This window comes from Podarcis filfolensis (assembly GCF_964270895.1).
Source record: "Podarcis filfolensis genome assembly, chromosome: 6".
Classification (NCBI taxonomy): Eukaryota; Metazoa; Chordata; class Lepidosauria; order Squamata; family Lacertidae; genus Podarcis; species Podarcis filfolensis.
The window spans coordinates 93,310,667-93,454,845 of record NC_139609.1 but is presented as its reverse complement, the minus strand read 5'-3'; the positions used below and the strand labels follow the sequence as shown (position 1 = coordinate 93,454,845).

Genomic DNA, 144,179 nt, shown 5'->3' with positions numbered 1-144,179 from the left:
ACGTGCTTTTGAACTGCTAGGTTGTCAGGAGCTGGGACTGAGCAACAGGAGCTCACCCTGTCGTGGGGATTCGAACCGCCGACCTTCTGATCGGCAAGCCCAAGAGGTTCAGTGGTTTAGACCGCAGCGCCACCCGCATCCACATAAATACATAGTAAAACATTAAACATTACAGGGCTGCCTTCAGATGTCTTCTGAAGATTGTATAGTTACTTATCTCCTTGGCTCGGGGGGGTGTGTGTGTCACATAACTCCATACCCTCCAACATTTATCTGATGGAATATAAGGACAACCTAAGGAAAAGCAGGAAATTCCGGGATTAAATCAGAAACAGCTGCATTTCCAGGATGTGCTTGGATGAAATACATTGAATAAAAACAGTTATTTTTAACTTTGGAAGTTTTGGCCTACTTAGAAAGCTTCTTTTAATACCTCAAGTCCTTACCTCCTTTAAGCTTCTTGAACAGCCCTCAAAGTTTGGCAATCTAGCATGCCTCTCCATGCCAGTTGCTAGAAATCGCAAGTACATAGCTGTCAACGTTTCCCCTTTTTAAAGGGAAATTCCCTTATTCCGAATATGATTCCTCGCAAGAAAAGGGAAACGTTGACAGCTGTGCACAAGCAGGGAGAGTGCTGTTGAGCTCTGGTCTTGCTTGTGGGTTTCCCCTAGGCACCTGGAGAACAGGATGCTAGATTAGGCGGACTTTTGACCCAGTGGTGTAGCGTGGGTTGCTAGTGCCCGGGGCCGTGTGGAGGGAGGGAAACGGATGGAGTACATATATGCATTCAACTGGCTAACGGCATCCACATCACCCAGGAGACTGCAGATGCAGAGATGAGATGAGAAGAGTTGTTCCGTTCTCTGGAGATGTCTCTTTCTGGTTCGCATGGAGAAGCCATTTTCAACAGATCCCAGCAATGGAAGCATGTATTTCTATTGAGGCAGCACTGGGTGCTGAAGCTTTTTGCCCCCTAACAATTTTGTGCCCGGGGCAACCTTCCCTGTGTTACACCACTGCTTTGACCTCACCCAGTAGGCTCCATGAAGGAGCATGGAAATGGTAATAATGACCTTAAAAATCCATTTGGACAAGGAAGATTCTTAATTCTGGCAGGTTAAATTGGAATCCTCACTACTTTAGGAGACCATTAGCTATTACTGGTTACTTTATTTTTAAGCAACAAGGAATTTGAAAGTGGGGCAGTACACTCAATGCTCCTTCTGTGACTGCAGCTCTGGAGATAGGATCAGTAAGCAGAGGGCAGTTAGGGTTGCTCAAGGGCATCTAGAACTCCTTGCAACAGATCTGTTCATTTCATGTATTTATTTATTAAATCTATATCCTGCCCCTCCTCCCAAAGTGACCAGAAGGCAAACGAGCAATCGATAAAACAGTTTAGACATCTAGGGAAAGATGTTCAAACCACTTTACATCTGCCATGTGGCTACCCTCCAAGAGCTAAGTTTAAAAACATATCCTAACGAAATTATGGGGCCATATAATTGTGTCTTGGCCCAAGGCCCACAAAAGAATTATTTCATAGTAGGCAAAGACATATCTGTTGAGATGTAGGATCTGTTTACATTCACAATAGGTGTGAAACCCAATTTTGGAGTGTGTGTGTATTTTTTAAAAGCAGAGTGGAGACTCTTCTGTTTCCTTATTTGGTAAGAAGGTAGTTAGTTATACAGTGAATAATTCTCAAATGCATGTTAATACCCAACAGGCTGTGAACAGGCCCTTTCTGAACCATTAACTCTGCTGGAATAGAATGGATTTTGGATTTGTAGAGTAGCTTTTCTCCATGAAATTAGCCTCCATACTTAAGGAATGGAAACTAACCAACGTTAACTCCAATTATTAAAAAAAAATCTGGGGTGGTGATCCTGGAAATTACAGGCCGGTTGGCTTAGTGTCCCAGAAAAATTGATGGAAAGTATTGTTAGAGATAAAATAACTAAGCATGCAGAGGAAAAAGCCTTGCTGTAGCAGTCAGCATGGCTTCTGTAAGGACTCGTGTGTGTGTGTGTGTGTGTGTGTGTGTGTGTGTGTGTGTGTGTTTGGGAGAGTACTCAGTATCCACTGACTCTAGAATGAAATGTCATGTGTCCACAGCGCATGAGTCCACAACTCTTTCATTATGCAGAAACTGCCTTTGCAAAACTGCCCTGGACCTTTGAAAGTGACCCGGAAACTACAACTAATCCAGAATGCGGCAGCCAGACTGGTGACTGGGAGTGGCCGCTGGGACCACATAACACCAGTCCTGAAATACCTACATTAGCTCCCAGTACGTTTCTGAGCAGAATTCAAAGTGTTGGTGCTGATCTTTAAAGCCCTAAATGGCCTCGGTCCAGTATACCTGAAGGAGCATCTCCACCCCAATGGTTCTGCCTGGACACTGAGATCCAGCTCCGAGGGCCTTCTGGCGGTTCCCTCACTGTGAGAAGCAAAGCTACAGGGAACCAGGCAGAGGGCCTTCTTGGTAGTGGCGCCCGACCTGTGGAATACCCTCCCATCAGATGTCAAAGAAATAAACAACTATCTGACATTTAGAAGACATCTGAAGGCAGCCCTGTTTAGGGAAGTTTTTAATGACTGATGTTTTAATGTATTTTTAATTTTTGTTGGAAGCCGCCTGGAGTGGCTGAGGAAACCCAGCCAGATGGGCGGGGTATAAATAATAAATTTTATTATTATTATGAAGGTCTCCTTTGCATAACGGGGGGTCCATGATACACTACAAGGGGATGTTCCCAAATGCCGACAAGCAGTTTTCTGCACGCCCTGTGTTATGTACTGAATTGAATAGGATCCAAAAGGCAGCAGTCTGATTGGTCCTAGAATCATAGAATCATAGAATCATAGAGTTGGAAGAGACCACAAGGGCCATCGAGTCCAACCCCCTGCCAAGCAGGAAACACCATCAGAGCACTCCTGACATATGGTTGTCAAGCCTCTGCTTAAAGACCTCCAAAGAAGGAGACTCCACCACACTCCTTGGCAGCAAATTCCACTGTCGAACAGCTCTTACTGTCAGGAAGTTCTTCCTAATGTTTAGGTGGAATCTTCTTTCTTGTAGTTTGGATCCATTGCTCCGTGTCCGCTTCTCTGGAGCAGCAGAAAACAACCTTTCTCCCTCCTCTATGTGACATCCTTTTATATATTTGAACATGGCTATCATATCACCCCTTAACCTCCTCTTCTCCAGGCTAAACATGCCCAGCTCCCTTAGCCATTCCTCATAAGGCATCGTTTCCAGGCCTTTGACCATTTTGGTTGCCCTCCTTTGGACACGTTCCAGTTTGTCAGTGTCCTTCTTGAACTGTGGTGTCCAGAACTGGACACAGTACTCCAGGTGAGGTCTGACCAGAGCAGAATACAGTGGCGCTATTACTTCCCTTGATCTAGATGCTATACTCCTATTGATGCATCCCAGAATTGCATTGGCTTTTTTAGCTGCCGCGTCACACTGTTGGCTCATGTCAAGTTTGTGGTCAACCAAGACTCCTAGATCCTTTTCACATGTAGTGTGAATAATAGGGTCCAGAATGCAGCAGTCTGATTGGTCTACAGGAGCCACCCAATCCAGCGCCAGGTGGAAGTGAATCCGCAAACTGATTGGCCTACAGGTGAATCCCGGAATTAGCCAATCACGTGGGGCCCATTGTGTAAATAATGTGTAAATAATGTATGTGTGTAAATAATTGTGTAAATAATGTATATAAAGCAGACATTCTGGGGGAATTTCCATTCCTCCTCACCACTATGAGCTGAATAAGGAGCATGAAATCCACTCTCAACTCCGAGTATATTTCACCCTGGGAGCTCGCTTGGCCAGCCACTGACCACCCTGAGCGCTGGCACACTTGCGCTGCCTCTGGAGAGGGGAGGGATGACTTATGGGAGGCGGGTGGGAGGTTAGCCTATCCTGCCCTCTCCATGGATAATTGTTGGGAAACGAACGACCTGTCTCCATCCTGTAAATGAATCACCCCCAAGCTGTTAGGATAAATTGTGTTTGGGTCCCCCTTCAACAGCCGCTCAGCTGCTGCCGTAAATCAACCCCTGGCCAGTCTAAAGTGGGGGGGAGGAAAACGCCAGCGTCTAATCAAGATTTATGGGGCAGTAAACTTGGCCTGCTGCTTTCAAATGCACAGTGGGCTTCCCCCTTGCGAGAGGCGTTTGGCTGCTCCTCTCTGTCAACTTGGCCTTCCTCAAAATCTAAAGTATGCAAGAAGATCTGATCTGCTTCCTTATCCAGCTCTGTCCCGCCCACAGGGCGCTATCATGGGCCCCAACAGCATCCTCGCCATTGGTTTATTCGCGTGTCACTCTCCCCCGGCTAGTCCTGCTCAACGCAGCTCATGGCAACACCAGTAAAATTGAAATCAGATTTTTTCAATGAATCCAGGGACACTTTTCAACTTGCGTTGATTTTGTATGGGGACTGATTTGTAAATCTGGGAACGGTCCCTGGGAAATGGGGACATCTGGTAACCTTAGCCCACTTCCCAATTTTGGGAATTATAGGGACAGAACTACCTAAACTGTATAGAAACTTATTCATGTGTGCTACTACAGCAGCAAGAGCGTTACTCGTCCAAAAATGGAAAGAAGCAGAAGTCCCAGCAAAGGAAGGATGGATGCAGAAACTTATGGAATATGCAGAAATGGCGAAACTTACCGGAAGAATAAGAAATTGAGATAACAAACTTTAAAAAAAATAAAAGAAGGGAAATGGTTTATTGAATATTTACAGATAAATTGTAAACAGATAAGAACATTGGCAGGGTTATTGCAATGACCTGCAATTTTATAAGAGTATATACTTAAAGTAGATGAATAAATGAGCAAATTAAGTTAATTTGGATATGCAGAAGAGATTAAAAATACATTTAAGGAACCCCAGAAAGAGGGGGAGGGAAGTCAAGTTTTGAAATGTTAAAATGATTGTAAAATTAGTGAAATGTATAAACCTGAAAAGCATAAATATATTTCTTTAAAAGAGCACAGCAAAAAAAAAAACCCTTCCCACCAGAGTGGTACCTATTTATCTACTTGCACTTTGACGTGCTTTCCAACTGCTAGGTTGGCAGGAGCAGGGACAGAGCAATGGGAGCTCACCCCGTCGCGGGGATTCAAACCGCCAACCTTCTGATCGGCAAGCCCAAGAGGCTCAGTGGTTTAGACCACAACGCCACCCGCATCCCTTGCCCACTTACCTGGGAGTAAACCCCCTTGAGCTGAGCAGGACTTGCTTCTGAGCACAAGCGGTCAGGATTAGGCTGTGCATTGTTGGCAACCTGGTATCTTTCAGCGGCGCCTGCCACCCGCAGGCTCAAGGATCTAGAAAGTTGTGCAGTGTTCTTGGGAGTTGCGACTGGAGGGCTCACACTTCTTCGCTTTCTGAGCTTGCTCAGCATTTGCGAAGGTTGTCAGAGCAGGTCAAAGATCGAAGCGCTCTGTGAACAGTGTGGGCGTGCGGAAGCCTTTAAAACCGGGGAGTCAAATGGGATGCAGTCTTTGTGATGAAGGAATTAGCCTTGCCTCAGTACATTTCAATTAAGGAAGCTCACTTATATTAGAGGCCAATTAACTAACCCTCCACCCCTAGCAGATACGGCATTAGAAAACTGTCAAGTTGAAGCTCATCCCCACACCCTTTCCTAGTCCTTGTCTTGAAATTTACCTGTTGTTCTATCCTTTTCAAATAAGGGAAAGTCACAAACCTGTTGTCTAGGCTCTGCTGTGTTGGCATGTTGTTGTTTAGTCGTTTAGTTGTGTCCGACTCTTCGTGACCCCATGGACCAGAGCACGCCAGGCACTCCTGTCTTCCACTGTCTCCTGCAGTTTGGTCAAACTCATGCTGGTAGCTTCAAGAACACTGTCCAATCATCTTGTCCTCTGTTGTCCCCTTCTCCTTGTGCCCTCCATCTTTCGCAACATCAGGGTCTTTTCCAGGGAGTCTTCTCTTCTCATGAGGTGGCCAAAGTATTGGAGCCTCAGCTACACGATCTGTCCTTCCAGTGAGCACTCAGGGCTGATTTCCTTAAGAATGGATAGTTTTGATCTTCTTGCAGTCCATGGGACTCTCAAGAGTCTCCTCCAGCACCATAATTCAAAATTTATATGCCTGTTGTCTTTGTCCATGGAGTTTTCTTGGCAGGGATACTGGAGTGGCTTGCCGGTTCCTGCTCCAGGTGGATCACATTTGGTCAAAACTCTCCACTATGACCTGTCCGACTTGGGTGGCCCTGCATGGCATAGCTCATAGCTTCTCTGAGTTATTCAAGCCCCTTCGCCACGGCAAGGCAGTGATCCATGAAGGGGCTGTGTTGGCATAGTAGCTAAATTGCAGCCAGGAAGCCAAATCATGTGCAATGCCGACACTTTTATTGAAATTAAAACAATGTCCAAATACTTGTTAAAATATCCAAAAGTTTTTATTTGCAGAACATATAGCTAAAGAAGAATATATGCAAAGTATTTACATGCTTATCCAAACATGGGCTTAGTTTTCCTTAGTTGAAGATGACAGCTTCTTCCTTAAACATTCAAACAAACGGTGTCTTTCTTTTTCCAGTACTTCCACTCAGCCTTTTGCATATTACCCAGTTAGGGCATGCAGTTCCTTCTAAGAGGTTTCCACTTTCTCATTCCAGTAGACTTCTTCCAGCACAACCGGACACCTTCCTCTGCCCAGCTGCAACAAAACTTGTCTCTCCCCTATCGGTCTCTACAGCCACAGCAGGCGCTGTAACTCTCCAACAGTTTGACTTTACTCCCGAAGGCGCACTCCCCCATTGTCTCCCAAGGCAGATGGGTGCCGAGAACAACAACTGAATTTCTATCCTGCTTTTCAGCCAATTATTGTCTCCTAAAGCAGCCCATGTCGACGTCAATAAGGAAAGAGAGACTACCTCTGTCTGGGGGTTTTAAGTGGCTTTCATTTTTGCATCTTTCAGGGTGTTGTTATCATGAAACGTTTTATGTTGCAAAGCACACTGAGAACAATTGAAAGGCAGTCTATAAATAGCCCCAAGAAATAAAGCAGAAAGGCAATTATGGTTTTCCCAGGGCAGCAGCTTTATGGAGAAACTTGGACATAAACATCCGTCTGTTCCCACCCACCAACCCATCGTGTCTGTGAATGAAGCCCACAAAGTGATAAGTGAGCTGGGGAGCAAATCACGATCCTTTTAATCTGCCAGGAGGTGGCATGAGCTGTATTCTGCTTCGATCTCTCTCTCTCTCCCCCCCCCCTTTCCCCCCAGCATCAGCTTAATTAACAAGGCGAAAACAAAGGGCCTTTGAGGGAATCTTAATTATATTATCCATCTAGCTCCAAATGACAACTGGTCCATTCAAGGCACTGTTTTTAGTTCATTAGCAATGAGCTGAGATTGATCGGACCAGAAATGTTAGTAAAATATATTTGAACTTCAGGTCTGTTTACCTGCTGCTGCACAGAAAAGGCTGCTTGACCCACAATATGGGTTGTGTTGTGAGTTTGGCAGTCGTGATCGCTGGATCCAGGCAGCTGAGGAGTGGCCAGGGATTTGGACAAAAGGGGCTTAATGCGTTTTAATGATGTGGGAATGTTTTCATGATGGCCTAGAAATCTCTCTTTGGAATGTGACACCCTGCAGGGCTAAGGGGGTAAGGAAAGAACAGTTTGAATCAGAAAAGCTTCCTGAAATCTGGATCTTTGGGTTAACAAGATTCACTGCCTGCTGCAAGAATCTCTCTTTGCTTTCAATGTGCTCTGCTTGGAAATGGGTAAATAAAAGAAATGTTGCAAAGGTTTTCATTAAGTCTATGGTCTCTCTGTGCAAAAACAAACTCAGTCATGCAGCATTGATGCTTGAACTTCTTACTGCTGGGGAAGTGAGGAACATCAAACAAGGGTGCATGACAAATTTATAGAGAAAAAGTCTATCCATGGCTATTAGTCATGATGGATGTATATAACCTGCTGGAGAACAGCAACAAGCGTCCTGGCTTGGCTGGATGCTGCTTCTTCTTTGGCGATCCCACGTAGCCGAGTAAGATTGTCTTCCATAAACACGGTTTCAACAATGAGTCCATAAATGACTGTGGAGGCCAATTCTGGATCCACACATCCTTCCACAGTGGGGACATTGGTTTCTGGGCAGGAAATAATAATTTGTTTATCTATGCCTCACCCATCTGGCTGGGTTTCCCCAATCACTCTGGGGAGCTCCCAACAGAATATTAAAAAGACGATAAAACATCAAACATTAAAAACTTTCCTAAACAGGGCTGCCTTCAGATGTCTTCTAAAAGTTGGATAGTTGTTTATTTCCTTGACATCTGATGAGAGGGCGTTCCACAGGGCAGGCGCCACCAACCAGAAGGCCCTCAGAGCTGGACCTCAGCGTCCGGGCTGAACAATGGGAGAGGAGACAATTCTCCAGGTATAAAAGGCCAAGGCTGTTTAGGGCTTTAAAGGTCAGCACCAACACTTTGAATTGTGTTGGAAGCGCACTGGGAACCAGTGTAGGTCTTTCAGGACTGGTGTTATATGGTCCCGGCAGCCGCTCCCAGTCATCAGTCTAGCTGCTGCATTCTGGATTAGTTGTAGTTTCCAGGTCACCTCCAAAGGTAGCCCCACGTGGAGCACATTGCTGTAGTCCAAGCGGGAGATAACCAGAGCATGCACCACTTTGGCGAGACAGTCTGTGGGCAGGTAGGGTCTCAGCCTGTGTACCAGATGGAGCTGGTAGACAGCCGCCCTGGACACAGAATTGACCTGTGCCTCCATGGACAGCTGTGAGTCTAAAATGATTCCCAGGCTGCACACCTGGTCCTTCAGGGGCACAGTTTCCCCATTCAGGACAGGGAGTCCCCCAGAAAGAATACAGTGATACCTCAGGTTAAGAACTTAATTTGTTCTGGAAGTCCGTTCTTAACCTGAAGCACCACTTTAGCTAATGGGGCCTACTGCTGCCGCCGCGCCGCCACTGTACGATTTCTGTTCTAATCCTGAAGCAAAGTTCTTAACCCAAGGTACTATTTCTGGTTTAGCGGAGTCTGTAAACTGAAGCGTCTGTAACCCGAGGTACCACGGTAATTCTGTCTTGTCAGGATTCAGCCTCAATCTGTTAGCCGCCATCCACCCTCCAACATTGTACTCATATCCTGCTTGTGGTCTTCCCAGAGATGTTTGGTTCATCACCGTGAGAGCAGAGGCTTGTATTCCAACGCCATCATTCCCTTTGTACAACAGACTGCTGTTTGTGCAATGAAATATCCCCCTCCTCTCCTCTTCCGTGAAGCCCCCTGTGCATACATGATGCACAACAGTGCACAGGCATTATTTCATTCACACATGTATACACCCATTTAGCTCCTTATTCCTCTCTCTTATACCCACACATACATGTGCGTATGTTCACACACACAAACGCACACACTCATTCTCAACACCCCCCTCCTTAGCAATTAGGCTTTGGAAAAATGGAGCTCATCTCTCCCTCCCACCCCAAAGGGGAGAGATCTTCGTGGAGATTGCAGTGGCAGGGATAAGGTTTAACCCCTTCCCTCCCCAGCTGCCGCTGGCGCCACACAACAATTAAGCTAAGCATTTCCAATTCCACAAATCCCAGGCAACACATTTTGAGGCCTCTTCTAGCATCACCGTAGCCGCTGTGGTAGTCATTAAGTCTATCATTACCTTAGCAGTGAAGGAATTGTGAGATCAAATGACTCCCCAAATGACTAAGGTGACGTTAGCAGGAGAAACTTCAAAACACGTTGCCTAGGATTTGGGGGATTCAAATTGTGTGCTTCCGGAGTGTGTGCATGCTTTAATTCTTTGGTGGGTTCAAGCCACCAGTCCTCATGGAATAGACTTCTGTTTCTTTTCTCTTTTTTGATTTTTTTTATTAAAGATTTCAGCACAATAGTTTAACAAAAATACATCATCCACATTTCCCCCCCTTCATTCCCCCCTCCCTCCCCAAATAAACCACCCTCCCTCCGACCCCACCCCCAGACTTCCCTCAGCTCCTTTCTCTGGTTTCTGAACACATATTTCTGTCTGCATGTAAAAATCCCCAGGTTATCTATCTATATATTGCAATAAAGAGTTTGTGAATGTTTATTCAAAACCTGCCAAAGAGTCCAATTCATTTTGTTGCTTCTTCAAATATTTCATAAAAGGTTCCCATTCATCTTTGAAATCAGAGTTATCCTTGTCACGTAATTTGTGTGTCAATTTTGCCAGTTCCGCATAGTCCATCAGTTTTTCTTGCCACAGTTCTTTCGTCGGGGTTTCTTCGTTCTTCCATCCTTGTGATTAAGACTCTTGCCACCGTTGTCGCATACATAAAAATATTTTTAAATTTCTTTGGCAGGTCTTTTCCCACAATCCCTAACAAGAAAGCTTCGGGCTTTTTCACAAATGTTGAATGGAAAATTTTCTTTAACTCATATATCATTTCCCAAAACATTTTAATTTTACTGCAATCCCACCACATATGTTAAAAAGTCCCTTCTTTCTCCTTGCATTTCCAACATAGGTTTGAGCCAGTTTTATACATTTCCCCTAATTGTACTTGTGTTATGTACCATCTATACATATAGACTTGTGTTTCTGGCTTGCTCAGCACTATACTATCAACGCTCTGCACTAAACAGTGTTGTGTGTTTGGGGGCTTAGCCTGCAGGACTCCTGAGTCCCTTGCAGTTCCTGGGGTCCTGGATCCAACGACGGTTAAAATTGAATGGAGGAGCCCATTGTTGAACTAGCCAGGCAAGAGTCGTAGTTACCCCCCAAGGGGGTTGCTGTGTAACAGAGGGGAAATGGCTGGGCCTCCTCCCTCACCTGTCTGGCAGTGGCAAAGACAAAAGCTAGAGTTGTGTGAATGCAGATAGAAGCAGGTAGAAGCCAGAGAGAGAGAGAGAGAGAGAGGGAGTCATGCTTGATTTCTGCTTGATTCCAAGGCTGCAACTATGCAAAAAGCAAGACCTTTTGGGGTGTTAGTACTGTGAGCCCCTGCCTCGTAGGCTCAGGCTGTTGTTGTTGTTTAGTTGTTTAGTTGTGTCCGACTCTTCGTGACCCCATGGACCAGAGCACGCCAGGCACTCCTGTCTTCCACTGCCTCCTGCAGTTTGGTCAAACTCATGCTGGTAGCTTCGAGAACACTGTCCAACCATCTCGTCCTCTGTCATCCCCTTCTCCTTGTGCCCTCCATCTTTCCCAACATCAGGGTCTTTTCCAGGGAGTCTTCTCTTCTCATGAGGTGGCCAAAGTATTGGAGCCTCAGCTTCACGATCTGTCCTTCCAGTGAGCACTCAGGGCTGATTTCCTTAAGAATGGAGAGGTTTGATCTTCTTGCAGTCCATGGGACTCTCAAGAGTCTCCTCCAGCACCATAATTCAAAAGCATCAATTCTTTGGCAATCAGCCTTCTTTATGGTCCAGCTCTCACTTCCGTACATCACTACTAGGAAAACCATAGCTTTAAGTATACGGATCTTTGTCGGCATGGTGATGTATATATGTGGAAATAAACCAGATATTCTAAATACACCACAGTCCCCACTGTCCTTCATCCCAAGAAAACCGAATCCTGGGTAAGTGCCTGGAACCTCTGCAATCTTGCACTGCTCAGAGATTGAGGGGTGGCGTCCAACACACCTAAAGACCAGGTGCTTCTGCCACTAAACACTGGAAGGTAAACACATTGTTTGCCTGTTGAACCTTTCCCTGCAACACACTGCCTTGGAGAAAAGAAATCTGTAGGTTGTAAGTGCAATTCTGTCTTTGGAGGAGATGATATTTCATAAGTGTTTTGCTCCCAACAATTACCTGTCTGCTAGAGGCAGGTGCTTGCTTAAGAGGCCTACAGAGTTCCATTATTTGATATAGTGACGTTATATTCAGAAAGTATTCGTTTCCCCCTCGCCTTCCCATTCTCTTCTTACATTATTTCTTGGTGTTTTCAGTTTATGCATTGGGAGTGGGGTGAAGTGGGGGGGGGAGCCTATTATTATTATTATTATTAAAATTTGTATAAGGATGGAGAGCTCTGAAAAGCAGAAGGGGGTTTGCTTTCTCCTCCCCATGCAGATGGTAGATCTTCTATCTCTGGCAGATGCGTCTTGTATATTTGAGAGCTCATGGGGGAAAACACAAAACCTCAAAACTTTAATTGCTGGGAAATGGTTACCACGTGCCAGGAAACATCTTCCACATTTTTACAAGCTTCCATTAAGCGCATATGCTTGCCCTACAGTCAGCTGGCAAAAGCTACGGTTCTTTAAGTTTGAATTTCTCGCTGATCTGAACTTAGAATAAGGTGCGTTATACAATCACGATTTAGAAGAAGACGGTTAATTGACTGTGGTGAATTTTAGGATGCAATCCTACATCCTTTTATGTGGGAGTAAATCCCACTGAGAGGGATGCTGGTGGCGCTGTGGGTTAAACCACAGAGCCGAGGGCTTGCCGATCAGAAGGTCGGCGGTTCGAATCCCCGCGATGGGGTGAGCTCCCATTGCTCGGTCCCTGCTCCTGCCAACCTAGCAGTTCGAAAGCACGTCAAAGTGCAAGTAGATAAATAGGTACCGCTCCGGCGGGAAGGTAAACAGCGTTTTCATGCGTTTCTCTGGTTCACCAGAAGCGGCTTAGTCATGCTGGCCACATGACCCGGAAGCTGTACGCTGGCTCCCTTGGCCAGTAAAGCGAGATGAGCACCACAACCCCAGAGTCGGCCATGACTGGACTTAACAGTCAGGGGTCCCTTTACCTTTACCTTAAATCCCACTGAACTCAATAGGTTAACTTCTGAGAACATATGTGTAGGCCTGCACAGATAGCCCACTTAAAAGGAGTCTCCAAATGAATCAGGCAGCTGAGAAAGATGCCTAAACAAGAGCTTCTAAAAACATCAGATAACATGCAGCCCCGTAGCAAAAGGGCCATTTCTCCACTGCTGTCACACAGGAACAGACGCATCTTCTGAGACGGTGTCATTGCTACAACTCAGGTGTTCTTCAGTCTGAAAACAAAGGAGGTCATGCTTCTTGGTTCAGGACAATTGCTTTTACCCGTGGGCCAATCCGTGCAAATTGCACCAATAGTTTAATTGAATCATCAGCTGAGATTTCTTTAACTGAGTGTCAGCCAATGTAAAAAACGTCTGGAACAGGAGTACTGCTAATATCAAGTGGGAACTGCAACAAAATGTTGCAGGGCAGAGTGCTCCTGTTCCAACCAGCTAGGCGCTCTTTCAGGTTAGATTCATAGAATCGTAGAGTTGGAAGGGAACCCAAGGGTCATCTAGTCCAACCCCCTGCAATGCAGGAATGATGACTGAAGCATCCACAACAGCTGGATGCTATCATCTTCTTCTTCCACCTCGTAAACAGATGCTCAGATTCTGTGTCTATTGAGTTCTCTCTGTTTCTTTTTTTTATATATATATAATTTTTTTATTAACAATTTCAACATAACAACATTGCTGTTGTTGTTTAGTTGTTTAGTCGTGTCCGACTCTTTGTGACCCCATGGACCAGAGCACGCCAGGCACTCCTGTCTTCCACTGCCTCCCGCAGTTTGGTCAAACTCATGCTGGTAGCTTCGAGAACACTGTCCAACCATCTCATCCTCTGTCGTCCCCTTCTCCTTGTGCCCTCCATCTTTCCCATTTTTATATATATATATAATTTTTTTATTAACAATTTCAACGTAACATCATATCATATTCATTATTTCCCCCCTTTTCCCCCATTCCCCATCAAACCTTCACTCCCCCCCAAGACTTCCCTCAGCTCCTCTCTCTGATTTCTCAGCACATATTATTCTCTGCATATTATAAAAATTATTTCAATCCTTATATTATCTATCTACCATGTTGTCCATCACTAAATTTGTGTGTGTGTTTATTCAAAACCTGCGAAGGAGTCTGTCAGAGCTGCCCGAGGTCCCAGCTCACAAAGGACCAACGCCACTTCGTTGTTAAATACGAAAGTCTTTATTGAAGTTCAGTTTCACTTCCAGAGCCGCAGCGTGCAGCTCTACGTCTCAACCTTTAGACCGCTGCTGTCACTGCTTCCCCCTTCGGGGAGGCTAGCTGCAACTGACCTCCCCTCCGTTGGAGGCGTGGTCAGCCCTGACTCACCTTCTCTCCCCGCTGGAGGAGACGCTGGCCCTGACACATGTGACTCTTCCCCCCCACTACGCTCTGGTGGGGAAACTGGTCCTGATCCCCCGCTGCTGCTTCGGGGTTCCCCGCTGGCTCCTTGTTTCTGGTGCGTCCCCCCTGGGACCCCCCTTGCCCTGACCATCGGCGCCCCCTTCTGGGAATCTTCTGATTCGCTGGAGAAGCTCATGGAATCTCTTGGGCCACTGTCATACTCCCCTACGCTGCCCTCGGATTCTTCCCCTTCGCTCTCCATTTCCTCTCTCCCCTGTGCTCCTGCTCCTGAGCCCCTGACAGAGTCCAATTCATTTTGTTGTCTTTTTAAATACTTTGTAAAAAGTTCCCATTCTTCTTTGAAGTCACAGTTGTCCTTATCACACAGTTTGTATGTCAGTTTAGCCAATTCTGCATAGTTCATCAATTTTTCTTGCCACTGTTCCTTTGTCGGGTGTCAGGGAACTGACATCGGAGCGAGAGGCGGAGGCAAGGCTCCCAAGCGATGCTGGAGAAGGGCCCAGCAGGGAGAGAGGCAAGTCATCGGCTGGGGAAGGAAATCAACGTAACACCAGGGATAAAGGGGGGCAGATGGGGGAATCGGCAAGGGGGCTCCAGGACTCCTCGCCGGAGACCAGCGGGGAGAGCACGGGTCCTCCGCTACCCACACCCACCCTGCGCAGAAGACTTCCGCGCAGGGAAAGTCGGCGTAGACTTGGCGTCAAAGAACTTCTTTGCTGGAAGAAGTTCAAGAAACACCCACTGACGGATTCTGCTAGCGACTGAAATGGCCACGAAGTGAAGGGCTGTCCAGACAGAAAAGGTTTAACTAGGCAACCTAGCCAGGAGTGGCGGCAACTTACGCACAAGCAACCCCTATAACCATTACATCGGGGTTTCCTCTTTCTTCCATCCTTGTGCCGTCAATACTCTTGCCCCTGTTGTAGCATACATGAATAAGTTCTTTGTTTTCCTTGGCAGGTCTTGTCCTACAACCCCTAACAAAAATGCTTCTGGGTTTTTTACAAATATCATTTTAAACATTTTCTTCAATTCATTATATATCATTTCCCAAAACTTTTTAATTTCTCTACATTCCCGCCACATATGATATTCTTTACATTTCCAACATATGTTTGACCCGGTTGGTTCTCTCAGATTCTCATGATTCCAATCATAAATTCAGTTCTCTACATTTTGTGGCAATTTGCATTTTTTTAAAAAAAATCCAAATGAAAATTCATGTGCATTTTCATTTGAGTTTCTTCTAATAAACACATCTGATATGCGGTTTTTTTTTTTTTTCATTTAAATTTTTTATTGATTTACAAATAAAAGATAAACAAAAAATAAGAAAATAAAAAAAAGAAAAAAAAAATAGTACACGTTACATGTTTCACATCAGATATTTCACATTTCCATCTCTTATAAGACTTCCTTCAGCTTGTCCGTAAATCTTTCGTGGTAATAATTAAGATTACGCATTTCCTAGCTTATATTGACAATATATATATCTCTCTCTTCTATTCCCTTTAGTCAATAACTCTCCGTCTTTCACAATGCTTCTTTAAATCCCCTTAACGTTGTTTGTCCCTCACTTATATATTCCAGGTAATCTACATATTTTCCCCAATCCTTAATGAACTTTTGGTCTCTTAAGTATCTAATCTTTCCTGTCAATTTATCCAACTCCGCGTAGTCTAATAATTTTGCTCTCCACTCATCCACCGTTGGTATTTCCTGCTGTTTCCACTTCTGGGCTAGCGTTACCCTTGCTGCTGTAACCGCGTAGTACACAAATTTACAATCCTTCTTTTGTATCTCGTTCCCTAGTATCCCCAATAGGAAGATTTCTGGTTTCTTTAAAAACGTATATTTTAGGATCTTCTTGAGTTCAATATATATTTTTTCCCAGAATTCTTTCACTTTTCTACACTCCCACCACATGTGGTAAAAGGAGCCTTCCTTGTCTTTGCATTTCCAGCACTTATTACAAACCTTGTACATTTTCGATAATTTTATAGGTGTTATATACCACCTATAAAACATCTTCATGACATTTTCTTTTATTGTCGTACATGCTGTAAAGTTTAATCCATCTTTCCACAGTTTTTCCCAATCTTCAAATTGTATACTATGCCCCACATCTCTAGCCCAGTGAATCATAACGGACTTGACTTCCTCATCTACTAAATTCCAATCTAACAGCATCTTATACATTTTAGATAAAGTTTTCACATCATTGTCTATAATTTCCGTCTGAAATTTAGAGTCTTTATCCACATATCCTCTTTCTTTGTTGTCTTTTTTAAACATTGCATTTATTTGGAAATACTGTAGCCAATCAAATACTAGTTCTTTAACCTGCCCATAAGGTTTCAACCTCCATTTCCCACCTTCTTTAATTAATAATTGGCTGTATGTTGCCCAGTTACTTCTCATATTAATCTTTTTCACACTTAACACCTCAAGAGGTGATAACCAGTGTGGAACTTTAGGCTCCAACAGGTTTTTGTACCTTTCCCATATTTCAATTAGTGGGCCTCGAAAGATGTGGTTTTCGAATCCCTTATGTACTTTCCTTTTTCCGTGCCACAAGTAGGTGTGCCAACCGAACCTGTTGTCAAAACCCTCCAGATCTAGCAATTCATTGTTCACTAACTTGACCCAGTCTTTCAGCCAGCAAAGACATGATGCCTCATAGTATAATTTCAAATCTGGCAGGGCAAAACCTCCTCTTTCTCTTATATCTGTTAACAATTTAAATTGAATTCTCGGTTTTTTGCCCTGCCAAATATATCTTGAGAGCACCCTTTGCCACTCCTTAAAGACTCCATTCCCCTTAATTATTGGAATGGTCTGGAATAGAAACAACAACCTTGGTAGCACATTCATCTTAATTGTGTTAATCCTTCCCCAAAATGACAGTTTTAGTCTTCCCCACACTTCTAGGTCCTTTCTGATTTCTTTCCACACTGTTTCATAATTGTTCTTATATAAGTCTATATTTTTAGGGGTTACCCAAATTCCAAGATATTTAACTTTTTTAACCACCTCTATCTGTGACTGTTGTTGAATTGTTTCTATTACCCTCTGATCCATATTTTTGGCTATCATTTTCGTTTTCTTCTTATGCGGTTTTGACTCATGTACACATTTTTGCAAGCCATGTCCCCTAACATAATGCTCTTTCATATGTTATTCTCACCAGCATCTTCGTTGTTAAGTACGCTTTCTCCAAGCAGGTGTGTTTTTGTTGGAGAACTGTATTGCAAAATTCGGATGCGTGCAGATTCGGAAGGACAGCTGTGTTTCAGTTCACCTTGTTCCTGAATGCATGAATTTGAAAGATTTGGCTTCGAATGCATCCTGAATTCCTCCTCTGTCTCTACTGACTGCCACTGAAGGAACAGGTTACCCAAACCTGACTGTGCAGTCACCCAAACCAGGCCCCAAAATTCCCAAATTCTTTCTTCAAGGATCCATTAGCTAAAATCCATTAGCTTGAGCTGTATAACACAAACCCAGCTGCATAAACAAAGCCTTCTCCTTTATCAGTCCATGAAGGCTTAATGGATGGCCTTGTCAGTTCCGAGTGGAGACGGGATGGCAGATCTGGGTCTTATCTTACTGTTTGTAACTATCCTGACCACGCTGATGCACAGACCTTGCAAGACAAGCTTGTCAGCCCCCACGCCCACTATCCTTCACCCATTCCATAATTTTTCTTTTCCTGTTCTTGTAATTACCTGCTCAAATTACCTGAGTGTTTGGGCCCAATAGCCCTGCAAATTGGAAAGCCTTGCGTCGGCTGCTTTTAAACACCCTCCTTCTCTGCTGCAGGAAGCCAGACTCTTAGATATTTCTGGCTGCGTGCGTTGCAGGCAATTACCATAACTTTTAACAGCTACCTGCTATGGGCAAATAGCTGGGAGGATGCAAAGATGGAAAGGTATATCTCTCGCAACCTGCTGTGCATTCCGAAGGCTAAACTTTCTTTCTCCCCTCCCCTTTTTTTTCCAATTAATTTTCCAAGTTTATAACAAACACAACACACAAAAAACAAAACACATAAAAAGAAAAACAGACATAAATTCCCCCCAATCAAAATCCAAGTTAGTTTCCATTATTAAATGACTTCCTCAAATCCTTCCTAACTGATTTTCATTAGATCTCATTTTAGCCATTTTCCAATATTCGCTTTCTAATACAATTAACTAGTTCAAATTACTAACTTCCTTTCTTTTCATCATAATCTCAATCCATAAAGGTAAAGGTAAAGGGACCCCTGACCATTAGGTCCAGTCGTGGCCGACTCTGGGGTTGTGGCGCTCATCTCGCTTTATTGGCCGAGGGAGCCGGCATACAGCTTCCGGGTCATGTGGCCAGCATGACTAAGCCGCTTGTGGCGAACCAGAGCAGCGCCCAGAAACGCCGTTTACCTTCCCGCCAGAGCAGTACCTATTTATCTATTTGCACTTCGTGCTTCTGAACTGCTAGGTTGGCAGGAGCTGGGACCGAGCAACGGGAGCTCACCCCGTCGCGGGGATTCGAACCACCAATCTTCTGATCAGCAAGTCCTAGGCTCTGTGGTTTAACCCACAGCACCACCCGTGTCCCATCTCAATCCATAGTATTATACAATTCAACATACTTTAATCCTAAACCAATTTAATACCTGAAGGCTAAACTTTCTCCTCATTGTGTTTCTCCAGCTCCAGCTCCCACTCCAACCCACCCACTCCCTGGTCCCGGCCTTATTCTACATTGGTTTTATTTCCTTTTTGCTTTCTTCTTAAATGGGCCATTTCCATTGTTGCCTGTTTCTAATCTCCCCTACATCTGAAGCCTATTAATCCGGGTTTCATTGTCTGGTGTGTTTGTTTTGGGGAAGGGCCTGGAACACCACTGGCAGGGAGGCCCTTGAGCGACTTTAAGGCGGAGGGGGCAGCAGCGCTGGGGGGGGGGGAAGGATGCTGGAAGTGGCCAGACGACAGCAGCAAGGCAATGGCACGGAGAAATATCCGCTAGCAGCAGAAGCAGCAGAGGGGCTTAAGGAGCAAAAGGCACACACACACACACACACACATGCTCTGCTTCTTTTATTTTTGCCAGGTAATTGAAGAAACAGGTCTTGGAGGCAGCTGCAAGGACTTCAGAGGCCGCAACAGGACAGGATTGGTCTGAATCGCTCCCTCCCAGGACCACCCAAATCTGTTTCCAGTTGCTCCACAGGGCCCACTGGTGGTGGGAAAGGGATGTTCAACTGAAAAGTGCTTTTAAGAAATATTTTAAAAGTTTCCCATCCTGATCTTACTTAGGGCTATTCCAGATGACCAGTTTATGGAGCATTCATTGTGTTTCGCTTACCCAGAACTTTGAGGATGTCTTTATTGAGCATATGTTCTGATTTGGGGGTTTGGGGGGGGGTTATTCTACGACAATGAACGTTCATCTGGATTGGTTTGTTTGGTGGTTATGCGTATTCCCATTGATCAGCAATTTATCCCACACTTTTAAATGCAGTTCCCCATCAGTTTCCTAACCAGAATAAGTCCACTTTTTGGCCAATTAATTTTTATTGGTTTTCCAGATTTATTACAAATCATTGCCCAATTAAAATTAATCCGATACAATTTTTGGGGGGAAAAAAGGCTTCCCACTCTCGCTCTTAGATAAGTCCATGATGTTTTCCCATTGTTGCATATATTACAAATTAATCTCTGATTAACATCCAGGGTTTTTTAAAAAACCAATATCCTTGACCTCAGCTGCCTCTTTAAAAGTCCACATTTTTAAAGTGAAAATATGAATAAAAGAAAATTTAAAAGAAAATAAAGAGGAAATATAACCAATACAATACAAGTCTTCAAACAGTATATAAATACCTAAGTGATACAATTAATTCAGTAAATGACATTATACTTTAAATGGATTCCAAATATCATCCTATTTATCCATACAAAATCTGTGTCTAAAAGTGATCCGTTCATATGTTGCTAGAGTTGTCATATATTCTGAATGAAGCAAGCCATGGTATTATCTTTCCAATGAATTAATATCAGTTTTTAGCAGAAATAAGGGTGTGGAGAGTCTATTTACATTGACCCTTTGCCAAACCCCATATAGTTGGCATTTATTTTAATACAGCCTTCCTCAACCTCGGCCCTCCAGATGTTTTGAGACTACAATTCCCATCATCCCTGACCACTGGTCCTGCTAGCTATGGATCATGGGAGTTGTAGGCCAAAAATATCTGGAGGGCTGAGGTTGAGGAAGACTGGTTTAATATAACATTATCATCTGATGTTTTTTAATTCCCCCCCCCCAACATAGTACAGTGGTACCTCAGGTTAAGAACTTAATTCATTCTGGAGGTCCGTTCTTAACCTGAAACTGTTCTTAACCTGAAGCACCACTTTAGCTAATGGGGCCTCCCGCTGCTGCCACCACGCAATTTCTGTTCTCATCCTGAAGCAAAGTTCTTAATCCGAGGTACTATTTCTGGGTTAACATAGTCTGTAACCTGAAGCATATGTAACCTGAAGTGTCTGTAACCCGAGGTACCACTGTATTTATGCATCTTAGTGCTTTTCTCCAAAAATTCACCACTGTTGTGGCACTGGCTCTTGCCACAATTATCCGTCTCAGTTTCTTAGACCCTCTTTCTGGGAAAGGTAGTTTGAGGACAAGGGTCTGCCCCACATTTTCTGCAGCTGAAGACAGACGAGACAAGGAAACAAACCACTCAGCCTTTCTGCAATCTCCTTTTCCTATGTTATGTTTGAAATGGCCGTGTGAAATTTGGCTAATTCATTTCTCTTCTGTAACTGAAAAACCTTCAAATAAAGCAATTAATTCATTTCTTTTTGCTGATGGCGAATATTTGACAGCACAGGAAGATATATATATATATATATATATATATATATATATATATATATACACACACACACACACACACACATATATAAAATATAAATCTGTCTCCATTCTTCTATGGAGCTTTCGCTCAGTTTGTCATCTGACACTCATCCATTTTAGACCTGCTGAGCTCAAGGTTAACAAAGTCATGCACTGACTCAAACCATTCAAATGCCCCCATGATAGCATTTCCAGTTTATGCTACATAGCCACTAAGAGACTGAGCCATGTATCAGGAAGACACTGGTTTAAATCTCATAGAATCATAGAATTATAGGGTTGGAAAGGACCACAGCACTACCAGAGTCCAACTCTCTGCAATGATCCTGAGCCACCTCAGGTGGATTTACGTATAAGCTAAACAAGCTATACAGCTTAGGGCCCCACTCTCTTGGCCCCCCCCCAAAAGTTAGAGCTTGATAATTATTTCACTATTAATATACTTCTTAATTGCATTTCACTAGTAATATACTTCTTATTTGCATTTCACTATTAATATACTTAAATGGACGCGGGTGGCGCTGTGGGTTAAACCAGTCGGCCATGACTGGACCTAATGGTCAGGGGTCCCTTTACTGTTTTATTAATATACTTCTTCTTAATTGTACTTCAGTTCAACAATTACTTTGATAAAATACAGATTTTGTTATGTGCAAATGGCTTTAGATGCCTATTGTTGACAAAGGACAGCTGGATATATAAAGGGCCCCATTACCTTCAGTAGTTTAGGGCCTCATCAAACCTAAATCCGGCCCTGGGGTGATGGGCTTGTTCCACAAAAGCACCAACTCAACTTTAAATGTGCAACCTAAATTTGGGTTTGAATTCCACCTGGCATGTAATTGAACCCTGCCTGACAATTGTGAGCTCTCTGAACTGTCCCACAAAGAGCTTTCTTTCTCTCTGTCTCTCTCAAAATAGATTCCTGCTACCCTCTTTTCCCACCTCGAACGCTGTCAGGTGTGTGGCACCAGCCTGTTACTGTTTTAGGCCCTCTGAAACATCTGTGCGCGAGGAAATCCAGGCTGCGAACGAAAAACAACTCGAAAGGGCTTGGGAAAACCAAAGGCCCTCTAGATGGCATCAGAGCCATTCCCAACGCTTCCCTCGCCCTAATGAAAGCATGGAAGAGGGAGAAAATAAAAGGCCATCTAGTCAAACACACACATTATGTGATTGAGTCCCTCCCACAAAATACGGATAATCTGGAGGCAACCTGACAAGGAAGAAATTCCCAGAGGGGTAACCGTGTCTGCTGGCTGCAGGTCTCCCCTGCACTATCTGTTGTTGTTGTTGTTGTTGTTGTTTAGTCGTTTAGTCGTGTCTGCCTCTTCGTGACCCCCTGGACCAGAGCACGCCAGGCACTCCTGTCTTCCACTGCCTCCCGCAGTTTGATCAAACTCATGCTGGGAGCTTCGAGAACACTATCCAACCATCTCATCCTCTGTCGTCCCCTTCTCCTTGTGCCCCCCATCTTTCCCAACATCAGGGTCTTTTCCAGGGAGTCTTCTCTTCTCATGAGGTGGCCAAAGTACTGGAGCCTCAGCTTCACGATCTGTCCTTCCAGTGAGCACTCAGGGCTGATTTCATTAAGAACGGATACGTTTGATCTTCTTGCAGTCCATGGGACTCTCAAGAGTCTCCTCCAGCACCATAATTCAAAAGCATCAATTCTTTGGCGATCAGCCTTCTTTATGGTCCAGCTCTCACTTCCGTACATCACTACTGGGAAAACCATAGCTTTAACTATACGGACCTTTGTTGGCAAGGTGATGTCTCTGCTTTTTAAGATGCTGTCTAGGTTTGTCATTGCTGTTCTCCTAAGAAGCAGGCGTCTTTTAATTTTGTGGCTGCTGTCACCCTCTGCAATGATCATGGAGCCCAAGAAAGTAAAATCTCTCACTGCCGTAAAATCTCTCTCCTACCTGGAGTAGGAACCGGCAAGCCACTCCAGTATCCCTGCCAAGAAAACTCCATGGACAAAGACAACAGGCCCTATCTGTAGGTGCCAGTAATTGAATGTGGGATTATTTTTGCATACAGAATAGATGCTCTGCCCCTGAACTACAGCCTTTATGATCCTGCAGTTGTTTCCCCAGAAGTAGCCCCACTCAAGGCATTTACAAACTACTGTTTACTCTGGTTTCAGTGTGTCCTCACCCCTCTTCCTCTTCTTCTAAAAAAAAAATTTGTATTGATTTTTACAAATAATTCCCAAAAATCATATAACATACTTTCTTATCTTATAACAATGTTTTGGACCTCCATCAACTGCATCTGAAGATTTTCCAGTCTTTATCACTTAATCTGCATTTCATTATTTTCAGCATTACATTTAATACTCCTTCACTGATAATTCTTACCATAGTTTTCTCTGCAATATTTCGCATAGTCCTTCTTGCAATCCTACTAGCGTAATCTGCTGATTACAATTGCTTTTCAAATAATTCATATATTTACTCCTGTCTTCTGAGAATCTCTGATCCCACAGGTTTCGAATCCTCTTCTTCTTGTGGGAGTTCAGCACCACACACACATGTGGGGGTAGAAAACATGGATCAATGGATATTTTGGGAGCCAAACTAGCCGAGATTTTGGAGATCTGGGCTTGCATATTTACGTTGATTTCAAAAGCAGCTCTGTGTCTTAGTGTGGGGAGCAGAGGGAGGTTGCCCCCACGGTGTGGGGTAGCTGGGCCAGTGTCTTCTTCCTGTGGCATGCCTCAGGGGCCTTTGCTGTCATTGCATGTGTGCAGGAACCCTTCTCTGCAGAGTCCCTCCTTTAAGGAGTCACGGGTGGTCCGCTGATGGACTTCTTTTCCGAGGCTGTTTCAGACTTCCATGTTTCAACAGAGCTTTGCTGAATGAAATCCTTGCTGAGCTTATTGCTGCCCTGGATCATGCTGGTGTGCAATGGTTAGGGCGTTTTAACTGTGAAATATACTCGGAGTCAAGAGTGGATTTCATGCTCTTTATTCAGCTCATAGTGGTGAGGAGGAATGGAAGTTCCCCCAGAATGTCTGCTTTATATACGTTATTTACACAATGGGCCCCACGTGATTGGCTAATTCCGGGATTCTCCTGTAGGCCCATCAGGTTGCGGGTTCACTTCCACCTGGAGCTGGATTGGGTGGCTCCTGCGGACCAATCAGACTGCCGCATTCTGGACCCTATTGTTCTAGGACCAATCAGACTGCTGCATTCTGGACCCTATTTAACTCAGCACATAACAAATTGTTTTAACACTGATTTGCTTCTACGCTTTAATCCCCCATAAGCCACCCCGAAAGCGGCTGCTGGGAGCTGCAAGGCTGGATCTGATGTTATAGAAGTAAATGCTGCAAGCATGTCTGTGTTATCACACAAACCTCCTGTCCTGAAGGGGTGAAATACTGCTTTCTGACAAGGGTGGTTTGGTCCCAACCTCACTGAGTGTGGCACCTTGTAATGCCATCCTGACCTGGTACCAGACATGGGAGTCTTTATGAGTAAGTGATCCATGATACTCCTTCACAACCAGCAGCTGTGGTTAGATTTGGAGGTCAGAGTATGTAGCCACGAGAGCCAGTGTGGCATATTGATTAGAGCAGGCTTCTTCAACCTCGGCCCTCCAGATGTTTTGAGACTACAGTTCCCATCATCCCTGACCACTGGTCCTGTTAGCTAGGGATGATGGGAATTGTAGTCCCAAACATCTGGAGGGCCAGAATTTGCCTATGCCTGGCCTAACCCATCTCACAGGTTGTTGCAGGGATTAAATGAGGAGGGGTGAACCATGTACCCTGCCTTGAGCTCCTTAGAAAAGATGGTGGGACATAAATGCGGCAATAAGCAAACAAGCAAACAAGCACACAAATATTTTTTTTTATCCCACCCTTGTTTCTTAGAACTTTAGGGGTGGGGTTACATTATCCCATCGCCTTTTATCCACACAACAAACCTGTGAGGTAGGTGCAGGCAGAGTGCTAGTGCCTGGTCCAAGCTACCATAGCACTCTTAACAGCCATGGACCCTAGACTGTTGCCTGGCTTTGGATCTGCTGGAGAGTGATTCTTACTTTCTTGTAGTAGGATTAGCACAAAGGCGTTTGCTCCAAGCACATAACAAGTTGTTTAGATTGACACCTGCCCTCATCCGCCTTTAAACAAATGTTCTCCACAAAAATACTTAGGCTAGAATAAATCACAGAGACTTGGCTTCGCAAACAAGTGGCTACTTTACTCACAGAGTTTCAAGAGTTACAGCAAACAAGGAGAAAAACTCCCCCCCCCCGAAGGTGCCCCAGAGGAAAAAAGTTTGAGAACCACAGCTTTATAGCATCAAAACAAATCTGAAGTTAAATAAAAGAGCCCAGGTTATTGAGGGTCTCTTTACTCACCACTGTTACCATTCTGTTGAGCCATTACCTCTGAATGAACTCATGAGGCTATTTCACACAGAAATAAACCTGGTCTGCCGTTGAGGCGGAGGTAGCCAACCTGGTGCCCTCCAGGATGGTATCAACTACAGCTTCTATCAGCCCCAGCCACAATTGCCAAGGATGCTGGGAGTGTTAGTTGAAAACGTCTGGAAGATGTGCTGACATTGGCTACCCCTGCAATAGAGAATTGCAGCCAAGAGTTCACCTCCCCAATGAACGTGCACTGCATGGTGTTTGTCGCATTCACATGTTAGGTTTTAAGTAAACATTTAAAAAGTAATACGTGAAGTGAGCCCAAATGATCCAGCGTGAAAAGTTGCGATGTGGTTGGGAGGCGAATCAAGGACAGATTCTGAACATAATTAGTGTCTTCTAATCTCTTGCCAGGGTTACCTTTCCCACTCACTAAACAGTTTTTGACTTAATTGATTTATTGGCTAATCTTCACAAATTTTAATTGGCTGACAGGCCCAATTATCCATTCCTGAGCCTGAGACACAGGAGGAGCTGTAATCTAAATGAATAAATCTTTGGATAATTGACAGCTTGTTCACGACAGCATTTGTCTTTATCTTCCTTCTGCAGAGATACACAGGACTGCCTTCCCCCAAAAATATACGTAATCCAAAACTGAAAACAGTAAAGTTTGGATGAAACAACTCTCTGCTTTCTTTATTGTTCAGCCAAGGATTGTTGGCTGAATTTAAAAAAAACTTTGACAAAAACAATGTCTATCCTGAACATTCACAGTGAACACTTAATGAAAGTGTAGACGATTTTCATAAGATTTGGTAGCTTCTTATTCTCAGAAGAACCCACTGGATGAGAACCAAGGTCCTGTGTTCAGCTCGAAGTGCCATATTTTAGAGACCAGCCAGAACTGGTTTGCAGAGAGGCAACAAAGAAATCTGGTGGAATGAAAAACAAGTCCTGAGAGGGAAGTTTGAAGAAGCAGAGTATGCTTAGCTTAGGAAGAGTTCCCCAAACTTGGGTCTCCAGCTCTTTTGGGACTACAACTCCCATCATCCCTAGTCAGCAGGACCAGTGGTCAGGGATGATAGGAGTTGTAGTCCAAAAACAGCTGGAGACCCAAGTTTGGGAAACCCTGGCCTAGAGAAGAGAAGGCTGTGTGGGGACTGGCGTATTTGGCACTCTCCAAATACTTGAGGAGGAGACTCTTGAGAGTCCCATGGACCAAACCTCTCCATTCTTAAGGAAATCAGCCCTGAATGCTCACTGGAAGGACAGATCCTGAAGCTGAGGCTCCAATACTCTGGCCACCTCATGAGAAGAGAAGACTCCCTGGAAAAGACCCTGATGTTGGGAAAGATGGAGGGCACAAAGAGAAGGGGACGATAGAGGACAAGATGGTTGGATAGTGTTGTCGAAGCTACCAGCATGAGTTTGACCAAACTGCGGGAGGCAGTGGAAGACAGGAGTGCCTGGCGTGCTCTGGTCCATGGGGTCACAAAGAGTCGGACATGACTAGACAACAACAACAACAACAAATACTTGAAGGTCTGTCAGATAGAAGGCCAAGACTTTCAGTCCTCATAACAGCGTCATTGAGGCAAGACCTCCTCGAGTAATTTTTTAATTTCACTGGCCTCGGGAGATTTATTATTTCTTGCTGCTGACGTGCACCTGACTCGAACCTTTGACAGCTGGGCGCCTTCCTCTTCCCCAGCTGCAGGGCCGGATTTAGGTTTGATGAGGCCCTAAGCTACTGAAGGTAATGGGGCCCTTTACATGTCCAGCTGTCCTTTGTCAACAAAAAATTGTCACTGTTTTTTGTGTCGAATATATGCTGTGTGGTAATTTATGGACCTAATAGGTATCTAAAGCCATTTGCACGTGTTGCCGTCCAACCAGTCCATGCAGAATGTGGGCACCCTATATATAGAAATTAGCAAACCAGAGATATTTTAGGGAGCAGGCTAGCAGGCAGGGCCCATTACTTATATCATAGGAGCCTACACAATATACAGTCATACCTCAGGTTGAAGTAGCTTCGGGATGTATATTTTCAGGTTGCGCTCTGCGGTGACCCAGAAGTAACAGAGCGCGTTACTTCCGGATTTTGCTGCTCGTGCATACGCAGATGCTCAAAATGACGCCACGTGCATGCACAGAAGCAGCGAATCACGATCCGCTTCAGGATGTGAACGGGGCTCCAGAACGGATCCCGTTCGCATCCAGAGGTACCACTGTACAAAAACTGTTGTTGTATGTAGGTTTTATTTTATTTGTTTGTTATCTTATATTTTGGAAATGTACATCCAGTTTTTTCCCCCTTTAAATTTTTTGGGGGAGGGTGCCCAAGAGAGTGGGGCCCTAAGCTATAGCTTGTTCAGCTTATACATAAATCTGGCACTAAAGGACATGGGTGACGCTGTGGTCTAAACCACAGAGCATAGGGCTTGCCGATCAGAAGGTTGGCAGTTCGAATCCCCGCGACGGGGTGAGATCCAGTTGCTCGGTCCCTGCTCCTGCCAACCTAGCAGTTCGAAAGCACGTCAAAGTGCAAGTAGATAAATAGGTACCACATCGGCGGGAAGGTAAACGGCGTTTCTGTGCGCTGCTCTGGTTCGCCAGAAGCGGCTTAGTCATGCTGGCCACATGACTGTACGCCGGCTCATTTGGCCAATAAAGCGAGATGAGCGCCGCAACCCCAGAATTGTCCGTGACTGGACCTAACGGTCAGGGGTCCCTTTACCTTTAAATCTGGCACTGCCCAGGGGCAACAAAACATGTCTCTCCTGCTTCTGTCTCTACCGCCCCATTAGGTGATGCAACCTTCCAACCACTTGACTTCACCCCCAAAAGCGCACTCCTTCAATGTCTCCAGAGACGGACGGACGCCAACGGCCATCATTTTTATGGGGCCTGAATGCAGTTCAACAGTCAATGCACCCACTTTACACACGACTCGGGAGCAGTGCAGAGTGTCGGCTTAGCCCTGCTTCCTAAACACCCAGCTCTGTCCTCATTTGGCATTGGCGTTATGGGGAATACGCCTTGGCGTTCGCGCACAGATGCTACATATTTGCATTGACCTTTGCAGGCACTCTCAGCTGTCAATCACATCCACCACCTGCTCTTATCAGCTCTCTAGATTCTCTCCCTCGCTGCTGACTCACCTGAGACTCCGTTCTGTTATCGGAAACAAGCTGCTTCACTTCCACCGCTTGGTACAATTTTCCGGCTCCGTGCGTCGCACCGACCTGACCTGATCTTAACTCTAATCATCCCAGAAGCTGTGAGCACCTCCTTCCCTTCTGGCAAGCATTTTTGAAGGGGCTAATTGCTGCAAAGACCTCCTCCACATGCTAAACTCCCAGTTTTACGGTTCTCCTTTATTACCAAGTGGGACGTGCATTTGAGTCCGAGTCCTTGGGATCTGAGATGGTGGAACACAACCGGCTGTTTGCCATTGTCCTTGTTTGATCTCCAAATGTCTAAGTGTGCATCCTTGAAACCTGGTGAGTACCAGCATCATAAGAACATGAGAAGCGCTTGCTGGATCGGGGCAATGGCCCAACTGGTCCAGCATCCACTTCACACAGGGACTGTGATGGCCTGGGAATCGGATTCAGAGGCTGAACCTGAGGAATCCCAGCCTGCACAGGAGTCCCAGCCTCCAGGGCCGGCTGAGCTGGGGCAGGGGCTTGAACCTGAAGGGCCCTCACCTGTGCCGGATCCTCAGGAGCAGACACCAGCTGAATCCGCTCGGGCTCCAGAGGTGATCAAGGACTCATTGCCTGCAGGTGCTCCTCTCCCAGCCCTGTCAGGGGAAGGTGAGGTTGGCTCTGGGTCCAGTAACCCTCCAGCCTCTCCTAAGTTGCAGAGGCTCAGGGCAGAGAAGCGGAGGGAACTAAGTTCCTGCAGGAGGAGTGCTCACCTCCAGGCCAGGTGAGCTGAGTCACCTGTGGATCGAGACCACCCTATGCCTCGGGGCAGATAAAAGCCAGCCAGCCCCAGTCCCGGGTTGTGGGAGCAACATTGTTGGTAGCCTGTTCCTGCCTGCACCCTGTCCTGCTCTTCTGCCAGAGTTCCTGACCACACCCGACTCCTTGCCTTGGACCCCGCTTCAGCCCTGATGGACAGCCTCCATACCACACCCTTGACCTCGGACTGGACTCGGACCACGCCGCACGGTAACCCCCTGGGACCAGCACAGGGACCAACCAGATGCCTGTGAGAAATCCACAAGCAGGATTCGAACACAGGAGCCTTCTCCAGTTCCCAGCAACTGGAATTTTGAAGTACTGCTGTCTCCAACTGCAGAAGCAGAACATAACCATCACGGCGATCAAATCTGTACCTTTTTAAGGACTTCAGTGGGTGCACCAAACCTGGGTTCCTCTTGTGCAGAGGATCCCCAAAACTGGATTCCCTTCACGCTGAACGGTTGCCAGCTTAAAAACACCTTGTTACAGAAGACGTAGTTCTGAGACCGGGAGTCTGTGCGTCTCCAGGTGTTGTTTGATTGCAACTCCTGTCATCTCTAGCCATTGACCATACTGCTGGGGCTGACGGGAGCTGAAGTCCAATAATATCTGGAGGGCCAGAGGTTCTCCTTCCTAGGCAAACAGTGGCTATGGTTCAGAAGTGTTGTACGTGTGTTTCATGTCTCAGATCACAAACCCCAGGCCTTGTTCTGCAAGACCTCATACCTAAAACCCTGGAAACAGTGTAGAATTTGAAGCTTAATACATTTTTATGGCGCCCTTCAAGAAGGATTTATTATTGTGATTTATATACAAGAAAAACACAAGAAAATGCGAAAAAATATCACAGAGTAAAAACTGAAAAACTGCAGATAAAAAACAGCATGGATTGCAATCCACTTAGGGTTTAATTTCTTTTCTAAGCCCTAGAGAAACCAAATGGTCTTTGCCTGATGCCCAAAGGGCAGTGTAGGTGCCAGGCAAAGCTCAGCCAGGGCCGGCCCACCCATTAGGCAAGGTTAGTTAGGTGACAGCCTCAGGCGGCAAGATCCACAGAGGCAGCAAATCCTGATGCAGAACTTCATTCTCCTCTTGTTCCTGATTTAGGTCTTTACTCACCCTTCTTCCCTGCTGGGGGTGGGGAGTGCCATTTTGTGATTTGCCTCAGGTGGCAAAATGTCTTGGACCAGCCCTGGGCGCAAGGGAGTCTTGCAGAGACAGGACTCTCACCACTGAGAAGGGTTTTCCACCAACCACCTTGGTGGGGTATTTCTATTTTTGGGGTGGTACATAAGGTGCCACACTAAACGGCACCCCTGTTCCCCAACTCAGGCTTCGACTGCAGAGCGGACTGTTAATCTTAAATGCAAAGCTTGAAAAAATCCCATGAGAGCCAAAGTTATTCTGAGAAAGCATGGTATATGTTTATTCAGTTCATTAGAGACAGTGGAAGCACAAACCCACCAGCCACACATGGTCTTCTCTGGTTAAAGTAAGGCTAGACAACAACAACAACCAACAATCACAACTATCCAAACTCCAACAAATGAACAAATGAACTTTGCTCTTAATTACCTTGTTATGTACTGAGTTGAATAGGATCCAAAATGCAGCAGTCTGATTGGTCCTAGAACAACAGGATTCAGAATGCAGCAGTCTGATTGGTCCGCAGGAGCCACCCAATCCAACTCCAGGTGGAAGTGAATCCGCAACCTGATTGGCCTACAGGAGAATTAGCCAATCACGTGGGGCCCATTGTGTAAATAATGTATATAAAGCAGACATATCGGGGGAACTTCCATTCCTCACTAGCACGAGCTGAATAAAGAGCATGAAATCCACACCCGACTCCCAGTATATTTCACACCTTTTTCTTTTTGGGAACTGAATTGTACACGTGGGATATTTGGGGGTGAGTGGGGAGATGGGACTTTATCTTACATGCCTTATATCAGGGGTCGGCAAGGTTTACCTCGCCTGGGCTGGTTCACTCCAGTGGAGATCTCTCCGTGGGCCAGATTATGTGTGTGAGCATCTGCGCAGGCGCAATTTTCAGCGCCGCGGAAGCGAGTCCCTGCACTGCGCTGGTTTAGCACAGCATGTGGGGACCCGCCAAGCAGGCGGCTTGGTTTGGGGGCAGCTCATGGGCCGGTTAAATGACCCCCATGGGCCGCTTGTGGCCCTTGGGCCTTAGGTTGCCTACCCTGCTTTATATGCTTGTCCTTTCGTAACGCAAAAATGAAGATTAAAAAAACAAGCAAAACCCCAAGACATCCCACAGCCACACACTTGAAAATGAAAGGAAGAATGTGGACTAAGAGCTTTGCTGCTCCGCAGGGAGAAGCTGAATTTTATCTATGAAATCTACAAAGCCAACTAATTCAAACAATCCCAGGCTGTGCTGCTGCCATCTGGGGCTCTGGAGACGGTGGTGGGTGCATTTTGGAAGAAGGTCAAAAGGCAGCAGAAATGAAATTCGTATTTCACAGTCCTTGGTGGGCTGTTTCAGTGGCCTTTTGCCCCACTCCCTTATTATCCCTTTTCCCTTTCAATGAAGCCGAAACTGTTTTCTGCAAAAGGAAGCACAAGATTTCCTTCCCATCTGGGCAAAGGATGGGTCTTTGAGGCTGCAACAAACTGAAATACGGCAGCAGGCGATTTGAAAGGGATTTGAAGCCTGTGGCTACGGAATCACCTGCTTGGTTCAAATCAATGTGTGAAGTTCACCCACCCTCACTGCTTTTGGTCCTTTGTAAGCCTGAAATATACTCAGAGTCGCACAGTGATTTCATGCTCTTTATTCAGCTCATAGTGGTGAGGAGGAATGAATGAATGTCCCCTCAAAGTATCTGCTTTATATACATTATTTACACAATGGGCTGCACATGATTGGCTAATTCCGGAATTCTACTGTAAGCCAATCAGGTTGTGGATTCACTTCTATCTGGAGCATTATCGGGTGGTTTCTGCCAACCAATCATACTGCTGCATTGTTCTAGGACCAATCAGACTGCTGCATTCTGAATCCTATTGTTCTAGGACCAATCAGACTGCTGCCTTTTGGATCCTATTGTTCTAGGACCAATCAGACTGCTGCAGTTTGGATCCTATTCAACTCAGTACATAACAAAGCCCCTCAGGCTTAGGGTTGCTGGGTCAAAACACTGCAGTGATAGAAGCCATAACAGGCAACATTTGCCTGCTATTCAACCCATGAAGGCACAGAAGCTCCATTAGAACTTATAGACTTAGCTTCATAGCTGTCAACTTACAGATTTGAAAATAAGGGACCAGCAGCCAAAATAAGGGACCTGCAGCCTCACCTGTTCCAGGCACTCCAGTCTTCCTGTCCTCCTGCAGTCTGGTCAAACTCATGCTGGTAGCTTCGAGAACACTGTCCAACCAACTTTGTAACCAGAGGTTCAACTGAATAGAATCTGAATCACATGCACCACAAGGCCTATGCAGCCTCAACTTAAGATGGCTCCCCGGCCTGGCTTTGCACTGCAAAGTTTGCAGCAGCACGTGCAACAAAATGGCGTCCAGCATTCAAAAACCCCCTCAGCTTGCATTAACTAGCCACACACACACAGCCTCCCCCCTCCCACGAGATCTCCTTTCCTTTTCCCCCACCACGTGCCCCCGCTCCAGACAGACCTTTTCGCCGGCAAGGGTGAGTGGGCCGTTGATGACGTATCCATCCGATTCTGATCCGAGCACTCAGCACACGTATGTTCAACTTCTGAGCCCCTCTGAGCCAAAGGCAGAAAGCCCAGCCAGCAGCCAAACGAAGCCTCAAGTGTAACGGTGCCCCTGAAGGACCAGGTGCGCAGCCTGGGGGTCAATTTGGACTCACAGCTGTCCATGGAGGTGCAGGTCAATTCTGTGTCCAGGGCAGCTGTCTACCAGCTCCACCTGGTACACAGGCTGAGACCCTACCTGCCCACAGACTGTCTCACCAGAGTGATGCATGCTCTAGTTATCTCCCGCTTGGACTACTGCAATGCGCTCTACGTGGGGCTACCTTTGAAGGAAACTACAATTAATCCAGAATGCGGCAGCTAGACTGGTGATTGGGAGTGGCCACGAAACCATATAACACCGGTCTTGAAAGACCTACACTGGCTCCCAGTACGTTTCCGAGCACAATTCAAAGTGTTGGTGTTCACCTTTAAAGCCCTAAACGGCCTTGGTCCAGTATACCTGAAGGAGCGTCTCCACCCCCATCATTCTACCCAGACACTGAGATTCAGCACCGAGGGCCTTCTGGCGGTTCCCTCACTGCGAGAGGCAAAGCTACAGGGAACCAGGCAGAGGGCCTTCTCAGTAGTGGCGCCCACCCTGTGGAACGCCCCCCCCTATCAGATGTCAAAGAGATAAACAACTACCTAACATTTAGAAGACATCTCATGGCAGCCCTGTTTAGGGAAGTTTTTAATGTGAGACATTTATTTTTAATCTTTGTTGGAAGCTGTCCAGAGTGGCTGGGGAAACCCAGCCAGATGGGCGGGGTACAAATAATAAATTATTATTATTATTATTATTATTATTATTATTATTATCATCATCATCTAGGACTGATGTCTGGTTTAGTGCTTGCTCCTGCTTCTACCTTGCCTCCTCTTTTCTTCACGTTTCTCTGCCTGCCACCCCTTTAATTCTCCGTGATCCTTTCAATCAACCCATCACCAAATTTGCTCCCCATTCTTTAGCCTTAGGAAGACCCCTTAGTGCTGCCACCATGCCCCACAGTCACAAATAAAAACAGGGAGAAGCTGAGAACTCAATTCTCCAAGGATCGCTGCCCCTCTCTTCTCTACCCCCCCCCCCGCTGTTATTAAAGATTGCTAAAGGCTGTCATTCATGATTCAGTCCCCTATCTTTCACCGATTTAAAGGTCAAAAATAATGCTTTGTTTTGTTTTAACAGAAGATACACTAGACGAGCAAAAAGAAATTCCTATGACATTATCACAGCGGTTCAATATATACCGCAGCAGGTACAGGGTGTGAATTGAAAAGCTGCACGTTGAATTATGCCGGGGTGTAGATGCACAGAGCCTACGAGATGCACCACTCAAAGGGCCCAATGCACATGTGATGCAATCATAGAATTATAGCGCTGGAAGGGACAACGACCTCAAGGGTCATCTAGTCCAACCCCCTGGGAAGGCAACTGAGACCTGAACGATGAAATGCACCTAGAAACTTGCACTGAAGATTTAAACAAGACATCACCAAAAGGCAAACTTTGATTTATCCCAAGAACTTGTGAACTTTTAATCCCAGCCAAACTGACACCTTTTCTTTCCCTCTCAGATATTGGACCGGGAACATTTTTATTATTATTATAATATATTTTATTATTTTTTTAACATACCATTTTCAACAGTGATTAAACATACTTTTACATCTTGTTCATTTTTTTGACTTCCATCAGTCCTGTCTGAAAATTTTCCAATCTAATCTCTTAGTATGCATTTCTTATTTTCCCTATTACATTTCAAACTCATAACCAATATCTCTATCTTTTTCTACTTTGTAACACTTTGTATATTTCTCCTTACAAAACTTCTGGTAGTCCTACTAGCGTAATTTGTTGATTACAGTTGCTCTTCAAATAAATCATATACTTCTTCCAATCTTCTGTAAATCTCTGGCCCTGCAGGTTTCGAATCCTTCCTGTCATTTTGTCCAATTCTGCATAGTCCATTAATTTCATCTTCCATTCTTCTTCCATTGTTTTTTATTATTATTATTATTACTACTACTACTACTTTGAAACTGGAATGTTTGTGAAGGTTCCATGCACCACACCAGTTCTCCCAGTGGTTGTTGGAGCCTTCGCTGCCACAAGTGCAATAAAATGAATTATGTCCTTAGTGTGTAGAAACCATGTCAGCTAGAAATATGGGTGCTCCTGAGTCACACTCGCATGCACCCTGAAGCTCATAGGCTGGGGGAGATAGAGAACAGTCTCCCAGGCTCTCTCTTCCCCCCAGTCAAAACCAAAGGTCCTAAACAGCTATCCATTCTCCATTTGCTGCATATATCCTCCATGGCCTCTCCCTATGGCTGGCTGCTGCTATCTTCTCCCATAAAACATTCTACTGCATTAGGAGCCCATTGTTTCTGTGACGCACCAAAAGAACACTTTTAGGACTGTGGGTTGCGCTTGAGTTACTCCCTGGGGAGGCGCAAACATTTGTCTCATGCGTCCTGCGCCATGCAATTCTATTATGGTAAGGGAAGCAATTGCACGCTCTCCCTGCTGACTGCATCCTGGCCGCTGAGGACGAACGATGGGCAGTTCCATAAAATGCAAGTCACTCCCACCAAGGGGACTCTTGCCACTTTTATCTCTCCAGAGAGCGTGAGGGGGCAGTCCGAGCGGCCAAACTGGGTGTTGCAGTGGTGACACGTCCACCAGTCTCCTGATCTCCTTGTTTAAAAATAAATACAGTCAAAACTCGGTTGTCAAACGTAATCCATTCCAGAAGCCCATTCAGCTTCCGAAATGTTCAACAACCGAGGCACGGCTTCTGATTGGCTGCAAGTGCTTCCTGCACTCAAGCGGAAGCCGAATGTTGGATGCTCAGCTTCCTAAAAATGTTAAAAAACTGGAACATTTACTTCTGGGTTTACGGAGTCCGGGAGCCGAAACGTTCCAAAACGGAGCCGTTTGGGAACCGAGTGTGACGTTAACATATGAGAGTGCTGGAGGTGACATAGTTAAACAGGTTACCCAATCAGGACCCAGGGGGGTGGAGTCAGAGGGACTATAAAACCAGCTCTGGGAGGGGCAAAGGGAGGAGTTCGGTTGGAGTTCGTTGGGAGTTGGGTGGTTGGTGGGAGTGGGAGTGAATTAGGATAGAGTCTATGGGCAGGTTGAGTTAGTGTAGCAAAATAAGCTAAGCCAGGAACATTTAGGGGCTAGGAAGACAAGTAAATATCTGAGAGGTGGTTTAGTGAGTGAGAGCAGGTAGCGGAAGTTATAGGTCTGGATAGGCACCCCATGATTGTAATTGACCGATACCGTTTATGAAACCACCCGCTTGTTAAGCTGCAATAAATAAACAGAAGTTTATGTTCCAATTTAAACCTGACTGGACTCAGTATTGTACCAGCTTGGGCCTGGGTGGTGGCAGCGAGAAATAAATTGGTGGCACAGGGTTCAATAGACGGTGAAACCAAGGTTTGACCGTAAATGAAAAGCAGTCAAGGGTGGAAGGTAAGATTGCTGTATTCCCAAAAGTGAATATCTGGACAAAGTTTTTGAGCTTTTTTTGGGGGTGCTGACATTTCCATTCCCCCTTAAGGAACAGGCATGAGATTGTTGCATGTCACATGTCTGTTTACATTCCAGCACAGTATGCTGGGATCAAAGTTTTGGAGCTTTCTTGAGGGAACATCTCATTTTGGGGCTTTTCTTGGCATTTCTTTAAAGAATTAAGCCACTTGCCATATTCAATTCAATTAAAAATCCGCCGGGATGCCATTTTGCAAAGCCCAGACATATAGCAGCGGCCCTAGAGGAGGGTTCCCTATATGAGCAGAGGGAGATCAAGTAGGAAAAGCTCAGGACTCTCCTTCTCCAGCTGCTTTTCCACCCATGGACCAGTTGGGGGGGGGGGGAAAGGGGCCGCCTGTCTTGGGTGGAAAAGCAGTTGCCAGAAGGGGCTGCTTTTGAGCAGAAAGATGGCTGGAGGGAAAGGGTCAAGCAGTCCCCACTGACCCCATTTCTTTGGGTAAACAGGCTGGGCAGGTTTTTACATTTCCCCCCAAACATGCACACCCTAGAGATGGTAGTGGGCGAAACGAAATGTGTGAATATATTCTGGGGAGGGGAACTTCTTTCCTTTGAGGAATTATACCTGAGAAGAAGAGCATGTGCTGAGTAGATCACTTGAACCATCTGCATGAGCTTCTGGTCTGTTTCCAGGCCGAACTCAAAGGGGCAGGTTTCACCTTTAAATGGCTTTGTGGCCAGGCTACCTTTTTCAGCGCTCACCTGCTTACTTATCTGTCCCCAAGCATTTTCAGATCATTGATCAGGTGCGCTCATGAAGGTTTTGCGGTTGCTGGCTTTGTGCTGTGGTTTGTTTTATTCTGTTTATCTTTAGAGTGGTTAACAATTGTTCTTAAGGCATTTGTGTGTGCATCAACTGCCCAGAAGACACTGTTAATTGGGAACTACTGTATTTTTCGCTCTATAAGATGCAGCAGACCATAAAACGCACCTAGTTTTTGGAGGAGGAAAACAAGAAAAAAATATTCTGAATCCCAGAAGCCAGAACAGCAAGAGGGATCGCTGCACAGCGATCCCTCTTGCTGTTCTGGCTTTTGGGATAGCCACGCGAAGCCTCTTCAGGGCAGCGGCTAAAGATGTAACTAAAATAAGGAAGCTTTTGGCACCAGCTACATGCTTCAGGGGACAAGGGAAAGATGACATCACACCAGTGGGTCCTGGTATGTACCTGCGGCTGTCAGGTGCCACACCTGACTCCACCAGCAAAGATTTCAACCCAGCCATCAAGGGCAGCCCTTCAGAAACCACACTGCAGTAGTCAAGACCTGAGGTTGCAACGGCACGAGTACCAGGCAGGAAGAAATAATTAACCAACAGAGGCTTCTTTTTCTTCTTTTAATTTTAAAGAACAGTTTCTTTTAATTTTGATATTTGTGTCGAGTACAAAAACCAACCAAATAAAACAAAAAAGCTGTTGTTCTATTCACCTTCATCCCCCGATTTCCTGCCCCCCACCCCACCCCCAGAAACAAACAAACAAAAAGTAGACACAGATGCTTCCCCTTCCTTCCCCCAGCATGGCATTGGAAATATACACAAAATCACATACAGTAGAGAAAGGTCAACTCAGTGGCTTGATCTGAACTACAAACCTATGTTGGCTCATTTCATTAAGTGCCGTGGAGTCTCTTAAATAAAATGAAACCAAAAACCCCCGGGAGTTGTAGTTTGGCAAGGCTCAGTAGCATACAGGAGGAGAGCGAGTGGTAGTGCTCACCCGACTCCCACCGCTGCATAGGGAGAAAGGCGAGCAGGAGAGGCGATACTGGCAAGGTGCAAATGCGCCGGCAGACATACCGGCTGGGCTCCGACGGTGAGTGTGCACCATGCTGCCCTTGCTGCCGCTTTGCCCCCCCAAAAAAACCTCTCCACTGCAGCACAAAGCAGCCATGCGGATGACCGAAAGTCAGGTCTAGGGTGCTAAGCGATTCCCAGCCCCCACTTACAACCCCCAGGGTTTCCCGGTGATTAAACCAGTTTACGTATGCAGTGCAGATGAGCCCAGGGGTACCTCACTGGAATCGAATTCTCTGAGACACAATAAATACATTCAAGTAAAACACACACACACACACACACACCACCCACTTTATTGCATGATGTCCTGCGCTATCACCAGTCTTGGGATCAATGGGAATAATTAAAATGTGGGTAGACTGCAGGGGGACGTGTGCGGTTTCACAAATCTTTGAGACCTGCTCGGCGATGTTTTGTTGAGTCAGTAACCCACCCCAAGGTTTCAGGGGTGCAAATGCCCGGGGGAAAAAGTCTCCGTGGCGTAAGGCAAATCCACCCAGCAGAGTAATTAATGATTGCTATCTGTCTGGGGGGCCCAGGCCCCCAGAGAAAGGAGGGATGCAGCCAGCTGCCAGATACCCGCTGTGTGCATAACTGCAGACCAGATGAGCCCTTTGAAAAGGCTGAGGCCTGCAACAAAATATTGCAGGGTAGAGTGCTCTTGTTCAGCCAGCCATGCCCTTTATCAGGCTACTCCATTCCATCCTGTCCTGCTTAGGGTGGTTTTTGGGTCCATTTCCCCCCCTTACAGTTCCTCCCTCCCTGATGCTTAGGGTTTTCTTGTAGTTCTGCAAACTCGGGGGCTTCTATCAACCCACCTGGTAGCTCCTTCTTGCATAGGGAGCCTCTTGGGCTGCAGAAGGACTGGAATGAGGAAAGTGGGTTTGCTATTAAGAGGAGGGTATGTGGCACGGGTGGCGTTGTGGGTTAAACCACAGAGCCTAGGACTTGCTGATCAGAAGGTTGGTGGTTCGAATCCCCGTGACGGGGTGAGCTCCCGTTGCTCGGTCCCTGCTCCTGCCAACCTAGCAGTTTGAAAGCACGTCAAAGTGCAAGTAGATAAATAGGTACCGCTCCAACGAGAAGGTAAATGGCATTTCCGTGCGCTGCTCTGGTTCGCCAGAAGCGGCTTAGTCTTGCTGGCCACATGACCAGGAAGCTGTACGCCGGCTCCCTCAGCCAGTAAAGCGAGATGAGTGCTACAACCCCAGAGTCGGCCACGACTGGACCTAATGGTTAGGGGTCCCTTTACCTTTACCTTTATGTGGCAAAAGGGAACTGGGTGATATCTGAAAACTTGGCAGGAGACCTGTGGGCTGGAGAATCTACAACAAAGGCTGTTTCTGTAACACTCCAGGTGGAAGACACAGCAAGCTTGGTTTCTGCTGCTCCAGAGACCTGGCTCTGAACCAATCAAGTCATGCATGGCAGGGGGCTGGACTAGATGAACCTCAGGGGTCCCTTCCAACTCTATGATTGAAGTGTAACTTCGAAACCCAACCCAGGCGGCAGCTATGCCCGGGTTGGGGGCTGGATCTGGTCGATGGGCTAGATAATTGTTACCTCCACCACTTCTCCTGGGCCACCCACCTGCCAATCACCTGTAGCCACAAGTGACCCCCACCCACCCACTGGGGTCTTCAGAAGCCCCTTCATAAGCACTGGGCAACAGAGAGCATTGAAAGGAGCTACTCCATAGGCAGCAAACAGGAGCCCCTTTTAAAGCACCATCTTGCCTAGCAGTTAGGGCTTGGAAGGCATCGTCAATCAGCTGATGGGGGGGCCGGCCAAGCTCCATTTGGTGACGCCATGTTTTACCTGCCCCACACCTGGCATTCTATATGGTTAGACCCCCTTGCCTGGAGGTTCCCAGCCCTGGAGCTCAGCTGAGCAATGCTGACAGCAGAAGCTCAGTTTGCAACAGTTCAAGTGACCACGGGCTGGAGTGTTTGCCTAGACCGTCTCCAATGGACGCCATTCACTCCTATGGAAAAAAAGTAACATCGCTGCACTTGAGAGGACGACATTAAAATGCGTTGCTCCAAATGATCCTTGTGCTACAAACGCCAGCCCGTGGCCAAGTCTTCGCCAAGCTGGCAGCGCCTTCCAGATGCCTGGGACTACAACTTCCACGATGGGAGTTGTAGTTTGAGACATCTGGAGGGCACCAGGTTGCCGAAGACGGTGCGTGTCACAGCGTCAGGCATTTTGCTCTTATGAAAACACCGGAAAAACAGCCACGCTTTATCCTCTCTATTTCCTGTGGCTTAACAGTGTTCTCATTTCTAACGGCACGGGCAACTGACAATTGTATCTCCTTCTGGTTCTTCTCCACTCATCACTCCAGAATCTCCGGTCAGTGGTAGATCACATGCTTTGCACCTAAGTAAGTCCAGACTCAAGCCCAGGAGTCTCCTGGATATGCTACCGGCCTGAGGAAGCCAGGATAGTATGATGGTGACATGTGTCAGAGTGGGACCTGGGAAACCATGCACACCATCTCAAGCTCCTTTGAGAGGGGCCCAAGTGTACAAATAAAGCTTCTGAGTGGGCTAGGTCCTCAATACGCCTTAATTTTCTTGAGGGGCCGTGTCTGCCAGGCTGGGGATGCAAAATGAGACAGGATGGCTGAGCTAATGGGCTGCGTTTGCCCTGGTGGATAACAGCTCCCAGGGAGCAAAGAAGAAGAAGAAGAAGAAGAAGAAGAAGAAGAAGAAGAAGAAGAAGAGGAGGAGGAGGAGGAGTTTAGATTTGATATCCCGCTTTATCACTACTCTAAGGAATCTCAAAGCGGCTAATAATCTCCTTTCCCTTCCTCACTCTGTGAGGCGAGTGGGGCTGAGAGACTTCAAAGAAGTGTGACTAGCCCAAGGTCACCCAGCAGCTGCATGTGGAGGAGCGGGGAAGCGAACCTGGTTCACCAGATTACGAGTCTACTGCTCTTAACCACTATGCCACGCTGGCAGCCCTAAACCAGACAGATTATGGATTATGGACCTGACTCTTGAGAGTCTTAATCTCAAGGTTGTGGGTTCGAGCCCCACATTGGGCAAAAGATTCCTGCCTTGCGGGGGCGGGGGGGGGGGAGCTGGACTAGATGAACCCTGGTGATCCCTTCCAATTCTATGGTTCTAAATCAAAGGCAGGCCCTGATGCAAATGGGCTACATTGGTCATTGGACAATATTTTTAATACATTTAGCGGTGTAAGAAATAAATGAGCGGCCGAACCAGAGTTCAGAGCTGCCCAGAGCAAACGGCCTTCCTCACGCAATGCAAAACCGAGGAGCTTTTATATCTGGTGTAACAGGAATTTGGAGCTTCGAGGACAATGCCGTTGCCCCCCCCAATCTAATTTCTGCAGAACGGGTCTGAGCAGCCGGGCTGGAGGGCGACGATGGCCAGGTTCTTCCCAGAGGCTCCATCTGACTGCCAAGGCAGAGCTGCCCATTTAGTGGGAGAGGAGAGACGGCTTAGGGAAATTACTTTGGACATTTGATAAGGGACCTTATTGCCCAGCCTGTCGCGAGGATGAGCTTGCCTTGGGGAGGACTGCCGGGGAGCTAATCAAAAGCATTGTTTCACAGCTGGGTGGTCAGGAAGAGCTGAGCGGGAGATGGGCGACAGAGGCCAGGAAGCCAGGAAAAACACCCTTTGCAGGCAGTGGCTTGTACAACTGAACCTATTGGTGGCTTTGGAAGCACTGCCAGGCAGAGAAAGGGTAGACCAGAGGCAGACTTTGGCCTTTCAAATTTCAATGATGCAAGGCCAAAATTCGCCTCTCGCCTTCCATTCTGCTCATAGTTTCAGCACCCCCTGGGCTCAGTGCCCAGCGTGGTGGAACTGTTTTTCCTGCCCTAAATCCGCCTCTGTGAGGTCCCGCAGGAGATGGGAACCTGTGGCCCTCCAGAGATCACTGGACTCCATCTCCCATCAGCCCCAGACCACATGGCCAATGGCACCGGCTATGACGTCATCGGAGGCTGGTCCATTAAGCCAAGCAGTCTTGATGCCTTCTGCGCTACTAGTCCCTGCGATCGCATTGCACGGTCCCGAATTTCAAACGCCAATAATAATTCATTGTCGAGGGAGCAATAACATGCCTTGGGTTTTAATGGGCTGACTTATGACCTTGGCAGTGGGGCGTACCCTGCAGATAACAGCACCGCTATTAATTTTAATAGACTCTGCACAGGAGGAGAATTGAAGGATTGGGGGCATCTTCAGAAGCAGAGGAATCTGCCAAGGGCAGCACAATGATTGCAAAAGCATTGCCTCTTGATGTAAGCTAAATCAATTTTCACGAGTGCTCTGGGCGCATTCTGAGCTGTGCATTTTATCTGGGGCGGGGGAGAGAGTCTTTAGAAAGCATGGTCTGCTGCACTGGAGGCAAGCGAAGGGCAGGAGAGCGTTCAGGTGGGTCTGTGCAGGGAGTGGGGAGAGTAACTCAGCCCAGTTACCGAAATGGACCCAAAGGTCATGGACCCAAATCTATACGGCTACAGATTCCCCCCCCCCATGGGAAAAACTCTTACCTCAACCACCAAGGTGAATCTATCTAGTTTCCCAAAAGTGGGTCAGCTGCCCGTCAGGGGAGGGGGGTGTTTAGTAAGACCTTGAAGACAGTGTCCCCATTAGGGATGCTGTAGAGCTGCCAGAGTGGATGATATTGACATGGGTTGTTGAGATCCCTGCATTGGAAGGGGTCAGACTAGATGACACCTGATAGTCCCTTCCGACTCTACAATTCTATGATGGCCAACGGCCTGGCTCCGTTTAAGGCTTCTTCTCCGGTTCAGGGGTTTGGGGCTTTCTTTCTTCTGGCCCTTTCTAACTACCTGCCAAGTTGGGTGAAGGATGGGCTGGCGGAACAGACTTGGTTTCTGAAAGGAGAAGCGTCAGAAGTGGCCCTCGCTATTTAGCTCAAGGGAGGCCTTCAAGTATGCAGGGATGACCTGATCTCTAGGGTTTTCACAGTGAGTTTCGGCGCTCGAGTGCAGCAGTGTTGGAAGATACGCACTGCAAATCAAGTGATGCTCGGGCAGCACTTTCTAATCACAAGTGTTTTGGTGCAGACCTTTTTTTTAATGTTGAGAGGGCACAGAGGCTGTGCGCGGAAGTACAGAAGATGCTAAGGTTTGTAGGTAGGGCAAAATACCTTTGAGGTGTATACTAGTACAGTCATACTTCTCGTTATGTTCGGTTCAGGTTACGTCTTTTCAGGTTGCGTTCCGCGGCGACCTGGAAGTACCGGAAAGGGTTACTTCCGGGTTTTGCCGCTCGCGCATGCGCAGATGCGCAAAAGTGACGTTATGCACATGTGCAGTAGCAGCGAATTGCGACCCGTGCATGTGCAGATGCACAGACGTGGGTTGTGTTCCTCTCAGGTTGCGAAAGTGGCTCTGGAATGGATCCTGTTCGCAACTGTACGAGATGGAATCAGAGCCAAAGGTATTTGGGGCCTCCTTCCTTCCTTCCTTCCTTCTTTCCTTCCTTCCTTCCTTCCTTCCTTCCTTCCTTCCTTTCCTTCCTTCCTTCCTTCCTTCCTTCCTTCCTTCCTCCCCCTCATCTCCTTTTCTCTTCTTCTCCCTTTGTGACTCTCTCTCTCTCTCTCTGACACTTCCATCTCTGTCATTCCCATCTAGCAGTCTGCTAGGATAAGGACCAACGACTCTTTGACCTTTTTCAGAGGAAGTGCCCTCCTTTTCCAGCCCCCCCCCCGGCTTGCAGGAAGTAAGAGACAGGGCCACAGTTCTCCCCAGCTGTTGAAAGGAGGACTGTGACACTGCTTGCGAACCACCACTCAGCACATGCCAAGCATCATTATTAGATGTGGGTGGGTTGGGGGGTAGGGAAGAGGGAATGTCAAAAGCCTCTTTCACAAGTCATTATTAAACAGCTCAGGACCGCAATACCTCAAGGACCCCCTCTCCCCATTTGAACTGGTCTCCCCCACAAGAGGTCTGGAGCGTGGCAACACAAAAACAGGGACTTTTGTGTGTTGGCTCCCCATTTGTGGAACGCTCTCTCCAGGCCTTTGGCTGATTGACATTCTCTAGCCTTTTAACTGTGTTTGGGGGTTGCTGGTTTATTTTTGTTTTTGCTTCATTATGCATTTTGTGTTCTCATTTTATATTTTTATGCTGTGAACCACTCTGCAATCTTTTGGATGAAGGGCGATGTACAAATTTAATAAATTAATATTGATATTGATAATAACATTTACTACCTTTCAGGGATTCTGTGTGTTTGCTCACTCTTGTTGATGTTGTTTTGTTTGGCTTTGCTTTGTTGTTGTTGTTGTTTTTTACAGAAAACCTTGTTAAAATACATAAAGTTTCACTGGGCGACTCTTAATTTAAATTCCAGTTCCAGAAATGTGGGTTGTAGTTAGGAAGCGGCCTTATAGCAGGTCCAAGAATTTGTCCACAAAGTTGAGTATTGGGCAGTGTTTCTGTCCGGGGTCTCAGCTAGGAGGTCCCTCCCAACAACTGCTCCCAAATCTTTGGAACTGAAGACCCCAGGAACTGAACTTGAGACCATTTGCATGCTAAAGAGGTGCTTTACCACTGAACTACAGTCCCTCCAAAATTTCCAAGATGACCAGTGACAGAGACAGGCTTCTTTCATGGCCAGTGTCTGGCAGTATGTAGAGTCATTGGCTGCCATCACTCTCAATCCAGCCTTGGCTTCTCAACACAACCTCCCTCCCCAAATATATCACAGCCTCAGCAAGGAGGAGACAGTCTGAATGTTGGACGAAGAATCCACTGCAATTAGCAGCAGGAATTGCCCTAAAAGCGTATTATTTTTAAAAAGTCAAGTTTGGGCATTTGTGCATTCAGGTTAAAAATCTGACCAAAGTTCTGCATTAACACACCCATACACAGAGCCCTCCCCCCATTGTTTTTACTCTCATGTAGCAGTAGTAATAATAAACAGTGCTTACGTAGCATGTTAAGGAGTGTTCAAAATGATGGACAGCTGGTTGTTATCCTCCCAGCAGCCCTGCAATATTATCCTCATATTGCAGATGGTGGTGTGGGGGGGTGGTGTGGGTCAGAGGCTGGTGAGTTGTGGCAAAGGCAAGGGTTCAACCTGGGAATCCTGAATTTGGAGGATGGCCTCTGATCCACTCCAGCCCACACACCCTGATCGCTACGGAGAGCCTCTGAACGAGATCCAAGACGCCTGTACAATGAAACGAGTGAAGCATTTGCAAAATCCTCGAATTCAGAAGTCTTCTGTGTCCTTCTGGGGAGAAAGTCTGTCCTTGCTGGTTTCGTCAAGGAAACAATTTCGCGCTGTGATCGGATCCCACGAGGCTGAGTTTGACAAGTCCTAGTGGCGGTGGTTTGGCGTGGCATGAGTTCTGAGCCAGACAGCAGCTGGTCTCTGCATGGAACCAATGAGGAATCAAAGAGAAGAGTGAGGGGTGGGTGTCGGGGTGGGTGGGGAGAGCGAGCGCACCAAATACCGCCCCCCCTGGAGCCAGTCTGGGATCAGGTCCCTTCCTAATTTCCCAAGCATGCAATCGAGGTGTCCAGACCTGCGGTCCACACAAGCCATCGGCATCCCAGAAGCGATGCAACTTCACAGTGTCGTGCCGGGACAAGCCGGAGGGGTTAGGAGACGTTCCCAAAAGAGGCTGGAAGAAGGAGGGTTGGGAGCGAAGGAAAGAAACAGAAAAAAGGGAGTAAGTACCACAGCTGTCAAGGGAGATCGGAGGTGGAGGACACAGGGGAAAATCGTGGCGACGGGTGAATTGGGGATGGGGATGCCTCGAGCAAGACTGGGGGACAGCACTCCTGGGTCCACCTGGAAGTTGGAAATGAGGTCAAGGAGGAGAGGGTGAAGACACTTGGAAGGTTCTCAGAAGGGTTTCCAGCAGACAGATCTTGGAGGCTCCTGGTCCAGTCTTGCTTTGGGAGCCAGACAACTGGGTGACTGCAATGGAGGAGGGGGGAAGCCCGGCTGCAGGGGAAAGATGCCCCATCCATGATGCAGGAACAAGGCCAGCCTGGCCCCGCTCCCCTCCTCTGAAGCAAGGCCAGAACATGCAGAGGGGAGGATGCTGGCCGAGGACAAGGATAAGGAGACAACATGTGGAGGGAAGGAGTGAGGGTGTGGGGATGCTGAACCACGGAGGAAAGAGGAAGAGAAAAGGAATGGAGATTTGCGAAATGGGGGGAAGAGAAGAAGTAGGAAGGGAGGAAGCAGAGAGGGCGACTAGGAGGAGGCAGCGAGATGGGGAAGGAAGGGCAAAGGTGGGGAGCAGACTCAAAGGATGGAATGAGAATCGAGGGAAGAGATGGAGGGTGAAAGAGAGAAAGATGGCTGGCTGGTGACTTTTTCCCCTGGGCAGCATCACCCTTCCTTGCGGGACCCTCCCTCTCAGGTGGGTTGCAGCAGGTGCTTCCACACAGCAGTTTATGGAGGGGTCGGTGCATGCAAAATTTGTTCAGACATTTATCTGATGTCATCCTCATCAAATTCCCACCCCCTATCACCATATTTTTCGCTCCATAAGATGCACCTAGTTTTCAGAGGAGGAAAGGGGGAAAGCCCCGGTTTTTTGAGTATCATCTCACAGTTGTGCAGCTTCTTTTGCAAAGGGGAAAAGCCCCGTTTTTTAAAGGATCAGCTCAAAGTTGTTGAGCTTACTTTGCAAAGGGAAAAAATCCTATTTTTATGGGGTTCAACTCACAGTTCTGCAGCTTCTTTAGGAAAGGAAAGGGAGCCGTTTCTAAAGTTTCCAGACAGATAATCTAATCAGCCAGTCACATGTCGCTGGGGAAACAAACAGCCTCCGTCTGCATAACATTCAACAATGGAGGCCTGGGCAAGGGGGTGGAAAGGGAGCCAGCGATAGACCACACATTCGCTCCATAAGACGCATAGACATTTCCCCTTACTTTTTAGGAGTAAAAAAGTGTGTCTTATAGAGCGAAAAATATGGTAGTTTCCAACTTAAAACAGATTTTCTATTTCCGCGGAAAATCCAATAAGTAAACGTCAAAAGACGCTACAGCACCTTTGGAAATGGCAAATGGGAAGGTGCAGGGAGGAGGAACTATGGGAAAGGTTTTTTAATATATATATATATAACACTACGACATGTGGATCTTGCAATAAGACTGTAGGAATAAGCAGCACCCAAGCCCACAATAAACTGCTGTGCGTTGAAGCACCCACAACATCCTGTTAAAACACTCTTTAAAAGCTTGGCTGAGATGCAAATGTCACTTCCAGGCAAGATTCACCCTGATCTGTTGGCACAGAAGCTTGCCGGGAGGTCGGATGAAGTCAGCATTCACCCTGATTTGTTGGCAGGGAGGTTAAACGATGTTGTGCCTGGCAGTTGTTCGTTAGCCCACATTTCCCCAGTGCAATTTGCCGGCAGGTTGCCCTTATTGCAAAAAGTCCAGTTTGGGGGTGGGGGACAAACAGGTTTGTTGTGCAAGAGGCCCGGCTCAGCTTTAACAGTGCAACGTGGATTTGCTGGTGTGGAACTGAATCCCACCCAAAACCAGCAACAGTCTGAAAGTGCCCCGAATCTCAAAGCTTCACCCCACAAGTCCCAGGCTTTGCAGGCGGAGAAGTAGAATCCATATCTCTTTCTGCTTCCTTCTATCAGAACCTGCCCCCCTTCCCTGTCCTTTACCAGTGGCAAGACAGACAGACGTAGCCAGGAGGAACAAGAAGTAACCCTCAGAGGTTACTCATCTTTAGGCTGACCAACGCAGCAGGCCACTCAAATGCAGGGAATCGGGAGTGATTTGGGGACATCCCGGCCCCCGGCCACCGTACCTTGACTGAGGAGCTGTAGGTTGCGAACTTCCTCGCGCACCTGCAGTTGCAGCACCTGCTGGAGGACTTCCTGCCGCTGAGACTCGTGGATTATCCCCATGCGCTGCAACTTCTCCGCGTTCAGCCGCAGCAACGCCCGACCTGCCGGGAAGAAAGGAGAACGATGAGGAGGGGGGGGGGGAGAAAGGGCCAGATAAGAGCTCTGGGGGGTGAGTGGGTGGGTGACACCAGGTTTCTTTGCAGAGGGGTTTTATTTTTTGGAGTGGGGAGCAATCCAGCCCAGTTCCCCCTTGCAGCCTGAAGTGGGGACAGCCCAGGCATAGACAGGCCATTCCACATTCGGGGTGTTGAACCTTTCAACTTCCAAAAATGCAGGGGCACTAAAATGTTGTAACATGACCTGGGAACTCAACAGGTATTTTGGTTAAATCAATATTGTTTAGCTTTGCTCGGTAAGTAAAATGTGTGCAACGTGGCACAGAAATCATTAGAAATCATTGTCAAGAACCTGCAGCCATACTCTGTATTTTATAAAGCATTACAGTGGTACCTCTGGTTACGTACTTAATTCATTCCGGAGGTCCGTACTTAACCTGAAACAGTTCTTAACCTGAAGCACCACTTTAGCTAATGGGGCCTCCTGCTGCTGCTGCCGCGCTGCCGGAGCAAGATTTCTGTTCTCATCCGGAAGCAAGTTCTTAACCCGAGGTACTATTTCTGGGTTAGTGGAGTCTGTAACCTGAAGCGTATGTAACCTGAAGCGTATGTAACCTGAAGCATATGTAACCCAAGGTACCACTGTACCTGCCATTTTCATAAGGTAAAATCGAAGTGCTTTGGTTTTCCAAAGGCGGTTTCTGCGCTTCTTCATCTTACCAAGCTAAATGTCAATCACAAAAATGATGGCAGATTTGAATTTCTCACCCCCAAAAACACATTTTAAAGACCCCTCACTAAAGAAATTTGCAAAATGTAAGTTTAACCCTTTCAAATGACATGCCCTATTGTTCCCAGACTTGTCCCAGAATTTTGTGGTGGTTTCTCTACAGTGTAAAACAGGTCAAATATACAATTCATGTATCTGGGCATTTCAGACGGCAGCTTGTCAGATACATGTGTGTGCCTGTGTGCACATGAGGGGTTTTAACCCTTTCCTCCCCACCCTGTGGCCCTTTCAGAAATCCCTGCCCTCCAGAGTTCTTGCCTGGCGCATGAGGGAGACTGTTGTGACAGAGGCTTCAAGGAGTCAGCGTTCATTTTGGGCTACAGCGGGGGGGGGGGCAAAGGACTCAACTCCCCCCTCCCCGTGCCCCACAGTCCTGATCCCGATTCCTCCCCCCACCAACTCACTGATTGCTATTTAACAACAAGGAACAAAACCCCAGACCCTCAAACTGTGACCAGGTGGGTGTAGTGGTTCACGTGCTGGACCAGGACCTGGGTTCAAATCCCCGCTAAGCCGCAAAGTGCACCAGGTGACGTTGGGCCAGCCGCTGTCACTCTAACCCGCCTCACAGGGCTGTTGTGGAGATAAAACGGGGAGGCGGAGGATCGCCTTGAGCAACTCGGAGGAAAGGTGCGACGTAAGTGCAATGAATAAAATGAAGCCTGCCGTAAAATGATGCTGTGCTGCCCCGACCCTACAAATCATGCAGCTTGGAAGGTATTTCTTTCCTGCAACGGGGTTTCTCTCTGTTTCTCCAATCTACCTCCTGCATCAAAACACATTTTATTTCAAAGGCTCCTCTGTGCACTGGAGGAACAGATTGGTGCATCCTTCCAAGAACGCAAGATTTTCCCATCAGCCCCCTCTCCTGCCATCCAGGCTTTGTGAGCAGAGGGATGTTATAACTCGCTCGGCCCACCTCTCCTGCGGGTACAATTGCTAATGCTTCCTTTATTTCCAACGCAAGGGCTTGAGTGAGCCGTTCCATTAGTGTTTCACCAAACCCTCCAAGGCACGCAAGGCTGAGGCAGCAGCCTTTGTGACTCCCAGGGAGAAAACACCACAACTTCTCTCCCTTTCTCTTCCCTTTCTTCCTCTCTGCCTCCCAAATCAGGACACAGATACGTTACCCTCTTCCAAGCAAAGGTTGGGGCGGGGAGGAAACACAGGCAGTTTGATCTGTCTGCCTTTTTTTGGTTCCAAACAAACACAGATACACACAAACACACACCCCAGACAGTGTCTGCGCAGTAATTACTGGCTCTGGCTACTTTCTCTCTTGCTTGTGAAATATTAATCCAGCAACTTCGCTTGCTTGTCTGCTTCATGTTCTTCTGCAAAGATCCTTTTGTTCTCCAGATCAAGCCGCCCTGGATCTACTATTTTCTGTCAGCCTGGAAAACCCAGAAAGGATGTCACGCTGAAAGGCTGCCGCAAGTACCTACACAAGAAGCAATTAATGCTGCCAGCCCAAAACCTTTTGCCGCCTGAGGCAAAGGACAACAAGATGGCTCCTCCACTCCACTTCCACGTTCAGAAGGTGACTGGGCCGAGAGCTGACTCAAACCTCCATGCTGGCAACAGGACTGTAGCATCCCTCAGGACACCTGAGGGCTGCTGGCTGGGGCAGGGCACTCTTGCTTCTGCCCACCAACAGAAGGAAACAGTCAATGAAGCAGTGCTGATGCCACCCCTCAGCTTCTGCCACCAAAAGGGGTTGCCTCCCTCTGCCCAATGGCTGTGCCGGCTCTGTTGCTTGCCTGTACATATGTGACAAAAGAAATGATCCTCTAGGCAAGGGCGTGAAGATGCTAAGTTCTGGACAAAGAATCCAATAACCTTTAGACAGTGCCAAAGCCAGAGAAAATATGCATACACCCCCGCCGTCCTGAGCTTCCCATCGGCTGCTCCCCGACTCATCCATCCACTGTTTGCCAAAGCATGCCAGATTGTAATACGGCCACTCTCCTAAAAACTTTATTTTCTGAGAATCCTCCGGAAAAACAATCTCTCAAAGGACCTGTTGATGGCATTTTACCATTGTACTGTGGAGAGTGTATTAACTTATGGTCTGTGTGTGTGGTTTGGGAGCTGCATGGTCAGGGAAAAAACAATGCTGTCCAGGGTTGTAAAGACTGCGGAGAGAATAATTGGATCCACTCTTCCCACCTTGGATCAAATCTACGCTTCCAGGTGCCATAAGAAAGCTGCAGAGATAGCGCAGGATAGTGCGCACCCCGGAAATGATCTCTTTCAGCTTCTGCCTTCTGGAAGAAGGTACAGGGTTATAAAGACTAGGACTAGCTGCCTGAGAAACAGTTTTTACCCAAATACGCTTTTGGTTTTAAACACATTGTCTGTATGGGAATATATTGTATTTAAAAATGGGATAGCAGGCTTATTGGTTTTTGAATGTCTGATGTAGATTTTTCAATTTCATTGTTCTGTATGGGTCAATGACAATAAAGATTATCGTATCGTATTATCTAGAAGCATGTCTGTTCCCAGCTGCTTAAAGCATCCCTCAATACAATACTTATTATTTTTCTGCTAGGTTTTCAACCTTTTTGGGTCCACAGCTCCCTTGACCAACTACGTTATTTCTGTGGCACACCTGTGGACTCAGGGGCCCAGTTATGTCACCCCTTGCCTGCAGAGCTGGCAGCCCCCACTCTTCTTCGAACACCCTCCCTTGTGGAGTGTTCCCTTAGCCTCCTCTCTTCTCCCCTCTCCTTGGGAGTCCTCCTGGCAGCTGCCACTCCCTGGTCTCTGACCTGCCCCGCCTGCCCCAAAGAGGTGCCTTCTCACAGTGCCCCACAGGGGCCTGGGAAGCACCCGCTGGCCAGCCCCAGAGGCACCATTTGCCTGGGGAGCTTGCAGCCAGGGCTGCTGCAGCAAACAACTGTGCAAGGTTTTGGGAGGCAGAGATGCGAGAGGGCATCAGAGGAGGGAGGGAAGGAAAGAGGGACAGAGGCCAGTGTTGCCCGTGGCACCCCGGCCACCATTCAAGGCACCCCAAGGTGCCATGGCACACTGGTTGAAAACCACTGTGTGTGTAGTTCCTCGCGAGCCTTGCTAAAATCTGCATTTTGCAGATTGAAAGACCTACATTGGCTCCCAGTACATTTCCGAGCACAATTCAAAGTGTTGGTGCTGACCTTGAAAGCCCTAAACGGCCTCGGTCCAGTATATCTGAAGGAGCGTCTCCACCCCCATCGTTCAGCCCAGACACTGAGGTCCAGCGCCGAGGGCCTTCTGGTGGTTCCCTCACTGCGAGAAGCAAAGCTACAGGGAACCAGGCAGAGGGCCTTCTCGGTAGCGGCACCCACCCTGTGGAACGCCCTCCCACCAGATGTCAAAGAGATAAACAACTACCTGACATTTAGAAGACATCTGAAGGCAGCCTTGTTTAGGGAAGTTTTTAATGTGTGACATTTTAATGTATTTTTTATCTTTGTTGGAAGCCACCCAGAGTGGCTGGGGTACAAATAATAAATTATTATTGTATTATTATTATTATTTTTATTTGCAACTTTGCTGTGATATTTCGTCTTGCTTTATTCCAGGCTTCCTCAACCTCGGCCCTCCAGATGTTTCGGGACTACAATTCCCATCATCCCTGACCACTGGTCCTGCTAGCTAGGGATCATGGGAGTTGTAGGCCAAAAACATCTGGAGGGCTGAGGTTGAGGAAGCCTGCTTTATTCCATACTTCCCCTCCTTGTCAACGAATGATTGTTACAATCGCGTGCCTCAGCACTTTTTCTGCGGTTGTTATCCTGACAACGAAGCCCATCTGCCGTGCGTTACAGAGCACCCCTTTCTTCCAGGGAGCCTCCTCTTTTGGGGAAACCCAGAGAGACTCGATTACCTGTGATGGCGTGATGGGAAAAGGCCTCCACGTAGATGAGATAATTGTGCGGGCAGTGCTTTTTGAGCCACTTGCACACATCCTGTTGCGTCCAAAGCACCACCGGCTTGGTCAGGCTCCCGAGCGTCGGGCTGGTGTGGTAGATGCCGTAGTGATCGTAGGTCCGGACCTGGTGGGGTTGAGGAAGAGGGGAAAGAGACGAGAAGCATTAGTGATGTTATGAACTGAAGTTCTCACCCTGGGCCAGCAGGGGGATACTGTAGATAGTTTTCACTCAGGTCCACATATGCAAATAAGGGATCGAAAGTGACGTTCAGTGATTGGATAGTTACAGAAAATGGTTACTGTTGCGTTGTAGTGGAGCTCTATATAAGCAGGCTGGCTGAACCTTTCAGTTCAGTTCTGTTCTGGCCTTTGAATAAACAAGAGCTGTTTGAAGAATCGCTGTGTCGTCTGATACGTTCACCCACAACTTAACAAGCGAGTCTCCTGAAGGCTGTCACAAGTCAGTGGTGTCTGGGGCCCTCAGCATCCCAAACAAGATCTTCTAAGCAGCTGCACAAATGATGGTTTCTGGCAGCGGCCAGGAAAACTGCAGCAGGGATAATATTATGAGTTTGGGGGCTGGTCAGTCTGGATGAAACCCCGTGCCCCTTCCCAGACCCACAATCCTGTATCTATGAGGGTAGAATATGTAAAGTTAAAGCCTGGACGGTTAAGGTGACTATGGGGGTGCGGCGCTCATCTCGCTTTCAGGCCAAGGGAGCCGGCGTTTGTCCTCAGACAGCTTTCTGGGTCATGTGGCCGCCAGCATGACTAAACTGCTTTTGGAGCAATGGGACACCGTGATGGAAGCCAGAGAGCACAAAAACACCGTTTACCTTCCCGCCGCAGTGGTACCTATTTATCTGCTTGCACTGGTGTGCTTTCAAACTGCTAGGTTGGCAGGAGCTGGGACAGAGCAACGGGAGCTCACCCATCGCAGGAATTCAAACTGCCGACCTTCCGATCGGCAAGCCCAAGAGGCTCAGTGGTTTACACAGGTAGAATGTGTAAGAGGAGGCTCGCTAATGCAGTTGTAATTTAATTTTCACTCTAAATTTCGACTCTAGGTGGATGCAGCGTCACTCGGATCCTGTGTTCAATGGCTTTGCAGGTAAGTTGGAGCAGAACTTTGCTCATACCATGTTGCTGCTTCCCCCAGATTACTTTGGTTCTGTTGGGTTTGTCACCAGGAGTCGCAGTCTTTTGTTTTTGCTTTGTACACATAGGCTCATTTCTTGCCCCAACAGAATTCTGTCTCATTATGGGAACATACCCCCTCTGTTTTGAGAAAAGCTGTGTGCTCTTTCTGGTTTCAAGGACCTCGCTTGTGGACCACAGCCCGCCAGTCAGGGCGTTGTCTTGAAGTCCTGTTCCCTTAGCAACACTGGCCCAAGATGGCGGCAATAAAGCCAATGGAGTCCCTTTGTCAATGTTGTGGCTTTGGCTGGCCTGGCCTGGTACTATTTATTTATTGAATTTATTTATTGAAGTTGTATCCCGCCCTTCCTCTGTAGATCTTAGGGCGGTTTGCAACTTAAAAACACAAGAAAACCCCTGCAAAATACAAGATAAAAACAAGAACGAACTATTATTATGATTGGTGACACAAAAATACAGCAGCTCTTCTACCACTCTTCAACTACTACAGTTGAACCTCAGATTTCGAGCGTCTCAGAAGCTGAACGATTCGGAACCTGAATGCCGAGAACCCGGAAGTGAACGGTTCCGTTTTCGAACGCGCCTCAGAAGTTGAACGGCTTCTGAGATGTGTTTCTCCATTTTCTCAATGGAATTTGCCGACCGTCCATCGTGCCTCGGTTGCCAAATGTTTCGGAAGTCAAACGGTCTTCCGGAACAAATTATGTTCGACAACTGAGGTTTCACTGTACAGTGGTACCTCTGGTTGCGAACAGGATCTGTCTGCCTTATTGAGCAAAGATTAGCGGACATTGAAAATCAACACAACCTCGCCAGGGGTGGGGGTGTCTGCTCTCCCAGGTATCACGGAATAACCCCACCACTTGGCCTTCCATCATACATGTCATCTCTTTCATCAGTACCACACCGACGTGCATTTATTCGTGCAAGGTTCAATGTCTTTCCATCGAATCTGCTGAACCACAGATTTTCCAAGGGTTTGGTGTCTCCGCTATGTGTGTGTGACGGGGAAACTGTTGAATCTCTTTCACATATAATGTTCAACTGTCCCCTACATAGCATAGCCAGGGCTAAATTCCTGGGTCCTGCTTTACTGCGCTTGGTTGGCAGGCCTGTTGAGTCACACGCCGCACTGCTTTTGCAGGATACAGATCCTTCTGTAACTCTGCAGGTGGCGAGATTTCTGAATGCGGTTATCTCACACTCAAAAACCACCAAAAACCAACAACAACATCAAAACTAATCGAACTGTTATGATGAGAGTGCATGTCGGAGTTCGTCTTCAGTTTTCCTTTTCTGTGATCTGTCCCTTGGAGCTCTCCTGGCCCCAAGCTGTCACTTGGCTCTGCTCAATGACCCACCCTAGCATCGTGGTGTTCACCTTCTGTTGTCGGATATATCTGTTTTTATGTCCCTGTGTTTTTATGTTTGTACATATTTTATGGGCTAATAGCCGTAAATAAATTGTAGAAATTGTAGGTAGATCTGTTCCGGAGCCCCATTCGCATCATGAGCAGAACACAACCCGCGTCTGTGCGTCTGCGGCTCGCGAATCACCGCTTCTGCGCATGCGCGTGATGTCATTTTGAGTACCTGCGCATGCGCGAGTGGTGAAACCCGGAAGTAACCCGTCCTGTTACTTCCGGGTCACCACAGGACGCAACCCGAAAATACGTAACCTGAACCAAGCGCAACAAGAGGTATGACTGTACTTGTTTTTAATTGCTTTAAGAAGATGCAGGCCACAGGCATATTTGGCCTCCACGCGGCCAGCTGCCGACCACTGGGGCCGCTGACCTGCCCTCCTGCCGCCAAACCCTGAGCCAGCCATTTCAGAGCCGCCGTTCCCTTTCCACAATCCCACACAGCAGCCCTCTGTCCTTTTCTGAACGCTTCCCCTCCCTGCCATTTCACTATTAGGCAACTGGTACCACCTCGCTGCTCGAGCTGGGCTGTCACTTGGCATCTTCTTCCACCTCAGAGCAAAGTGTCTGTGGCATTGCTGGGTAAAACCATCCCAGGCGTCTGCAACTCGGCTACTTAAGAATCCAATTACGGGAAATGCTCAAGGCTGCAGTGCGCTAGCCGTCTCCCCACCCTCCCCGGTACCAGTTTCCACTTTTCTCCTTCGGGTTTTTATTCTGTCACGGGCTCTGTTCGTCATGGAAATGGGGTTCTTCTTTTTTTTTTATAAATTTTTTATTGGTTTTTCAACACAAATTAAAAGACAATACAACACAATACATAAACAAACAAACATATAAACACGTATAATTTCTTGACCTTTCTTTCCTAAAACCTTCTTTCAGTGACTTCCCCATACCTCCCCTTTCTGCATCCCTGTTTTAAATCATTCCAGCAACCCCTAGGAAATGGGGTTCTTCACCTTAGATATATATTTTTCATTGTCTCTTCCTTGGTCCTAGGATATCAAAATACCGCCTGCAACAAGAGGGTGTAGTAGCAGGGATTAAGAAAATGCTGTGGGCAGCAGGAAATGCCCGCTTCACAGAAGAGAAACAGGCCATGTTCAGGCCCTACTCCAAAAAAGGGCAAAACACCTACAGCTCCCATCAAAGAAATTCAAAGACTATTTAGCTAAATATGTTAAGATAATTTAAATAGAATTACTTGCGAGTATCAGATAGACCTAGGATTTAAATATGTGACGTTTTAGAATACTATGTTGTTAAAATGCAAAGAAAGAAAGATGTTAATCAACCACGCAAATTCTACGTAAAAATAGTTTTGGAAAACTGCTACAGTGATACCTCGGGTTACATATGCTTCAGGTTACATACGCTTCAGGTTACAGACTCTGCTAACCCAGAAATAGTGCTTCAGGTTAAGAACTTTGCTTCAGGATGAGAAGAGAAATCGTGCTCCGGTGGCGCAGTGGCAGCAGGAGGCTGCTAAAGTGGTGCTTCAGGTTAAGAACAGTTTCAGGTTAAATACAGACCTCCGGAACGAATTAAGTACTTAACCCGAGGTACCACTGTACAATGATTTAGATGGAAACTCACCCAACAATGTTAACAAAAGTGGAATTATTACAGTTAGGATAAATGTATGTTTGTTTGTTTTTTAATGTTTTCTTTTCATGTTTGTGGAATTTATGTGTCATAAATTTGGAAAACTAATAAAAAAAACTGGGGGGGGGGACCACCTACAGCTCCCCAAACAAACGGATCCAAAATCAGGATTCTCCCCCACCAAAAAAATCAGGGAATCCTCTCCCAAGGGAAAAAACAACACCACTCTTCATTTTCTTTTGTTTTAAACTAGGAAGAGTAGGAGCCCTTGGAGGAGGTCATGAAAGGGGAAGAGAGAAAATCGCCTGATATTGAGTCAGATTCATTAGTCTATTTAACTCAGTATTGCCAACACGGACCGGCAGTGGCTCTCCAAGGCGTCAGAAAACAGACATTCCCAGTCCTACCTGGAGTGAACCTGCCTTTATGCAAGGCAGATGCCCTACTGGTAAAGACACCGTGTTAGAAACCTCAGGTATACAGCAAGGCATGGAGCGGCACCCCAATATTGCTGTCTTAGAAATGGTCCATTTCCCAGTGTGTGGCTCGATCGTCTTGTTGAGATGCTTGCTGGACAGGGACCTATTTGCAATTCGGCCTCTCACTGCCTGTGAGGGAGGGATACAGGGCTGCGGAGAATGGGGGTGGAAGGGTCGTTCTAGGGTTTTAGTAATCTATTCAACGTGGTCATGTATCATGCCTTTTAGGGTTCAATCCCCCCACAAGGCGACTTACAAGGGAACCCATAAATACCGTGCAGCAAGACCAAAAAAATGTACAAAACAGACCGGTAAGATAGAAAGAGAAAGAGCAATCTTTTCTCTTTTGCTCTGTGGACAGCAGTTGTGGCAGTCCCACCATAATTCACTAGAGGGGGCGTACAGTGTAGAGGGGGAGGTTTGTGCTAAGATGGGGAGAGGGGTTGCCACCCATTGAGAGAAGGGGATGTGATTGTCAGGAGCTCAGTCTACACTCAAGTAGGACTCTGGCAGAGATACATGCCCAACTGGCATGTTCTCTCCCTCCTGGTCAATCGTTCGGGAGCTTCAAAAGCTTTCTTCAGCCCGAACATCACAGCGACCGATGGCAACCGACACCGGCACACTTAGGGATCTACAGAGCCTTTGCAGCTTGCGTAACAGACCTCAGCAACTCAGCATTTTGGCTAATCTACTTTATTTACATATAAACACACACAGAACACTGCAACATGGCTCCCTCTCTCGCTAGCATCAGACAGCAAAGAGAAAAAGAACAAAGGTCAATAGTCCCACTTCACGGAACACAGTAACACAAACTTCCTGTCTCCGTCACTTCCCACTCTGTGGAGTCAAAACATACACCGTCATGTGATAGACAACAATCCCATGACTGCAATCATGGAGCAGGAATTCTAACAGTGATAGGGGGCACTGACAGAAGAGATTTGGGTGGGGCATCCATTTCTGGGCAATTTGACCGTGGAACGGGCTCCCTTGGGAAGTTGTGGACTCTCATTCCTTGGAAGTTTTTAAGCAGAGTTTGGGTGGCCATCTGTCATGGATGCTCGAGTTGAGATTCCTGCATTGCAGGAGGTTGGACTAGATGACCCTAGGGGTTCCTTTAGAATTCTATGATTTCACATGCCAGCCAGCTAGTTCCTTGGGCTTAGCGGGGTGGTCACATGAAGCACAGGAAGAACTAAGTCTGTTCTTGACTTTATACGTACTTGTAAACTGCTTAGGAGACACCCAGGCAAATAAGCAGTATATAAATTAATAAATTAATAGTTAAAGCTATGGTTTTCCCAGTAGTGATGTATGGAAGTGAGAGCTGGACCATAAAGAAGGCTGATCGCTGAAGAATTGATGCTTTTGATTTCTGGTGCTGGAGGAGACTCTTGAGAGTCCCATGGACTTCAAGAAGATCAAACCTATCCATTCTTAAGCAAATCAGCCCTGAGTGCTCACTGGAAGGACAGATCCTGAAGCTGAGGCTCCAAGACTTTGGCCACCTCATGAGAAGAGAAGACTCCCTGGAAAAGACCCTGATGTTGGGAAAGATGGAGGGCACAAGGAGAAGAGGACGACAGAGGACGAGATGGTTGGATAGTGTTCTTGAAGCTACTAGCATGAGTGCGGGAGGCAGTGGAAGACAGGAGTGCCTGGCGTGCTCTGGTCCAGGGGGTCACGAAGAGTCGGACACGACTAAACGACTAAGCAACAACAACAACAAAATTAATGAATAGCAACAACTGTGAATCCAATGAGCTTGGAGCAGTTTGAGCGTCAATGGCTGCCCCCACTTCCAGAGGCAGTAGATCCTTGCTGGGAATCGCAAATGGAACGAGTGCTCTTGTTCTCAGGTCTTGTTTGCAAGCTTCTCACGAACACCTGGTTGGCCCCTGGGATGCTGGGCTGGACAGGCCATTGGCCTGATCCGGAAGGCTCTTCTTGCCTTCATATGAGCAGCTTGTAGAAAGAGCTAATACAGTGGTACCTCAGGTTAAGAACTTAATTCATTCTGGAGGTCCGTTCTTAACCTGAAATAACCTGAGGTACCACTTTAGCTAATGGGGCCTCCTGCTGCTGCCGCGCCACTGCCGCCCGATTTCTGTTCTCATCCTGAGGTAAAGTTCTTAACCAGAGGTACTACTTCCGGGTGAGCGGAGTCTGTAACCAGAAGCGTCTGTAATCCGAGGTACCACTGTATTGGATGGTTTCTGCTGAGGATGTTAGCCTTCAAAGCTTCACATTTTCAAAAACATTGGAAATACAGTGGTACCTCGGTTTACGAACTTAATCCGTTCCGGAAATCTGTTCTTAAACTGAAACTGTTCTTAAACTGAGGCGCGCTTTCCCTAATGAGGCTGCCGGTGCCCTTCCACCATTCGGATTCCATTTTTAGACCGAGGTAAAGTTCACAAACCAGGACACTACTTTCGGTTTTGCGGAGTTCGCAAACCGAATCATTCATAAACAGGACTGTTCTTAAACTGAGGTACCACTGTATTGTATCCCCGCCTCCCTCTTTAGTCTTGTTTTCAGATTATGAGGAACCCACGGTGAGCCTCTAGGAACGGGCGAGATACAAATCTAACTCAACCGTCCATCCTGAATTCATTCCAATAGCACATGTGGGGGTTTCAGACCGCAGAATTTAGGGAATGCCCCCCACATAGTCCCATCTACTCCTCCCCCCCACTCCGTTTGGATAATTGCGGAACAGCATCCCAGCGATTGCGGAGGCTGCCGTGCTGGTTTTAATCTTCTTGGCAGACAAAAGCCACAGCTTGTTAATAAGAGGCAACGTTTAGGATGCGTTAAGCATCACGTTCCGGATGATTTGGAAATCTGGAAAATGAAGAGCTATTAAGAGCTGGCTTCAGCGTGGCATTGACAGCTGAACAGCAGCCAACTCTGGCCGTTGGAGTCCCATGCATAACTCTCCCTTTTTCCTTTTTCAGCAACAAGCTGTTCAGGGACATTGGGCTCAAGGGAAGGACTTTGTGAATAACTGCACAGCACAGCAGCCTTCGGTCAGGATCTGCCTTTAATCCCAACCTCCAACATGATGCCGACTTGCTTTCCGTTCTCTCCCGTTTTTCTCCTTTCCCATTTCTTTTACCATGCTCCAGATTTATTTACTTTCTAAAATGCATTATTTCATATGGAGCTACTTGGATCTCCTATTTAATTTTTAGTAGTTTTTTGAGGGCCGCCCTTGGAGGCTATTTCAGAGGGAAGGTTGCAATATCAGTTTAAATAGGGCTGCCATATTCCCAAAAGTGGGTCAAAGTTGTTGAGCTGTAGTAATAATAATAATAATAATAATAATAATAATAATAATAATTTATACCCTGCCCATCTGGCTGGGTTTCCCCAGCCATTCTGGATGGCTTCCAACAAAATATTAAAATACAGTAATGCATCAAACATTAAAAGCTTCCCTAAAAAGGGCTGCCTTCAGATGTTTTCTACACGTCAGGTAGTTGTTTATCTCTTTGACATCTGGTTGAAGGGCGTTCCACAGGGCGGGTGCCACTACCGAGAAGGCCCTCTGTCTGGTTCCCTGTAACTTGGCTTCTCGCAGCGAGGGAACCGCCAGAAGGCCCTCAGTGCTGGACCTCAACGGCCGGGCAGAACGATGGGGATGGAGACGCTCCTTCAGGTATTAGAAAGAGCATTGAAAATGGGACTTGGGTCTTACTGCCCCAATACAGTCATGAAAACAAATCACCACCACCACCATCGAAGGTGGCAAAAGAGTAGCAATGGAAGCTTGTGTAAGGAGCAGCAGAGACAGAGGACAAAGGCATTCAGAGAAGGGGTGATAAATGAAAAAACGGATCTCTCAGGGCGACTCTGTGGACCTGGAAACCAGAAGCCAAGCAGAAATTGGAAGTATCAGGGCCCAGGCAGCGCTCAGAAGGTTGATGGTGCTTTATATGCATTGCACCACAGCCAACTTCCCCGTGTGTGAACATTGGCTAATTAAGCACACCCAATTAAGGAGCCGCCGCAATTAGCACAACAGGCATGTCAAGACCTGCTGCCCTGCTTAATGGCTTGTCCCTCAGAGATGCCAAAAGCCAGGCAAGTGGAGATTGAGGCCAATTCCCTGCCCGATTGACCACGGGGCTGATTGGCCACGGGGTCAACCCAATAATTCCTAAAGATCTGCGCAAGGGCTTCTGTCAGGCCTGGCGCAGTCTTGCGGGGAGCCAGCGGCTTTGCCAGTCGCGTTGTCAAGATTGCAACAAGGCTGGAATACACATCTGCCCGTTCTTCCTCTACAAAGGCAATCAGACGCCAATCTTGCAAACTCTGAGGTGGAAACTATTTTGGGGAGCTTGGTCAAGGAGGCAGGAAGACGCCGTAGCTTGCCTTCTAGGGCGCTGGTGCTCCTCTGAGACTAATCTGGTCTGCGGCCACATCCACTCCATCCATACATTTGTGTGTGTGTGTGTGTGGGTTTTTTTTTATTAAAGATTTTGTTGATTTACAAAAGTGTGTGCAATGTCTTTCTCTCATATTTTTTTCCCATGTAACGTTTTTACAAATCAGTTTCATTTGTTGATACATTAGGAAGAAAAGGGGGATGTTTCTATTTTACTTAATATATGTAGGGTTTGGTGTCAGCATCACTTGTGCAGGTTCTCCGCTGTTCGCTTGTGTTCCTTTGGTGGTGAGAGAGGTTGGGGTTGGCCTAGGGTGTGGCTGTTCATTTGTGGTTGGCTGTGGTGGTCTTTGTTTTCGTGTGTGAGTGGGGTGGGTGGGTGTTTTGGATCAGGTTAGCCATACTGATTTGTATGCTGTTGGTGGATTTTTGTCATTGTCCTGTTGGGCTGTGCATGTGATAAAGGGGAGCCATACCAGGGTGAAGGCGTCTTCTTCTATTTGTCCCTGTGACAGTTTCAGTTTATTGGTTAATTTTTCTAGTAGGGCTGTTTCCCATACTATTCGGTACCATTGTTCTGTGTTTACTCCTGACAGGTCTCTCCAGTGTCTGGCTATGATGCCTCTGGCTGCTGAAAGTAGGTGGGTTATGAGTTCTTTGTGGTGTAAGTGGGCATTATTGTCTTGGAAGATGTTTAGTAGGGCCAATTCTGGGGTGGTTTCTAACACTTGCTTGGTTATTTTACGTATTTCTTGTATGGTTGTTGTCCAGAATAGTTGGATTTTGGGGCACTCCCACCACACGTGGAGGTATGTGCCTGTGGAGGTGCACCCTCTCCAGCATTTTGGAGATACCTACAGGTGGTACCTAACACCAAGAAAACTAGCGCTAATACGTCCAGGAACCTCCATCCATCCATTTAAAGCACACTGCTTCTCCTGAGAACTTGTTGAGGGAACTGTAGCTCTGTCAGCAGTAAGCTACAGTTCCCATGATCCTGGAGGGGGGAGCAGGTGCTTTAAATGTGCAGTGCGGATGTGGCCTACCAGAGGGCTTGCTTCTCCACCCATGCATTCTTAACTCAAGCTATACATCCGTCAATAAGCAGATTATCACCATAACGTAGGCCATGGGCTCAGCGCAGCCTTAAGAGAGAACCTAGGAGGCTGCTCCTTCCGCATCCTTATGGGGCTTAGTTAGAGAACAGCGGTCCAGCATACATTTAGGGCTGTTTATCATTACCACTTTTTCAGCTTACTAGCTGCTTGTCGTCTGAAGGTCTCCAAGTGGCTTAACAGCAATACCGCATTTTTCGCCCTATAGGACGCACTTTTTCCCCTCCAAAAATGAAGGGGAAATGTGTGTGCATCCTATGGGGCGAATACAGGCTTTCGCTGAAGCCTGGAGAGCGAGAGGGGTCGGTGTGCACCGACCCCTCTCACTCTCCAGGCTTCAGGAAGCTCTGCGCAACGCTAGGGAGCCCGGTGCGAAGCCGCGCTGGGCTCCCGAGGCTTGCGCGGAGCTGCCTACACTCCGGGGCTCGGCGCAGCTCCGCGCAACCCTCCGGAGCCCGGCACACCTTCGTGCCAGGCTCCCAAAGGTTGCGCAGAGCTGCCTGCATTCCGAAGCCTGGGGCGCGCTGAAGAGCGCGCTAGGGCTTCGCGCAGCTCTCCACAAGCCTGGGGAGACCGGCGTGGCTCCCTAGACTTGCAGATAGCAGGCTGTTCTGGGGGCTGGGGTCAGGGGAAGCTCGGGCTTCCCCCGCGCCAGCCCCGTGCCTGGGGGGGGAAAATAATTTTTTTCCCTTTATTTCCCCCCCCCAAAAAAAACTAGGTGCATCCTATGGGGCAGTGCGTCCTATGGGGCGAAAAATACGGTATATGTTTATCTATAGACATATATATCATACCGTACGGGAAGGGAGAACAAAAAGGTCTGGGGTCACTCCATGCATCAATATAGCGTTTAACATTCTGCATGGATTGGGATATCATTGATGCTAACCCTTAGGATCTTAATATTCTCAACAGGTAGAGATATTTATATTTCCCTAAAAATCAGAATGTGGTACCTCGGGTTACAGACGCTTCAGGTTACAAATGCTTCAGGTTACAGACTCCGCTAACCCAGAAATAGTACCTCGGGTTAAGAACTTTGCTTCAGGATGAGAACAGAAATTGTGCTCCGGCGGCGCAGCAGAAGCAGGAGGCCCCATTAGCTAAAGTGGTGCTTCAGGTTAAGAACAGTTTCAGGTTAAGAACAGACCTCCGGAACGAATTAAGTACGTAACCAGAGGTAGCACTGTACAAGTTTAACGAGTGTCAGGTTAGCTCAGCAACAATCATATAAGTGCTTCTATTATTGACACTACCCCTTAGGACAGGCATGTCAAATGTCTGTCTTGGGGCCTTATCGAGCCCGCCGGTCGGGGTTGAATTCAGTTTATTTCCTGGGGTAAAATCCTAAAAAAGCCTTAACAACTTCAACTGTAAAAAAACCTTCAACCTCCAAAAAAGCTCAACAACTTCAATCCTAAGGTTAACAACTTTGGTTGGCCCTTCGCTTCATCAAATCTGGCCCTCTTTGAAAAAAGTTTGGACACCAATGCGCTTAGGATCTTAATATTCTCAACAGGCATGGAGTGGGTGTGTTTCTGGGTTGTTGTTTTTATTTTGATTATATATATATTGTGGTTTTCATGTTGATCTGTGAACTGCCCTGAGACCTCCGGGTATAGGGCGGTATATAAATTCAATAAATAATAATAATAATAATAATAATAATCCTTTCTCCTCTAACAACACTCTTCTTTTAAAAGGCTGCTCTGAACTTCCTAGCTGCCCATGATCCTTTGTGACATCACATGGACACTGGCACACAAACACTCTGCACATGCTCCAAAGGCAAGCACTAGCACAGAATAGCAATTTGAGCGTTCAATACGTACATCCCCCACGACCCTTTCAGTTACCCTCTTCTGCCCCCCTTGCCAGTTTCTGCTCATTTTTGTTTGTTTGTTTGAGTCAGGGAATATTTGGGGAGGGAAAGAACCCCCTTGGCTTGGTCCCACCTTCAGAGTCTCTAAGCAAATCCGATCTTTTTCTGTTTTCAAGCATGAAAAGCAGGCTTTCCAATGTGCAGCGCAGAGCACATGTGTGCCTTTAATTCCCGGAGAGAAAAGAGGAAATTGGTCCAGGAAATCTGCGCCCAAGAGTGACGGCATCCTCCCTGGAAAAAAAGACACTGAGCCCACAGCAACCTTTATCCAAATAACCCTCCTTACTTCTGAGTAATAGGTACCCAGGGCAACTAGCAATTTCCCCCAGACCAAAGCAAACTGCGCATTAATCTTGACGTTAAGTCTCTTTCTTGCAAATTGGCAAACGGTCTGGATTTGCTACTCTCATCTCCCTCCCTTTCTCCACAACCCAAATTGGCATACATTGCCTCAAACGTGACCCATAAATGGAACAGATGCAGAGACTGGCACCTGGAGGCAATTTTTCAGCTGGTTTAAAAGGAAGCTTTTTTCTTTTTCTTTTTCCCCCGTATTTTCCTTCCAGGCCGAAGGCAGCCAGTTTTGCATTTCAAGCCTCTCATCGTCCCCCACCCACCTCCCCTGCTTCAGCGCCCCTCCTGCAAAAGACGGAACTGAGATTCAAAGAAGGATGTTAGGGAGGAAAAGCTCTGCTTCCGAGAAGGAAAGGAACAAAGGAGCTGGTTATTGGCAGGTATTTCTGGGTCTTAATTCTGACTGAAAGGCCACCTCCGTAATCCCAAAAGCAGGAGGCTGGTCTTGGCTTCCTTTGGGCCGCTGCAGATGTGCCAAAACGGCTTCAAAGAATCTGTGCCACACCCTCAAAGCATATGGCTTTCCTCAAAGAACCCTGGTTTCTTAAGGGCCCTGGAAATGGTAGCTGTGCGGGAGGAAGTAAACTACAGTTCCCAAAATTCTTGGGGGGAGGGATGGTGCATGTTACAGACCACCCCAATCTCTGAGAAGTGAGAGATTCCTGAGGTTCTCTTATTTAGGGTTCAGTTTCTTTGGAATGAAGGTCGGCGGAGAGCGCAATGTCTTTAGCATAGATGGTTTTAGTTACACATATGTTGTCGTTTAGTCGTGTCCGACTCTTCGTGACCCCATGGACCAGAGCACGCCAGGCACTTCTGTCTTCCACTGTCTCCCGCAGTCAGACTCACGCTGGTAGCTTCGAGAACACTGTCCAACCATCTCGTCCTCTGTCGTCCTCTTCTCCTTGTGCCCTCCATCTTTCCCAACATCAGGGTCTTTTCCAGGGAGTCTTCTCTTCTCCTGAGGTGGCCAAAGTATTGGAGCCTCAGCTTCACGATCTGTCCTTCCAGTGAGCACTCAGGGCTGATTTCCTTCAGAATGGAGAGGTTTGATCTTCTTGCAGTCCATGGGACTCTCAAGAGTCTCCTCCAGCACCATAATTCAAAAGCATCAATTCTTCAGCGATCAGCCTTCTTTATGGTCCAGCTCTCACTTCCATACATCACTACTGGGAAAACCATAGCTTTAACTATACGGACCTTTGTTGGCAAGGTGATGTCTCTGCTTTTTAAGATGCTGTCTAGGTTTGTCATTGCTTTTCTCCCAAGAAGTTACACATATACACAACCTCAAGATTCACTGGAATGAGGGGGGTGCTTTCTGATGTGAAAACATTCACGAAAACTGCTCTCATTTAGCATAATGTGTGTTTGGTGGGGAGCTATTGGGTTGTTGTTTTAATTTTTATTATGTATTACTCTTGATGGTACCTTTCCTGGGAAAATCAGAGGCTCACTATGTCAGGTTCCTACTGGAAGACAGGACAAATGCTAGAACATTAGCAGTGGCAAAGTTTTTATCGGTGGTTGCAAGAACCAATGATCCCTATCTTTAAGTCTGAACAAAATGCTTGTTTAACCTGGAGGTAGGCTGTCTGAATTGTGCATTATTTTGTAACGATTTGTTGGGTCTCTGGACCGTAATACTGACTGATTGATTATGTATTTTGTGGTTTTATATCCTGATTTTATTCTGTGATTCAGGGACGTGGGTGGCGCTGTGGTCTAAACCACTGAGCCTCTTGGGTTTGCCAATCAGAAGGTTGGCGGTTCGAATCCCCGTGACGGGGTGAGCTCCCATTGCTCTGTCCCAGCTCCTGCCAACCTAGCAGTTCGAAAGCATGTCAAAGTGCAAGTAGATAAATAGGTACTGCTCCGGCAGGAAAGTAAACGGCGTTTCCGTGAGCTGCTCTGGTTTCCATCACGGTGTCCCGTTGCGTCAGAAGCGGTTTAGTCATGCTGGTCACATGACCCAGAAAGCTGTCTGCAGACAAACACCGACTCCCTCTGCCTGAAAGTGAAATGAGCGCCACAACCCCATAGTCGCCTTTGACTGGATTTAACTGTCCAGAGGTCTTTCCCCTTTTTCTAAATTTTATTCTGTGAATCGCCCTGAGTAGAGGCTGGTATATAATAAGTTTAATAAATAATAAATAGAAATTGCAATTGAGTAGATTGGAAGTCTAGCACAGGGTGGGGTGAGGGACGGTGGTGGGAAAAGGAAGTATGTGCGGGGTTGCGTGTGGGTATGTATGAATATTTTTTAGGATTGTATGAAATGTATGTTTGTTTGTGTCAGGTGGCTGTTGCGGTTGCTCGAGAGTAACCAGGCAGGACTCCGACCTGTGTTTTACAGGCTTTATTTTGGTGTAAACTATTTACAGTGAAGAGCCTCAAAGCTCACGTCTGGCTCAATCGCTAGCAGAATCCGGGGGTGGTCTTTTTTTAGACCACCCCCAACATAAGAGTTTCGTTACCCTCAAACGTCTCCTCTCCTCTCTGCGCCCCAAACTACTACGCAAGATGGGCGATGGCAAGAGTGTGTTTCCCTCCTGGCCGGCTTTGCCAGAAGTGGTGCTGAGGCTCCTACCAGCACCCTCTGGTCCCTGCACCTCTTCTCCACTGGAGGTGGGGCTTTCCTCCTCCCCAGAAGAGGAACTGCTTTGCAAGATTTTCGGAGGCTCTCTGTAACACAACTGCCCTTCTATTTCTCGCCTCTGAGCCGATTGCAGTTTCCTGACAGTTTGTATATCCGTAATATGTATGTATAACTGTATCAATGTTGAGTTATTTCAATAAAAAAAATTAAAAACAATAAATAATAATAAACTGATCCTAATATGGAGGGGCTCGCAGCATGAACACCCCAACAGATCTTGCTTCTCTATTAGTCACAGCTTTGGTTCCAACACAGATACAGCATGCCTCTGTGTCTCCAGCTTCCAGCCTGTTTTCAACTCACTCACACACACGCATTGAGGGGTTGGATTTGGTGGTACCTTCGAACTCCAGGAACTCTCCAGCTATTATTCTACACAACAGGTGAGGGTGAGGGGAGGATAGGCCCAGCCCTTAGCCTGGAGGGCACCATCACTTCCTTGCAGCTCTTGCAAAGAGCTCATTCTTTTGGGATGCTGATGAGGACACTTGGGTGGCCAGTTGTGAAGGCCATTGCATTACGAAGAAGCTTGCCTAGGACCCTCGTACCTATGGGACCGCCTCTCCTGGTATGCCCCACGGAGAGCCTCAAGGTCCATAAATAGCAACACCCTAGAGGTCCTGGGCCCTAAGGAAGTCAGATTAGCCTCAACCAGAGCCAGGGCCTTTTCAACTCTGGCCCCAGCCTGGTGGAACGCTCTGTCTCGTGAGACCAGGGCCCTGCGGGATCTGATTTCTTTCCGCAGGGCCTTTAAGACAGAGTTGTTCTGCCTGGCCTTTGGCTTAGAATCAATTTGATTCCCTCCCCCTCTTTCTCTTTTTTCCTTTCTCCCCCAGTGATGAGGCTGCATTTTAATGTTGTATTTTAATATTGTTTGTTAAGTTGTATTTCAATCAACTTGTTTTTATTATTGGTTGTTAGCCGCACTGAGCCTGGTCTTGGCTGGGGAGGGCGGGGTATAAATAAAATTTATTCCTTATTATTATTATTACTTCAGCAATGGGATCCTATTAAATTCTAGCCCTCACTGGGCACAGGATCCCAAGAACTGGAAGAGACTCAGGGCATCATCCAGACTGAACCCCACTCCCCCCAACCCCCCCCACAAAAGTGTGGCTGTGACCCTCAATTCGCAGGCAGAGAATTATAGTAATAATGATAATAATAATTGTGTTATCTATGCCCCACGCATCTGGTTGGGTTGCTCCAGCCACACCGTGCAACAAAAACCCACGAGGGCATATAGCCTGGCTTTCCAGCAGTTGCACACGCAAAATGCACAGGCATGCGCAATTGTTGCGCATGGATCTCCACGGACCAAGGTGCGAGGAAACTCTTTGGGGACAGATCCCTTTTCGATTCAGGACTCCGCAGCTGATCTGGATTGACTGGTGCCAGGAGGGAGGAGCTGCACTCCAGTGGGCGGGGCCAGAGGCAAAAGTGGGCGGGGCAACGGTCGTGAATTCTGCCATTGGCTAGCTTGTACGCATGTGCCCACACCCCTCTGTATCCTGCAGCCAAGCAAGCAGGGAGTTGCAATCTGGTTTCCAGAGCATTGCCTACCCAGGCAGAAAGACGCACGGTGATGGGTGCTGCAGAGAGGCCTGGGGGCTGCATGTGGCCCCCGGACCCTTGTCAGCGCAGGCGCACGGCCGGTTTCGCTGCATGTGGGAGAACAAGCACCAGCGGGTCTTTGGTTCCTGCCAAGGGACGGATCCCGGAGACATTTGCAGACTTCCTGCCCACCATCATACCTGGGAGCCTTCCGTTCCTGGTTGCTGCAGGAGTTTGACGGTCCTCCCTCCCGCCGACCGCTGGCTCCGTCCATCGTGCCAGGTCAGGCTGCTGCCAGAGTTCCTCTGCAGGCGGTAATTGAGGTTCTCGGCCGACACGGTGTGTTCTAGAAGGTTCTGGCAGAAGCTGAAGTGAGCAGCGGCAGCTGTCGGGCAGAGAAGAGTGAGAACTTAAAACCAACTGCAGCATCAAGGGGGGGCAGTAATTCTCTCCCAATGCAATATTCCTCCCCTACACAAACACACCCGTCCCCTCAAGATCAAATCATATTCAGAGTGTCGGACTAGGGCCAGGGTTCGAATTCCGCACTCGGACGTGAACCTCACTGGGCAACCTGGACCAGTCACTGCCTCTCAGCCTAACCTACCTCACAGGGTTGTTGCGGGGATTAAATGGGGAGCGGCAAACCTTGAGACCCTCGGAGAAAATAGTGGGATATAAATGCAACCATAAGCAAACCAGCACACCAATAAATGCAATTTTTAAAAATCCCACCCTTGTTCGTTAAGAGCTTTGCGGGGCTATGCTGTTCCCTTGCCCTTCATTTTCACAACAAACCTGCGAGGTAGGCTCAGGCAGAGCGACAGGTGCAAGCTACCATAGCGCTTTTTGTTGAATGGTCTCTTTAAATCTGAAGGTTCATTCTTGTTCCACAAGACGTGTATTTCTTTAAAGGCCAGAGCAAATAATGTGACCTGGTTTTGCAGCTGTGAAGCAGTATAGCAAGTGCTGTTAAGTTGTGGTAATTAAGCTGTTGGGTAGGGTATATAAAGAGCAGCAAGTAGTTCTCTCAGTACCCTGGTTGATGGGTCACACTTACTGATATAATTTAGTGTAAAAGGAGTTTTTGTGATTAAAACCTAGCAAAAGTTATTTTGCATTTCTTGAATGTGTGGTCTCCCCAGCACGCTTTCTGCAGTGCAACTAATCTGCAAATAGCCAACACTTTTAACCGGCACGGCTTCCTCCCCCCTTGGAGCTATAGTTTGCTAAGGGTTCAGAGAGTAGTTAGGAGACCCCATTCCTCTCACAGAGCTACAACTGTTAAGTTGTGGGTGAATATATCAGATGACATAGCGATTCTTCAAACAGCTCTTGTCTATTCACAGGCCAGAACAGAACAGAACAGAACTGAAGCATAGCTGTCAACTTACAGATTTGAAAATAAGGGACCAGCAGCCTCGAAAATCAGCAAAATAAGGGATTTTCAGAACACAGGTATGTTCAACTTCTGAGCCCTTCCGAGCCAAAGGCAGAAAGCCCAGCCAGCAGCCAAACGAAGCCTCAAGCGGTGGTTCCCACAGCGCAGCAACCCTTGCAAAAGTGATGCAGCAAGGAAAACCACTGTCACCTCTCCGCTGGGAAGCACTGAGCAAAGGCGAGTCCCCAGGCAATGCAGCCAATTTGATTGGCACAAAGCATGCAAGCTCCACCCCCCAGTCGTTCTTAGACTCCTTATTGGGTGAGCAACACAGCGAAGCAACACAGTTGGAGCCTCCCTCCTCCCTGACCAGCAGAGAGGGAGGGAGAGGAGCTGCTTCCTTTGAAACCCGGGAAATTTAAGGGACATCATCAATAAGGAACAGCAGCAGGACACGGCGCTGGGATAAGGGACTTTCCCGCCAAATAAGGGATGGTTGACAGCTATGCTGAAGGGTTCAGTCAACCTGCTTATACAGAGCTCAACTACAAAGCAACAGTAACAACTTTCTGTAACTATCCAATCACTGAACGTCACTTTCAATTCCTTATTTGCATATGCGGACCTGAGTGAAAATTATCTACAGTATCCCCCTGCTGGCCCAGGGTGAGAACTTCAGTCCATAACAACAACTCCCAGAGTGGTTCAACCATCGATCCCGTTTCCCAGGGAACCTTATGAGAACAGTTTCCTCAGACAAGACCCTGCATGCTTGGTTACTGACAGAGGCCCTGCTCCAGGCGCCTCCTTCTCTCGGAGGCTTGGAGAGAGGCGATGGAAAAAGCACCTTTTTGGTTAAGGCATCCAGATTTTAGAATTCTCTGCCTCGGGAGTCTCAGTTGACTTCCTCTTTGGAAAATTGCAGAAAGCAGATCAGAAGGATCTTGCATCTCCTTGTATGCAGATGTTGGTAGAGCACGAGACTCTATCTCGGGGTTGTGGATTGGGCAAAAGATTCCTGCATTCCTACGATCAGTTCTGTGTGTCTATTCCTCTTGGCTTTTTGGGGGTGGCTTTTTTGGCTGCTCTTTGGGCCTTGCTATTATTGCTGGCAGCTTCTTTCGTTTTAAAACTGCTTCGTTGTCAAACGTCCTTACCGCGAGCCGCCCCGGGGTTCCCACCGAGCTGGAAGGTATATTAAGTACCGTATTTTTCGCTCTATAAGACGCACCAGACCATAAGACGCACCTAGTTTTTGGAGGAGGAAAACAAGAAAAAAAATATTCTGAATCCCAGAAGCCAGAACAGCAAGAGGGATCGCTGCGCACTGAAAGCAGCAATCCCTCTTGCTGTTCTGGCTTCTGGGATAGCTGCGCAGCCTGCATTCGCTCCATAACACACACACACATTTCCCCTTACTTTTTAGGAGGGGAAAAAGGCAGTCCTATAGAGCAAAAAATACGGTATTTCCCTAACCCAAGTCAAACGACACGAATTCAGGCTGCAGCCCAAGCCCATGCCTATTTACTCAAACACTGAACTCGGGACACATCTGCTCCCAGGCGTACATCGCGTTGTTTCACTATATACATATAGTCTTTGCGGTCGGGCTGGAGCAGAGAGGGCTGAATCAAACGCTGCGGTTAGCCGAGCCACAGCGCTCTCTGATCTCCGCTCGGCTGGACTGCCAATTCCCCTCCAGCAATCTAAATGCAATGCAATTAAACGTTATGTCCCAGCAATTAAAAGCTTTATTGAAGGGGAGTGCAAACAGGCAGCTGGGTGGGGCTGTTTGTGAAAACAGGCCAACTCAAGGGGATGAGCTGTGCCATTATTTGGCCTGCAGGGTTGCTGGAACAGAAGCTGCAAGCCTGGAACCAGAGCTGGGTCAGTGGTTTCTGCCTCCCAGGACCCTGTGCTTGATGTGTAGCAAATAATATTTTGCATCAGTGTTATTAGGGATGGAGGAGAAACGTATGTGGAATGTATTTTTAAAGTCTGCGGCCTAACTGGAATTTCGATGTACATCGGAACACGGCTGCTGATCCACACCAGCGGTGCCAACCTGAATAAAATATTCGGGGAGGGCATGTAAGCCCTGCCCCACATAACAGATCGCACCATTTGAATGGCAATGCCCATCAACTTTGGGGGGCAGCCCCCTCAAATATTTTATGGGGTGGGGCAAAGGGACCTTGACCCCTAGGAGTTGGCTCCTACGCTTCTCTGATTATGGTGATGCTGTTTTGGCTAAAAAAATGCATACAAAAATTTGCACTTTAGCAGGAAAATGCATTGAAAAAGCATACGTATATTTTAGAGGGAGAATGCACGCAAAAATGGTTGTTTGGGGAGGGGGGAGTCTGTGCAATTGCTCTAATATAGCTTAGCCTAAAGTACTGGAACTAAAACTTTGCATATTCTCCTGGGATGAATGAGATGGGGTGACTTGTTACCGCTGGCTATCCTGGAGGTCAGCAGAGCTAAAAATGGAAACCGTTATCTCAAAAGGAATCTCACCTCTGGTATGAATCTGATTAGCTGGCTTTTGGGAAGCCAGAATATCTCAGCCTCCACCTCCCAGACCTACAATACAGTATAGGGGGTAACTAATAATTCTTCCCTGCCCCCCGTTATATTTTATTATTTCACCTATACATTCCAATACATAATCATTTTTTAATTTTGTTTTGTCGACTTCCCATCCCACTTTCCACTGTGTTTTTATTTCCCCTCCTTGCTGCACCCTCTCTTATGCCATAACAATAATCAGGGCTGAAACATAACAATAATCAGCCGAAACTCGCCAGAACTCGGTTCTGGCACCTCTCAGGTGGGTACCATTGCAGCACTAAGAACCAGGCGATGTATCACAAGCAAATGATGGTTTGGCATGGATTGTTGCTTACAGGTGGTCCTGGGCCTTGCATGCAGACTACCTGTAAGCAACAATCCATGCCAAACCATCATTTGCTTGTGATACATCGCTTGGCTGTTAGTGCTGCTGCTGCTGCTGTCGCTACTACTTGGCATCGAAATCTCTGCTTTACAGAAACCTCCTAAAGTAAGCCAGAATCATTATTCTCCCATTAAAAGAAAAGATGATTATAATGGCAATGGCTTTTCCTGTAATTTATATACAGTAGTACCTTAACTCTGACTTTAATACATATTTCCCTTAATGGTTTGACTTCCCACCTTTACCTCTGTGAGGGTTTTATTCCCAGCCTTTTCCTGCTGCATTATGCAGGGTATTTATATCTCGTATAAATATTTCCTCTGTTTCAATTGCTAAGGCAGCAACACCTTTGAAGGTGCGTCAAACGGGGGAAAGAAAAACCTTAAAATAAAAATATTAATAACCGAGAGAGAGAGAGAGAGAAACAACGCCTTGTTTTTTCTCAATCTTATTCCCAACACTGTCTTTACCATAGTGGTGTGAAAAGACACCAGGAGCAAAAATCACAGCATCATTTGGGACTTTCTATTTCTGCTCTCTGTCAGTCCAGATAGTCACCCAAATGTTGGTTTAAATGTCATCTTATTTTTAAACACACACACATTTCCTTTTCTTCTGACAAAGCCCCAAACTGGTGATGCTGATTCACTCCGAGGCAATTAAACCGTGAGGCCGGCGGCGACTGTGCACTCCAGACACTTTCCACAGGGAGGAAGATGCGCTCAACAGCCAGCTTTCACACCGGAGGCAGACAAATGATTCACCACACGATCACCCTAGATTTATGCCAGGAATTGGCTGTGGCGGGTCCCTCCACTCAGATGTCTGCTGCGCTGACCTCAATGCAGAAAGCCGCGCATCATTTCGCGCCAGCCGAAAACACAATAGGGAAACAGAAGACCCTGAGGTCTTCCGCTTTCCAAAATATAATTTACTTCCACTTGTAGGACTCTATCTGCCTTACACAGAGTCAGAGTGTGGGTCCATGCGGCCCTGTGAAGGCTACTTAGGAGGATGAGGAATTTTACACATCACTTGGGAAGACAGGTGAACTAATGCCAGTGTACTGGAAGAAGCAAAGATCACCAGTGTCGAAGCAATGATTCTTCAACATCAACTTCGTTGGACTGGTCATGTTGTGCGGATGCCTGATTATCGTCTTCCAAGGCAACTACTCTATTCCAAACTTAAAAATGGAAAGCGTAATGCTGGTGGTCAGCAAAAGAGGTTTAAAGACTGTCTCAAGGCAAATTTTTAAAAATGTAGTATAAACACCAACAACTGGGAAACACTGACCTGCGAGTGCTCCAGTTGGAGAACAGCCTTTACCAAAGGTGTCATGGGTTTTAAAGACGCTCAAACACAGGATGAAAGGGAGAAACATGCTAAGAGGAAGGCACATTTGGCAAACCCTCACCATGATCAACTCCCAGCCAGAAACCTATGTCCCGACTGTGGAAGGACGTGTGGATCCAGAATTGGCCTCCACAGTCACTTATGGACTCACTGTTAGAACCGTGTTTATGGAAGACAATCTTACTCAGCTATGAGGAATCACCAAAGAAGAAGACGACGACTTAGGAGGACATAAGAAGTTTCTCACTGGGCTGTATCAAAATCCCACCTATTTCAGCATATACGCTCCTGGGTCAGAACTGGGGGCAGCTGAACAGGAGAGAGACCTTGGGTTCATTGCGAATCGCTCAAAGAAGATGTTGCTCTAGTGTGCGGACAATATAGTTGCTACATGGGATATCTCTATATATTCCCCAAGGGTATTTTCAAAAGATTATGGAAATCTGCTTGGGATAGGTCTCCACCTTCAAGTAAACCTGGGATGTTCTACAGATGTTCTACTACAGAGCTAAGGCCCTTCCCTTGGGAGATCACTCCCCAAACCCAGGTCAGTGGTGGGTCCTCTGCAGAGCTGTGGACCTTGGCATGTGTTTGGTCATCTTGACCCTTGATGCTGGTCCAAGACTGCAGCACTTTTGGGAAGGTGGCGCATTTACAAGCACACATCAAAACACATACCGTAAGTGGTGCATTTACCATGTGGACATATTGTAGGTCTTTGATGCTCTGAAAGAGAGCGCATGGAAGAGTCTCTCAAATACCATCCACAGAGAATCACCCTTAGATCAGACTCTTCCACCTGCGTTAACAATCAGAATATCAAAACCCTCCATGATCAAGGAAGGGTGTGTGTGTGTCAATGAGGAAACTCCCTTGCACAAGACTCGCACGCCTGTCTCCCTGGATAAAAAAGCATCCGGCTTTGTCTAAGCTGCCGTTGATCCTGGCAAGCGAAGACGAGCAGCGAGCACTACAATAAACAGGCAGATCAGAGAGCTGAGGAACGGAGGCTCCTGTGTAAGTCTGCCTCGTGTGTTCCAGGAATGAAAGTGTTCCGGAAAGCCATTGATCTATTGTGTGCTAATTCCATCGCCTCTCTAGCTGCTAGAGACCCTTGACTGGAGCCGCTGTGTGAAATGCACCCCTGAAAGAGGATAGCTTCAAAGCCGGGGGGGGGGGGGGATAAATTTGACCTACCTGAGCAATTGCCCTTTCACAGAAATAAACCTGGCCAAGGGGAATAAGCAAGTAGAAAGGGGTCGAGGGAAAAGGAATGGAAATTGGAAACAACAAAAAGGGAGAAGATTAATTAAGCCCTTTGCAAAAGCAGGATTACTGCATCCTCTCGCAAAGGTTGCAAATGCCCTTGATTTGAAAGGTTGTAGCTGGATTTCAAATGCTCATGGCAGAGAGGAATTTGGGGGGTCTTCCCTCCCCTGTGCTCTGGCAGAAGGGGTGTGGCAGCCTACGATTCGTGATTTCTCATGCTCTAACTTTGGGCAGTTAATGAAAGCGGAGAAAGGACCGCAGGGCACAGAGATGATGGGGAATGGACATGCATGTGCACACAGACAATGCGGCAAGGAAGATCTATGTGCAGGCATCAGCCTTCCATGCTTGCAGCAGAGACAAATCTGGATGCGCGTTTGCATCCAGCAATGCTCCTCTGGCCCAGAGATGGGCTGCTGCGCTCATTAGGCCTGACACTCCTGCGTAGATTGTGCTTCTGCTAATAAAGAGTTGGGTCCAATTCTGAACTGTGTGGCTACTGACCGGCAAGCTCCTGGGAGAGGAGTGCATCTTAGCATCCCTTGAAATCAGAAGTGGTGCTGAGCGGTACCTTTCAGATCACACACTGCATAAACAGGATCTCAAAGGCAGCCCCCGAGATAGCACTTAGGGAACAGCCACAGATCAGCAACAGAGAGAATCCCTTGCATGCAGACGATCCCAGGTCTGACACCTTGGAGATGCACTGCCGGCCAGTGCAGGCAGCACTGATCTAGGTGGGCCAACAAGGCAGCTTCTTATATCTTACGAAACTGTAAGAAGGCTGCCCTGCATGGCTCAGATTATTCACTGTTTATAGCTCCACTGCATGGTTTGAGAATGGTGTCTCACCTGAGAGGTGTGATTGGGACACAGTTCTCAAAGTGCATGAAAACCGGTACACTTGTGCCGTGCACACACCATACATTTAAAGCACGACGCTTCCCCAGGAGAATTCTGGGAACTGCGGTTCATTACAGGTGCTGGGAACTGTAGTTCCAGGAGGGATGAATGAGGGTTCGCAGGATTCTTTGCATGTGTGCTTTAAACAGATAATGTGTTGGAATGGATATACCTTGTACAGGTACTTTTAAAAATGGGCACCTTGCTGAATAAATTGGTATCATTGCATGAGTTGTCACCAAGCGCTGGGGAACTCTCATTTTCCAAGCTAACTGCTGATTTTGGACTAGTTAAAAAAGCGGTAAAGCAAGAAGCTGGCTGAGCAACAGCAGGAGCAGATGGAAGGAAACGGAGCCGTAAATAAAGAGGGATTTCGGGAATGGCAAACAGATTCGCACTTTGATGGAGGAGTCCAGGCCTGGAGAGCCTTTGGTCAACTCGCGAGGTCAGACGCTCTCATTATATGACACAACAGGGTGCAGAGCCTCAAGCTCAGGAGATACAATTCACACATCTGTTCGGGGTTCAGGGAACATGTTTCTTTCCAGGGCAAAAGGGTTCCAGTTTGGAACGGTGGCAGAACAAACGGGAGTACACAGTTGCTCCATCAGGGATCCTGATTTCATTGCACCAAATGTTGTGTGGGGTTGTGTGGAGGGGAGGTGGCCGTCTGAACCGCTTTCTTTTTGTAAACGGGAACTGCAATGTGAAAAAAGAGATTTTTAAATAAAAATGCATGTTATTCTAACACATCTATATGGTACCACTCTAATAAATGCTCTTCACGGCCACATTTTGCAGCAGGCATTAACTTTGTGATAGGAATTTGGGGGTCTTAGGTAAAGGTAAAGGGCCACCATTAGGTCCAGTTGTGACCGGCTCTGGGGTTGCGGCGCTCATCTCGTTTTATTGGCCGAGGGAGCCGGCGTACAGCTTCTGGGTCATGTGGCCAGCAGGACTAAGCCGCTTCTGGAGAACCAGAGCAGCGCACGGAAACGCCTTTTACCTTCCCGCCGGAGCGGTACCTACTTATCTACTTGCACTTTGACATGCTTTTGAACTGCTAGGTTGGCAGGAGCAGGGACCGAGCAACGGGAGCTCACCCCGTCGCGGGGATTCGAACCGCCAACCTTCCGATCGGCAAGTCCTAGGCTCTGTGGTTTAACCCACAGCGTCACCCGCGTCCCATCTTTGGGGTCTTAGATATATGTTAAATGTTCATAAGTGCACCAACCAAGCACGTACATAGATCAGCACAGGAAGACCGACCTGAAACCATTTTGATTCCCAAACTGACCAAATGTTTTCCCTGCAAGGAGGGAGGGGGGTCAGGGAGCCTTCCCATTGTCTCAGGAACTGAGTAATCAGCATTTTAATGGGTGACAGACTATCAGGAAAGATAATCAGGAAAGGCAGTCAGATAACCTGGCAAACAGGAAAAACAACATTCAAATTTCTGTTTTAGACCACCTTTTCTGTGATGTAGGTATCTGGGGAGTGGTCTTAGGTTACACCCCTTCTGTGATGTATGTATGATGCATGGAGGGGTGGTCTGGAGCTCCAGGGCAGGGAATTTAAAATGTCTATATAAGGCCTTGTGTGCCATTGTTCTGGGTTCCTCCTCCCTCCTGCGTGTGGTGAGTGAGGACTCTGTTGCAACAGATCAATAAAGATCAGGCTTACTAGCTGCTTTGCTTCTCAATATTCTCTGGTTGGCCTCTATTATTTTCTCCTACCAATAGGGAACCTACGTAAGGACTCTATATGGGCTCTTGGATACCCCATAAGGGAAAAGGGCAGATTTTTCATTTACAACAACTTTCCTAGTTGTCTTTAAAAGAAGCCCAACCTACAGCGAATGACAAACCTGAGCTGGGCATGAGCAGAGCATGGATTATTATTCTTGCCTTGCAAGGATTGGACTTGTTGACCCTTGGGTTGCCTTCAAAGTCTACAGGCCAGATCTCTCCATGCAGGGCTGCTATGAAGCTGGTGAAAGGCAGTTCTGGCTACCAGCACCTGGACTTCCCCAGTTATTGAGGAGTCAAGTTTGAGTCCCAATCAGCACACTTGGTCTCTTAACGGAGGAGAGGGCAAGCCTATCTAAGGCCAGTTGGAGACCACCTTGTGGAACAGGCAATCTCCCAACCACAACAACCTCCTTGGAACTAACCTCATCTCATTTGCCCTGATCCATCCCCAAATGTGCCTTTGGTACAACTTTGCCAATGGATTTGGTTGCCCCTTAAGATATCATCGCTAAACGTGGAATGAGGGTTATAGGACGGGACAGTCTTTGTTGATGTTTCAATGCTGGGTGCAATTTTGATTCAAGATGCCACACCTAAATGTGATTTTGGTGTGACTTTGCCCATTTTTTTAAAAAAAATTTGGCATACGTTTGGCCATCTCTTGAGATATAGTCACCAAATTTGGCACGTGGGTTCCTGAGCTGGGGGCAGCAGTCTTCACTGATGCTTGGATGCTGGGTGACATCTTGAATCAAGATGGTGGACCAAATGTGACTTTGGATGGACTTGGCCCATTTTTTGGCATGGTGCAAGCTCACAAATTACACTATCCATATAAAAATATTATTATTATTATTATTCTGTTTCTGCAAAATACTTTCATATTGCTGGGTGCTCTGCTAGCAGGTTCTAGTTGGAGCTTGCAGAATCTGGAATTTGCTGGCTGTTTAGACTATGGTTCTGTTAGCACAACACACTTTTAATGGTTGGGCCACTCAGACGTTGATTAGTTGGGGCCGCTGAGATGCTGGCGGGTCGGAAACCTTGAGGGAAAGAGGGATAAAGGAAAGATGGCGAAATGTGAGAGAATGCATAGTGCCTTCTTTGAGGGATCTGCTCGCTTTCATTTCTTCCCCCTTCTTCACAACGCCTCAAACAATTCCCTCCGACTGCTGCTTCCGTCTTTTCGCACAAACCGCAGTCTATCCCCTGCTTCTTTCCCGTGCCCCCAGTTCCTGGAAGCTACCTATCTGGGCCTTGTAATTAAAAGAGGAGGATTAAGAGCTTGGCATCCTTTGCGTGCACACACAACACTCTCCCGCTGGCTAGGGGAGCTCCCCCCTTCCTCTTGCCTCATTGTCCGCCCCATCCGATAATCCCTTTCTCCCCCAGCCCCTCGCTGGTTTCATTCACTCTCAAGGCGGGCCATGCAAAACGAGGCAGAATGCAAAGGGCTGGAAAACAGCTTAATCCACAAACGCCACCAGACTTCTAAATCCGCTGCCCACTTTCGCAGCTCAGCCCCTCTTAATCCCATGTCAAGTGGGGATTTCCAGGGTCTTTCATACACCCAGATGAGCAAGGCTGAATGACCCTTGCAGACACATTCATTACTTCCTGCGTGACACGGCTCTCCGATGGGAGTCCCTCAAGTTCTGCTCTCTGGGGTTGCATTCAGATGTGGGGCTGGTTGCCTTGGCTTTCCTGGTTATAATACTAGCACCTCTGCCCTGGTTTCTGATGTTCCTTTTACGCTGCATTGCCCGTTGTGCTGCGGAACGGTGGCTCTCCGGCAGATATACCTCCACACTGCGTGAAATTTCATTCGTACCAGTAGGCATAGAGTGACACAGCGATAAGGTAAAGGGACCCCTGACCGTTAGGTCCAGTTGTGGCCGACTCTTGGTTGCGGTGCTCATCTTGCTTTATTGGCCGAGGGAGCCGGAGTACAGCTTCCGGGTCATGTGGCCAGCATGACTAAGCCGCTTCTAGCGAACCAAAGCAGCGCACGGAAACGCCATTTACCATTTACTTGTACTGTGTTTTTGAACTGCTAGGTTGGCAGGAGCAGGGAACTCACCCCGTCGCGGGGATTCAAACCGCTGACCTTCTGATCGGCAAGTCCTAGGCTCTGTGGTTTAGACCACAGTGCCACCTGCGTCCCTCCTCTATCAATAGTACCCCAAAATTCATCGCATGGCATGATCCGTGAAAGAGAAGTACAGTGTGGTACAGTGGTCAGCAAACTTTTTCAGCAGGGGGCCAGTCCACTGTCCCTCAGACCTTGTGGGGGGCTGGACTATATTTTTTTTGGGGGGGATGAACAAATTCCTATGCCCCACAAATAACCCAGAGATGCCTTTTAAATAAAAGGACACATTCTACTCATGTAAAAACACACTAATTCGCAGACCGTCCACGGGCCAGATTGAGAAGGCGAGTGGGCCGGATCCGGCCCCCAGGCCTCAGTTTGCCTACCCATGACTTACAGCATCAGACTGGGACTTGGAAGACCAGGGTTCAAATCCTGCCTCAACCACAAAGCTCACTGGGTGACCTTGGGCTGGTCACAGCCTAACCTACCTCACAGGGCTGTTGTGAGGATAAAATGGGAGGAAAGGTGTGATGTAAATGTGATAACTGAATAAATGGAAACAGCGAGGAAACTGCAGCACAAAACTCCAGGTTCCTGAAGTTGCGAATGGATTTTTTCTGGAAGCAATGATTGCAGAGATGAGCATTAAACCGTAAGCTCGGTTTCCAGACGAGGCCTTCATGTCATGTGAAAGATCATATAAAGTTTGGAAATTACAGGCGAGCAAACCTCAAAGAATAAAGTGCTGTCTGAACACAGCCAAAGACTTCTTCACACTAACAGAAATGTCGGAATAAATCGGGGGAAGAAATACACCTGGGCAAATTTGCTTCCAGATTCATTTGATTATTTTGCAACGTACCTAATCTGAAAGGCTGCAAACGAGGCTGGCTCCAGGTTTGACAGCAAAGGGCTTCTAATGCACCCCCACTTATACTGGCGTGCCCCTCTACCTGCCAAAGTAATGAGCTCACCTGGTCACAGCAGAATGTGACCCTTAAAATTCCCAGCAACGTCCCTGACAATTTTGGGGGACGATGGGAAATCTAAACAGTGGTTTGCAGACCCAGATGTCTGGCTCCAGAGTGACAGCCTGCCCTGCTGGGCCAGTGACAGACAGCGACTCACAGGTGCTGGGTGCTGATGCTGGGCCCGGCTGCAAAAACGCTTTGGGGGTTGATTTATCACCATTTGTTTAAGTAATTAATTGATCGATCAATTACGTTTAGATACATGAGAATTGTTCCATGCAACTTGGAAGGTGGTGGACACCTTCTTCGCTGGAGGTTCTTAAACAGAGGTCAGATGACCACCCGTCGGGGATCCTTTAGTCGTCATTCCTGCATCGCAGGGGGTCAGTCTAGATGAACCTTGGGAGTCCCAATTCTGCAGTTCTTTGATTCTGTGAGCTCTGTATTCTATGGAATAATAATAACAATAATGAACAGTTTTATGCCCAGAGTGGCTGGGGAAACCCACCCAGATGGGCTGGTTATAAATAATAAAATAATTCTTCTTCTTCTTCCTCCTCTTCTTCTTCAAGCTATGCTCCAAGAGCCATTTTGGGGTCTGGATCTGAGCTGGCAACCTAACACCAAACTGCGTGACAGAGAAAAAGGGGAGGAGGATTTAGCGCCCTGACACCGCAGAGAAGCGTCTTTTGAGATGCTGTAAGTGGGTGCAATTTTTGGCGATTTCATGGTTTATACCTCTCCGGCTCTTAAAATGGTTTCCTCTAGATTGCCTTAATTGGTGTTATATGAGTGTTGTGCCGTGAAATGATTTCTAACTGCCGTTTTAACAGCTTAGTTTTATTGGAAGAAGAGGTTTCAGTTTTGCATTTTACATTTTATTTATACGCGCAAGACAATCTTGGGAGGGTTTTTGCCCTGAGACGCAGCATAGACATGTTTAAATAACAAATACGATAAACTCAGGGGAAGGGGGAAATCAGCTTTGCGATGGCAGGATCTGCCCCATATGTGCGGGAGGGATTCTTCGCAGACATTCTAATGAAGGGGCAGCCAACATGGTACCCTCTAAATGTTGATGGGCCAGAACTCCCATCAACCCCTGCCAGCATAGCTGATGGGTGAAAATTGACCCAGTGGTGCACAGCTTGAGACTGGACCTCCCCATCTCCCCCACAGGTTCACTGTATCCACTTGAAGCCAAATTCTTTGCATTTAACCTTTTTAAAAATGTAAATAGTAAATAGGGTGTGTGTCTCTGGCTGGCTGATAACCATCAGAATCCTTAGTAGGTGTAGATAATAATAATAATAAAAAAAACAACAACAACAACAATATATTTATTATTTATTATTTATACCCCGCCCATCCGGCTGGGCTTCCCTAGCCAATCTGGGTAGCTTTCAACAAAATATTAAAAAACAGTGGTACCTCAGGTTACATACGCTTCAGGTTACAGACTCCGCTAACCCAGAAATAGTAACTCGGGTTAAGAACTTTGCTTCAGGATGAGAACATAAATCGTGCAGAGGCAGCAGGAGTCCCCATTAGCTAAAGTGGGGCTTCAGGTTAAGAACAGTTTCAGGTTAGGAACGGACCTTCGGAACGAATTAAGTACGTAACCAGAGGTACCACTGTATAGTAATGCATCAAACATTAAAAGCTTCCCTAAACAGGGCTGCCTTCAGATGTCTTCTAAAAGCCAGATAGTTGTTTATCTCTTTGACATCTGATGGGCGGGCGTTCCACAGGGCAGGAATCACCACCGAGAAGGCCCTCTGCCTGGTTCCCTGTAACTTAGCTTCTCGCAGTGAGGGAACCGCCAGAAGGCTCTCGGAGCTGGACCTCAGTGTCCGGGTAGAACGATGGGAGTGGAGACGCTCCTTCAGATATACTGGACTGAAGCCATTTAGGGCTTTAAAGATCAGCACCAACACTGTGAATTGTGCTCAGAAACGTACTGGGAGCCAATGTACCGTAGGTCTTTCAGGACTGGTGTAATGTGGTCTTGGCGGCCGCTCCCAGTCCCCAGTCTGGCTGCCGCATTCTGGATTAGTTGTAGTTTCCAGGTCACCTTCAAAGGTAGCCCCACATAGAGCGCATGGCAGTAGTCCAAGCGAGAGGCAGAATTTCTTCCTTCCTTCCCCTTGCTGTGGTCCACTCAACCGAATTGACTCTTTGCATTGGGAGGAAATCTGCCTTGCCTTAGACACCAACTGGGATTCTCCCTCTATGCACAGCAAATTTTAGCTTCAGAGGTGGTTAGAAGCAGTTCATAAGTTACAAGAAAGGAGATTCCAACTAAACATTGGGAAGAACTTTCTGACAATAAGAGCTGTTCGACAATGGAACAGACTCCAACGGGAGGTGGTGGGCTCTCCTTCCTTGGAGGTTTTTAAGGAGATGTTGGATGCCCATCTATCTTGGATGCTTGAGTTGAGATTCCTGCATTGCAAGGGGTTGGACTAGATGACTCTCAGGGTCTCTTCCAACTCAACAATTCTATGATTGGCTCCTTCAGGACCACAGCATCACAGGAAAACCTTAACCCTGCATGCCTGTTCTGACGCTGATAGCTCCCACCCCAGTTTATGCTGCTTGCATCACACATGTAATTAAACTATGGAACTCATTGCTACTGGAGACAGTGAATGGCCACCAACCTAGATTTTAAAAGACGATCAGGCAAATTCCTACAGGAGAGGGCTCTTGGGGGCTACTACCTGCAATGGCTTTGCTTGTGCCTGCACGGTCGGAGGCCGCACTCTTTCTGAGTATCAGTTGCTGGAAAACACCGGAGGGGAGAGTTGCTCTTGTGCTTGGACCCTGCTTGTGGGTTTTCCACGGACATCTGGTCAGTCACTGTAAGAACAAGATGCTGGACTAGATAGGCTCTTCTTATGTTCTTATGCACTTCATTAAAGAGCGATCTTACCCTGCATGCTAAATACAGAAGCCACCTTTATTTACCTGTCAACTTAGGCCAGGGGTCAGCAAACTGTTACAGCAGGGGGCCGGTCCACTGTCCCTTAGACCTTATGGGGGGGCCGGACTATATTTTTTGGGGGGGACGAATTCCTATGCCCCACAAATAACCCAGAGGTGCATTTTAAATAAAAGGACACATTCTACTCATGTAAAAACACGCTGATTCCCAGACCATCAACGGGCCAGATTTAGAAGGCAATTGGGCCAGATCCGGCCCCCGGGTCTTAGTTTGCCTACCCATGACTTAGGTGACTGAAAAGGGCAGGAAGAGGTGAGCCAGTCTCTTCTCAACTGCAAAATGAAAGAGCACCAGCCCCCACATTGCTTTCCTTTCTGTGATTTCCTGGCCGTGATGTACATTTTGGCTCCCGCTAAAGCGGTCACTTTTGTCACAGCGGGCATTTTCTACCACGCCTAATTTTCAACATAATCAACACCACTTTCGAACCATAACATTAAAACAACACCGCTCCCCCCTCTCACCTTCAGCTAACAATAGCACAGTGTTTATGTGTTTATCGCTTCTGCTCTCCAGTCGTTTTCTACCAAAAAAAATTAAATTAAGCAACTAGAGGGTGGGAAACAACGAAAACAACGCCTTTGAAGAACTCTCTTTGATTTACTACCTTTACTACCAGAACACCACTCAGCACTTCTGCAAATGCGTTCAGGTCAAAGCGTCCAAGATGGCTTCATGAACACTCAATTTCACTGCTCCTGCTCCTGTAATTTGCCAAACCCCACGGAGGAGGAGGCGAAAGAGGAAGAGGGGAGAGAAGAAAGTACCGTATTTTTTGCTCTGTAAGACGCACCAGACCACAAGACGCAGGAAAACAAGAAAAAAAATAATCTGAATCTCAGAAGCCAGAACAGCAAGAGGGATCGCTGCGCAGTGAAAGCAGCAATCCCTCTTGCTGTTCTGGCTTCTGTGATAGCTGCGCAGCCTGCATTCGCTCCATAAGACGCACACACATTTCCCCTTACTTTTTAGGATGGGAAAAGCAAGTCTTATAGAGCAAAAAATATGGTATCTTGGAAAGGAAAAAGTTTCCCCTGACATAAAGCATTGCATCACCACCCCATACCCCGCAAATGCCCTGGAAAAACCAGGACATCCTCTATTTTTCATGCGAGAGAACAGCAGCTATTTGGGGCGTCAAGATCTCAAGTGATCTCACACACCCCCAAGCACCCCTTTTTAGCGGCTGTGATCTCATGTGGGTCACTAACCCAGAAGATGCGTGTCCCAGTTTTTGGCCAGGAACGTTGAAATGTATACAGTGGTACCTCTGGTTGCGAACGGGATCCATTCTGTGTTTTTTTTTTAAAAAAAAAATATTTATTGAGATTTTACAAAAAACAATTTGGCCTCCATATTGAGCTTTTTCTGAGCCTTCGCTTCCATTGGTGACAACCACCTTGGGGTTTTATTTTCCAATAAGTCTTTGTATCTTATCCAGACATTGAACAATGCTTTCCTGACAATATGGTTTTTAAATGCTTTATGTGCTTTAACCTTGTCGTACCACAAATATGCATGCCGCCCAAAAACATTATTAAAACCTTCCAAATCCAAAATGTCTGTGTTCTCAAGAAGCAGCCAGTCTTTCAACCAGCAGAATGCTGCTGATTCATAGTAAAGTTTAAGGTCTGGCAGGGCAAATCCGCCTCTTTCCTTTGCATCAGTTAATATTTTAAATTTTATTCTGGGCTTCTTGCCCTGCCAGACAAATCTAGAAATGTCTCTCTGCCACTTCTTGAAACAATCCATTTTGTCCAAAATTTTCTGGAGCCCCTTTCACAACCTGAAGAGAACACAACCCGCGTCTGTGCACGCGCGGGTCGCCATTCGTCACTTCTGCGCATGACGTCATTTTGCGTGTCTGCACATGCGCGAGCAGCGAAACCCGGAAGTAACCCTTTCCGGTACTTCCGGATCGCCGCGGGACGCAACCTGAAAAGACGTAACCTGAAGCTAACGTAACAAGAAGTATGACAGTACCGCCCCGACAGTACAGTCTCAATGGATGCAGCTTTTTGCAACATGGAGTGAAGGAGCAAGCTACGCCTGTTGAATATCTTGCTGCGATGCAGCTCCTGAAGAAATCCAAGCAGCACACATGCTTGCTCTGTCTCCACAACTGGTGGCAGTAAATGCTTCTAAATACCTGTTGCTGGAAACCACAGGAGCAGAGGGCAATGAGAAGCCTCTGAGTGACTGTGGAAGCTCCAGGATATGCCAGCTGCTACAGTCATCTGCTGAAAGCCCTGCACTTCTTGCTTTCTCACTGAGCAGCACTTGGTTCTCTGTTGCGACTTCCATTATTCTTCTCTCCTGCCTCTTCTCAACAACCCTGTTAGGCAGGTTCGGCTGAGAGGTGGGCTTCTCGACTGGGGATTCGAACCCCGGTCTCCCTGGTTCCAGTCCAGCAATCAAACCATTGCACCCGTCTTCCGCAACCTGGTGCCATCCAGATGTCTCATGGCTGGGACTGACGGCAATTGCTTCCCCAAACATCCGGAAGGCACGTGATTGGGGAGGAATAAAGTACACAGCATTGGTGTGAGAGAGACAGAGAATTACTTTTCAGCATTACATTATTATTTATTAAATTTGTATATTATTTATTAAATTTGTATAAATTTGTATGGTGCTTTGCAACATGAAAATATAAAATGAAAACATAAAGTACACAATTACACAAAAATAAATAAAACCTTCCCACAAGCACATTTAAAAGGCCATGAAATGTTAGTCAAATATAAAATAAATAGTAATAATAATAATAATAATAATAATAATAATTATAATTATAATATAATTATAATTAATATAATTAATATAATATAATTATAATTAATTATAATTAATATAATTATAATAATAAATTATTATTATTATTATTATACTCCGCCCATCTGGCTGGGTTTCCCCAGCCACTCTGGGCAGCTCCCAATCGAATATTAAAAACACAATATAGCATTAAACATTAAAAACTTCCATAAACAGAGCTGCCTTCAGATGTCTTCTAAAAGTAGGATAGTCCTGGTTATAGAGAAATGTTTTCATCTCGCACCTAAAGATATGCAAGAAAGGTGGCAGGCTTGCCTCCCTGGGGAAGGGCATCCCACAAGTGGGGAGCCACCACAGAAAAGACCCTATGACACTCTCATGGAGGAGGCACGTGAAGAAGGGCCTCAGATGATGATCTCAGGGTCCGGGTCAGTTCATCTGGGGAGAAGCACTCCTTGAGTAAACAAGCATAGGATCAGGTCGGCTCGCAAAGCTGAGACACGTACTTCCTTGCTGAATGCAACCCACACAACATATCACATTAAAGTGCTTCGGAAATAATGCAGTTAGCCTCCAGATCCTATGAGCTATTTATCTCCAGGCAGGGAAATGGATTTGTGGTCAGGAACGACAAGCTAGGTGCATGTTCTTCAATAACAGGCAACAAAGAAAATCAAGAGTCTCCTGGGATTCCTTTGGAAAGGAGAATCAATCACATGGATCCAGCGCCTTTCCACCGCAGCTTTTTATGTACTAGCTGTACTTGATCAGAGAACCAGGCAGGAAGGAACGCTCGCTGTGGTCTAACTTCTTTTCTTCGGCTGAACATATTGGTTTTAATCCCTCTTCCGTGAGAGGTAACAAACTCGGAGCATCATTAGCAGAGCAGCTTTCCTTCCAAAGGAGAGACTGTTGGGTTCTTAAGAATCAAACTGGACGTGATGTTTTTCCTCAGGACTCTGGGAGGTAGGGGTAGGGGAAGTTTAATTCATCGTCTTGCTTGAGATGCAAGAAGCAGCTTCAGAGACTTTTTACAGAGACACTGGCATAGCGGTTAGACTGTGGGACTAAGACCTGGGAGACAAGGATTTAAATTCCCACGTGTCCATGAACCTCACAGGACCTCGCCAGCCACTGTCTCGGCATCAAATATATCACAGGGTTTCTGTGATGATGAAATGAAGAGAGGGAGAACCACGCATGCCACATTGAGTTCCTTGGGGGGGGAAGTGGGATAGAAACGTTAGGATATTTGTAATCCTATGTGATCCATGAGTTTGACCAAACTGCGGGAGGCAGTGGAAGACAGGAGTGGCTGGCGTGCTCTGGTCCATGGGGTCACGAAGAGTCGGACACAACTAAACGACTAAACAACAACGTGGTCCAGAAAATTCTCAGGCTGATCTTGCCATAGGAGTAGTAGTAATAATACAGTGGTACCTCTGGTTGCGAACGGGATCTGTTCCGGAGGCCCATTCGCAACATGAAAGGAATGCAACCCGCAGCGGCGGGTCTGTGCACGCGCAGGTTGTGATTCGCCGCTTCTGCACACGCGTGTGACGTCATTTTGTGCGTCTGCGCATGTGTGAGTGGCAAAACCCAAAAGTTACCCTTTCCAGTACTTCCGGGTCACTGTGGGACGCAACTTGAAGAAATGTAACATGAAGCAAACGTAACATGAGGTATGACTGTAATAATAATATATTATTTATATCCCACCTATCTGGCTGGGTTTCCCCAGCCACTCTGGGTGGTTCACAATATTAAAAACACGATAAATACAAGGAGCACAGAAGAAGATCCCTGTATTAAGAGTCTCACATGATGCGGAAGGAGATGGGAGCTACAGCATTTGTAAGGGCTCTCCTGGATCAGACCAAAGACCCATCTGGTCCAGCAATCTGTCTCCCACAGAGGACGATGGCCAGATGCCTCTGGGAATCCCACAAGCACAGCGCGGGCGCAAGAGAGCAAGGCAGTTCGGTGCGCCTGCTGAAGATGCTCCTCTTGCACAACAAGCTTGGCATCTGTCTTGGATTTTAAGTGATTTTATGTATGTGCTGTTGTTGTTAAAATGTTTTCTTTCTTATTCATATGATAGAGCAGGGTCGAGCCCCACATTGGGCAAACGATTCCTGCATTGCAGGGGGTTGTACTAGATGACACAAGGGGTCCCTTCTAGGATTCTATTAAAAGATGCTTTTACATATGCAACTTTGTGTGTGTGTGTGTTGTTATATTGTAAATTGTTTCGGGATGCCTCATGGGAAATAATTCAGAACTGAAGTAAAGAAAATTGTTTAAGTAAACAAATTAAGGCGGCTAGGACCCACATACCTACAGGACCGCCTCTCCTGGTATGCCCCGTGGAGGACCTTAAGGTCCACAACTGACAACATTTTGGAGGTCCCAAGTCGCAAGGTGGTTAGATTGGTCTCAACTAGGGCCAGGGCCTTTTCAGTACTGGCCCCGACTTGGTGGAACGCTCTGACACAAGAGACGAGGGCCCTGCGGGACTTGACATCTTTCTGCAGGGCCTGCAAGACAGAGCTGTTCCGCCTGGCCTTTGGTTTGGATTTGGTCTGACCCTTATGTTTCCCTCCCCTTATGGTCTTGATTTATTGACTATTTTAAAATGAGGCTGCATTTTAAACTGCATTTTAACCTGTATTTTAAATTGGTTTTCCATCCCCCTCTCCCCCCCCCTTATGTTTTTACTGGGATTTTATTGGTGTTAGCGGCCCTGAGCCCGGCTCTGGCTGGGGAGGGCAGGGTATAAATAAAAATTATTTATTATTATTATTTATTATTATTATTATTAAGCTTGGCTCTTAGGAGTAGTCCTCACTGACGGATCTGCACTTCAGACTGTCCAGGCAAATGAATGCAATACACACATATATAAATATCCCCGACACACAGAAAACTAACCAGCTAGGGCAGTGCCTCCAAAATTCTCTCCCAACTCTGTACTGGACCACGTGAATATTGCTGAAAGCGATGGCAGCAGACCACGGAATGATTTCTAGTTTTAGATGCTGACTATGATCCTTTTAAAAAATTAACTTTGAGTCACTGTCGTTTATTCCTCCGAGGAAGACAGAGCCTTTTTCCTGTGTCGGTGCCGATCTTTCCTGCTCCCCCTTCCAGGTGGAATGCCAGGATCTAAGAAGAATGATGGAGCAGTCACCGTACTTGCCATTCTTCAGGCACACACAGAGAAAGTCACCACCACATGCAGACTGAAAAAAAACAGGGCTTTTTAATCCTTGTTAAGGCCTTGGTTTGTTGTCATTGTTGTTGTTTAGTTCGTTTAGTCGTGTCCGACTCTTCGTGACCCCCTGGACCAGAGCACGCCAGGCACTCCTGTCTTCCACTGCCTCCCGCAGTTTAGTCAAACTCATGCTGGTAGCCTCGAGAACACTGTCCAACCATCTCTGTCCAACTTCCTGACAGTAAGAGCTGTTTGACAGTGGAATTTGCTGCCAAGGAGTGTGGTGGAATCTCCTTCTTTGGATGTCTTTAAGCAGAGGCTTGACAGCCATATGTCAGGAGTGCTCTGATGGTGTTTCCTGCTTGGAAGGGGGTTGGACTCGATGGCCCTTGTGGTCTCTTCCAACTCTATGATTCTATGATTCTATGATCTTGTCCTCTGTCGTCCCCTTCTCCTTGTGCCCTCCATCTTTCCCAACATCAGGGTCTTTTCCAGGGAGTCTTCTCGTCTCATGAGGTGGCCAAAATATTGGAGCCTCAGCTTCAGGATCTGTCCTTCCAGTGAGCACTCAGGGCTGATTTCCTTCAGAATGGATAGGTTTGATCTTCTTGCAGTCCATGGGACTCTCAAGAGTCTCCTCCAGCACCATAACTCAAAAGCATCAATTCTTTGGCGATCAGCCTTCTTTATGGTCCAGCTCTCACTTCCATACATCACTACTGGGAAAACCATAGCTTTAACTATACGGACCTTAAGGCCTTGGTTAGTTTTGCTTATTCGAGACCATTGTGTTTTTTGTTTTCATGGCAACACGAGTCGCCTAAGGTGGGCTGTGCCCCCAAAGGTGGCACAAAATTTTAGGAGGAAACAAACTCAGCCTCGGAGTGCCTTTACGGAAAATCCATTTACTCACACAACTTGTGGTTGCAGCTGAGATCTTTTGACCTTGCTGCATCCTGTGGATTCTAAATTGGCAAATTTAACAGGTGTCTCTTTCCTCCTGCAGAAAGACAGCTTCAGATGCAGCGATAAAAGCTTTTCCTTTCTGCAGCTCAGGCCAGTTGTGAAGTAGGGATGGGGAACTTTTCTGGGCCATATTCCCTTCCGGGGGCTGCACTGCAGTGTTGGGCAGGGCCAGGTGCAAAAAAGGGGCAGAGCAACAGATATAACTTTTTTTTTAACCTTTGTACAACACCTATGCAAAAATTCACAAGATTTTACAGGTCTCCCCCCCACAACCAATACATCTCTCCACCCTCCTTCCAGGTGAGCAAGAGGCACTAATATCACAGTTCAAGGATGCATTCCAGCCAATCAGAAATGCTCAAGGATGGGGGTGTGGCCTGTGGAGAGTCTGGAGGGCCACAGAGAGAGATGTGAAGGGCCAGATAAAAGAAAGTACTTTTTCATGCAGTGCAGAGTTTAACTATGGAACTCACTTCCACTGGAAGCAGTGAGGGCCATCAACTTGGATGGCTTTAAAAGAGAGTTGGACAAATTCATGGAGGAGAAGGCCTATCAACAGCTGCTAGCTAAGATGGTGATACCCCAGGACTGACCTGCTGGGAGACAAAGGGCCATGCCCTGTTTCTCTCCACCTGGTTTGGGGCAGGGCCCGACAGGCTCCATAAAGGACTACTGCTGCTTGACAGAGAGGGCTCCTTTTTTAATATTGTTTTTATTTTTATCTATTTATTTATCTACGTCATTTTAAATTGTTATAGATATTCATGTTGTATTTTTAGTTTTAGATTTTATGATTTATATGGAAATTGTTTTCCATTTGGTTGTGTACATATATATATATATATATATATATATATATAGGTAAAGGGACCCCTGACCATTAGGTCCAGTCGCGGACGACTCTGGGGTTGCGGCGCTCATCTTGCTTTACTGGCCGAGGGAGCCGGCGTACCGCTTCTGGGTCATGTGGCCAGCATGACTAAGCCGCTTCTGGTGAACCAGAGCAGCGCATGGAAATGCCATTTACTTTCCCACAGGAGTGGTACCTATTTATCTACTTGCACTTTGATGTGCTTTCGAACTGCTAGGTTGGCAGGAGCAGGGACCGAGCAACGGGAGCTCACCCCATTGTGGGGATTCGAACTGCCGACCTTCTGATCGGCAAGCCCTAAGCTCTGTGGTTTAACCCACAGCACTACCCACATCCTGGTTGTGTACCTTTTGATGCGTTTTATTTACTGCCTATGACTTTTGTTACGTTGGTAATTATGTAAATCTTGCCATGTTGTGAGCCGCCTTGAGCATTGTTACGGAAAGGGGGGGGGCATGTCTTCTTCACCTTCTTCTTCGCTACAATATATCAATTTATTTCCAATTGTCAATGTCAAAAGGGACTAAAATTTATAAAATTCATAGAAAATCAACGTGCCAATTTGCTCAATTTCTCTAGGACTCCATCACACCTCCCCTGTCCTCCATAATCCCTCAAGCAAGGTGTCAAGACCCTAATCCTGTCAAATCACTCTGCCAAGCCTTTCCTCCGGGCAATGCCAGGTGGCAGACTATGCATACATGGACCATTGTCTTCTCATCACCGGCACTCAGGATGTGCTTATCTGCGCATATCTCCAGCTCTGCATATTCCCCCCTCCCTCCTCCATATGTTAATCCGGTGTAACCCAACCTCTCCTTAATGTATTCATGATGTAATCTGTGTAACCCAACCTTTCCTTAATGTATTCATGATGTAACTGGGATGTGTTTTGCACTGTATTCTGGGACATGGGGGGAGTTTCAAAAGTTCATGTCACCCCTTTCTCGCTGTTCAATCTTGCCTTGAACCTGTTGCGCAATAAACTTGGATCTTCTGCAATTTGCTCCTGTCCGGCTGAGCTCATTTTCTTCCGCAGGGACCCACGGACTTAGTCCGATGAGCTGGGTGGCAGAGTAGCCCCGCACCCAGATTTTAGCCGTAACAGTTGGCGCCCAACGTGGGGCATGCGGTTCTCCCGCGTTGCTGACCGGGGGCCCCGAAATCTTCAGCCGGCACCGGGCCACTTTGCCTGGGAAGATCCTTTGGACCCTCGGCCATCCTCCGGGCGGTAATCAAAAGCCCCAGGAGTTCAGCCGGGGAGCAAAGAGGGATCCAGCCGGCTTATTCATCGATCCCGGGATCATCATAGGAGACACGTGAGTATAAGGAAAAGGAAAAAACCCAGTGCACTGGTGGGAAGGGGGTGGAATCTCCTGGCAACTGAATTCTCTGCCCTCCTCTCTATCGCTCCTTCTCGCCTGTCTCTTGGTCCAATTGGTGAGAGAGACCGTGGACTGCTGCTCGACCCAAAAGGGGGGTTCTGAGCTCTATCTCTTTCTCCTCTCAAACCCTCCAGTCAGCCGCACCAATTGAGAGTCCGAAAGTAAGACGGAGAGACCCGGCTTGGAAAGACAGCCGACTCTCTGCAACGGGCATCTCAGTTGAAAGCAAGGGGCTGGAGTGAGAGACCGTGGACTGCTGCTCGACCCAAAAGGGGGTTCTGAGCTCTATCTCTTTCTCCTCTCAAACCCTCCAGTCAGCCGCACCAATTGAGAGTCCGAAAGTAAGACGGAGAGACCCGGCTTGGAAAGACAGCCGACTCTCTGCAACGGGCATCTCAGTTGAAAGCAAGGGGCTGGAGTTCTTCTTCCGAACTTCCCGAGCGCCCTTACGGAGGGGGCAGGAAGGGGTCTTGCTTTCTGTCTCAATCCCAGCCGCACTGGTCGGTGCCACGTAACACGTGTATCATGCGTGAGCCCGCTTCCAAAAGCAAGGGGGATTTTCGGTTCAAAACTCTATCCAGGGATCACCCAATCTGGCACCGCACGGCGCGGGCGTCCAGTAGGGCCCCTTTTCCTGAGATTGTAACGATAGGTAGGAGGTTGCCAGGAGGGATAGCTCAAGAGGAATTGGGCGGGATTTGGCAGAGTGGAAAGGAAAACCCCAGGAAATAGATAAGTAAGGAAGGAAGAAAATAAGTGAGAAAGGAAGAAATAAGGAATTAGGTAGAAGAGCTCTCTAAAAGGAAACCCTGTTAGGAAGTTGCCAAGCAACAAGGAAAAGGAAAACCCTAAATAGCCCCCTGTACAAGTTACCCAAATCCTAATCAACCTCTCTCTTTCTCCCTTCTCTATCCCAGACACCCCCCCAAAACAGAAAAACAAAAAAAAGCAACAACAGCAATGCATGCATATATAAAGGGGTACCCAGTCAACCAAGCGTTGTGAGCCCTGCCAGTTTGATTAACTGGTGGTGTGTTTGAAGAGGCAAGGAAGCTCATAAAACCATGTGGGACCTTCCTACTAATTTCACTTAATGAAGCCAAAGGAAGCGGCCCAACTCCTTGCGATAACCAACTAAAGAATGAGAATATATATGTTTACATGTTGTCTGTTATGTGTGTTGTCTGTTAATACATATATGAGAATATGTATGTTTACATGTTGTCTGTTATGTGTGTTGTCTGTTCCTTCTGTCTCTGACAGACTGCCTCTCTTAAGTGTGCATAGTTTAAACTACAAGCTTGCTTCAAAATTTAAATCTAGGGAAGCCATGCTGGACCTTATCAATCTTAAAACAGAAAAAAACAAAAACAAAATGAGAATGAAGGGTGCAAATGTTTGTTATTTGAGAGAGGCTCCAAAGAGTCTTCCTCCGAGTAGCTTAAGTGAGGGTATGATTTTAAGCTGATGGTAGATAATGTTATGTTGAGTTTGTGATTCTACATCCGTGTTCCAGTCTTTTTTCCAGTATTTTGAAATGTGCTGTGAAGAAACTGATGTTTCTGCTGCAAAAGCCTAGTTGAGCACAATTGCTCTCTCTAGCTAAAATGCAGCGTATGTATTTCACTAAGCATATGCCTATGAAAGTATGGTGTTCCTTCTAAGAAAATATGTGAGTCCAGTTTTAACTTTGATTTGGTTGGACAGAAGAGTTATTGTAAGGCTCCTGATATCAGTCTCTATAAGACTTCCTGGCCTCTTTTCTCAGAAAATGCCCCCCCCCCCCCGTTTCATTCTGTCTCTTTCAGTTTTTTGTTTTTTCCTCCCTTCTTACTTCTGTGCCAGGTAAATTTACTCCCGAGTAAGCTTCCTTTAAGGGAAACTGCAAAGAGGGGGGAGCAATCTTTCCTAAGGTACCCTGCATCTCACTTTCCTATGTGTAGTTATTAAAAATAATAGTAGTAGTAATAATAATAATAATCTAAATTAGGCTTACTATTCCTCTGCAAGTTCAGGAAAAATTGTTCACTTTTGTATTCCCGTTAAATCAAATCTATGGCTGTTTTAATTATGCTTAATAAAAGATCCTCTCCCTATCTATCTTCCTTAGTACATGATAGGAGCATTGATTGTGCTCTCTTCCCCAGTAGTGCCTGTGTACATAAGTATGTGTGTGTCTCTTTGGTAGTACAAATCTTGCTGTGAAATCTTGCTGTGAATCCTCTATTTTGGAGGGTTGGACTAGATGACCCCAGGGTCCCTTTCAACTCTCCCAATTTGTGGCTGTGTGGAAGGACATGTGTCCGCAAGCATTGGAGGGTAATTCTTAAATTCTGGTGTGGTGATGGAGTTGAAATTCAGTCTAGCTTTGCTCTTTAGTTTTAAAAGGTGAGAGGTGAAGCTGTGATGTTTTGAAGCACAACTGGTAATATCAAGCATTTGAGTGATTACAGTGTTTATCATTTTGTCTACTATTTAAAAATCAGACTTCAAAATCAATTCAAAGTTTAAGCACATACAAATACATATGGGCCTTGACCAATCCTGTAAATAAAGGGCAGGAAAATTTTTTTTGTCTGCAAATGGTAAGGCTGAAATGTTAAAAAAAAAAAAAAAAATCCTATGAATTCTGACTCTCTGGCCATTTTTTCCCATATATAAGGGCGTGGCATTGTTCCGCGAATGACCAGAGGGAAATCACACAAAATGATAGCCCTTTCCTGTAAATAAAGGAAGGAAATATGATCCCTTAGAAAATTTCTAACTTTGGTAAATGCTTGAATTGCGGAGTTTCTTGTTTTGTTTTAAATCTAACCCTATTTTTAAAAATCTACTCCTTACCCTTCATTTCCTTTATTCAAATGGTAATTTGAAGCCAAAATATTCAACATTTTCAATAGTATAAAAGGTTTGCTGAGACATGAACTCTGCACATGCACAGAGACTAGATCAGCTAAAAAAAAAAGGAAAAGAAAAAGAGAGAGAGAGGAAGGGGAGACGAGGTTTGGAGAGCTTGGGCTGCAGGGAGAAACTTATCCAAATTTCCTTATGTAAAACTTGGAACCATTGAGGGAAATCACCCTTAATGTGTCCTTTGCTCCAGGGGCTACGTAAGACAAAAGAGTTAAGTACTGGACCGTCAAAGTCAGGAGGTTGCCAAGTTTCAAATCTTAACATGCCAAATTCTTTTCACAGGTAAATATCAAAGCATTCCCCCCCTCAATGGGATGTAAATCACAGACTTTGTTTGTGTGCATTTTAGGAACAGCATTTCCTGACAGGCTTCTCACATGAAATAATTTTCCCTTTTAACAGGATATGTGGACCCCGATAACAAAGTGTTTGTCCCTTCTTTTCTCCCACAGCAACTTTCTTTCTGTTCTGTGAAACAAGTCTGAATCCCTGCTATATTAGTGACTTCCATCTCTTTGCGGCTTTGACACTTTAAGTTACAAGTAATCTGTTTTCATTTATTTATGTCTATGAAATTAATTGAAGCACAACCAAACATTGTTTGTGGAATGGTATTTGTTTACCTTTTGCCTGAGCATTTCTTATTAATTCTGTCATTTTGGCTAGTTCAAGGTACTTACACAACTTTAAATTGCCATTCATTTTCTTGGTATTAAGTCATTTCCCAGTATTTTGCTATTAACATCCTAGCCGATATTGTCACATCAAGAAACACTCTTTTATTTTCATTGTTACTTCAGATTTCTTAAAATTGTGTGTCTTAGCATTTATTTATGGTTCCTCATAGGTCATTGTGTGTGTGTGTGTGTGTGTGTGTGTGTTATTATTATTTTGACCTTGTATTTTTTTTACAGTTCTCTTTCTCTACATATGGAGTAATTTTTTATTTAATAATATGGGAGGGAGACGATAAAAAACCAAAGTGAAGGAAAGCAAACAAACTTAGCAGATAATAACAGTAATTATATGGAAATGTGATAATAATATTGTAATGAATAAAAAGCTTAATCCGCTAAGATTTTTATTATTTGCAGCTTCCCACGGAAACTGAGGACATCCCTTTTGCCTTTCGCCCCTTCCCTTTTCTATTTTTCCCTTTCTGCCCCTTACAGGATATCACTTCTACAAATGTGTTACTACAGATCCAATGAAAAGCTTCGCCACCACAAGACCTGCAACAACAACAGACACCAAAGTTTTCAAAGTGGCCACAGCTATCTCTTTCAAAGGATATAGACTGCCGGGGGAGTGGGCCTGACAAAGGGGGGAGGAGTTGAATTGCAAGGACATTTTCTCACTTTTGAACCTCAAGACTGTGCTCCGGCATTGAGAAGATACATGCGTAAAAATATCACAATTGTCTCAAGATATGCAACTGATACTTAATTAGTTTGTTTTGTATTATGTGTTATTGCGTAGGAATGTTGAAATGTGTCTGACAGTGTGTTATTTCCACAAATGGGGGGGGGGCTATTTTGTGGCTATTTTTGTGTGTAATTGTTTTTATGTTTAATGTCTTATTCCTTACAACCCAGTGGAGGATTCTCATACATTTTATGCTTTTAACAGACCAGGCTATTATGTAGTCCAATGTTTAGAACTAGATAAATTTATAACCACATTTAGTTGTTTCACCTGGCACTCTGCCAACTTCCCTACCCATTTTAAAATGTGCTAAAACTCACTTTACCAAGGAGGAGCTTCATGAAAGTGCATATGCTTTGGTTTAGCAGGAATAATCCCTTATAGAGTTAAATTGACTTATTTGGACAAATGCCCTCTAAGAATGGTTTTATTCTAACAGATTGGTTTGAGAAGTTGGGAACCATGGGGCAAGATAAATTCAAATTGGACTCATTTTGAATTGGGCAAGTGTATCCAGGCTGCAATTAGCTTTTTGGTCCTTAAAGTGCAAGTGAGCAACTTCCCATGACTGCAAGACCAGAGCCTATAATAATAAAATCCCATAGAATGGCCAAGGCAAGGACATTTCCCTCATGACGTGCCCAAACCTGTGCCAGCTGGGGTGAGTGCCAGGCAACATGGTTAATATGAAAGCCCTAAGTGGATTCACCAGGGATTGCCACTACTATGACACCATGCCGGTGTGAGACCACAGAAGAGCTACCTTCGCACCTGAGAACACAAAAACGGTGGAGCTAAAAAAAAACAACCAAACTGCATTTTTTTCAGTCAGTAGCGGACCTTCCTGCTAAATGTAAAGCATAGACCACTATTGAACAAAATACAACAGGTGTTCTTTTATGTGATATCCTATATCCAGCTATCTGCACTACTATACTTGCAAATGACCTTAAGAGGCATGGCTTGCAAGTCCCCTTCAGGTTTGCACAAACCCACACATCTAGTACGGTGGATACCAAGTTATTAGTGCATATCTATATAACATACACGTACATTATTGTATTGGTCCGTGTTGCTCCCTCCTTTCCTGCCCTGCTCAACCCACCTCCTTTTCCATTAAAGCCTATTCCCACTCACAGGGCACCCCTACCTTCACCGAGATTTAGGGTGCGGAGAAAAGATTTGCAAGTTCTTACAGAACTTTAATGCAAATCTATCTCCGAATGGGGGACTGTTACGGAAAGGGGGGGGGGCATGTCTTCTTCACCTTCTTCTTCGCTACAATATATCAATTTATTTCCAATTGTCAATGTCAAAAGGGACTAAAATTTATAAAATTCATAGAAAATCAACGTGCCAATTTGCTCAATTTCTCTAGGACTCCATCACACCTCCCCTGTCCTCCATAATCCCTCAAGCAAGGTGTCAAGACCCTAATCCTGTCAAATCACTCTGCCAAGCCTTTCCTCCGGGCAATGCCAGGTGGCAGACTATGCATACATGGACCATTGTCTTCTCATCACCGGCACTCAGGATGTGCTTATCTGCGCATATCTCCAGCTCTGCATATTCCCCCCTCCCTCCTCCATATGTTAATCCGGTGTAACCCAACCTCTCCTTAATGTATTCATGATGTAATCTGTGTAACCCAACCTTTCCTTAATGTATTCATGATGTAACTGGGATGTGTTTTGCACTGTATTCTGGGACATGGGGGGAGTTTCAAAAGTTCATGTCACCCCTTTCTCGCTGTTCAATCTTGCCTTGAACCTGTTGCGCAATAAACTTGGATCTTCTGCAATTTGCTCCTGTCCGGCTGAGCTCATTTTCTTCCGCAGGGACCCACGGACTTAGTCCGATGAGCTGGGTGGCAGAGTAGCCCCGCACCCAGATTTTAGCCGTAACAGCATAATTTCAACTATGGAAAGGCGGCATACAAATTAATTGATGATGATGATGCTCTTCCTCCACTGGGTCAGAGGCAGTAATGCTTCTGAATGCCAGTGGCTGGAAACCACAGGAAGGGAGAATGTGGCTCCTGTGTTCGAATCCTGCTTGCTGGAGCCTGGTTGGTCACTGTGAGAACAGAATGCTGATCCAGAAGAGCTCTTCTTGTGCTCTTAGAAGTTCTTAGAAGGAACAGAAAACAGATTGATAACAGCACCCAGAGATAACCAAAATAAGTGGATGGAGAGAGTTTGGGAGGGAGATAATTAATAATAATAATAATAATAATAATACAGAGCAAGAGAGGGATGAGAGAGAAGCAGCTTACTCCCGTGAGTTCACTCGATAAGGAAGGCCATTGCACCCCGCAATCCAAAGGCCCTCCCCTGATTTTTAAATCATTCAATAAACTAAGACTGTGAACTTGATTGATCTGTGTGGTTTGGAATATCTCCCAAGGAATTTGCATACACAGCAGAGAAGGGCCAGGGAAGAGGGTCTGGAGGAGATGGAAACCACACGATGAATTTGTTAGGCTTCTTTTGCAAGTGACAAGTCCTTTATATTAATGTGTTGAGGATCTGGGTGGGGGAGGAGAGGAATAAATGCTCTCCAGCGGCCATTCAAAGCAACTGGAATTGAGGCAGGAGAAGAAACCGTTTCATTTCCACCCCAAGCCGGCATATAAGAGAGACCACTTAACACAGCGGAAAGAACCTCCAGGTGCTCAGACTATTCTTACATGCCCCTGTTGAGATCGCCTTCTTCCTGGCTGAGGTCTCTCTCTTTTTTTTGCAAAGAGAACAATTGGGCTGTGTTTGCCCACTGAGCCCAGAGGTGTGATCAGAAAGGACAACTTGACCCCTTTCTTCACCTTCCCGTCTGAAAGAAACAACTTTGCAACCGCGACATCTTGCTTCGCCAGCTCCCGGCGTCAGTCTCCTCTGCGTAAATATTATGACAACCTTTCTTTCTTTCCTTTTTTGAGGGGTAAGACACTCAAATTACTGTTACATTGTAAAACACGATGGGGACGTTATATCAATGGGCTTTTTTTTTTTTGCCGGGGCTGCACTTGAGCTCAGCCCAAGAACTTACTGTTCTGGGGTTTGGCTACGGAATATGCGAGTAATAAAAAGAAAATACGAGCATGTGCAAAGTGCATTTCACCAAGTAATCAGAACCGGCTCCCACTTCTATCTGGGAGTAGAAGCTGCCAGAAAAGATAATGCAGCTTCTATCAGGCCTGAACTTGCTCCTAATATTTTTAGTTGCAATGAATTTGACATAATCCTTGCCTTTTCTAAAAGCCAGCTGGGCTAGCAGCCAGGTCCAAATCTTACAGCAGCATCTTGGAGTTCACAAATCTCTGGCGAGATGCAATCTCACTAGGAGGCATGGGTGAGTCACTTTCTCACAGTCTCAGTTCCTTATCTGTAAAATGGGAATAATACTGAGTTGAGTCACGGGGCTGGCTGTCCTGCCTCAGCCTTTAAGGCTAGGATGGGCTGCTAAGCACAAACCACAGCAAGGATGTGATGCAAGGAAATCGGCACCTGCTCAGCTGGGAAGCAGCGTGAACCGCAGAGAGAAATAGCCAGAGCTTTCAGCACGTGCAGCAAAACAGCTGCAATTGTTTGATGGCAGGGGCTGGCCAAAGTTGTTACTTCCCCAACCCAGCCCCCTTTCCATGCTAGAGAGACAGCGTTCCACAATGGTTAGAGCGCTAGACTATGGCTGCGTGCTCACCATCCAGATAAAGCAGACGGCTCCCCCAAAGAATCCTGGGAGCTGTAGTTTGTTAAGGGTGCTGGGAATTAGACCTCTGTGTGTGGTGAACTATAATTCCCAGGATTTGAGAGCTACAATTCCCAGCACCTGTAACAAACTGGGGCCGTCGTCCCCCTCTTTAGTGCTGTAAGTAGGGCACACCGCTGTTTAAACAACTGAGGCGGCTGCCAACACATCTGGCCCAGAAGCAAACCAAAGTGGCTCACAGATCAAATGGACTAGTGACTTGATTTGGGGAAAGGGGAATTTATATTGGTTTGGTTTGATGCGGATGTGTTGCTTTCGTTCGTTACAGCAGGATCCCCTCGCACAGGTGCCCCACTTGTCTCAAGCTACCTAGGGCCATCGCCATTCCTCTGCCTTACATGAACCACCAGCAATCAGTTTTAGAATCGTAGAGTAACCCCAAGGTCATCTAGCCCAACCCCCTGCAATGCAGAAATCTTTTGCCCAATGTGGGGCTCAAACCCGCAACCCTGAGATTAAGAGCCTTATGCTTTGTCAACGGAACTATCCCTTCCTTGCAAGACTGTTGTGAGGGCTGATGCCTGGATAGCACAGTTGGTCAGAGCCTGGTGCTGACAACCCCAAGGTTGCAGGTTCGATCCCCGTATGGGGCAGCTGCATATTCCTGCATTGCAGGGGGTTGGACTAGATGATCCCCAGGGTCCCTTCCACCTCTACAATTCTATGACAGTTGAGATATTGCACATGAAGCACTCCAGGATAGAAAAACCTTAGCGCTACATGCTTTGTACAGGAGAGCAGCCTCAAACATCATGGCTGCATGGCTTGAGCTGTAACGGAATAAAGGGTCCCTGCAGAAATCCCTTTCCTTCTGCGTTCCTGATGATTTCCACTTGTGATGCTATCTGGGCTGTTATACGCAAACCTGCTTCCAATGACCTATGCACCTGCAAAAGTTTCAGGGTAGACATACGGCTTTGTTTACAGCAATTATGCGGTAAGAAGTGTTGCAGAACTAGTAAAGCAGAAGGGCATGCGGGTGGTCAAGTATAAATCCACAGCTAATGTGCCACTGAAGGGATGCGGGTGGCGCTATGGTCTAAACCACTGAGCCTCTTGGGCTTGCTGATCAGAAGGTCGGCGGTTCGAATCCCCACAATGGGGTGAGCTCCCGTTGCTCAGTCCCAGCTCCTGCCAATCTAGCAGTTCGAAAGCATGTCAAAGTACAAGTAGATAAATAGGTACCACTCCGGCGGGAAGGTAAACAATGTTTCTGTGCGCTGCTCTGGTTTTGGTGTTCCGTTGTGCCAGAAGCGGCTTAGTCATGCTGGCTACATGATCCGGAAAAACTGCGGACAAATGTCGGCCCCCTCGGACAGTAAAGCGAGATGAGCGCCGCAACCCCAGAGTCATCTGCGACTGGACTTAACTGTCAGGGGTCCTTTACCTTTAATCCACCATTACTGTGTCAATGACATGTTGGGAGGATACATCCACAAAAAGACATCGGTCCGGAGGGGCCCAAGAAGTCCCGGGTTCAAATCTCAGCCTAGCCAAGCACTCACGAACAACAACCAGCCTCTGCCTGTCTATTCACGAGAAGTTGCTCAACGGAACTTACTCAAGCGCTACACTGGTATCCTGTCCTTCCTCCAAGAATCATAGAATTGTAAGGGATCCCAAGGGTCATCTAGTCCAACCCCATATAGAAGCAGCATGTATATTTCCCATCCACCAATCCAGCCTCACAACAACCCTGCGGGGTAGGTGGGTGACTAGGACAAGTCACTCCATTCAGTTTCATGTCTCAGATATAGGGGGCCAACCCCAGATTGCCCTGGTCCTAGTCTGAAACTCAGCTCTAACCACTACGATACACTGTCTCCCAGTGCAAAAGTGGTGGCGGGCAGCAATTATGTCTTCTCCTGAGACCTCTTTTTCCAGTTCCATCAAAGTGAATGGAGCAAAAAGGAGGAACTTCTGTTTGATTTGCTTGCGCAGAAGGCGAGAAAGTGGTCCCACCCAACAGCATGATATCCCAAGGGTCCAGGAAGGATATTATGGGGCCCATGCAGTCTTTCAGATTTTGTCTGGCCTCCTCCAGGAAACCCATTTACTTGCTTTCCCAAATCTTATGTGGGCTTTACTCATTCATTCTTATCTGCCTATGGGGTGTTTATACGACAGTGAGCATTCATTCCCATTCACTTGCAGGGGGCTGGCTTGCTGGCTGCCTGGCTGGCTTGCTCTATCTATCTATCTATCTATCTATCTATCATCTATCATCTCTTCCTCTTAATTGTTCATTCATCTCCCCTCCACACTTTGCAGTGTGTTTTCCTGCCAACTTCCTATCCACCAAAAGTCCTTTTTTAAAGTTAATTTGCTCTGTTAGGGCAACAAGAGCGCTTTAAATCCACTTTAACTGCGGAAGCCTAGATTTCTGGTATGTCTTTGGATCCTTCCCACAAGGTGTCAAAAATATTGGGGTACAGTCCCTTCATCCCTGACCTCTGCTCAACATCTGGAGGGCCACAGATCCCCCCCCCCACTCTCACCCCAGAGGATTTTCTCCAGTTAGTTTGGAGGGCCCGAACTCTTGCCCCACATATAACAGCTGCCTGTTCTGCGTAGTGTGCTGGTCTAGCCCAGAACGAACATGGACTGCTTTGTACATTTTAAAGCACCGTATAAATGTGACGGCAGTACGCCGTTGTCGTGCATCGCTGCGGAATAACTACCATCCCAGGCTCCTTCCTCGCAGTTGCAAAACGCTGACCGGAAACCCGTTTTGCTCCTTTTAAAAGAGGTTGGTGAGAACCTTGATGGAGACCACTCTTTCGCCACTCAGAGCTTGACAAGGTCATCAAAGGATGTCGAGGGATAACACGGCGGGGATCTTGAGATTACTCCTCTACCGCCTTCTCGCCCCTGTGAGTCTCCGAACCGCGCGTCCACATTTACTCTTGAATTATTCAGTCTGGAAGATTGCATGGAAATGCTGTTTACACACATCTGCGAGTCCTCAAGGCTTGCTCCCAGGGTGGTTTTGTTTAGGAAGGGTATCTGTCCCTAAACATGTATATGTGCTCAGAATTAAGTCCTGCTGAATTCAGTGGGGCTTATTGAAAGAACCATAGCTCAGTGGTAGAATCACACCCAAATGTCCCATGTTCAGTTCCCAATGACATTTCCAGTTAGGGCTGCAAGAAACTCCCATCTGAAATCCTGGACTGCAGCTTCTGATCAACGGAGACAAATAACCGAGCTGGATGGACCAACACTCTGTACAAAGGGAGCCTCCTTGTTTAGGAAATGTCTGTCAATGCTCAGTGCACGTACTTGTGAATGAGTACTGTTGCAAGCAGTGGGAGTTACTCCCTAGTAAACATGGCTGGCATACGAGCTGCAACATTATTTAGTTGCCCTGTGCTTCCAGCAACCGGGAGCCTTCCAGATATTTTGGACTTCAAATCCTATCAGTCTCATCCAGCACAGCTGTTCTAACTGGATGCAAGGCTATTCTTTCTCTCTCTTATCGCACTTTACAGCTCTCACATTGGACAGGTAGAATATACTCTGCTTTGGAAAACTCACAGCACTCCACAGAAGGTCTAATTAGAAGCGAAGCCTCTCTAAGGGCTGGGAATGGTTTTCAGCAATTTGGAATGTAAAAAGCACCTGCAGAGCAAAGAGTACCCCTGACCATGTGCAGAATGGCAGTCGCTCCCACACTGAATAACCTCTACACAACATCTGAGGGTACCCAGGCCAGAGACTGGGGCTTAGCAGGTTTAACACCCGCAACCTCTTTTTTAAAAAAAAAGAAATTAAAATAGCCCCCGCAACACAGTGTTCCTTGTGCCTGAGATACATGCATTCCCAGCGGCAACCTCCCTCCTTAAATCTGCTGTCAGTTGGCAGTCTCAAACACTGCCCATCCCATACAGGTCAATTCAGGAGCAGAAGCACCCCAAGCTCAAGGAAGCTGGCTCCCATGCAAATGTGCCCAGGGATGCCAGTTTTTCATTTTGTTCACTTTAAAGATGCCCAGGACAGCCCCCACCACCACAAAAGCAGCCAAGTCACAGAGCCTCATTTTCACCTCTGACATTGAAATCAGAAGCCAAGAGGGACACTGAGCCTGTGCAGAGTGCTCCCCGTGCACGCGTGGAAGGACGCCACAGCAACCTACCTAGACAGCAGGGGACGGCTACCAGGTCAGACATCTTTTCAGAAACCCAGCGCTCGGGAGAGTCCGTGCAACCATTCCCTCCCTACACGGGCACATGAAGCTACTCGCAAGCATCGGGGCACCTTCCGAGCCCCACACCACCTCTTCTGCCCAGCCACCTACGCGCATCAGAGCCTCAGGCATGCTCATCCTTCATCCTCACCCGCAAGACGGAAGAATAGCTGGCGACCCCCAGCCCTTCACCTCCCTTTCTCAGTCTCTTAAGCTCTTGTTCCTCATCCACACACCGTGCGCGCCTAACTTAACACGGAGGTCGAACAATTGCCCTCCGGAGTCCCAGCTTGCAAGTTGCATGCCATGATTAGAAGACCCCGAAGGGCATCAGCCAAGCCCTCGAGCCGGACTCAGAACAAAGAGCCACCCCGCTCACCTGAGAGCCACAGGCGAGGGTCGCCAGGTACCCAAAGCTGCCCAGGCGCGCGCCCCGTGACGGCTACCCCTTCCTTACCTTCCATCTCCTTGGTCTCGCCGCAGTTCATCGCCAGAGCCCGTTCATGGCCCCCTCCCGTGTCCGGCAAGGGGTTGCCTTTGGAGCGGAATTCCGCGAACATCAAGCGCATGCGGCCCGAGGCGCGGGGATGGGCGGCGGGATTCAGACGATCCGCGGTCTCGCGCAAAGAGGTCCGGGCTGGGCGGGGCAGGACAGGAGCCCGTGTTGCTGCCGCTACCGCTCGTGTGGACGGAGCCCGGAGCTCTCCTCCTCTCCACGTTCAAGACACTTCGGCAAAGTGGCCAGCGCTCGCCTTGCGCACCGCCTATCACTGCAAATCCGCCTCCTCCTCTTTCCCTCCTCCCTTCCCGCTTTTGTCTCTTTCTGTCTCTCTCTCTCTCTCTCCTACTCTCAAGTCATCCGACGACGCTGCTGCTGCTGCTGCCGGATCGGAGGGAGACGATGCTCAAACACGCCCCTCGCCGACATCCCTGCAAGGTCATCCTCGCCGCCGCCCGTGCCAGCCCCTGCCTCGTTGCGCAGCGAGGCGCACGGCAGAGTCCAACAACAAGGCGATCATTTCGCCTTCGCCGCCGCCGGTCCTCCCACCCCGAGCTGGGCGGGGAAGGGCCGCGGACGCAGCGGCTGCCTGCAAGTCCCGGACAAAGCCCGGCAAGCAGGCGAGGCGTGGTGTTGCTGGTGGCGGCGCGCCTTGGAGCGCCGCTGCGCGCGTCTCCAGCGCGCCGAGAGCCCTTCGCCGGCGCCTGGGCTGGGCCCAGCAGGCACGACCCCGGCTCCGGCAGGGAGGAGAAGCTCTCCGCGAGGTTGCGAAAGGAGGAGGAGCCGCGGGAGGCGGGAGCCGCCGGGATCGGGCCTGCAACCTGCCGGGGAAAGGAGCCGGGAGCCGCACGGCGTGCCCGACCGCGAGGTGCTTCGTAGCGCGGCTGGCGAGGGCGCGTTGGCGGATCGAGATGGCTGGAGGCGAGGTCAAGGCTCGCGGGCCACCTCTCGGCCGCCAGGCCAACGTGGGCACCATCCGGCCGGGTGCTGGCTGGCTCCGGCGGGCAGCAACTCCCCCTGCGCGATCCCGCCCATCCCACCGCTGGCTTTTCCCCGGCGGCCACCGCCCCGAAGGGCTCTCGGCTTGGCCGGCTGCCGCGCAAAGGCGCTCTCGGGGAGGCCTCCGCCGTCGCCCCGCGCTTGGGCGCGCACGTGCTCCCGCTGCGCACACGCCCCGATCCGCCGCGCCCTGCCCTGCCTCTGGTTGGGCTGGTTTTCCCAGCCGTACCTAGTGTTATTTATTTATTACCCCACGCCTTTTGCAGTGCAATACTATGCATATCTACCCAGATCAATGGCTTACTCCCAAGTAATCCTATGCACGCTTACCTCGGAGAACAACCCAATCGAATTCATTGGAGCTTCGTGTAGGCATCCAAAGGGTTGAATTGATTAATCTTTTAGTTTATTATTATTAGTATTATTATTATTATTAAGAATGCCATTGGCTTTATTGCTATTTGGGGGTGTTTTAAACTACAGATTGTCTTTTCTTAAGCTGCTTCTCAGCCACTTTCAGAATTAAAATAAAATAAAACATACTCTGAGATCGGAAGACTCATCTGTCTTTTAGCCTCAAGCCACCATAGGGGAGGGATCAGCTAGTATATATTTGTAGCCATATGCCAAGGTCTTTCTAGAGTTGCCTGTTTTACTCCTCCCTCTCTCGGTCCTTTGTTTTCCCCACCCCCCTCCTGATTAATGGTTGCTATTAGCTAGTCGGGTGCCATTCAATGTACACAGCGCTTGACAACAGCAGTCATAGAGACGGGGAACTAGCCGCCTCCTGAGGAGCTGAGAGACTGTGCCTTGACAGCAGGGAAGACAGAGGAACATAGGAAATAGAAGAACACAAGAAACTGCCTTGCACTGAGACAGGCCATCTTAATCAATACTGTCTTCACTGGCCAGCAGTAGCTCTTGTAGGGTTGAAAGGGACCACATGGGTCATCTAGTCCAACCCCCTGCAATAGGAAACTTGCCCACGGTGGGGCTCGAACCCTTAACCGAATATTAAGAGTCTCATGCTCTAGCCTTCTGCATGCAATGCTATTGCTCTACCCTGAGCTACAGCTCTTCCTTGACAAAGGAAGGAAGGAAGGAAGGAGACACTGTGAGGGATGCAGGCTTGCACAAGTGCAGTTAGAGCTGTGGAAGTTTGGTTATATTGGGGCAGGCATGGCTGTTTTGGGACTACAATTCCCATCATCCCTGACCACTGGTCCTGTTAGCTAGGGATGATGGGAGTTGTAGTCCCAAAACAGCTGGAGGGCCGAGTTTGGCCAGGCCTGGAATGCCTAAAGATTTAAGGCATACAATGGACTGCTTTGCTAAAGTGACCCTGAGAGCAAAAAAATTGGGCTATCCAAAGAAGGCCCTGGATTACAGTCATACCTCATGTTACGTTTGCTTCAGGTTGAGCGTTTTCAGGTTGCGTCCCGCGGCGACCTGGAAGTACTGGAACGGGTTACTTCCAGGTTTAGCCGCTTGTGCATACGCACAAAATGACATTACGCACATGCACAGAAGCAGCGAAGCGTGATCCATGCGTGCGCAGACGCAGGTTGCATTCTTTTCAGGTTGCGAACGGGCCTCCGGAACGGATCCCGTTCGCAACCAGAGGTACCACTGTACTTACTCAGGCAACAGAGTCACTGCCGAGTGTTCCAGTGATCTATTATGTCTCCACTTGTGGATTATTGAACGCACCATTTGTAGCGAGCATATGGAAGGGAGCGCGTGTGATGAAAATACAATGCAATGACTCCCAGCGTGCAAGAATATTGCAGAAGGCCTCTATGAAAAGCCATCAAGCAGAAATAGACTTCAGTGTTACGTATTATGGCTTCTTCAACCCATAAAAATGGTCAGAGGGTGGCCGTTTCATATCTTCAGATATGCACATAGAAGGAAGGGGGTCCTGTTTTTACAGCAAAAGGAGCATGTGCTCAAGGGTGCCAAACATCCTCCCCCACCACAGCTTACGTCCCCTCAGGTATTTTACCCACGTCACGTGGGGTCACTTCTGGCTGAGGATAAGACTGCTGGTAGAGGGGTGGATAAGCTGCAGGGTGAACACATAGAATCTCAGATATAATCTAGGTGCCAAGTGGCTCCTGAAACCTGGGTTACAGTCGCCAAAACAGAATGTCTAGTTGCCATTTGGGGGCCAAGCAACTCCAAAGCTGCATTTTTCAATACCACTTTTGGGTTCCTGAAATTTGTTCTGACTGCAGAAAAAGTATCGCAGATAGAATTCTACAGGATGCGCCGTTAGTGAAAATGGTCAGGATCCGACGGTCCCCAGGCATGCACCTCCAGGCGGTGGAGACGTCAGGGGCAAAATGCGTCTGGCACCTAATGAATTTCGAACGCTATACAGCAGATCTAGTCCTCTGTTAGGGATGGGGAGAAGGCAGATTGGGGTCTACTGGGAGATAGGCAATGATTTCTGACACATGTTTAGCAATCAGCATAAGTGTTCATAAAGAAGGCTGATCGCCGAAGAATTGATGCTTTTGAATTATGGTGCTGGAGGAGACTCTTGAGAGTCCCAAGGACTGCAAGAAGATCAAACCTATCCATTCTTAAGGAAATCAGCCCTGAGTGCTCACTGGAAGGACAGATTGTGAAGCTGAGGCTCCAGTACTTTGGCCACCTCATGAGAAGAGAAGACTCCCTGGAAAAGACCCTGATGCTGGGAAAGATGGAGGGCACAAGGAGAAGGGGACGGCAGAGGACGAGATGGTTGGACAGTGTTCTCGAAGCTACAAACACGAGTCTGACCAAACTGCGGGAGGCAGTGGAAGACAGGAGTGCCTGGCGTGCTCTGGTCCATGGGGTCATGAAGAGTCGGACACGACTAAACGACTAAACAACAACAATAAGTGTTCTCCACAGAAAGTCCAATTAATCCAGCATCTTGTTTTCACAGAGGCCAACCAGATACCTGTGAGAAGCCCTCAAGCTGAGCTCAGCAGCACTGGAGTTAGTTAGACAGCTCTAAAGTGTTCCGAAATGCGTCCCAACCTTCTGTATGGCTGCCACCCTCTTTGCTGACCTAGTGCTAGCCATTGACCTTTACGTAGTTTTTTCCCTGTTTTGGAGCAGATGGAGTCAGCTTTGTCTTTTCAATTTATTGTTTGGGACAAAAGTGTTAAAGAGCTCCCGTTACTCCATTTAAATTCACCAGGTTTCACGACCCGCTCCCCTTTAATTTGACCATATAACTGGAGAGACAGTAGTGTAAAGGCCCATGAAAAATTAATCAGGCTTATTCCAGGGGAGCAGGATAAATAAAATAAAAAGATGACTCCAATTCAGCATAATAAGAAATCCAATATAACGAATCCCAGCCGTGGCTAATGATCTTATCAGCATGCAATGTACACTACAGGCCACAGAAGGAGAATAACCTCATCAGCTTTGACAGGTTGTTCTAGCCAGCTAAACGGAACAGTCACCGCAGATATGCCCAGCAAGGGGAGAGGATGTTGACAAGGAAGGAGGTGAGGGTGTTAGCATGGGTGACCTTCAGGAGATGCAACAAATTTCCTGTCCCCATTCCCTTTGCCAATTCACCAGCTGCTGCTCCCCGGCTGGCATGTCTCATCAGACAGGTCTCTGCTGTGGGTTTGACCTGATGTGTCCCAAGGTCAAGGCAGGACCAGCTCAGAACGGGTGTGGTGCTAGCGGCTGCAAAGTCCCTGGAAAACCAAGGGCTCCTCTAGGCAACCTATTTACTGACCATTCATCCAGATTTGCCTGTGCAAAGCAGATTACAGTGGTACCTCGGGTTAAGAACTTAATTCGTTCTGGAGATCCGTTCTTAACCTGAAACTGTTCTTAACCTGAAGCACCACTTTAGCTAATGGGGCCTCCCGCTGCTGCCGTGCTGCCACCACATGATTTCTGTTCTCATCCTGAAGCAAAGTTCTTAACCCGAGGTACTATTTCTGGGTTAGTGGAGTCTGTAACCTGAAGTGTCTGTAACCCGAGGTACCACTGTATATGCTATGGTCAAAGCCACACTATATATTTTAAGCACACGACTCCCCCCCCCCCAAGAATCCTGGGAACTGTACTTCATTACAGGTGATGGGAATTCTAAACCACAGTCCCCAGGATTCGTTTTTGGGGTTAGGGCAGTCTTAAGCTTTTCTGGCACCGTGGTGCAAAGCTCCCTCCGCCGCCCCCCATTTCCCAGAGTTTTTTTAGGGAGGACGGAACTGCCGATGGGGCTAGAGGAGGCGGGCAGTGGCTGGAGGGTGGCTCCTCTGGCAGGGAAGAGGTGGAGGCTGGACGCGGCGCCTCCCGGCTCAGCTGGACGCTTCGTGCTGTGGTGGTCATGGCAGACGGAGGCTCCAGGTGCGGCGCTGCTTCAGCGAGGACAGCGAGCTGAAGCTGGGAGGTGCCACGTCCAGCCTCCGCCTCTTCCCTGGCGCCCTCCAGAACATGGTGCCCTGGTGCCATTAGCATCTATGTGTAAGACACCCCTGTACGGGGGAGCCATGTGCTTTAAAGGACTTGTCGTTCTTCCATCTTTGAGACCCAAGGTAGAGCGCACAGGTTTGCAAGGAGTTTCCTATGGAGGCACCAAACAGAAAATGTAGGTTGTGCTGGGTCCGACCCATAGGTGCCCATCTAGTTCAGCACCCTGTTTCCTGCAGTGAACAACCAGTTGCCCACAGAAAGTCCACAAGCAGGGCATGAGGGAAAGGGCCTTCTGTTGTCGTTCCCCATCAGCTGGTCTTCAGAGGCCTGGTTCCTCCAATCTCAGAGCTACAGCATGTGGAAATCTCACACGTTTGCAGAGGAGGGCAACCAAGATGATCAAAGGTCTGGAAACCAAGCATGATGAGGAATAGTTGAAGGAGCTGGGTATGTTTAGCCTGGAAAAGAGGAAGCTGAGAAGAGATATGTGATAGCCATTTTCAAACATCTCAAGGGCTGTCGCATGGAAGAGGGAACAAGTTTGTTTTCTCCTGCTCTGGACTGAAAACAATGGATTCAAGTTCCAAGAGTGGAGATTCTGATTAAACACCAGGAAGAACTTTCTGATGGTAAGAGCTGTTTGACAGTGTAATGAACATTATCGGGAAGTTGTGGACTCTCCATCCTTGGAGAGGTTGGATGGTCGTCTGTCATGGATGCTTTAGCTGAGATTCCTGCACTGCAAGGGATTGGAATAGAGGACCCTCGAGATCCCTTCCAACTCTACAATTTCTGTGAAATCAGGACTTGTAGCCAGTGGGCAGCCCTTATCCTTCCTGAATGTGTTGCAGCAAGGTCGTTCCATTACATGAACCAGTCCTAGGCCAGGGTTGGGAAATATTTTTCAGGCTGAAGGCCACTCTGCCATCTGGGCAACCTTCCAAGGGCCACATGCCAAGAATGGGTAGGGCCAGGGACAAAAATGTAAATTTTAGCATTTCACTAAATGTTTCTATACCTCTCGCTCTCCCAGGCAAGTAGGAAGCCTTCCAGCCAGTCTCTCCCCAGATGTGCTCCAGTGGGTTTGGTGAGCCCCTAGAATAGATTTGGGGGATGGGAGGAGAGTCCTGTTGCACAAACAGAAATCCTTGCATTGTTAGGTTGTGGGTTGTTGTTTTTTTGGAAGGGTGGAGTGTTTTGCTTTAAATGCATGGTTAGCACTGCTTTGGATGCAACCCTGCATTCCAGTGTGGTGCAGTGGTCAAGAGCAGTAGATTTGTAATCTGGGGAACTGGGTTCGCGTCTCCGCTCCTCCACATGCAGCTGCTGGGTGACCTTGGGCCAGTCACACTTCTCTGAAGTCTCTCAGCCCCACTCACCTCACAGAGTGTTTGTTGTGGGGGAGGAAGGGAAAGGAGAATGTTAGCCGCTTTGAGACTCCTTATGGTAGTGATAAAGCGGGATATCAAATCCAAACTCTTCTTCTTCTTCCTCCAGTTGGTTGGGAGTCAACAGCCTGGTTGGATATCAAGTAGGTAGCTATCTATTTCAGGAAACAGCCAGATTCTTCCTTCCTCAACCACAAGCACATTAAAACCCTGTATTTTTAAACCTTGCGATTAAGGAAGTCGTCAACGAATCGCACCGATTCCTCGCCAACGTGAGAAGGCTGACGTGCAGAAATACCCAGGGAGACAATTCCAGGCTGCTCGACGGTTTCTGTTTCCGTGCCTTCTCTCTGCGACCACGAAATCTTGGAAACTTCGTTGCTTCCATGAAATCCCAGACTCCCTTGAAGCGCCCAGCTTGAGGAGAAAGAAAAATACCCAGCATTCCAGATCTCAACCAAACTGCTGAAGCTGGCAAAACGGTTATTATTAGAATTACATCTGGCAGGAAATGGAGTGCCCTCTCCTCTTCCTCTGAGTTGTCCCACAAATGGCGATTATTCCAAGTAAACTATTAGCTGACACTAGCAGATTTCCTGGCTCCTGAGGGTGGAAGCTGGAAAAAAAAATCCGTAAAAAAATAGGCCTTGGTAATGATCCACAGTTGTTGCGGAGACTTGGTTCTCGTTTAAAGTTATGTAAATGATATGCAGAGTTGTGTGCCTAGATTGGTCTCTGACAACTCAACATTTTCTCTCCATCTCTTTCTCTCTCTCTCATGAGCTCTTAATGGGTCAGCATCTGTTTGTACTCTTTCCTCTTCAATTTGCTTGTGTAATTGTATCTTGCTGGCCTTCTTCTCTCCCTTCAGTCAGATGCTCAACTGTTCCTGTTTACCAGAGACAGCCCCATTATCTGATGCCCGTCCCCTGCACATCCTTATTTTTACCCTTTCAGGATGCATCTGAGTGAGCAGAGCCATTCTCCGGGTGCCAGTCCCCCTACTTATCGTAAGTTCACAGAAATAGAAGGCCACATCTGCACCAAATATTTGAAGTGCAAACATGCCACTTTAACAGTCATCGTTTCCCCCAAAGAATCCTGGGAACTGTAGCATGTTAAGGGTGCTGAGAGCCGATCAGAAGGTTGGCGGTTCGAATCCCCGCGACGGGGTGAGTTCCCGTTGCTCGGTCCCTGCTCCTGCCAACCTAGCAGTTCGAAAGCATGTCAAAGTGCAAGTAGATAAATAGGTACCGCTCCGGCGGGAAGGTAAAGGGCGTTTCCGTGCACTGCTCTGGTTCACCAGAAGCGGCTTAGTCATGCTGGCCACATGACCCAGAAGCTGTACGCCGGCTCCCTCGGCCAGTAAAGCGAGATGAGCGCCGCAACCCCAGAGTCGTCCACAACTGACCTAATGGTCAGGGGTCCCTTTACCTTTACTCCCCCCAAATAGCTATAATTCCCAGATTTCCCTTGAAATCTCTTCCTTGGCTCTGCTGGGTCAAATCATCCAGATCAGATCCCAGCCTCACAAAGCAGCTCAGGGCCGGCGTGGCAGACTCTGTGACCCTCTGTGTTCCGCTCCCCCAGTGCGCTCACAACTGCACCGGGCATCAGCAAGCCACACTACGCCACTGGGAAAACCAGGGGAGGGAAAAGGAATGAAGTATCCTGCAGGAGGGAACTGAACAGGAGAAGCATGACTGCAGCATTTTGTCGCAGGCCCCCCTCGCATCTTCCTAACACACTTTATTTTTCGCTTCTCAGATCTGACCACCCGCTTCCCATGCAGAAGCAATCAGATGTTGGTAGCTTGTGACTTGAGGGCCTTCTGTTGATGTACCTCCCTGGGACCAATGAATATTTCAGGAAGAATGTTTACCTAATGCACAGTTGATTTTGCTAAATAGGCCACCCTGCCTTCAGAGAGTTGCAGCAGCCCTGCGCAATAATTGAGAAAGAATACTTCCCGCAAGTGTTAATTCAGGAGCTGCTCAGACAAGTTTCCAGGTTAGCTTATTTAAATAATAATAATAAAAAAAGCAGCTGAAACGAAGACGGGCCTCCGAACATCTCTTTGGCGCTGCGGCTTTTTACCTGAATGCAAGAAACGGCGGCGCAGATCAGCAGGTGCAAAAAATATGATCAAAATCTACAGTCGAGGATGACAACGCAATCTCTCCCCAGCCCTCTGGAGTTTACTTTCCAATTTGCATGGAGAAACGTTTCCCAGGCTGTTTCTTTCCCTTCAATTACACTTCACACCTCACACACTCAAGAAGCTGTGGTGCTATGTGTGATGTGCTGCGTTAGTCAGCTCGGTGTGTGAGCGCATATGTGTATGTGTGAAGGAACAGCCGAGAAGACGTGGGCACACATTTTGCAACATTTAAGCGTGCGCCTAATTAACACACAGGCAGCCCAAACAAACTGGTGATTTCATTCCATCTGGCGCTGGCTCCAAATGTGTCTATTAAAGAGGTATGATGCCCATTCCGCCCACGACCCTCCAACCCCAGAAATCAGTGAATGGATTCCAAATATTGCACTTCTTTCTTTATCAAATTCATTTAAATAAATGATTTTTTAAAAATAAATAAATCCCAGACCAGTCGTCAAATTACACTGTCAAATACATAACGTAAACAGTCCCATTGACTCTTCTGCACAGCAGATTTTCCAGAGGCTAATTGGCAATGATATCAAGGAAGCCTGGAATTGTGGCAAGAATTTAGCTTCTAGGTAAAGGTACCGCTGACCATTAGGTCCAGTCGCGGACAACTCTGGGGTTGTGGCACTCATCTCATTCTATAGGCCAAGGGAGCCGGCATTTGTCTGCAGACAGCTTCCGGGTCATGGGGCCAGCATGACTAAGCTGCTTCTGGAGAACCAGAGCAGAGCACAGAAATGCCGTTTACCTTCCCACCAGAGCGGTACCTATTTATCTACTTGCACTTCGTGCTTTTGAACTGCTAGGTAGGCAGGAGCAGGGACCGAGCAACAGGAGCTCACCCCATCGCTACACCACCCTTAAATAAGAAACATGGAGCCAAGGAAATTAAGCAAGTCCAGTGTCCGGTTAGTTATTGGAATTTGGCAGAGCTCAACTCAATGTTGTTCTAGCAGGTTAAGAAAATGTTCTGCCACCAGGAGCTTCAGAATAAGGGTTTTATAGACACAGCACACAAAGGGTCCTAAAACACCAAAATATAACATTCTTAAACATCCTACATGCATAAAGAAAGGTTACAGGTCATGGGATGGTGAACATTTATGGCTCCATACTGCTCTCTTCTTCCCTGCAATTTCCTTGGGAGTGCCCAAGTGCCCAGGCCATTTGGGCCTCAAATGTTGCATTTTTATCACAATTTCCCTGGCAAACAGGCCTCCAGCTGGCTTGTTGACATTCCTTTCTCTATCTCACTTCCCTTGCCTCTCCTATCTCCCAGGAAGCTTCAAGGATATGTTTGGATTTACACTCCAACTGACTAAAACAACATCCTTAATGACCATTTGTGCCACCTTTGGGGTTAGATAGGGTTTCTTGTTTATCGCCTAGAGAGCACAGGGGTTATAAAATGTAGGCGCACAGGAGCCATACGTAAAAATGATTCAGTGATAAGTTCCATCTTTCTAAAGGTTAAATGCCCTTAATATCTGAAACATGATTAAATCAAAATATGCACCCTGGGTCTCTGATTCTTCTATCAGAGTGAAGAGGGACTTCTTTAGCACCAGGCAAAGATGGAGTACAAAAGGGTGGGATATAAATGCAATAATTAAATAATAATAAATCCCACATATAGTTTGTGAGGTCGACCCTGTTGGATCTGCTGACTGAACGAGATTTACGAGATTTATGTAGGGAACTCAGTTGTACAGCTGATCTCTCAGAAAGGGGTGAAGTCGCTGCTCATCAGCTGGGATGACCCCAGGCCAGTCACTGTCTCTCTTTTTAATTTTTTATTAGGAATTTAAACAAAACATATTATCTTAAAACATATCATCCTTAACCCCCCCATTTTTCTCCCTCCCCATCCCCCCCTAAAACAACCCCCCTCCCCTCCCCCCCGACTTCCCTCAGTTCCAATCTTTGGTTTCTCTATAAATGCTATTCTCTGCATGTTACAAGCTTGTATAAATCCTTAATTTGTCTAACTGGTTATTATCAAAAAAAGTCAAGGAGTCCAATTCACTTGTTGCATCTTTAAATACTTTGTAAAAGGTTCCCATTCATCTTTAAAGTCACAGTTATCCTTGTCCCGTAGCTTATGTGTCAATTTTGCCAGTTCTACATAGTCCATCAGTTTCTCTTGCCATAGTTCTTTAGTCGGGATTTCCTCAGTCTTCCATCTTTGTGCTATTAAGACTCTCGCGGCCATTGTCGCATACATGAAGATGTTTTTCAACTTCTTTGGCAGGTCTTTTCCTACAATCCCTAACAGAAATGCTTCAGGTTTTTAAACAAATGTTAGATGGAACATTTTCTTCAATTCATTGTATATCATTTCCCAATTTGCTAAAATTTCGTTACAGTCCCACCACATATGGTAAAATGTCCCCTCCTTTTCCTAACACTTCCAACACATATTTGAGCTAGTTTTATACATTTTTCCTAACTGCACTGGTGTCATATACCATCTATACATCATCTTCATATAATTTTCTTTCAACAAAGAACAATCTGTAAATTTGAAATCAGTTTTCCATAACCTTTCCCAATCTTCCATCATAATGTTATGACCTATATCTTGTGCCCTGTCACTGTATCTCAACAGAACCTACCTCACAGGGTTGTTGTGAGAATAGAAGAGCAAAGGGGAGAACCATGTACACTCCTTTGAGATCCTTGAAGGAAAGGTGGTAAATGTAAATGCAATAAGTAAATAAAATAAAAAAACGGGTATTTACCAATACAGAGAGAAAACTGGACAGGGTAGGTTGATAGTGTTACAGGTAAGGCAAAAAAAATTCCGAAGGGTCAGCCTCCCCCCCTAATTTGGATGGGAGTCAAGAAAAGCAGAAAACCTGAAGAGAGACCAGCCCAACTTTATTCCTCAGGCTTTTCAAACTGGCATGATGCAGCTGCGAGGGTTTCCCCCTTCTACAGTAAACTGAAGGATCTGAATTGACTGCTGATGCACAAGAATGAAACTTTGGGCTCACAGTCCAAAGTTCATGGAAAATGTCAGACTGTCATGCGGCGGCTGAGGAATGCAAAGGCTGCATTCAGAAGGTCTCAGAAACAAACCATCAACTTTTGTCATGCCATTATATAAGTCCGCGGCATGCCTGAAGTTGGAATGTGGCACACACTTCTGGTCAATAGTGCAGATGGCTAAATTCTGGACTTAATGGTCCGATGCAAACCCATCTCTTGGGATGGCAATGTGCAATGGCTTCGCTTGCTTCAAAATGCATTACTTAGAAAATTGCAAAGGGTCTTTGAGGATTGCATATTGATTTCCCTGCCAGCCATAACAATTAACGCAATTGTGCTAGGTGCTGTATGATTTTTAATTGTTATTTTTATTGCCTCTTTTATTACGGATATATTTTGCCTTCCATTGTATGGCACAGAATTCAAATTGTAATACAATCAAATGCAATAATAAGAAGCCCGGCCAAATAGGAAAAAGAAAATGTTGCGGTCCTGGTTTAGAAGGCTAAGCAATTAGCTTTGAGGAAAGGAGAGTTTGGAGGATGGAGTTGATAGAGAGCTGACGAAAGCAAGAACGGCATGGGGGAAAATTGAGCAGGGATGAATTATTCACACCCAAAATCAACAGTAATAAAAGAAGCCAACAACCTGAGGTCAAGATGCAGCAGATTTAGAAATGGCAGCGCTTTTCCATACAAGATCAGGACTTACTATTTGAGCCCCTGCTCTACATGCAAAACTGCCTGCGTTCGTTCAGTCCTTGAGAACTCAAAACAGAGAACCTGGTAGCAGCAGGCAGTGGGAGTATAGGAAAGTATACTGAGTCTAACCATGGACTGTAGTGACTGGCAGCAAGTCTCTGGGGTTTCAGACAGGGAAACTATCACAGACCTCCTGCAGATGCTTCCAGAGGGGAAAGTTTCTGCCTGAGACCCCAGCGAGCCATCGCTAGGGGAAATAAGGGCTAGGTGGTCTGGCTCAGTAGAATGGGCAGCTTCATATATCTGAGGTATAATGGAGGGATGGGGAATGGGTTTCCATGTGCTTCTGGCATATGACTTGCATCATCCCCGAGTATTGCATATCCCTCAACTGCCCCGATTAAATCGGTACGTCCTGTTTTGGGGCGCTGAACTCTCACACGAGAGCATGGAGCCCAAAAGATCTCGCACAAGAGCACAGTACCCCCAAAAGCACGATTTAGGGCTTTGGGCTCTCACACGTGTTATGTGACTCACGCAGGAGCATAGCCAGGAAGACGCATGTACTAGTTTTCGGACTCAACATGTTGGAGGGTATACCATTGGCTATGCTGGCAGGGGGTGATGGGATTTGGAGTCCAACAACATGGATTTGGAGTCCAACAACAGGTTCTTTTCCTCTGGAACAGGGGTCAGCAAACTTTTTCAGCAGGGGGCCGGTCCACTGTCCCTCAGACCTTGTGGGGGGCCGGACTATATTTTGAAGAAAAAATAATAATGAACAAATTCCTATGCCCCACAAATAACCCAGAGAATGTATTTTAAACAAAAGCACACATTCTACTCATGTAAAAACACCAGGCAGGCCCCACAAATAACCCAGAGATGCATTTTAAATAAAAGGACACATTCTACTCATATAAAAACATGCTGATTCCCGGACCATCCACTTGCCGGATTTAGAAGGCGATTGGGCTGGATCCAGCCCCCGGGCCTTAGTTTGCCTACCCATGCTCTGGAATAATGGCTCTTAGGCAGGATTTAATCACCCTTACAGGAATACGAGTGGTTTCTAGGCTTCCTAATCCTTACTACATAAGGCAGTGCTCATGCCGAGTTCTCGCTCTAGGGTTGCCAGTGGCGCAGCTCAGGTTTGGCAATGGTTATCTAAGCTGCTATCTTGCAGGGATGTATTCCTCCCCATCACCCCAGTTCCCCAAGCCTCATTTTAATAAGCTTAGAGAGGATATGGACTTACAAAATGTATTTCCTCCCTCTTTTTTTGGGCTAGTGAGCTCAGCTCTTGTGTGCAAGTTAATTTTGCAAATGACAGTGCTCCAAGAAACTCCAAATGCAGCCAAAACAGAACAATAGGCAAAAAGGGGGGGGGGATTTGAAAAATCAGCCTTACAATTTGGGTTTCCTCTTCAAAAGGAGAGATTGGATTGCACATCAATTCCTCTGCTCTCCCTGGGCCTCACTCTGTATAACCAAAGAAGCAGGAAACTCTCTTGGTCGGGAAGAATGGCGGCAATAAAAATGAGTTTACTACCGAAACTGTTATTCCTATTTCAAAATATACCGATAATCAGGGGAACCTCAGTATTCAAGGATTGGCAGAAAATACTCTCTAAATTTATCTGGCAAGGAAAAAGGCCGAGAATTAGATTCAAATTACTTACAGATCAAAGAGATAGGGGAGGATTCGCAGTTCCAAATTTAAAGTTGTATTATGAAGCCTCGTGTCTTTGTTGGGTCAAGGATTGGATTGTTATAAAAAATAAAGATCTGTTAGATTTAGAAGGATTTAATATAAGATTCGGTTGGCACGCTTACCTATAGCGTAACAAGGGAAAGGTCCATAAAGGATTTTCTAACCACATTTTTAGAGGGCCACTGCTGGAACTGTGGAAAAGAAACAAAAAATTACTGGAACAGAATACCCCTTGGTGGCTATCGCCAATTGATATCCTGACAATAAAAAAAACAAACATCGAAGGAGAAAGATGGACCTACGAAGATTTATTAGTAAAAACAGAGACCGGTTGGAGGATTCGGCCATATGAAGAAATAAAGAACAAATTGACAGGCTGGATCCAATTTCACCAAATTAATTCTATTTGGACCGAGGATAAAAAAAATGGGATAAGTGAGAAAAAATCTAGATTCCAGATTGAAATACTAGAAAGCAAAACAAAACTCCTATCGAAAATGTATAGCCTGTTGCTTGAATGGGACACCAAGGATGAAGAAGTAAAGGAGGTAATGGTGAGATGGGCAATGGACTTCGGATATAACATAGAGTTTGATAAATGGCAAGCATTATGGAATAAAGGTATGAGATTCTCGGCATGTACAACACTCAGGGAAAATATGTATAAAATGATGTACAGGTGGTACGTAACGCCCGTAAAACTGGAAAAAAATATATAAAACTGGTGATAAATCATGTTGGAAGTGTAAGATCAAGGAGGGCGATTTTTATCATATGTGGTGGTTGTGTGAGCCTATCAGAAAATTCTGGGAATCTATTTACAACGAACTTAAAAAAATCCTTAAATATACCTTTATAAAAAAAACCCGAAGCCTTTTTGCTGGGGATAATTGGAGAGGAAATCAAAAAGGAAGATCAAACACTTTTTCAGTACGCGACAGTGGCTGCCAGAACTCTGATAGCGCAGAATTGGAAGACACCAAAAATCCCAACCATAAATGAGTGGCAATCCAAACTATTTGATTATTTAGAATTGGCAAAAATGACACAGAAAATAAGAAATCAAAAAGACATAAAGTTTAATAAAGATTGGAATAAATTTATGGCATACATGGAAACAGAGGTAAAAAATCTAAAAATTACAGTAGGTGCGATATAACACTTGTGATGTAAAGAGCTTTTTGAGGAAAAGAAACTGCAGATAGAAAAATCTTACAACACATTCCGAAACCGAGATGAAGGGAAGTCAGTCAGTGTTGTGTGTTATGTAGTTAATGTAGTTTTCTTTTGTCCTTTTTATTATTATTTCTCTCTTTTACTTTTTTATGTATTCTTTTTTGTGTGAATGTGTTATGTATGTCTCTTTTGTTTGTTTTAATGTACGATGTTACAAAATGAATTAAAATCAATAAAAAGGGGGGAAAAAGGAAACAGTTTGTTCCATTATAGCCCTTCAGCGATGTGTGCATTGATTTTCCTCATCGAATTTCCCTCTGGGTGCATAAGAATTTCCCTTTCTGGAACAAAATTTCCCTCCAGACTTATATTCAAGCTCCTGGAACAGGAATTGCGTATGTGTTAGAGATGCAAATAAATAGACACAGAGGGGGAAATGGCTAACTCATCTCTCCCTCTAGGCAACTTTCCCAGCCTGGTGCACTTCAGATTTTTGGGCCACAAATCCCATTATCCTTGTCCATCTGCTGTGCTGATGGGACCTGTGGTTCAAGTTATCTGCAGGGCACCAGAGACTGTTCTAGGCTGACAGCTAAACTCACCTGTCCAGCCTTTGAGTACAGATGCTCCAGGTATTTTCTGAGTATCTGATTGCTTTAAATACTACTGGGCTTTCTTTTAACTTGCAAAATTCAAATCTGTTTGCGTTCAGCTGCTGGAGGGAGTCTTTGGCAGAGAGAGGTCCAGAATTAGAGGCAAAAGCTGGAACAGGAGGGTCGGAGCTGAGAGACCAAGAAGCAGAGGCGAATCAGGCTGGTGAATAAGCAAGGATGTCTACCCCTCCTGCTGTGACAAGCTTTCCTCCCCACTTGTCTCCCCGAATCAGAAGAGGTATGAAAAGGGCGGAGGAGAGGTTGGCTGTGTGCAGACACCATCTCTGATCGCTTGGGGAAAACCCTGGAGAGGAGGGGACTTAGGCAGCTGTTGGGAGGCAGGGACCTTCAGTCTTAGCAACTGATTCATTGGGGCAGGACCTAGTGGGGATGGGTTGCTGTGCTCATTAGGCTTGGCACTCATATGCAGATCATGTTTTCCCAATCAAGAGTTAACTCCAACTTGCATGGTGTGATTTACTGCTGGCTTGCTCCTGACATCATCCCTCTTTGCACCACCAGCACTCTGGTCTCTCTAGATTTTGTTGTTGTTTAGTCGTTTAGTCGTGTCCGACTCTTCGTGACCCCATGGACCAGAGCATGCCAGGCACTTCTGTCTTCCACTGCCTCCCGCAGTTTGGTCAAACTCATGCTGGTAGCTTCGCGAACACTGTCCAACCATCTCGTCCTCTGTTGTCCCCTTCTCCTTGTACCCTCCATCTTTCCCAACATCAGGGTCTTTTCCAGGGAGTCTTCTCTTCTCATGAGGTGGCCAAAGTACTGGAGCCTCAGCTTCACGATCTGTCCTTCCAGTGAGCACTCAGGGCTGATTTCCTTAAGAATGGATAGGTTTGATCTTCTTGCAGTCCATGGGACTCTCAAGAGTCTCCTCCAGCACCATAATTCAAAAGCATCAATTCTTTGGCGATCAGCCTTCTTTATGGTCCAGCTTTCACTTCCATGGTCTCTCTAGATACTGTCAGTTAATCCCATGGCCCAGATATGGTCATCTGGCTTCACAGGCCAGGAGGTTGGTAGATCCACACCAGCTCCTTTGCTTTTAGAACTTCTTTTTTAATTATCTATTTTAAAAATTGCTTTGTAGACTAATGTTGCTATGTGTCAGCCTTCCATCCCAAGCTTGTGGTTCTGAACTTTCTGGCTGGGGCTGATGGGATTTGCAGCCCAAAACATCTGGAGGGTACCAGGTGCAGGGAGCTCTCTCTAAATAAGAGAGAAATACAACGGATTAGACAGCAGGGAGCTTCCTGCTGGTGTTATCAACAGATAAAAGTCCTTCTTTGTTCACAAAGGGCTGTCTTCTCCCATTTCTGCATGTCTGGGGAGCTTTCCCTTCATCTGCCAATGCTGATGAGTCACATCTTGGCTCCCAAACACCAGCCTGATGCCAGAAGCAGGCTGCTCCCTCGACAACCCCTTTATCGCACAAACTTTTCTGTCTCTCTACTCGGGCACAAGATTCTGCTCTGGGAAAGCTGGGCCCAGGAATTACTCGCAGTCTGGAGATCACCCATCCCGCTGAATTCTTTTCCAGCTTTTGGCACTGAACAAGGACCACAAGAAGCCCTTGCCCTCTCCTCGGATGGCAGGCAGACAAAACCAGGAAGCTGGGGGGCGGAATTGGCAGAGCGCAAGGTGGCAGGGGGTGTGGGGTGAAAAGGGTCAATTTGCCACCCGCCGACACAATAGGCATCCTGTTTGGGACAGCCATTCCACTTGCTTTTTACAGATTCCAACCGCCCTCCCAATGTCGCAGACCTCGCAACTGGGCTAAATGCCCAACTTGGAAGTGGCAGCCTAGGCAGAAAAGACTGGCCAGATAATATCTGAGGGCAAAGGCAGCCCAGATCAAGAAGCATTCCTCACCCACCGACGCAACTCTAAACCACTCAAAGAAGACCTTTTTTTCTATTTCTGTGCCACCTAACTGGGTTGGGGGAAGGAGGCTTTAGCATCCCTGACCCTACAGACTATCTGCTTGAAACTCAGGCACACACACACACACACACACACACACAAAACTCCCCGCTTGTGGGAAGCTAGCTGAGTGCAAATTCCTCCACATGTTCCGAAACAGCTTCATTAACTACGAACCCCAATATCCCTTTTGTAGGGTTTTGTAGTCTTGTAGGGTTTTGTAGGGTGAACCCTGTGTTCTGTAGGGCCTGATATATCACACCGAGGTTTGTAGTTAACACCTAGAAATCCAACATTGTCTCATTCACTCTCAACTTGTGCCATTGTTTTGTAGTCGTTTTGTAGCATGAACTCCATGTTTCGTAGTGGTCCCTAAACTGATACTCAAACCAGGGGTCATAGGTATCCCTCGGAAACCCAACATTATCCCATTCAGTCCGAACCAGTGCCAAAGTTTTGTAGGGCAAAACAGCATTTTGAAAGTCCACCCCCAAGTGAGTAATTGAAACTCAAACTGGGGCTCCTACAAAACATGGGGCTCCCCTTATAAAACCCTGCAAAAGGTTTGGAGGGGATCCCAAATGTGCGAGTTCGTCGTTAATGAAGCTCCCAGGAACTGTGTTTTCAGCCTGCCACACTGAAGGTGCAAAAGACACCCCATAAACATAAGAAGAGCCCTGCTGAATCAGGTCCAGCACCCCAGTCTTGCAGGGGCCAACCAGGTGTCTCTGAGAAGCCCCCAAGCAGGATATGAGGGCAACTGGTATGCAGAGGAACACTGCCCCCCCAAATTGGCTCACCCATTCCTATCACAGGGCATTTCATTTCCTCCAGAACAACCAGCACTACCAGGTGCTCAGCTCACCTAGGCAAGGCAGACTCCTATGGGGTCGAGGTGATGCTTCACGGATCCTAGGACCCATCACCTCCTTTTAAAATGGAGCATGTCCCGTATTTCTAAACAAAGATAGCCTTTCTGCTTGTGCCACTTCCCAGGACTGAAGCTGGCAAAGAAAGCTCCTTCCACAGATTCCGACAGCTCACCAACATGATAAAGAAGCAGATCACATCATGCTTGGCAGCCGAGTCTGCATCCCTGGGTGATGAATATTTTATCTTTTGTCGATCCAAAGGCAGGCAGCGGGAACATCCCTATTCAGTTATCATTGGCAAGGGAAGAAAGTAAAGATTGCAAGGGATGTGTAATGAGAATGATGGTTGGAGCACTTGGCACCTCTCTCATTCTCTGTCTGGGCCCCAATTAAGACTACAGTCCTAAAACCATCTATAAATTGGTTAAGTCTTCCTGCAAAACAACGATCTGATTTCAGGACTTGGGCCAGAACTTCGTTCTCCCTGAGCAAATTCAATATTCACTTCCAGCAGAGAAGAGAACACGCTGTAGAAACTTTTATAAGAACAGACGGTGGTAGTTCTGGGTTACATCCAGGCCATATTTTTAAGCACACGACTTCCCTCAAAGTCTCTTGGGAAATGTATTTTTGTTAAGGGTGCTGGGAACTGTAGATCTGTGAAAAGTAAACTACAGCTCCTGGGATTATTTGAGGGAAGCTATGCATTTTAAATGTATGGTATGGATGTGACCCTAGACAGTGCTTTTTTTCTAGAAAAAAGGGTGTCAGTCATAGCTGTCAACTTACAGATTTGAAAATAAGGGACCAGCAGCCTCAAAAATAAGGGATCAGCAGCTAAAATAAGGGATTTTCCGAACACAGGTATGTTCAAATTCTGAACCCCTCCGAGCCAAAGGCAGAAAGCCCAGCCAGCAGCCAAACAAAGCCTCAAGCGGTGGTTCCCACAGCTCAGCAACCCGGCAAAGGGGATGCAGCAAGGAAAACCACCGCCACCTCTCCGCTGGGAAGTGCTGAGCAAAGGCGAGTCCCCAGGCAATGCAGCCGATTTGATCAGCACAAGGCATGCAAGCTCCACCCCCCAGTCGTTCTTAGACTCCTTATTGGGTGAGCAACGTAGCCAAGCAACACAGTTGGAGCCTCCCTCCTCCCTAGCTGGCAGGCAGGGAGGGAGAGGAGCTGCTTCCTTTGAAACCCAGGAAATTTAAGGGACATCATCAATAAGGGACAGCAGCGGGACACGGGGCTGGGATAAGGGACTTTCCTGCCAAATAAGGGACGGTTGACAGCTATGGTGTCAGTACTCACCGTGGAAGAGAAGGCTCTCAGACCCTACCAGAGCATTGCACCTCTCTCCCTAAGCCAGGTAGTAGCTTCCTGGGCTTTGGGAATGAGGTGTGAGACCTCTGGCAGGATCCTGCAGCCCTCCTGCCTCTCTCCCTAATCCCTGCTGCGTACTGCCAGAAAAAAGCACTGACCTTAGATAACATGTATGGGAACATGAGTGGGGTCAGACTAGTGGGGACAGAGTGAGGCGCACCTCCAAGGAGAGGGAATTCCACAGCTTGGGGGCTGCCACACAGAATGCCCCCCCAGGCCGCTATTTCTCTGCACTTCCAAGGCAGGCAGAACTTCTAAGACAGCCCACCTGCTGACCTGAACACCCAAGGCAGGTGGTCTTTCAGGTATTTCAGATAACAAGAAAACCAGCAACAGCCGAAACCTGCACTTCCCAGGCTCAAGATTCTGATTTACTCAATCACACCTGCTTCCAAGAGGCAGGTTCTTGGGAAGAGCCTGTGGCTGGCTCAAGAATAACACAGCAGTCTTGAACAATAGAGTCAGCACCGAGCAGAGAAGCAAAGCCAAAAAACACATTGGAGGCAGGAAGGATTTATTGCTCTGGCAAAGTCCCAGACCAAACAGGAAGCCCTTTTGCAGCCCTTCCTGTCTAAGACGGGCATAATGATCAGCCTGGATGGGTGGAACTGGCCCAGAGCCTCTGAACAATGCCATATTCTACAACAGTGCAGTGGTGAACCTGCGGCCCTCCAGATGTTCATAGTTTCATAGAATCGTTGAGTTGGAAGGGACCCCGAGGGTCATTTAGTCCAACCCCCTGCAATGCAGGAATCTCAACTAAAGCATCCGTGGCATGTGGCCACGCAACCTCTCCTTAAAAACCCCCAAGGAAGGAGAATCCACAACCTCCAGTCTGTTCCATTGTCTAACAGCTCTTACTGTCAGAAAGTTCTTCCTGACATTTAGTTAGAATTATGTTGGGCCCGGGGGTAACCCATGAAAAGTGGTCCAGGACTGGTCCAGAATCCAAAGGTTCCACTGTGAGTCAGTCCAACAGGGCCAAGGCAGGACACGAGGCAGGAAACCAGGCAAGGACAGGTACAGGATCTCAGGCAGGATCTGGCATACAGCAATGTTGCTCCCACAACCTGGGGCGGGGTCTGACAGCCTTTTATCTTTGTCGGGGTAGCGGCCGGTCCTGATCCCCCGGCGATTCACCTCCCTGTTTTGCCCGAAGGCGAGCACTCCTCCTGCGAGTACTCAGGTCTCTCCTTCTCTCAGACCTCAGTCTCTGCAGCTCGGGAGACATCGGTGGGTTAGGGTTACTAGACCCAGGGGCCGCCTCAGCTTCCCCTGACCCAACCGGTAGTGGAGCAGCCGTAAGTGATGGTCAAGCTGAAGGCAACGAGGTCATCCCCGCATGTGGTGCCAGGGCAGGCTCAGGCCCCTGACTCGGCCCAGCTGGTGTTTGTTGCAGGGGAACCTGTACAGACTGGGACTCTTCAGGATCAGGCCCCAGACTTGGTTCAGATGATGCCTGAAGAAAAGGATCCGGTGCAGACTGAGTCTCCTCTGGTTCTGAGCCCGAGTCCGAGCCCGAGTCCCAGGCCATCACAAGAATCTCCTTTCTTGTAACTTGAATCCACAGGTTTGGGTCCGACCCTCTGGAGCAGAAGAAGACAAGCTTGCTCCATCTTCCATGCGAGAGCCCTTAAGATGTCTGAAGATCTCCTCTCAGTTTCCTCTTTTCCATGCTAAACATACCCAGCTCCCACAACCATTCCTCATAAGTCTTCATTTGCAGACCCTTGATCATCTTAGCTGCGCTCCTCTGAATACATTCCAGCTTCTCAATATCCTTCTTAAACTGTGCCGCCCAGAACGGACCACAGTATTCCAGGTGTGGCCTGACCAAGGCAGAATAGAGCAGGGCTATTACTTCCCTTGCTGTAGACACTATAATTCTGTTGATGCAGCCTAGAATAGCATTAGCTTTTTTTGCTGCTACATCACACTGTCGACTCATGTTAAGCTTGTGGTCTACTAAGACCCCTAGATCTGTTTCACATGTACGACAGGAAAGCCAGGTGTTCCCTATCTTAAATTGTGCAGCTGGTTATAAATTTGTGCAGCTCCCTAAGTGCAGAACCTTACATTTGTCCCTACTGAAATTTATTTTGTTAGTTTGGGTCCAGTTCTCCAATCTGTTACGGTAATCTTGAATTCTGTCTTCTGTGGCATTAGCTACCTATCCCAGTTTAGTGTCACTGGCAAATTTGAAAGAAAAAAAAATGTTGCTGAACTACAAATCCCATCAACTCTGGCAATTGGCTGTGCTAGCTGAGGCTGTTGGGAGTTGGTTCAACAACATCCGGAGGTCTAGAGCATGGGGAGGAAAACTAAGGCCCGGATCCAGCACAATCGCCTTCTCAATCCGGCCCACAGACGGTCCGGGAATCAGTGTGTTTTTACATGAGTAGAATGTGTCCTTTTATTTAAAATGCATCTCTGGGTTATTTGTGGGGCCTGCGTGGTGTTTTTACGTGAGTAGAATGTGTGCTTTTATTTAAATTGCATTTCTGGGTTATTCGTGGGACATAGGAATTCATTCATTATTATTTTTTCAAAATATAGTCCGGCCCCCCACAAGGTCTGAGGGACACTGGACTGGCCCCCTGCTGAAAAAGTTTGCTGACCCCTGGGCTAAAGGCTGCCTGTGCTTTGAACTGCAGTTACGGCTGATAATCGCACAGCCCAAATGCACCCCCAACCCCAAACATTCCCAGTGGTTTCTGACAAATCAATCGCCTCTCTGCTCTGAGTCATTTGATGCAATTATTTTTTAACATATGGAGGTATTAGCCCTGCTCCCATCAGACAGAGGCGCACATTTCTTACCGCTGCAGTCAAAATAACCCTCCATGCTACACCTAAAGTTCATTTTCTCTCAGTCTCCAAAGCAACTGCTTTGCATCAAGGCCCCCCTCCACCAAATCCCTACCCACCAGTGCTGTTGAAGAAAAGCCAAATTAATTATCGACTCGGCAATCAAGGGTGTGAGAGCACGTAGTGAGAGAGCGCATGGCCCTGGTAAGAGGAGGCTGCAGCTCCAGCCAAAGATCTTGTAAGGAGCTTCTTGGCAAACGCTTATCTGAACTAGGAACACTCAGACGGTGTTCATCCACACACACCCTGTGTCATGTCTGCATATTGGTGCAGAGTGGGGTTGATGGCATAGAACGCTGCCACCAGACTGCTGACGACGGCACTTGGCTGAGAACCTGCGACACCATTGTTAAAGCATCTGAATTGGCTGCCCATCTGCTACCGAGCCAGGTTCAAGGGGCCTGTATTACCGGTAATCTGCAAAGCCCTGAACGACTCAGGTCCAGGGTACCTCAGGAGCCACCCGAACCATTACATCCTAGCTTGGTCTTGTGGAACGCTCTGCCAGTACAGATTTGGCAGGTGTCCTCTGTGCCAGCTTTTAAACGCCCTCTGAAAAAATTCTATTCCATCAGGCTTCTGCAGGTGATGGAGAACAAACCTTTCCACAATATTTACCTGGTTTTAACTTTTTTAGATTATTTTTATTGCGTGGTTTTCATGTACAGTGGTACCTCAGGTTAAGAACTTAATTTGTTCTGGAGGTCTGTTCTTAACCTGAAACTGTTTTTAACCTGAAGTACCACTTTAGCTAGTGGGGCCTTCCACTGCCGCTGCGCAGCCGCTGCCTGATTTCTATTCTCATCCTGAAGCAAAGTTCTTAACCCGAGGTACTATTCCTGGGTTAGCAGAGTCTGTAACCTGAAGCATTTGTAACCTGAAGCATCTGAAACCTGAGGTACCACTGTACGATGGTTGTAAACCACTCTGATATCTTTTTGAAAAAACGAATTAGCGTTATATAAATATGTAAATAAATGTGCCTCTCTGTTAGCCCGTTTGTTAGCTTCATCACACTCTACAGCAGCCCTCTAATGCCCTCGCTGTATTATGTTCTGCCCAGAGTGGCTGTGGCAACCCATTCAGATGGTCAGGGCACAAAGAATAAATGATGATGTTGATGATGGGGAACCTCCAACCTGCAGACCAACCTGCAGACCAACCTTGGCCTACGAGGTTGCCCAATTTGGCCTACAAGGCTGTTTCCCCAAACCAAGTCCACCTGACCATCAGCTGACATCACTGGTCCATGAAACCTCAGGGTCTTGAATGTTCCTGACCTTGCAACCCTAGAGACCGACAGTTTGGCTCGGGATACAGCCTCCTAGATTCCTTTTGATGGCAGAGATACTAACCAGCCAGAAAGATGATAATCGGGGGGGGGGGGATCAAAGAAAGAAGCATCACCATTTATCTCTTTAATATATATATAAAGTTTCCAAAAAACATACAACATATTTTCTTATCTCATACAGTGTTTTGGACTTCCGTTGTTACCAGAAAAATCTGAGGGCTCCCTTGGACAAAAACAAAGACACCAACCAGGGTAACTTGGAGCAAAACAGCAGCCTGTAGGCTTGGCCTTTATTGAACTGTTGCAACAGGGTGCTCCCCTCACTTGCAGGAGAGAGGAAGGACCCAGAAAAATGGTGTGCAAGGCCTTATAAAGACTTTTGAAATTGCCACCCTGTAGATCAAAACCACCCCCAGAAACATCATACATACATCACAGAAGGAGTGTAACCTAAGACCACCCCTCAGATACATACATCAAAGAAAGGAGGGGTTGAGGGAGGAGTTGTGGTGGTAACCTGAGTGTCCTGTCACCTGGCTGGTTCCCCCTTTCCCCCTCCCCATGAGTACTTTCCAGGTGACAGAGGGGAGTTTGCAGTTTCCTGCCCCCAGAGGGAAGAGCTGATTATTGTCCTTTGTTCCAGTCCGTGCTGAATCCCCTTCCATATGCAAGTTCTTTGTGATCTTGATGGTCTTCTATCTAGGACCATCAGGTTGGCATAGCAACTGGGCAGGGCTCTTGTGGATGTGCTGGTATGGTCAAGGGATTATGGCTGCCCTGTATCAAACCTTCCCCATTTTGTAGTCCTTCCTTCATGGAGTAAAATAAAAGTGGAACAGTGCAAATCCGATGTATGGTTGATTTTCTATGAATTTATAACAAAAGCGTAGCATATGTAGTGTGTGAGTGTGAGTGTGTGTGAAGGTTGTACAAACTGAATGATTGGGGGGGAGTTTCCTGCTACAGTGTCAACCACATCTGAAGATATTTCAGTCTTTATCACTTAATCTGCATTTCATTAGTTTCACTATTACTTTTAATAGTCCTTCACTAATAATTCTCTTCATGCTTTTCTCTGCAATATTTCACATAACCCTCCTTACAAAACTTCTTGCAATCCTACTAGCGTAATCTGTTGGTTACAATTGCCTTTCAAACAATTCACATATTTACTCCAGTCCTCTGAGAATCTCTGATTCCGCAGGTTTCGGATCCTTCCTGTCATCTTATCTAATCCTGCATAGTCCATTAATTTCGTCTGCCATTCTTCTTTTGTGGATAATTCTTCTTGCTTCCATTTCTTAAACTTACGAAGCACCACCATTTATCAGTCAAATTTAACAAGGCTGTCAGGATCCCAATCTGCAAGTCTCAAATGTGCAACGGCAGATGCTTTGTCAATCTGTCTGTCTTACATGCCTATGCAAAAACCCACAGAAGCTTCTTGTAATTTCCTCCCAACCTCCTCGGACTTTGCAGACAGGTAAGGTCACCTCCGCAGTTCCTGCAACAGCGTGAACTTGCTTTCTCTCTGATGCAGAAGAGTCTTCTAATGATTTTGCATTTGATGGACTTTGTGAGCTCAGCACTCCCTGGCAGGCTCCCTGCTGACCTGAATAGGCTGCCGGCCTCTCTGGAAAGAAGCAGAGAGAAGAAAGAGCCAGGCAGCCTTGATTTCCATCCCTCCTGTCTTAGCATCTCTTTCCTCTGCTGGTGGAGAAGATATGAAAGCATTTCCACCGAGGCCTTCCTGCTCTAGGCTGACACACGCAGATATGGTACGCTTTCAGCTCTGGGGGAAGATGAGATTTGGTATGAAAAGAAAGCTCTTTATGGTTTTTTTCTCCAGAGCTGCCCTCAAGAAAACTACGTTTTGTGCTGAATCCAAACAGAAAAGAGTCCAAAACTGACCAGGCATTGGCCATGCAGAGATGAAGGTTAGCCTGGGATTTGTGAGTGCAAAAACAAGGCTTGGGCATAAGAACTTTTAATGGGACTTTTGCAAAAATTACAATTTTTGAAGAATGCAATTTTTAAAAAAGGAAAATTAAAAGAGACTTTCCTGGAGTCTGCAGGAGGTTTGGGAGCCCTGTTAGGAGTTCAAGATAATGTTGCTGTCGGTTTCACATTTTCCCCAAATGTCAGTTCAGTTTGCCACATTTCTGCACCAGTTTGGAATAATATTTTTTTACAACAAGAAGAATTTGGATTTGATATTCCGCTTTATCACTACCCGAAGGAGTCTCAAAGTGGCTAACATTCTCCTTTCCCTTCCTCCCCCACAACACAAAATTCCATGTGAAAATTTGTCAGCACTTCTCCTAATATTTTATTTGTTTGCAATATTTATAGCCTAGCTTTTCCCCCCAAGGAGCTACAGGTGGTGTACATGGCTCTTCATCTGAGTCACACAACAACCCTGTGAGGTAGATCAGTCTGAGAGGCAGTGACTGGCACAAGCAGAAGGCAGAATGTGTCCTTCAAACAGATTCCTCAGACTTAAACTTGTCTACATTCCTGGGGGACAATCACGGGAACATTAAAAGTGTGTTGGTTTTCTTTTAGCTTTCTACAAGAACACATTTGTAGCGCGTTAGGCAAACATGGTACAATAATTACATATAGATAGCAGTGGGCTGGGCATGTCTCTTAACAAAAAGCACCCATTGGGAGTGGGAGGAGAGAGAGCAAGTTGTTTCAGGTTGAGACACATCTCCTCCAAAGCTGCTGCTTGCTCTTGAATGGGCTATTTGAAAATAGCACTGCTGGAAATAATGAGTGGCTTTGGGGTGGGTTTTTGGGAGGGATGGGAGTTGGGAAAGTGGATCAGGGGAAGGAGTTTAAGCTGAAACTCCTCCTCCCCACGTTGCCGACCTGATCCAGATCAGGGGCCCCACAGCTGCCTTTTCTTGAGAAAGAATCATGCCCAGTCCTAAGCTTGCTATTTTTAAACACAGGGGCAGACAACCTGGTGCCCTCCAGGTGTCCTGGACTACAACTCCCATCATCCCTGATTTTTGGCCAAGCTAGCAAGGGCTTATGGAAGTTGTATTCTGGATCATCTGCAGATGACCAGGTTGCCTGCCTTTGCCCTTCATCTGAGCAACACGTGCCCTCTCTTGGAGCTCTCCATGGTGCTGGAAAGTCACACTATAACCATCTGCCTGAAAGCCTCTGGTCTGTTCCTGCTATCTGGCTCCTTCCTCCTGGTTCCTAGTTGTTCTTTGCTCCACACTGGATTCCCTCTCCCAGACCTTTCCAATTCTGTAGCTCCCTGCTGACCTGCACATTGGAACATCAATTCTTCTAACACAAGTCCTGTGATATTATGGCCAGAAGCTGATGTTTTTGGCTTCTTCTCTTCCTCGATCATTTTGGTGGTGGGCATTCCCTCCGTACACTTAAAAACAATCATTCTGAAACAGAGACCAGGAAATGCACAATGTCTTCTTCTTTTTTTTACGAGCCTATGAAATCAGGCTGCTTATCTTTGCCACAGCAGGCTCACACTTGAAGTTCAGAGCTCATAGTTCTGGAAAGGACTTCAAATGGCAGGAGGAGCCCTTTTGAAATGGCAAAGAGTGGCATCAGGTTCAAAGAGCAGGATTGCATAACGGGCTTGGATGGGAAATAAATAAAAACTGGAACGTCAAAATCTTTCAGATCCAGACCTTGCATCTTGTTTTTTCCAAATCCTTACGATGCATGAGCGAGGAAACCCTTCTTTGGAGGACAAAACAGAATTGCTTTTGTCAAGGATTATTAATGAGCAGGCATTCGGCAAGGATGGAGATCTGGACTGCAATTCCCATTAGCCCCAGCCAGCATGGCCAGTGGTCAGGGATGATGGGACTTGGAGTCCACCATCTGGGAGGCACCAGGTTCTCCATCATTGTGGGGTCATCCACACTTTCACTTGTCCTGCCACGCTCCCCAGGGAAAACCCACTGTTTACCACTTAATCAGAGCAAATGTCAATCAGCTTTTCTCCAGAGTGACGTTTGCTCTGATTCAACTGCAAACAACAGGTTTTCTGGGGGAAAGTGGTGGGGGAAAGGCAAAACCACTTGAACCCATGCCGAGAGAGCCTTGGTCAGACCCATGCTTTCCAGGCATGGGACAAGCACAAGTGTGGAAGAGCCCTGCATTGCATCATGGGGGAGGCTTTAGAGGCAAGCAGTGCTACTTCAAAAGCAACTTGAATATTGCAGAGGTCAACATCTCAGAAGAAGAAGCCTGCCCAAACAGTAGTTGAGTCGTACAGCAATAATACATATTTATGAATCATCTTCAACAGAAGTCTCAACGCGATTTCAATTGTATCATAAAAAACAACTAGAAATGGGTTTTAAAGCCCCCACTAAAGATCTCTCTCTCTCTCTCTCTCTCTCTCTCTCTCTCTCTCTCTCTGTGTGTGTGTGTGTGTGTGTGTGTGTGTGTGTGTAAAACCAATAAAGTAAATATCCAAGACAGAGGCATAAAAAGAAAAACCATCCAGTTGAAAAGGCATTTTGGGGGGTGGAGGAGAATGTCTTCAGTTGATTTTGCAAAGTACAAACGGTACGGACCTGACATATTTCAACAGGGATGCTGTTCCACAAAAGAAGGGCAGCCGCACTGAAATCCTTGCTTTGAGTAGCTGTTTGACAGAATTCTGTCACATTTGACAGAATTCACGAAAAGGCTATCCTGCAAAATGCAGTGATATAAAGAGATAAGGGAGTCTCTAAGGCATCCTGGCCCTGAACTGTGCAGGGCCTTAAATGCTGGTAGCAAACCCTTGAGCTGGCCCAGTAGCAGATTGGAAGCCACAGGACAAGGTGTCATATCATATGCTGGTTTTAGGCTCCCACCACAAGCAGCCTAGCCACTGCATTCTGGACCAGCTACAGCTTCCAGGCCAACTTCAAAGATAGTCCCGCACATAGCAGTAATCCACCTTTGAGGTTACCAGTGGTGGACAAGTATAATCAAGCTGTTAAGACATTCCGTTTCACCTTAAGAACAGATGTGTGGATTGTTGTATGTGACATGTCTGCTTACACTCCAGCACAGCTTGCTGGGAACTTCCGTTTTGTGTATAGCTATTGCTTATGCTGCTTGCTTGGACACGAAGGGAGAAGACATGTTTTTCCTTTGTCCTGACGTATGCTGAATAAACTGCCTGTAAATATGCTCTCACAGCCGTCTCCTGCCACTTCTGCTGCAAAATGTTATTTACTCTGCTGAGTGCTGCGTGCTCCAGCTTCTGAAGGCTTCTGAAGCTGTGGGTCACAGTTTCATGCTGATGCAAGGACTGGAGATTGCTTGGCTTACCGGCTGGTGGGCTGGAGCCAGCTGGGGGCTTGCAAATTGCCCCCGTTCCCTTGGATGCATCTCAACACAAGCTATCCCGGTCCAGGAATGGCTGCAGCTGTCTTACCACCCAGAGCTCATAAAAGGCATTCCTAGGCACCAAGGACACCTGCACCTCCAGCGACAGAGGTATATCTAGGAGCATGCCCAGATTACATGCTGAGAAGTGAGTTAAGATCGATTTGATGCTGGATTTCCATAAGAGCAGCTGACCAGTGGGGCTTCAGAAGCACCATGCCCTGAGCTGCTAAAGAGGTGCGGGCTGGGTGTGATGGCCTGGGACTCGGGCTCGGACTCAAAACCAGAGGAGTCTCAGTCTGCACTGGATCCTTTGCCTCAGGCATCATCTGAACCAAGTCTGGGGCTTGATCCTGAAGAGTCCCAGCCTGCACAGGTTCCGCTGCAACAAACACCAGCTGGGCCGAGTCAGGGGCCTGAGCCTGCACTGGCTCCAGATGCAGGGATTACCTCGTTGCCTTCAGCTGGGCCATCACTTACAGCTGCTCCACTACTGGTTGGGTCAGGGGAGGCTGAGGCGGCCCCTGGGTCTAGTAACCCACTGACATCTCCCAAGCTGCAGAGACTAAGGTCTGAGAGAAGGAGAGACCTGAGTACTCGCAGGAGGAGTGCTCGCCTTCGGGCAAAACAGGGAGGTGATTCGCCGGGGAATCAGGACCGGCCGTTACCCTGACAAAGATAAAAGGCTGTCGGACCCCGCCCCAGGTTGCAGGAGCAACTTTGCTGTATGCCAGACCCTGCCTGAGATCCTGTACCTGCCCTTGCCTGGTTTCCTGCCTCGTGTCCTGCCTTGACCCTGTCGGACTGACTTCTAGCGGAACCTACGGATTCTGGACCAGACCTGGACTGTGGTTCTCGGGTTACCCCCGGACGCAGCACACTGGGCTTCTGAAGCCCTGACCATCAGATGACCAGTGGGGAAGATAAGGATCCAGACATGAGGGCAGACGCAGAACCATAGAATCATAGAAGTGTAAAGCTGGAAGGGACCTCGAGGGTCATCTAGTCCAACCTCCTGCAATGGAGGAATCTAAACACAGAGGGTGGATAAGGATGGATGGAGCCTGCTGGCCAAATCCACATCCTAGGGAGGGAGGGAGGGAGGGAGGGAGGAAGGAAGCCTAGGAAAACCTGTTGCTCTACCTTCAACAAGTATAGTTTCATCAGTACACCAGACTACAGCAGGAACCAGAGGTGGAAATCCAATCAAAACAGCTACTCCTTTTCTCTCCCACCCATGAGCAGCCACAAGGCAGCCTGAAGGAAGGAAGATAAATTGCCTTTGATACCCTGCTGTCCTCTTTTATCTGGGCATAACAGGTAGATCACTTCCATTGACATATTGATCCTCTGGGTTACAGCAAATCAATCATTCTCAGAAGTCCAAGAAAAATTGTTTTTCTCCCCATCGCACCTGCCCACTTGGGGAGAGACCGGGCTGGTTCAGCTGTGGCTATGCTGAATGCTGCACTGTCTCTGATTATTAGGAACGTATACAAGGAAAGAAGAACCCTGACCGACCAGCCTTTCTCAACCTGTGGGTCCCCAGATGTTGTTGAACTACAACTCCCATCATACCTAGCTAGCAAGGCCAGAGCTCAGGGATGATGGGAGTTGTAGTCCAACAACATCTGGGGACCCACAAGTTGAGAACAGCTGGATTAGACCATGGGAAAGCAATCCGGCCCAATCACCTTCTAAATCTGGCCCGCAAACGGTCCAGGAATCAGTGTGTTTTTACATGAGTAGAATGTGTGCTTTTATTTAAAATACATCTCTGGGTTATTTGTGGGGCATAGGAATTCGTTCATCCCCCCCCCCAAAAAAAATATAGTCCGGCCCACCACATGGTCTGAGGGATGGTGGACCAGCCCATGGCTGAAAATGGTTGCTGACCCCTGGTCTTGACCCTATGATACCACAGCCAACCTGGGCCTTTTTTTAAAGCTGCTGCTTTGCAACACAGTGTGAAACAGGCAGAAAGCTTAAAAGCATCCTGCCCTCCCCCTGGGAATCACACCAGTTTTATTTAGAGCAAGGGTGTGTTTGCTTCTTGGCTGCACCAAGGGCTGCTACTCATGATCGCGCAATTGACCTCTGGCCGAAAGTAGTCTAGGGTACAGTGGCAGACCTACATTTTGGGAGCCCTGAAGCTTGAACTATCATGGGGGCCCCTTCACAACCAGCAACAAGGTCTGCACAACCACTGTTACCACCACACTTTTAGAGAATCTGTGCTACAGGCTCTCAAACTTTGGGACTGCTGTAATATATACAAATAATAAGAACTAATCAATTTGAATCGAGCGACTCCAGTTGGGTCTACCAGACCCAAAATTCTTAGGCAATGTGGATTGAAGTTGCTTTTGGGCCCCACTGGGACCAGGGCCCCTGAAGCTTAAATTTCATTCATTTCATAGTAGATCTGCCCCAAACAGGGCACAGAAAGTCGCCTTAAACCGAGTTAAACTATTGGTATATCTAGCTCAGCAATGTCTCCACTGACTGGCAGAATTTTTCAGGGTTTCAGACTGGAGACATGCTGAGTCCTACCTGGAAATAATACGGATTGTATCTGGGACCTTGAGGATTGAAAGCCTACAGTATGCCACTGAAGTGGCTCAGTGCTTTCCACACTGCCTGACAATGGTCAGGTCTCCAGGAATAATAATAATAATAATAATAATAATAATAATAATAAATTTTTATTTATATCCCGCCCTCCCCAGCCAAAGCCTGGCTCAGGGTGGCTAACAATAAAATAATACAACATTCTAAAATCATTTCATTATAAAATCAATTCAAAATCAGATTAATGGCAACCATTGGGCTAGAGTTCTATGTGGATTACCAAAGGATGGGGTCAGACTGTGCCTTGGCCAAAGGCTTGGTGGAGCAGCTCTGTCTTGCAGGCCCTGCGGAAAGATGTCAAGTTTCGCAGGGCCCTAGTCTCTTGTGGCAGAGCGTTCCACCAGATCAGAGCCACAGCCGAAAAAGCCCTGGCCCTGGTTGAGGCCAGCCTAACCTCTCTGTGGCCTGGGACCTCCAAGATGTTTTTGTTTGAAGATCGTAAGTTCCTCTGTGGGGCATACCAGGAGAGGCGGTCCCATAGGTACGAGGGTCCTAGGCCGTATAGGGCTTTAAAGGTTAAAACCAGCACCTTAAACCTGATCCTGTACTCCACCGGGAGCCAGTGCAGCTGGTATAGCACCTTTCATAGCCCTACCTGGAGACAAGAGGGATTGAACCTACATGCAAATCATGTGTTCTGCCGCTGAGTTGTGGTATACGCAGTTGAATATGAAGGGGTTTGCAAACTGCATTGCTGTGAGTTGCTTCCCAATCTCTTCCTTGGAAGACGCATATATCAAATGAGAAGGAGGACAATGATGATTGTCCTTGCATTTGTTTGATCTGTGGTTGGGGCAGGGCGGGGAAGAGGCAATAGTTATTGGCCCCGGGAACAGCAAGAAATAAGTGTGCATAACTGGATTGTGTGCGTCTGATGGCTGGGGAGCCTTCCATCAGTCTCTCTCATTTGCTTTGGACCAGAAACCTGTCTCAGGAAATAACTGCACAATCAGATGAAGGGCTTCACAGTTTCTTGGGGGCTTAGGAAGATTAACCACATTGTAATCCAGCTGCAGGCTTCTTGTGCATCTATCAGAGGCCCTGAGCTCTCCGGGTTTAACTTGTAAAAGCATGAAATTTGCAATTAAAGGAGAGGACAGATTTAGTAGAGTGGAGAGGACATCTCTGTACTAGCTGAGCAGCCTTAAGGCGGGTTAAGGTGGATTGCGGAGGAAAATTACATGAGTCTAGTTTGTGTGTGTGTGGTAGAAACACCCCACCACCACACATATACCCCAGATACTATTAAAAGAGAATGTTGCCATTGAAGTGGAGGTGAATTTTTGCAGTTTTCTTATGTTAAAATGTATTTTTAAAACTAGGTGGAAAAAATTTCATTATGCAAACAAAAAATGTTCAAAAGAGCTCAGCGTTCCCCAAGATGACCTGCTGATTGGGAATCCATCCTGATTTGCTTGTAAAGGAAGTACATAATGTCCACTCATTACACTGGGCAACAATTTTTTACTTTTTGAATGTTGTCTAGATTTCTACAACTGATTTAGGGTATTTGTGCACTGCTGAATCAGGAAATGGCATCCGTTTCTCTCCATCAGGTCAGGTTTACTGTAAACTGAATTGTGGGCATTGATAAAGGTAAGTACACGTAAATTGCATGTTGCTTCACCATTTTTCATACTTCAGGGATTGAACTTCTGTTTCTTGGAACTCCTGGAATGCTCAGCGGCAGGGAGGTCTCTCTTCAGAGTCCAACAGTAGTCAGCCATCATGACTGCGTCCCAGCGACCCTGATACCTGGTCTCCATCTCTTTCATGTCCTGATGGAATCTCTCCCCCTGCTCGTCACTCATTGAACCCAGGTTCTCAGGAAACGGGTCCATATGTGAAAATAGGTAGTGCATCTTGACGCTCATGTTGCAGCCCAGGTTTCTGAAAGCAGTCAGCATGTTGTTGACAAGTTCTGCATAGTTTCTGGCCTTATTGTTGCCCAGAAAGTTCTTCACTACCAGAACAAATGCCTTCCACGCTTCCAGTTCCACTTCGTTCATTGAGTTTCTGAACTCTGGATCTCCGATGAGCTGATGGATCTGAGGACCATCAAAGATGCCAGCTTTCAACTTCTCCATGGTCAATCCTGGAAAAGCCTGGCACAAGTAAGTGAAGCAGTCACCATCCTTGTCCAGAGCCTTGGTGAACTGCTTGATTAAGCCGAGCTTGATGTGCAGCAGTGGGAAGAGTATTCTGTCTCTGTCCACCAGAGGGTCGTTGATGACATTCCTTTCTTTGCAAGGCACCAATTCCTCCTGCACAGGCCAGTCCTTCTTTGTGTAATGCTGAGCACGGTCCCTACTATCCCACATGCACAGAAAACATGGGTACTTGGTGAAGCCAGACTGTTGTCCCAACAAAAAGTTCACCATCTTCAGGTCAACACAAATAAACCACTTATGCTGATCATAACCAATTTTCTCCAGCACATACTTCACCGCTTCATAGTTCTCCTTCAGTGTACTCGAGTGAGCCAGGGGTATAGAGGCAAACTGGTTGCCGTTGTGTAGCAGAACACATTTCAGTGATCACTTACTGCTGTCAATGAACAGTCTCCAATCTTTGGGTTCGTACTGTGGCACTCCAAGCTTGAGCAGAAGCTGGGCAATATCTGCACAGTACACCAAGTCCTTCTCTTCCGAGAAAAAACAGAGGTACTCTTGATGCCTGTTGCGGAAGAAGCTGATGCGAGCACTGTCAGAGAGGAGGTTTTTTTCCCTTCAATCTGGATGCAAACAGTTCGGCAGAGTCCTTTGACAAGCTGAGGTCGCGAACTAGATCATTCAACTCCTTTTGGGAAAATGGATGTGGAGCATCATCTTCAATAATGACTTCTTCTTCATGTCCTTCAACACTGGCCTTCGTCACTAATGTCAGGAAGTTCTGGAATTTCACTGGAAATTTCATCACAATGAGCTACAGGACGACATGCTGACTGAAGATCAGGATACTTCGTGGGGCGGCTGCCCCATTAACTTAGTTTTGATCCCCCAACTTTATGCTTTGCCACACCAATTTATGGAAGATTTTGAGGTTTTATGACTTCAAACTGATCCCTTTTCGACATAATCACCCAGAACTATCGGACCTGAATACTACTTGTCATTAAAATAATCATTTCCAATCAAAACAATTATTCGACATGGCATTTTACCCCCACCACCTTCTTCTAAAATGCTCCACACAAGCGTACATGTGAACAAAAACGTAAAAAAACGACATGTGGCCATAGCTCAAAAACTTGACCTGATTGAGCAAAACCAATGTGATTTTTGGATTCAGCACATCAGATTCGTCCTAAATCAACTGAAAAAACGCAGACAACAAATTTGTTGTTGACCATTGTTACTACTACTACTACTACTACTACTACTTATTACCTGGCCTTCACCCTAAGGTCCAATGGCGGGTTACATTAAAACACAATATTGAAAAGAGTTTAAAACAACTTACAATCACACAAATAGGTGGGTTCCAAAAATATACACGCAAGCCAGGGTAATGAGTAAAGGTAAAGGTAAAGGGACTTCTGACCATTAGGTCCAGTCGTGACCGACTCTGGGGTTGCGGCGCTCATCTCGCTTTATTGGCCGAGGGAGCTGGCATACAGCTTCCGGGTCATGTGGCCAGCATGACTAAGCCGCTTCTGGTGAACCAAAGCAGCGCACGGAAACGCCGTTTACCTTCCCGCCGGAGCAGTACCTATTTATCTACTTGCACTTTGACGTGCTTTCAAACTGCTAGGTTGGCAGGAGCAGGGACCAAACAACGGGGAGCTCACCCCGTCGTGGGGATTCGAACCGCCGACCTTCTGATCGGCAAGTCCTAGGCTCTGTGGTTTAAACCACAGCGCCACCCGCGTCCCAGGGTAATGATTAGCAGTACTCTATTTGACCAACTGGTCTCATCAGTGCATTTATCGGGATCGTCTTCTTCCTCTCCAACTGGGTGAGCCTGAACATTGTCATTCACTGTCCTAAAAGGGTGTGTTTGTGATGTGGAGGATCTTTTCAGCTTTGTTGAAAG

At 46.9% G+C, this 144,179-nt stretch overlaps 2 protein-coding genes across 4 annotated transcripts; both read right to left on the bottom strand.

Moving 5' to 3' along the window:
* Positions 1–44,349: 44,349 nt before the first annotated feature.
* Positions 44,350–108,709, bottom strand: SAMD10 (sterile alpha motif domain containing 10). Of its 3 annotated transcripts, none has more exons than XR_014549204.1 (5): positions 107,521–108,612; positions 70,072–70,256; positions 53,195–53,363; positions 48,232–48,518; positions 44,350–48,181 (listed from the first exon to the last, which is right to left on the bottom strand). XR_014549204.1 is itself a non-coding variant. In XM_083619185.1 (5 exons), the coding sequence occupies exons 1-5, from the start codon at positions 107,630–107,632 to the stop codon at positions 45,853–45,855; spliced, it is 717 nt and encodes a 238-aa protein (XP_083475311.1). In that variant the 5' UTR covers positions 107,633–108,709; the 3' UTR covers positions 44,636–45,852. The 3 variants fall into 3 exon arrangements, 2 of the variants coding, with proteins under 2 accessions (XP_083475311.1, XP_083475312.1); XM_083619185.1 differs by having other exon boundaries at positions 44,636–45,962; positions 48,378–48,518; positions 107,521–108,709; XM_083619186.1 differs by having other exon boundaries at positions 44,636–46,215; positions 48,378–48,518; positions 107,521–108,615.
* Positions 108,710–141,753: 33,044 nt separating this feature from the next.
* On the bottom strand, positions 141,754–143,484 carry LOC310764958 (uncharacterized protein). Its single transcript, XM_083619344.1, has 2 exons — positions 143,090–143,484; positions 141,754–142,847 (listed from the first exon to the last, which is right to left on the bottom strand). Exon 2 carries the CDS (start codon positions 142,523–142,525, stop codon positions 141,785–141,787), a length of 741 nt encoding a protein of 246 aa, XP_083475470.1. The 5' UTR covers positions 142,526–142,847; positions 143,090–143,484; the 3' UTR covers positions 141,754–141,784.
* Positions 143,485–144,179: the final 695 nt, after the last annotated feature.

What these genes read in the sequence shown, in the direction of transcription:
- SAMD10 (XM_083619185.1), bottom strand. Translation starts at nt 107,632, where the DNA reads ATGCGCTTGATGTTCGCGGAATTCCGCTCCAAAGGCAACCCCTTGCCG. An exon ending in CGAGACCAAGGAGATGGAAG is followed by an intron (nt 70,257 to 107,520) that starts GTAAGGAAGGGG and finishes TCTGCCCGACAG; the next exon opens with CTGCCGCTGCTCACTTCAGC. An exon ending in CAGGAACGGAAGGCTCCCAG is followed by an intron (nt 53,364 to 70,071) that starts GTATGATGGTGG and finishes CAACCCCACCAG; the next exon opens with GTCCGGACCTACGATCACTA.
- LOC310764958 (XM_083619344.1), bottom strand. Translation starts at nt 142,525, where the DNA reads ATGGTGAACTTTTTGTTGGGACAACAGTCTGGCTTCACCAAGTACCCA.